Below are 144,179 nucleotides of genomic sequence, written 5' to 3'. Positions count from 1 at the left end.
TGACTAATCTAACTGCATTTTTTGATGAACAAACAGAGAAGGTTTATGAAGGGCATGCAGTGGATGTTGTTTATGTGGATTTTAAGAAGCGACACATAAAAGGGTGATTAACAACATTGAGGTTCATGGAATAGGAGGGTCAGTGTCCAATTGGATAGAAAATTGGCTTAAGGACAGAAAACAGCAAGTCGCAATAAATGGTTCATTCTCAGACTGGAAGGTTTTCGACAGTGCTGTTCCCCAAGGGTCACTGCTGGAACCATTGCTTTTTACTTGCGACAGATAAATGACTTGGATCTTGGAATATAGAGTAGAATCTCAAAATATGCCGATAACACCAAACTTGGAGAAGTGGCAAACAGTGAGGATGAAATGAACCACCTGCAACAAGACAATGATAGGCTAGCAGAATGGGCAGACAGATGCAGATGGATTTTAATAGTGACTAGTGTGAGGTGATGCATTTTAGCAGAAGGAATAGGGAGAGGCAATATATACTTAATGGCACAGTTCGAAAGAGTGTGCAGGAATAGAGGGACCTGTTCACTGTCACGTGAACAATTACTTCTTGTGTGCTCTCAGATTTGTAACCTTCACTGTACTGGAGTGAGGTGACATCTACTGGCAGGAAGCAAGAACTGCAATCAAGCAGCAGAAATTCCATCGTCTGTCAGGGTGAAAGAAACATTGCAATGTGAGGAAATAGTGAATGGGTTTGATTGGGTTGATGGAGACATGATTCCACTTGTGGTGGAGTCCAAAGCAAAGGCCAGAAATATAAAATTGTCATTATTAAAAGATATGAGGAATTCATGATAAATGTATTTAGGTAGTGAGTGGGTGGAATCTAGACAGAATAGAAAGTGAGATTGGGTGGACAGAAGCAGTGTGAAAGGATGGCTCAAACAAAAGGTAAACGCCATGAAAGGTTAACTCTGTTTCTCTCTCCACAGATGCTGCCAGAGTTTCTGAACATTTCCAACACTTTCTGTTTTTATTTCAGAATTTGCAAGAGGTTGCTTTGCTCTGAAAAAAAAATGGATGATCGGCTTTGGCTGCCAGTGAAATTCCACAGGAGCTAAAAGGAATTTCTGATATCAGTGGCATGTTGATTCTTGCTTAGGGTGAGTTATTAATTAATGTGTGAGAGATCCTGGGTTCAAATCCTGGACAAGCCCTTCTTCTTTGGCATTTTTAGTTTAAGGTCATTGATTGGTTTCAGCCTTGCAGAAGGCGGAATTGATTTCCATATGGAGCCTGCTTGAGGACCAGAGAGCTGGAGTCAAAGAGCTTGATTAACTAAATGTACAGATAGCCAAGTGGGAATATAAAGTTGTTGCAGTAATTGTGACCTGACTCCAAAAACAACAGGACTGGGTTCTGGACTGGAATGGAATGGAATTCTTCAGTGTTTCTGTTGTTTGGCTTGCATTGACTCATCGATTTTCTTGTTTTTCACTTTGTCGATGCCTTTGAATAATTGTGGATCCTTCTTCAGAGTGTCTTCTTTCACCAGGTAGTTCTGACCTCTGATGATGATGATCGTAATGAGCTTCAATTCGCTGATAGTTTTGGAACTGAACAGATTTCCTTTGCTTGAGTCTACAACATGGAACTGAGTCTGACATGTGGACCCATGGGAGGATTTGAATGCCACCCCTGCATTGAAGAATACAGTTGCATCCATCCAATAAGAGAGCGAGTAGAAGTGACAGTTCAGTCAGTCAAACATTAAACTTTTGATTTCAGGGTGGTGAGTTTGAGTGCCATTTTGTTTTTCACTTTTTTAAGGCTTCATTAGCAGAGAGTACAAGGAGTGTTTGAAATGAAATTCAGCAAAAGTATGAGAAAGTCTCACTTTGATTCAGGACTCATCTCTCTGCAGCATCTCGCTGTGAAAGATTGAACTTCATCTCATTTCATTCCCAGCTCGGGGTCAGTGCGGCTCAGTGGGACTTCTGGCTGTCTCCTGCTTCACAATCCATCAGTGCTGAGAAAGCAATGGGGAATATTATTCACGGCTCTGTAACAAGAGGACACCAATTTAAGGTGAATGGCAAAAGAACCAAAGGCAACATGAGGAAAAACTTCTTTTGCACAGCGAGTGGTTAAGATCTGATATGCACTGTTTGAGAGTGTGATGGAGGCTGATTCAACCATGGTTTTCAAAATGGTATAAAATAATTATCTGAAGTGAAAAAAATTGCATGTTTTCATGGAATACATGAGTCTGTGGCATGAGCTGAGTTGCTCGTGCAGAGAAGCAGCACAAGCACAATGAGCTGAATGGCTTCCTTTTGTTCTGTAACTATTCTATGATCTATGATTCTTTTCAGAGTGAAATCAACACTCACATACAAGAAACTGACAGGTACAATGTAAACTCCACACTAACATACCAGCGAATGCTAGGGACAGAGTAAAACCAATCAGTCCTGGACTAGAAAGTGACAGGTGCACTGCAAACTTCGCATTGCCAGACAAGAAATTGACAGATACAGTGTGAAACCCACAGTCACGTTGCAGCAGTTGGCAGGTAACGTGTAAAATTCTTTCTTTCATATCCCAACTGCAAGGTACAAAGGAAATTAGGTACAAACCCAGGCTCACACTTCAAAGACTGAGAGATACAAAGTAAAACACATACTCACCTACAAGTACAGAGACGAAGACACACTCAGAGGAGGTGCAGATTCAAGACACATGCATGTAACAGAAACTGATAGGGATACAATCAAACCCTTTCTCACTTCTCAGAAACTGATAGATCTCGACAAAAGCTGATGCTCACATACAAGTTGTTGAAAGATATGTGGTGAAACTCACAGAGCAATAGCAGAAACAAACAGGTACTGAATAATACCCACAGTCACAGACCAAAAACTGAAATATACTGAGTTAAACATCACTTTCTCACACCAGAAACTCATGGCTACAAAGTGAAGCTGACTCTATCCTCCCAGGCATTGACAGGTGCAAAAAAAAACACTCACGACGATTCCAGGTCATGAAATGTACGTAATAAAACCTTTCAGCTGAAAGAATAGCAGTAATGACAGGTGTGGTACCCAGAATGCTCAGCGGCCTAGAATCCGCCCGATCTGTGACAGGAGCGGGGCGCGCAGGCGCAGTAGAGACAGCTCTGTCAGCAGCTGGAGCTGCGGGTTCGGAGTTGGAGCGGAATATTCACAAAGTGCGAGAAGACTTTGTTGGCTCACACAGCTGGAGCAGGGCCTCAGGGCCACAATAACATGGAACAATCCCATCTGTATCCCTGCGGATGGCGGTGGTGAAGCTTTTCCCCGTGAGGCTTCCCGAAACGGCGTCGAGAAATGGATAAGAATTGGGGACTGGGCAGGGAGCGTCTCTAAATGAATAAAATTTTGGTACTGGTCAGGGAGCGTCTGTAAATGGATAAGAATTGGGGACTGGGCAGGGAGCGTCTCTAAATGAATAAAATTTGGGTACTGGTCAGGGAGCGTCTCTAAATGAATAAGATTTGGGTACTGGTCAGGGAGCGTCTGTAGATGGGTGAGAATTAGGGACTGGGCAGGGAGTGTCTCTAAATGAATAAAATTTGGGTACTGGTCAGGGAGCGTCTGTAAATGGATAAGAATTGGGGACTGGTCAGGAAGCGTCTGTAAATGGATAAGAACTGGGGACTGTGCAGGGAGTTTGTAAAATTGAATACGAGTTGGAGACTGGGCAGGGAGCGTTTCCAAATGAATAAGATTTGGGGACTGGGCAGGGAGCGTCGATAAATGCTTAAGAATTGGGGACTGGTTAGGGAGTGTTTTATTATTCGTTCGTGGGATGTGGGCGTCGCTGGCTCGATCTCAGCTCGAGTAATGTGTCCAGTTCTGGGCACCAGGATTTAGAACGGACATCAAAGCTTCTGAGACAGTTCAGAGGAGATTTACTAGAATGATACCAGAGATGAGGGGTGTCAGTTCTCTGGACAGGCTGGTGAAGCTGGGATTGTTCTCCACAGAGTACAGAAAGTTAAGGGAAGATTTAATAGAGGTGTTCAGAATCATGAAGGATTTTCATAGGGTCGAGAGGGAGAAACTGTTTCCACTGTCCTGGGGGTCAGTAACCAGAGGACACAGATTTAAAATAATCGGCCAAAAATGTCAAGGGGAGGTGAGGAGAGATCTTTTTACCCAGTAACTGATTCGGATTTGGAATGAATTGTCTGACAGGGTGGTGGAAACAGATTCAATTATAACTTTCATAAAGGAATTGGACAAATATTTCAAAGTGAAATTCTCCAGGATTATGGGGAAATAGGCACGGGGTTGGACTAATTGCATCTTTTTGTTAGAGAGTCAGCAGAGGCACAATGGGGCCGAATGGCCTCCTGTGCTGTCTGATTCGATGAACATAAGAACGAGGAGCCGGAGTTGGCAAGTCAGCCACTCGAGCCTGCTCAGCCATTCAATACAATCATGGCTGATCTCATCACGGCAGTTCTTGTTTCTTGCCAGTAGATGTCACTTCACTCCAATGCAGTGAAGTTTACAAATCTGAGAGAGAAACAACAGGAAAGAATTGTTCCCCTGATAGTAAATGTGTTGGATTTAGAAATACCAGGAGTGGAGACGAGTTATTACTTGTCTGCTCGATCCCCATAGCCCTGTAAAATTATTTCCTTCAAGTGCCCATTCAAATTCCTTTTGTAATCCTCGATTGTCTCCATTTCCAACGCCCTCGTGGGCAGCGAGTTACAGATCATCACCCATCAGTGTAAAAAAGTTATTGCGCACATTCCCCCTGTACCTCCTGTCCAAAACCTTTAATCTGTGTCCCCTAGTCCTTGTACCAATAGTTAACGGGAACAATGTTTCCTTGCCAACTTATTTAAAACTGTCACAGCCGAAAACACATCAATCAATTCTCCCCTCATTCTCCTTTGACACAGGCAGAACAGCCGTAGCTTTTCCAACCTAACCTTGTAACTAAAATCCTCCATCCCTGGATCCATTCTGGTGAATTTCCTCTGCATCCTCTCAAGGACGCTCACATTCTTTCTTCAGTGTGGTAAGCAAAACTGGAAGCAACACTCCAACTGGGGCCTAACCAGAGCTTTATAATGGTTCAGCATAACTTCCCTGCTTTGTACTCAATGCCTCTATTTATAAAGCCCAAGATCCCATATGCTTTGCTAACCACTCTCGCCATATGTCTTGCCACCTTCAAAGATTGATGCACATGAACCCCAAGTCCCTCTATTCCAGCACACTCTTTAGAACTGTGCCATTAAGTAAATATTGCCTCTCCCTATTCCTTATGCCAAAATACATCACCTCACACTTGTCACTATTAAATTCCATCTGCCACCTGTCTGCCCATTCTGCTAGCCTATCATTGTCCTGTTGCAGGCAGTTCATATCATCCTCACTGTTTGCCACTCCTCCAAGTTTGTTGTCATCGGGATATTTTGAGATTCTACTCAATATTCCAAGATCCAAGTTATTTATCTTTAGCAAAAAAAGCAGTGGTTCTAGCACTGACCCTTGGGGAACACCACTGTCGACTATCCTCCAGTCTGACAAAGAATCATTTCATAAGACTCGCTGTTTTCTGTCCTTCAACCAATTTTCTATCCAATTGGACACTGACCCTCCTATACCACGAACCTCAATTTTGTAAACCCCCTTTTTATGTGGTACCTTGTCAAACGCTTCCTTAAAATCCATATAAACAACATCCACTGCATTCCCTTCATCAAGCTGCTCTGTTAGTTCATCAGAAAATGCAGTTAGACTAGTCAAGCATGAACTCCCATTTATAAATCCATGCTCACTCTACTCAATTAACTCGAACCTATCCAAGTGACTGTTGATTTTTTACCCTGATTATTCTTTCTAAAACCTTTCCCACCGCTGCTGTTAATCTAACTAGCCTGTAGTTAGCCGGGCTGTCCTTACACCCTTTCTTGAATAAGGGCGTCGTTTGCTACTGTTTAATCCTCTGGCACCTCCCCCGTATCCAGGGAAGATTGGAAGATTATGGCAAACTCTTCCATTATCTGCATCCGCATTTCCTTTCGCAACCTGGGATGCCAGCCATCCAGACCAGGTGATTTATCTACCCTAAGCACAGCCAGCCTTTTTAGTACCTCCCTCTCTCAATTTGTACCCTCTCCATTGACTCTACTCTCTTCACTTCGACTGATATTTTGTCAAATTCCACTTCCTTAGTGATCACTGATACAAAGTACTCATTAAGTAGATTAACATTGCCCTGCACCTCTAAGCTTATATTATCCTTTTTGTCCCTAATAGGCCCGACTCAACCTCTTACTACCCACTTATCATTTACATGCTGCTCGAAGATTTTTGGGTTTCCTTTCATGTTGACTGTCAGTCTATTCTCATAGAAATAGAGAATAAGCAAATATAGAAGATGTAAGTATTTCCCATCCTTGATGAGGTGGAATTTTTTATGTTGTGGGTGATAATGTCTTGGCCCACGAGTGTGGTGGAAGCAGAGACAATCAATGATTTGAAAAGGAAATTAGATGGATACTTGAAGGAAAGAAACTTGCAGGAGGAAAGGGATCGAGCTGGTGAGTGGAACTGACCAGATTGCTCCGGGGAGAGCCAGCATGAACGTGATAGGCCAAACGACAACCTTCTGTGCTGTAAATGACTCTGTGTTGTTTCTCAAATTCAATCCACTGGTGCTTGGTAAATAATCTCAAAGTAAATTGTGCAACCGGAAAATCAGAACCAAGGCAAGGGACGCATAAGGAAGCAAAATTGCTGAAACCCGGAATCTTTAAATTTTCAGTCTAACGCTCTCCCAACTGAGCTATTTCAGCCCGACATTAACAATGGCTTGGTGTCCTTGTTTTGGAAGAAAATACATACATTCAAGTTTTCCAAAAAATTAAAGAACACAACATGTGAGTAATATTCCCCATTGCTTTCTCAGTACTGATGGATTGTGAAGCGGGAGACAGCCAGAAGTGCCACTGAGCCGCACAGACCCCGAGCTGAGAATGAAATGAGATCAAATTCAATCTTTCATAGTGAGATGCTGCTGAGAGGTAAGAGTCCTGAATCAAAGCGAGACTTGCTCATTTCAAACACTCCCTGTACTCTCTGCTCATGAAGCCTTAAAAAAGGGAAAAACAGAATGGCACTCAAACTCACAACCCTGCCATTAAAAGTCTCATATTCGACTGACAGAACTGTCACTTCTACTCGGTCTCTTATTGGATGGATGCAACTCCAACACAGGGATGGCATTTAAATCCTCCCATGGGTCCACATGTCAGACTGAGTTCCATGTTGTAGACTCAAGCAAAGGAAATCTGCTCAGTTCCAGAACTATCAGAGAATTGAAGCTGATTACGATCAACATCATCAGAGGTCAGAACTACCTGGTGAAAGAAGACACTCTGAAGAAGGATCCACAATTATTCAAAGGCATCGACAAAGTGAAAAACAAGAAAATCGATGAGTCAATGCAAGCCAAACAACAGAAACACTGAAGAATTCCATTCCATTCCAGTCCAGAACCCAGTCCTGTTGTTTTTGGAGTCAGGTCACAATTACTGCAACAACTTTATATTCCCACTTGGCTATCTGTGCATTTAGTTAATTGCAATTTTGTCGACAAGCTCTTTGAATCCAGTTGTCTGGTCCTCAAGCCAGCTCCGTGTGGAAGTCAATTCCACCTTCTGCAAGGCTGAAACTCATAGATAACCTTAATCTAAAAATGCCAGCAAACCAGAGCTCATCCGGGATTTGAACCTGGGATCTTTCGCATGTTAATTAACGATACTCCCTATGCAAGAATCATACCCCTATACCAACGAGCCACTGACAAGTCAGGCTTTATTAGCTGCTGTGGAATTTCACTGGAACCCCCCAGCCAATCATCCATTTTCCTTCAGATCAAAGCAACATCCTGCAAATGCTGAAATAAAAACAGAAAGTGCTGGAAATGTTCAGCAGCTCTGGCAGCATCTGTGCTGTGAGAAACACAGTTAACGTTTCACGGCACTCACCTTTTGTTTCAGCCGTCCTTTCAGACTGCTTCTGTCCATCCAATCTCACTTTCTATTCTATCCACATTCTAACCATTCACAACGTTACTACATTTTTCATGAATTCCTCATTTCTTTTATTAATGACAATTTTGTATTTCTGGCCTTTGCTTCAGACACCACCACAAGTGGAATCATGTCTCCATCTACCCAATCAAACCACTTCGCTGTCTCCTCACATTGCAATGTTTCTTTAACCCTGACAGACTGTGGAGTTTCTGCTGCTTGATTGCAGTTCTTGCTTCCCGCCAGTAGATGTCAGCTCACTCCTATACAGTGAAGTTTACAAATCTGAGAGAGACACAACAGGAAATAATTGTTCACATTCTAGTGAATGTGTGGGATTTAGAAATACTAGGAGTGGAGACGAGTTATTATTGCACTCTGCTATTACATCTTTTATAATGGACTCCAGCATTTTCCCCACGACTTATGTCAGGCTTCTTTTGGGCCCCCTTATCTCGAGAGACAATGGATACGCGCCTGGAGGTGGTCAGTGGTTTGTGAAGCAGCGCCTGGAGTGGCTATAAAGGCCAATTCTGGGGTGGCAGGCTCTTCCACAGGTGCTGCAGAGAACTTTGTTTGTCGGGGCTGTTGCACAGTTGGCTCTCCCCTTGCGCCTCTGTCTTTTTTCCTGCCAACTACTAAGTCTCTTCGACTCGCCACAATTTAGCCCTGTCTTTATGGCTGCCCGCCAGCTCTGGCGAATGCTGGCAACTGACTCCCATGACTTGTGATCAATGTCACACGATTTCATGTCTCGTTTGCAGACGTCTTTATAGCGGAGACATGGACGGCTGGTGGGTCTGATACCAGTGGCGCGCTCGCTGTACAATGTGTCTTTGGGGATCCTGCCATCTTCCATGCGGCTCACATGGCCAAGCCATCTCAAGCGCCGCTGACTCAGTAGTGTGTATAAGCTGGGGGTGTTGGCCGCTTCAAGGACTTCAGTGTTGGAGATATACTCCTGCCACCTGATGTCAAGTATTCTCCGAAGGCAGCGAAGATGGAATGAATTGAGACGTCGCTCTTGGCTGGCATACGTTGTCCAGGCCTCACTAACCGGTATATAAATCGCTGTTTTCTTTCTGCCTCTTTTTCTTAAATAGTGGAGTTACATTAACTACCGTCCAATCCATTGGAACTGTTCCAGAGTCGATAGAATTTTGAAAAAAGACCAGAAATGCATCTGCTATTTCAAGGGCCACTTCCTTAAGTACTCTGGGATGTAGATTATCAGGCCCTGAGGATTTATCGGCCTTCAATCCCATCAATTTCCCAAACATTCCCTACTAATACTGATTTCATACAGTTCCTCCTTCTCACTAGACCCTATGTTCCCCAACATTTCTGGGAGATAATTTGTATCCTCCTTTGTGAAAACAGATCCAAAGTATGTATTTAACTGGTCTGCCATTTCTTTGTTCCCCATTATAAATTCCCCCGTTTCTGACTGTAAGGGGCCCACATTTGTCTTCACTAATCTTTTTCTCTACACATATCTATAGAAGCTTTTACAGTCAGTTTTTATGTTCTCTGCTAGCTTACTCTCATACTCTATTTCCCCCTTCTTAATCAATCCTTTTGTCCTCCTCTGCTAAATTCCAAACTGCTCACAATCTTCAGGTTTGCTGCTTGTTCTGGCCATTTTATATTTCTCCTCCTTGGATCTAATACTTTCCTTAATTTCCTTTGTGAGCCACAGTTGAGCCACCCTTCCTGTTTTACTTTTGCACAGACAGGAATGAACAATTGTTGTAATTCATCCATGCGCTCTTTAAATGCTAGCCATTGCCTATCCACTGTCAACCCTTTAAGTAACGTTCCCCAATCTATCACAGCCAACTCCCGCCTCATACCTTCATAGTTTTCTTTGTTTAGACTCAGAACCCGAGTCTCGGAATCAACTCTCTCACTCTCCATATTAATGAAGAATTTTATCATATTATGGGCGCACTTCCCCAAGGGACCCCACACAACAAGATTGTTAACTAATCCTTTCTCATTACACAATACCCAGTCCAGGATGGCCTGTTCTCTAGAGGTGTTATACACCTCTATCAATTCTCCACTCAATCTCCTTTGAGAAAGGCAGAATAATTCTAGCTTTTCCAACCTAACCTTGTAACTAAAATCCCCCATCCCTGGATCCATTCTGGTAAATCGCCTCTGCGTCCTCTCAAGGACCCTCACATTCTTTCTAAAGTCTGCTGAGCAGAACTGGAAGCAACACTCCAATTGGGGCCTAACCAGAGTTTTATAATGGTTCAGCATAACTTCCCTGCTTTTGTACTCAATGCCTCTATTTATAAAGCCCAAGATCCCATATACTTTGCGAACCACTCTCGCAATATGACTTGCCTCCTTCAAAGATTGATGCACATGAACCCCAAGTCCCTCTATTCCAGAACACTCTTCAGAACTGTGCCATTAAGTATATATTGCCTCTCCCTATTCCTTATGCCAAAATACATCACCTCACACTTGTCACTATTAAATTCCATCTGCCACCTGTCTGCCCATTCTGCTAGCCTATCACTGTCCTGTTGCAGGCAGTTCATATCATCTTCACTGTTTGCCGCTCCTCCAGGTTTGGTGTCATCGGCATATTTTGAGATTCTACTCTGTATTCCAAGATCCAAGTCACTTACCTTGAGCAAAAAAAGCAGTGGTTCTAGCACTGACCCTTGGGGAACACCACTGTCGACTATCCTCCAGTCCGAAAAAGAACCATTTAATTAGACTCGCTGTTTTCTGTCCTTAAACCAATTTTCTATCCAATTGGACACTGACCCTCCTATGCCACGAACCTCAATTTTGTTAACCGCCCTTTTATGTGGTACCTTGTCAAACGCTTCCTTAAAATCCATATAAACAACATCCACTGCATTCCCTTCATCAACCTGCTCTGTTAGTTCATCAAAAAATGCAGTCAGATTAGTCAAGCATAAACTCCCATTTATAAATCCATGCTCACTCTACTTAATTAACTCGAACCTCTCCAAGTGACTCTTGATTTTTTACCCTGATTATTCTTTCTAAAACCTTACCCACCGCTGCTGTTAATCTAACTAGCCTGTAGTTACCCGGACTGTCCTTACACCCTTTCTTGAATAAGGGTGCCGCATTTGCCACTGTTTAATCCTCTGGCACCTCCCCCGTATCCAGGGAAGATTGGAAGATTATAGCAAGCCCTTCCGTTATCTGCATCCGCATTTCCTTTCGCAACCTGGGATGTGAGCCATCCGGACCAGGTGATTTATCTTCCCTAAGCACAGCCAGCCTTTTTAGTACCTCCCTCTCTCAATTTGTACCCTCTCCATTGCCTCTACTTTCTTCACTTCAACTGATATTTTGTCAAATTCCACTTCCTTAGTGATCACTGATGCAAAGTACTCATTAAGTAGATTAACATTGCCCTGCACCTCTAAGCTTATATTATCCTTTTTGTCCCTAATAGGCCCGACTCAACCTCTTACTACCCACTTATCATTTACATGCTGCACGAAGATTTGTGGGTTTCCTTTCATGTTGACTGCCAGTCTATTCTCATAGAAATAGAGAATAAGCAAATATAGAACATGTAAGTATTTCCCATCCTTGATGAGGTGGAATTTTTTATGTTGTGGGTGGCAATGTCTTGGCCCACGAGTTTGGTGGAAGCAGAGACAATCAATGATTTGAAAAGGAAATTGGATGGATACTTGAAGGAAAGAAACTTGCAGGAGGAAAGGGATCGAGCTGGTGAATGGAACTGACTAGATTGCTCCGGGGAGAGCCAGCATGGACGTGATAGGCCAAATGACCACCTTCTGTGTTGTAAATGACTCTGTGTTGTTTCTCAAATTCATTCCAATGGTGCTTGGGAAATAATCTCAAAGTAAATTGTGCAACTGGAAAATCAGAACCAAGGCAAGGGACGCATAAGGAAGCAAAATTGCTGAAACCCGGGATTGAACCAGAGACCTTTAGATCTCCGATCTAACACTCTCCCAACTGAGCTATTTCAGCCCGACGTTAACAATGGCTTGGTGTCCTTGTTTTGGAAGAAAATACATACATTGAAGTTTTCCAAAAAATTAAAGAACACAACATGTGAGTAATATTCCCCATTGCTTTCTCAGTACTGATGGATTGTGAAGCGGGAGACAGCCAGAAGTGCCACTGAGCCGCACAGACCCCGAGCTGAGAAAGAAATGAGATCAAATTCAATCTTTCATAGTGAGATGCTGCTGAGAGGTAAGAGTCCTGAATCAAAGCGAGACTTGCTCATTTCAAACACTCCCTGTACTCTCTGCTCATGAAGCCTTACAAAAGGGAAAAACAGAATGGCACTCAAACTCACAACCCTGCCATTAAAAGCCTCATATTCGACTGACAGAACTGTCACTTCCACTCGGTCTCTTACTGGATGGATGCAACTCCAACGCAGGGGTGGCATTCAAATCCTCCCATGGGTCCACATGTCAGACTGAGTTCCATGTTGTCGACTCAAGCAAAGGAAATCTGCTCACTTCCAAAACTATCAGCGAATTGAAGCTGATTACAATCAACATCATCAGAGGTCAGAACTACCTGGTGAAAGAAGACACCCTGAAGAAGGATCCGCAATTATTCAAAGGCATCGACAAAGTGAAAAACAAGAAAATCGATGAGTCAATGCAAGCCAAACAACAGAAACACTGAAGAATTCCATTCCATTCCAGTCCAGAACCCAGTCCTGTTGTTTTTGGAGTCAGGTCACAATTACAGCAACAACTTTATATTCCCACTTGGCTATCTGTACATTTAGTTAATTACAATTTTGTCGACAAGCTCTTTGAATCCAGTTGTCTGGTCCTCAAGCCAGCTCCGCATGGAAGTCAATTCCACCTTCTGCAAGGCTGAAGCCAATAGATAACCTGAATCTAAAAATGCCAACAGACCAGGGCTCGTCCAGGACTTGAACCAGGGATCTCACGCATGTCAATTATACATACTCCCGAAGCGAGAATCATACCCCTAGACCAACGAGCCACTGACAGTTCAGGCTTTATTAGCTGCTGTGGAATTTCACTGGAACCCCCCAGCCAATCATCCATTTTCCTTCAGATCAAAGCAACATCCTGCAAATGCTGAAATAAAAACAGAAAGTGCTGGAAATGTTCAGCAGCTCTGGCAGCATCTGTGCTGTGAGAAACACAGTTAACGTTTCAGGGCACTCACCTTTTGTTTCAGCCATCCTTTCAGACTGCTTCTGTCCATCCAATCTCACTTTCTATTCTATCCACATTCTAACCATTCACTACGTTGCTACATTTTTCATGAATTCCTCATTTCTTTTATTAATGACAATTTTGTATTTCTGGCCTTTGCTTCAGACACCACCACAAGTGGAATCATGTCTCCATCTACCCAATCAAACCACTTCGCTGTTTCCTCACATTGCAATGTTTCTTTCACCCTGACAGACTGTGGAGTTTCTGCTGCTTGATTGCAGTTCTTGCTTCCCGCCAGTAGATGTCACCTCACTCCAATACAGTGAAGTTTACAAATCTGAGAGAGACACAACAGGAAATAATTGTTCACATTAATAGTGAATGTGTGGGATTTAGAAATACCAGAAGTGGAGACGAGTTATTATTGCACTCTGCTATTACATCTTTTATAATGGACTCCAGCATTTTCCCCACGACTGATGTCAGGCTAACCTGAATATAATTCGCTGTTTTCTTTCTGCCTCTTTTTTTAAATAGTGGAGTTACATTAACTACAGTCCAATCCATTGGAACTGTTCCAGAGTCGATAGAATTTTGAAAAAAGACCAGAAATGCATCTGCTATTTCAAGGGCCACTTCCTTAAGTACTCTGGGATGTAGATTATCAGGTCCTGGGGATTTATCGGCCTTCAATCCCATCAATTTCCCAAACATTCCCTACTAATACTGATTTCATACAGTTCCTCCTTCTCACTAGACCCTATGTTCCCCAACATTTCTGGGAGCTAATTTGTATCCTCCTTTGTGAAGACAGATCCAAAGTATGTATTTAATTGGTCTGCCATTTCTTTGTTCCCCATTAAAAATTCCCCCGTTTCTGACTGTAAGGGGCCCACATTTGTCTTCACTAATCTTTTTCTCTACACATATCTATAGAAGCTTTTTCAGTCAGTTTTTATGTTCTCTTCTAGCTTACTCTCATACTCTATTTCCCCCTTCTTAATCAATCCTTTTGTCCTCCTCTGCTAAATTCCAAACTGCTCACAATCTTCAGGTTTGCTGCTTGTTCTGGCCATTTTATATTTCTCCTCCTTGGATCTAATACTTTCCTTAATTTCTTTTGTAAGCCACAGTTGAGCCACCCTTCCTGTTTTACTTTTGCACAGACAGGAATGAACAATTGTTGTAATTCATCCATGCACTCTTTAAATGCTAGCCATTGCCTATCCACTGTCAACCCTTTAAGTAACGTTCCCCAATCTATCATAGCCAACTCCCGCCTCATACCTTCATCGTTTTCTTTGTTTAGATTCAGGACCCGAGTCTCGGAATCAACTCTCTCACTCTCCATCTTAATGAAGAATTTTATCATATTATGGGCGCACTTCCCCAAGGGACCCCTCACAACAAGATTGTTAACTAATCCTTTCTCATTACACAATACCCAGTCTCGGATGGCCTGTTCTCTAGAGGTGTTATACAGCTCCATCAATTCTCCACTCAATCTCCTTTGAGAAAGGCAGAATAATCCTAGCTTTTCCAACCTAACCTTGTAACTAAAATCTCCCATCCCTGGATCCATTCTGGTAAATCGCCTCTGCATCCTCTCAAGGACCCTCACATTCTTTCTAATGTCTGCTGAGCAGAACTAGAAGCAACACTCCAATTGGAGCCTAACCAGAGTTTTATAATGATTCAGCATTACAACCCTGCTTTTGTACTCAATGCCTCTATTTATAAAGCCCAAGATCCCATATGCCTTGCTAACCACTCTCGCAATATGTCTTGTTACCTTCAAAGATCGGTGCACATGAACCCCAAGTCCCTCTATTCCAGCACACTCTTTATAACTGTGCCATTAAGTATATATTGCCTCTCCCTATTCCTTATGCCAAAATACATCACCTCACACTTGTCACTATTAAATTCCATCTGCCACCTGTCTGCCCATTCTGCTAGCCTATCACTGTCCTGTTGCAGGCAGTTCATATCATCCTCACTGTTTGCCAATCCTCCAAGTTTGGTGTCATCGGCATATTTTGAGATTCTACTCTGTATTCCAAGATCCAAGTCACTTACCTTCAGCAAAAAAAGCAGTGGTTCTGGCACTGACCCTTGGGGAACACCACTGTCGACTATCCTCCGGTCTGACCAAGAACCATTTAATATGACTCGCTGTTTTCAGTCTTTAAAACAATTTACTATCCAAATGGACACTGACCCTCCTAATCCATGAACCCCAATTTTGCTAACCACCCTTTTATGTGGTACTTTATAAAATGCTTTCGTAATATCCATATAAACAACATCCACTGCATTCCCTTCATCAGTATTCTCAGATAGTTTATCAACAAATGCAGTTAGATTCGTCAAGCATGAACTCCCATTGATAAATCCATGCCCACTCTCCTGAATTAACTCAAACCTCTCCAAAGGACTTGATTTTTTTCCCTGACCTGTTGATCTCATGCTGATAGCAAGCTCACCATAGAGCATGTTTTTGGCAATGTGACCGTCATCCATTTGGCCCAGTCAACAGAGTCACCGCTGACTCAAGAGGGCAAACATGCTGCGGATCCCTGCACGCTGGTGTACTTCCGCATTCGGCACTCTGTCCTGCCAGGAGATGCCCAGTATCCATCTGAGGCAGTGGAGGTGGAAGCTGTTCAGCCGCTTTTTTTGGCTTGTATAAGTTGTTGATGCTTCTCTACTATAAAGGAGGGTGCTGAGAACACAAGCCTGGTACACGTGGAGCTTTGTATTTTCGGTCAGTTTGCTGTCGGTTCACACTTGTCTTCTCAACTTTGACATGACAGCTGCAGCATTGGCAATCCTGGTGCTGATTTCAGCATCAAGGGCCAGATTGCTGGTGATTGTTGATTGAAGGTATGTGAAGCTGTTGACAACCTCCAAAGTGAGGTTGTCGATGTTGATGGAAAGTGGAGTCTCTACGTCCTGGCCCGTAACTTTCATCTTCCTGATGCTGATTGTCAGTCCAAACTCTTTGCAGGCCAGGGAGAACCGATCTACAAGCTGCTGTGACTGAACTTCATTATGGGATGTCAGCACAGCATCATCAGCAAATAGCAACTCACAGACTAGGAATTTACCCACTTTGGTCTTGGCGCACAGTCTTGCCAAGTTGAACAGCTTGTCGTCAGCTCTGATGTGCAGGTGAACACCTATATCTGAGTAATTGAAAGTGTACAATAGCAGCATGGAGAAGAATATGCCAATTATAAAGGATGTGATAACTAGACAGTTCGAAAATGATGACATGATTGGGCAGAGTCAACATAGATTTATGAAAAGGAAAACAGGTTTGAAAAACCTGTTGAGATTTTTGAGGATGTTACCTATAGAACAGATAAAGGAGAACCAGTGGATGTGTGGTATTTGCATTTTCCTTTGGTAAGGTCCCACACAGGAGGTGAGTAAACAAAATTAGAGCACATAGGCTTGGGGATAATATACTGATATGGATTGAGAATTGGTTAACAGACCGAAAACAGAGAGCAGGAATAACGGGTCCTTCTCAGGATGGCAGGCTGTTACTATTGGGGTACTGCAAGGATCAGTGTTGGAGCCACAGCTGTTAACAACCTATATAAATGATTTGGATGTGGGGATTAAATGTAATATTTCCAAGTTTGCAGATGACACAAAGCTCGGTGAAGTGTGAGTTGTGAGGAGGATGCAGAGAGGCTTCCAGGGGACCTGGAGAGGCTAAGTGAATGGGCAAGAACATGGAATATAATGTGAATATGTGTGAAGTTATTCACTTTGGTAGAATAAACAGAAAGACAGAGTATTTCTTAAATGGTGAGAGGTTGGGAAGTGTCGATGTCCAAAGGGACCTGGGTGTCCTTGTTCCTGAGACACTAAAAGCTCTTGTGCAGGTGCAGCAATCAATTAGGAAGGCAAATGGTATGTTGTACCCACACGAGGGGTCATGAGTACAGGAGTAAAGATGTCTTGCTGCAATTGTCTCGAGCCTTGGTGAATCCGCACTGGAATATTGTGTACAGTTTAGCCTCCTCATCTTATGAAGGATACACTTGCCATAGGGGGGGGGGGGGGGGTGAAACAGAGGGTCAACAGACTAATCTTTTTTTTGCATTTATTTCATTTCATCTCATTTTGTTCAGTTTGCTTACCTACTGTTTTTTTCAGGTTTGTACTTCCTGCTGTTCAATATTCAGTCCATTAACACCTAATCTGTACTAATGCTTTGTCTTTCAACACACCATTAACATATTGTTTGCCTTTGCTGCATGACCTTTTGGTCAGCTATGTGGCCTTGTCCAATCTACACCTTCTCCTTTGTTATCTCTTGCCCCACCCCCACCCCACTTGCTTATAACCTGTGACTTTTCTAATATATGTCAGTTCCGAAGATGGGTCACTGACCTGAAACGTTAACTCTGCTTCTCTTTTCACAGATGCTGCCAGACCTGCTGAGTGGTTCCAGCATTTCTTGTTTTTATGTCACCAGACTAATCCCTGGGATGGTGGGATTGTCTTATGAGGAAACTGGGCCTGTATTCCTTAAAGTTTCGAAGAATGAGAGGTGATCTGATTGAAACTGACAAAATTCTTACAGGGCGTGACAGTGTGGATGTAGACAGGATGTTTGCCCTGGTTGGTGAGTCTAAAACCAAAGGACATCGTCTCAGAATAAGGAGTAGGCCATTTAAAACTGAGATGGGTGGAATTTCTTCACTCAGACGGTGGTGAATCATTGGAATACTGTGCCCCAGAGGGCTGTGGCAGCTCAATCATTGAGCATGTTCAAGACAGAAATTGATAGAAATCTTGATACTCATGACATCAAGGGATATGGGGATAGCATGGGAAAGGGGCTTTGAGGTAGGTGATCAGCCATGATCGAATTGAATGACAGAGCAGGCTCGACGGGCTGAATAGCTTACTCCTATGTTCCTCTGTTCCTAAGAGAGTTCGCGCCAGCGCGCAGCCCTGCTTTACCCCACTGCTGATCTTGAAAGCGTCTGATGTTGCTCCATTGTAACTGATGGAACTGTGCATGTTCTCGTTGAAAGAAGAGATGATGCCCAAGAGGTCAGGAGGGCAGCCTGTGTTCCATTGCAGTTTGAAGAGGCCGTCTCTGCTGACAAGATCAAAGGCCTTAGTGATGTTAAAAAAAAATGTGAGAGGCTCTGTGGCGCAATGGATAGCGTGTTGGGCTTCTAAATAATGATTGAGACGATATTCAAAGGTTGTGTGTTCAAGTCCCACCAGAGTCAGATTTTGGACCAGAAACAGAGGAGCACAACGGAACAACATATGAAGAAGTGCGCCAAAAGCACAGACTCGGAGACCGAGAGAGAGAGGAGCAGAGCAGGGGAAAAAATCGAGGAGTGACGTCACAATGGAGAGTGAGAGCAGGGAAACAGAGAGCCGCTGGGGTGAGGATACAGGATTTGGTTCTTTCTTCGGTGCAGTGGAAGGAGCTGTTTGGTGAGGATCTGGTAAGCTGTGACATCACAGGCAAGCAGGTAGTTGATTGGTTTGGAAGAACCGACCTGCTTGATGCGCATCTGGTAAGTGATTAAGATCCATTTTAGTCCTAACGTTTAAAATAGTAAACAAACTAGTGGTAAGTTAAATAAAGTATGCAATAAAATGAATAATTGAATAAAATATTTAAGTAGTTAATTGAAACACGTTAAGGATGACAGGACAGGTGATGTGTCACAGCTGCAGCATGTGGGAGTTCCTGGATGCCAGTGCGATCCAGGGCAAACACGTCTGCAGTAAGTGTTTGCGGCTCAAAGAGGGAGAAAAAAGGAATGTAGTGGTAGTAGGGGACAGTATAGTAAGGTGGATTGACTCTGTTCTCTGCAGCAAAAGCAAGAGTCCAGACGGCTGTGTTGCCTGCCGGTGCCAGGATTCAGGACATCTGCTCAGGGCTGGAGCGAAACATACAATGGGAGCGGGAGTATCCAGTCGTCGTGGTCCATGTCGGTACCAAAGACATAGGCAGGACAAGGATAGAGGTTCTGCAAAGTCAGTATGAGGAACTAGGCACCAAATTAAGAAGCAGAACCTCAAAGTTAATCATCTCTGGATTATTACCTGAGCCATGTGCAAATTGGCATAGGACAAATAAGATTAGAGAAAGTAATGTGTGGCTGAAAGACTGGTGTGGTAGTAGTGGGTTCTGGTTCGTGGGGCATTGGCACCAGTACTGGGGAAAGAGGTGGCTGTACCGTTGGGACTGTCTACACCTGAACCGTGCTGGTGCCGGTGTTCTAGCGAGCCACATAACGAGGGAAGTAGAGACGGTTTTAAACTGAATAGTGGGGGCAAGGGATCAAATTTGGGAAGATATGGTGAATCAAGGAGGAGAGACAAGGCAAGAGAGAAAGGTATAAATATGGGAAATGATTAACAGACTGTGACAGGAAGGGACAGAATGTACAAATCTAAGAGTTACTCGACAGATAAGGCTAGAGGTGACAAAAATAATAAAAGGACAAAACTAAATGCTCTGTATCTGAATGCATGGAGCATTTGAAACAAAACAGATGAACTGGGAGCACAAATAGAATAAATAAGTACGATCTGATAGTCATTACAGAGACATGGCTGCAGGGCGACATAGATTGGGATGTGAATATTGGAGGTGACATGGCATTTTGGAAGGACAGGAAGCTAGGAAAAGGTGGCGGGGTAGCTCTGTTAATTAATGATGGTATTAGCGTAATAGAGAGTGATGACCTGAGTTCTGGAGATCAGGATGCAGAAGCAGTTTGAGTACAAATGAGAAATCATAAAGGCAAGAAGTCACTTGTGGGAGTGGTGTACAGGCCACCTAACATTAACCACACTGTCGGATGGGATATAAAGGAAGAAATAATGGCAGCTTGTCAGAAAGGTACTGTGATAATTATGGGGGATTTTAATCTACATATAGATTGGAAAATTCAGATGGGCAGAGGTAGCCTAGATGAGGAATACATAGAATGTTTTGGGGATAATTTCTTGGAACAATACATTCTGGAGCCAACCAGAGAGCAGGCTATACTAGACCTGGCATTGTGCAACGAGATAGGATTAATTAATGACCTCATAGTTAAGGTGCCCCTAGGTAGTAGCAATTATAATATGATTGAATTTTACATTCAGTTTGAGGGAGAGGAGAGTGGGTCCCAGACTAGTATTTTAAATTTAAATAAGGGCAATTATAAGGTCATGAAAGCAGAGCTAGCTAAAGTGAACTGGCAAATTAGGTTAAGGGATAAGTCAATAGAGATGCAGTGGCAGACATTTAAGGGGAAATTTCAGAATACACAGAATAGATACATTTCAACGAGAAAGAAAAGTTCCAAAGGTGGGACTCACCATCCATGGTTCACGAAAACAGTTAAAGATACTATGAAACTTAAAGAAAAAGCCTATAATTGTGCAAAGGTGGGAGGCAGGTCAGAAGATTGGACAGAATATAAAAAAAACAGCAAAGAATGACTAAAAGATTGATAAGGAAGGTAAAATTAGAGCATGAGAGAAAGCTCGCAAGAAATTTCAAGACAACTAGTAAGAGTTTCGATAGATATTTTAAAAAGAAAAGAGTTAACAAAGCGACTGTTGGTCCAATAGAAAGTGTGTCTGGGGAATTAATAATGGATAATTAAGAGATGGCAGATGAATTGAACAGATACTTTGCATCGGTCTTCACTATTGAGTATACAAATAACATCCCAGTATTAGCCGTATATCAGGAAATTGAAGGGATGGAGGAACTCAAGAAAATTACAATCACCAGGGAAGTGGTACTAAACAAATTGTTGGAGCTGCGGGTTGACAAGTCGCCAGGTCCTGAATTGGCTAGTGAGATAGTTGATGCGCTGGTTTTAATATTCCAAAATTCCCTAGATTCGAGAAGGTTCCGTTAGATTGGAAAAGAGTGAATGTAACTCATTTATTCAAAAAGGGAGGGAGACAGAAAGCAGGAAACGACAGGCCAGTTAGCTTAACATTTGTCTGAGGGAAAATGTTTGGAGCTATTACAGAGGATGTTATAGCAGGGCATTTAGAAAAAAATTAAGGTAATCAGGCAGAGTCAACATGGTTTTTTGAAAGGGATATCATGTTTAACCAATTTATTGGAGTTCTTTGAGGGAGTTACATGTGCTGTGGATAAAGGGGAACCAGTGGATGTATTGTATTTCGATTTCCAGAAGGATAAGGTGCCATATCAAAGGTTATTGCAGAAAATAAAAGCTCATGGTGTCGGGGATAACATATTGGCATGGATAGAAGATTGGCTAGCTGACAGGAAACAGAGAGTCAGCATAAATGGGTCATTTTCTGGTTGGCAAGAAGTAACGAGTGGTGTGCCGCAGGGATCTGTGCTGGGTCCTCAACTTTTTACAATTTATATAAATGACTTAGATGAAGGGACCGAAGGTATTGTTGCTAAATTTGCTGATCACAAAGATAGGTAGGAAAGTAGGTTGTGAAGAGGACATAAGGGGGCTACAAAGGGATATAGATAGGTTAAGTGATTGGGCAAAGACCTGGCAAATGGAGTATAATGTGGGAAAGTCGGAAATTGTCCACTATGGCAGGAAGAATAAAAAAGCATATTATCTAAATGGTGAGAGATTGCAGAGCTCTGAGATGCAGAGGGATCTGGGTGTCCAAGGGCATGAATTGCAAAAGGTTAGTATGTAGGTCCAGCACGTAATTAGGAAAGCTAATAGAATGTTATCATTTATCACCATGGGAATTGAATACAATAGTAGGGAGGTTATGCTTCAGCTATACAGGACATTGGTGAGACCTCTTCTGCAGTACTGAGTACTGTACTGGTCTCCTTATTTGCGGAAGGATGTAAATGCATTGGAGGTAGTACAGAGAAAGTTTACGAGACCAATACCTGGAATGGGTGGGCTGTCTTACGAGGAAAGATTGGACAAGCTAGGCTTGTCTCCGCCAGAGTTTAGAAGAGAAAGAGGCGACATGATTTGTTATTTAATTTATTAATTAACAAATTAGCTATCCTCCAGTCTTCCGGTACCTCACCCGTGGCTAACGATGATACATAAATCTCTGCCAGCGCCCCAGCAATCTCCTCCCTTGCTTCCCATAGCATCCTAGGATACATCTGATCAGGCCCTGGGGATTTATCCACCTTAATGCGCTTCAAAACCTCCAACACCTCCTCCTTTGTAATGTTGATATGCTGCAGGATATCGCTGTTCCCTCCCTTGAACTCACTAGCTTCCATGACCTTCTCCACGGTAAATACAGACGAGAAATATTCATTTAAGACCTCGCCCATTTCGCGTGGCTTCACACATAGATTGCCACACTGATCCTTAAGGGGACCTACTCTCTCCCTAGCTACCCTTTTACTCTTAATACACTTATAGAATCTTTTAGGATTCTCCTTTATCTTATCTGCCAGGGAAATCTCATGGCCCCTTTTCGCCCTCCTAATTTCCTTCTTAAGTATACTCCTATATCCCCTATACTTCTCGAGGGACTCGCTCGATCCCAGCTGCCTATACCTGACGTATGCCTCCTTCTTTGTCCTGACCAGACCCTCAATATCCCTCATCAACCAAGATTCCCTAAACTTGCCAGCCTTGCCCTTCCATCTAACAGGAACATGCTGGCCCTGAACTCTTCCTATCTCACTTTTAAAAGCCTCCCACTTGCCAGAAGTCCCTTTACCTATAAACAGCCTCTCCCATTCAACGTTTGAGAGTTCCTGTCTGATGCCATGGAAATTAGCCTTCCCCCAATTTAGGACTTCAACCTGAGGACCAGTCCTATTCTTTTTCATAACTATCTTGAAGCTAATAGAGTTATGGTCACTGGTCCCAAAGTGCTCCCCCACTGCCATATCAACCACCTGCCCATCCTCATTTCCTAAGAGGAGATCGAGTGTAGCCCCTTCTCTAGTCGGGCCATCCACGTACTGCTTCAGAAAACTATCATGGACTCACTTAACAAATTCTTCCCCATCTGATCCCTTAGCACTAAGGCAGTCCCAGTCAATATTAGGGAAGTTAAAATCACCTCCTATTACAACCCTATAATTCCTATACCTATCTGTGATTTCCCTACATATATGCTCCTCAACTTCCCTCTGACTATTGGGGGGCCTATAGTATAATCCCATCAAAGGGATCACCCTTTTATTATTTCTAAGTTCTACCAGTATGGCCTCACTGGACATTCACCCCGGAATATCCTCTCTAAGTACTGCCGTGATGTCCTCCCTAATCAATAGTGCAACTCCCCCTCCTCTCTTACCTCCACCTCTGTCACGCCGGAAGGATCGGTACCGCGGAACATTGAGCTGCCAGTCCTGCCCATCCCTCAACCACGTTTCCGTAATAGCTACAATACCACATTCCCATGTACAGATCCATGCTCTGAGTTCATCTGCCTTACCTGTAAGGATACTTGCATTAAAGTAAATGCGGTTTAGCCCACCAGACCTTCCACACTCCCTGTCCTGCCCCTGCCTGGCCTGCCTACTGGACTTGCTTGCTTTAACCTCTCCATTTGCCTCAACTATCTCATCGGAGAGCCTACTACTTTGGGTCCCACCCCCGCTGCAAGACTAGTTTAAACCCTCCAGTGTATTACTATAAAATCTCCCTACAAGGATATTGGTCCCCTTCCAGTTCAGATGCAACCCGTCCCTCTTGTACAGGTCACCTCTGCACCAGACGAGATCCCAATGATCCAAGTACCTGAAGCCCTCCCGCCTACGCCAGTCTTCAGCAATGCATTCATTTGCCTAATCCTCCTATTCCTACCCGCACTAGCACGTGTCACAGGGAGTAATCCTGAGATTATAACCCTAGAGGTCCTGCTCTTTAACCTTCTGCCTAACTCCCTATATTCACTTTGCAGAACCTCATCTCTCTTCCTGCCTATGTCGTTCGTACCAATATGGACCATGATCTCTGGCTGCACACCCTCCCCTTTCAGAATTTCCGGCAGCTGCTCCGAAACATCCTTGACCCGAGTATTAGGGAGGCAACATACCATCCTGGAGTCTCGTTTGTGGCCACAGAAACGCCTATCTGCACCACTTATGATAGAATCCCCAATCACAATAGCTCTTCCTCCCCTTTTCCTCCCCTGCTGTGCAGCAGAGCCCTCCATGGTGCCACGGACCGCGCTGTTGCTCTTTTCCCCTGGGAGGTCTTCCCCCCAACAGGAACCAAAGCGGTGTATCTGTTTGAGAGGGGGATGGCCACAGGGGACTCCTGCACTACCTGCCTGCTCCTACTATTCCATCTGATGGTCACCCATCCCTTTTCTGCCTGTGCATCCATTACCTGCAGTGCGACCACCTCACTAAACATGCTATCCATGACGCCCTCAGCTTCGTGGATGCTCCACAGTGAAACCACCTGCAGTTCAAGCTCCATAATGCGAGTAGCCAGTAGCTGCAGCTGGATACACTTCCTGCACACATGGTCGTCATGGAGACTGGGAGGGTTCCTGAATCCACACATAGCGCAGGAGGAGCATATCACGGGGCTGAGCTCTCCTGCCATGACTTACCCTTAGATTAATTAGTTACTCCCTTAATTAAAAAATACTAATGACACTAGGGGCCTTGTTCTACCCACTACAATCTAAAGTCCTTCATAAGCTCCACTGAATAAAAAAAACACTTTCGTAGTACTCATCTTATCAGCAGAGGTTTTTTTTCAAGTAAAAAACTTTGCCCTTTTCTTTAAGATATTTAAATACACTAACAGCAGTGACTCACCAACCAATCACCTTGCAGCACTCCTCTGACATCACAGTTGGCTTCTTTTTTTTCAAAACTCCAGCACACTGGAAGAGCTCCACTCCACTCCTGGAAGGTAAGAGACTGGGCCTCGATCCTCGGATTGGATTTATAGGCTCCGCTCTCGGCGTTCTCCTCATATCGGTCTATATAGGTCTGCTCCGCTCCGCTCCTCTCCGCTCCCGGAAGGTAATTCACCAGCTTTTGCAGAAAAGTAGGTCTTAAGCTGTTGCGGTACCTGTTAGAAAGATAGTCTAAGTTATTCTGAAGCCATCTTCCAATGTCATCTACATGGAAGCAGGATTTTAAAGGATAAGATGTAGTTTTTAAAAGTCACTTCAATCTTGCTCAAGAGTCTTTACAAAGAAGCCAAGTAAATCTTGATAAAAAGTCATATCCATTTAGAGATCTTTTAAAAGCACTTCAATCTTGTTAATAAAAAGTCAGATGTAAATTTAAGAACTCTGATCAGGCGATGCTAAAAAGTTACATGCAATTAAGAAATAAAATACAACATTTAAAATGTCTGAACTCCCTCTGGAAGTTGACAACTGCTGCTGCCGGTGTCTTCTTGGAATAGTGGAGCTGTTGTGTCAACAGAAAAGTCCTTCCCGAGCACCCCTGAGCCTGTTGGTACCGGCTTTAATCCAACCCAGGTAAAAATCAGGGTACATTGTGGACAATGAGCCCAATTTGCTGAACTACAGGTCCCTGTCACTTTAAAGAGTGGGCTGGTGCGATTATGATCAGAGGCTCCTTCTAAGCACATTTCTCACCACCACAACTTCTAGATGCTGGTGTTAGTGTGTGCTTGTACCAGCAGTTGCAGTGCTGTTCAGACCCTCAATAGCAGTGAAAGTCTCAGAGTTCACCGCTATTGGGGCTGCAAAATCCAGGCCAATATCTCACAGTCCTGTTAGATTTGCTCTCCCTCTGTACAAAATCAAACTCCACACATTGTCTTTCACTCACTCCTGTTTCCAGCCCTGACGGTGCAGAAATCCCCTCTCAAAGGTACACAATCCAGTTGATTTCTGATCAAATACCTCCTTCCTCATTCAATAGAGGAAACAGAGACATGAACAGGAGTCAGGTGCAAGAAAGTTTCACCAACAGAGCAAAGAAAGGCACCAACAAAAGTCACACCTACTTTCCAAATCATTTCACTGGAATATTCTTTCACTTGTTTTGTCGGATGACTGCAATAAATCTGAAAATGAGCACCATGAGGTTTGTGTTCACTAGTCACTTGTTCTCCTGTGTTTGTCTGTCAGGTTTGTAATTCAGTTTGTATTGGATATTGAAGAGAATCTCTTTTCAAGATGATTGCACATCGCACTGTGTTTAAAGCAACCAACTTGGAAAATGGCAGAAAATGAATGTTTCAAAACCTGTGTGACCAGATTCTTCCAATGCTTTTCAACAGCTAGATTGATGATGCTTGCAATCTGTATCCTGTGGAGAATGGGAGAGGAGAATAAAAACATGGTGCATGAACAGGACAGACTGTGTAAAATGGGAGCACAGAAATACTGCCACCTCATTGAAAGTTAATGAGATTTATTTTAAGTCAGACACCTGTCCACAATGAACAAGTGAATACATTAATTGTCCACTTTCAATCTAAATGGGACTGAGGTTCCAACAGAGAAGTTTTCTGGAAAATACCTGCTGCAGTTTTAAAATTGATGAACTGGAACATCTTATACTAACTTTCAAATAACTGTAGTGATTGTATAGTTCTCAAAGTGGAGAGAAGGAGTTGTTTATAAATATAAGCAGAGAAACACATTTGTGGATTGGTGAATGAGCTTTAACTTTCTGAAATGTATTTGTCCATTGGTTGCAGGTCACTGGAAATTCTTTTTTACATTTCAATTGTAGCAGCAGCAGTTAACAGCAAAATGTCTGATTAATCAGAGTAGTGGGTCTGGGAAACACTTAAACAGCCGAGACCCTGTAAAACAGAACTCCAAGTAATAGTTTAAATAAGGCACTGAACTGACAGAGCGGTAAAGGCCTGCTCAGGTCAGGAACCTGACAGAACCACATTGGACCCGAGCCCGACCCGGCCCGATTATCTCCATTTATTCCCACGCCCAAACTAACCCGAGCCTTACCCGACCACTGGAATGTTCACTTTATCTACCTCCCGATTTCGAATCTACAGGAAGCTGCAGCATGAGCGCAATGACGTCATAGAGATGCTCACTTGCTCACTGAGCAGACTCAGAGTTTCCCTCCTTGATGACCCGGACTCCCAGCTTAGGTTGGCTTTTCAACTTTTGACACTTATTAAACTCAACTTCCCAGCAGAGTTAAATGTAATACTTACTGTGTGTGTCCGACACGGACTCAGCCCGAACTGGACCCAGCCCGACCCGAACCTGGCCCGACCTGACCCGAGCCCGAAAGCCAGACCAGGAAGAGCGACCCAACACGACCCGGACCCGACACAGGTCGTCGGGTCCCGTCGGGTTCAGGTCGGGTGGCAGGCCTTTCCAGAGCGGAGGTCAGATGTGGATTGAATTAATTTCAATCACTGAATCTGAACAAGAAGTAAATCTGTCAGGAATGGAAGACTTTGCTTTATGTGTGAGCTTGTAGCGCAACGGTAGCGTGTCTGATTCCAGATCAGAAGGTTGTGTGTTCAAATCACGTCAATCTCAGTTACGCTTTCCGGCAGCTCGTGTTCCTGGATTTTATATCAGAAGAGAGTTCGTTCTCTTGGAATGTTCGTGCATGGTAGAATTTCAAGATCAACTTTAATGGATTAAAATCCTGATTTCTGGTTCCGTTCCATTTCCATGCGCAGTTCTTATTTCACACTGTTTTCTATCAGAACAATGTTTCAGGGATGTGATGTGTCCATTGTTTGCACAATCGCTCTGTCACCCAGTGTGAGAAATAAAACACAAACCGCACAGCGTGCGGCTCAAACCCATACCCGGCTCTGTCTATCGGCCGCTTAGTTCAGTTGGTTAGGACGCAGTGTTGATAACAACAAGGCTGTGGATTTGATCCCCATGTGCGCTGTCACATGGTCAGTCATTAATTTGACACATTTTTGTAACACTTAAAATCCAACTTTTAGATGCAAACAAGTTGACATAAAATGTCAAAGGGAATTTATTTTGAATAACATCCATTGCATCTTTGTCACTGGTCTGGAGTAACACAGAATTCTTTCCAATTATCTTCCGTTTGCTGATAAACATTGAACTCGTGGCCTTTCTCGTTAATGGTCACGAGCAGCAAAAACAGACAGAGCAAGTCTGACCGCCCAGAGATGTGGAAAAGGCTTCAGTTTGGGACAAATGCAGCAAATCAAATGTTCACCCGGCCCCGAAAGATTCAAAAACTGGGGAAAAGGACACAAGGAGATAGAGAATAAGCTAAAGCTGACAATGTAAATATTTCCCATCATTGATATCTCTCTATTCCAATCCAACCTTCAGAGTTGGGTAAATAATTTCAGTGTAAATTGTGCAGCTCAAGAGTCAAAACCAAAGGGCGATGCAGAATAAAGGAGAACTGCCAAAACCCCAGATTGAACCAGGGATCTTCAGTCCAACACACTCCCAACTGAGCTATTTCAGTCTCACAGGCTTGGGATGATAAGTGGCAAGTAACATTCGCACCACACAAGTGCCAGGCAATGACCATCTGCAACAAGAGAGAATCTAACTATCTCCCCTTGACAGTCAATAGCACTACAATCACTGAATCCCCCACCATCAACATCATGGAGGTTACCATGGGTAGCCATACAAATAATGTGACTACAAGAGCAGCTCAGAGGCTTGGAATCCTGAGGTGAGTAATTACAGTGCAGCTGTTGGCTCCACCCCAGGGGCTGAATTTGTTCTGTAAACCATGAAGCAGCTTCCTCTCAAATCCCAGATTTATCAATAAATCCTCTTACAAAAGCCCCAAAGTGTGATATATTCCTCTCACTCATCCATGACTCCTGACTCCCCAAAGCCTGTCCACCATCTGCAATTCACAAGTCAAGAGTGTGATGGAATACTCTCCACTTGCCTGGATGGGTGCAATTCCAACTCAAGAATCTCAACACCGTCCAGGACAAAGCAGCCCACTTGATTAGCACCCCATCTACAAACATTCACTCCCTCCATCATCGGCACACAGTGGCAGCAGTGTGTACCGTCTACAAGATGCACTGCAGCAATGCACCAAGACTCCTTAGACAGCACCTTCCAAACCCAGCGACCTTTACCACCGAGAAGGGCAAGGGCAGCAAATGCAGGGGATACCACCAGCTGCAAGTTCCCCTCCAAGCCACACACCATCCTGACTTGGAACTATATCGCCGTTCCTTCACTGTCGCTGGGTCAAAATCCTGGAACTCCCTTTCTCACAGCACTGTGGGTGTACCTACCCCACATGGACTGCAGCGGTTCAAGAAGGCAATTCACCACCACCTTCTCATGGGAAATAAGGGATGGGCAATAAATGCTGGCCTAGCCAGCGATGCCCACATCGCATGAATGAATGAATAAAAATGTGAAGTATCCCTTGTGTCATTCTTTTGGTATAAAATATAACCCTGGTGGAATTGCCCCTCCCAATCACACCTCACTTCATAGAACATAGAAAATGGAGAAAATTTATGGCACAGAATGAGACCATTTAGCAATCGTGTCTGTGCCAGCTGAAAAAGAGCGATCCAGCCCAATCCCACTTTCCAGGTCTTGGGAATGGGATCTGAACAGATGTCAGAGCTCACATTATGTGAATGTTCTGTTGAAGTGTTGGTGAGCTGATACACCAGTGGAGATTCACACTGTTGGACACAGTGTGAAATACATTCAAGTATTTATAAAACATTACAACATGTGAGTAATATTCCCCATTGATTTCTCAGCACTGATGAATTGTGAAGTGGGAGACAGCCAGAAGTCCCAGTGATCCACACTGACCCTGAGCTGAGAATGAAATGAGAAAAAGTTCAATCTTCAGCAGCGAGATGCTGCAGAGAGCTAAGAGTCCTGAATCAAGGAGAGACTTTCTCATACTGCTGTTGAATCTCATTTCAAACACTCCTTGAACTCTCTGCCGAGGAATTCAGAGCTGGATAACGCCTGTAAAATCAGCCTAAAAAGGAAATAGAAAACACCCACCGTGGGCTCAAACTCAAAAACTTGAGATTCAGAGTTTCATGCTTTCATCGACTGAGCTCACTAGGCCTGAGACAGTGTCCCCGGCCTGTCTGTTATTGGACGGTGCAGCTGTTGGCTCCACCCCAGGGGCTGAATTTGTTCTGTAAACCATGAAGCAGCTTCCTCTCAAATCCCAGGTTTATCAGTAAATCCTCTTACAAAATCCCCAAAGTGTGATATATTCCTCTCATTCATCCAGAATAAAAGTTACATCTTTTGCTCTTTTTACCTTCCAAACATTGACTTCTATTTTGCTCAGCATTTATTTCTCTCTCCTTTTTATGTTGTGCATTTCCTAATAAACATTTCATTTCAATTATTTATGAGGGATGAAATGAACAGAAAAGATTTTCTGCAATGGTACCGGGGTGTGGGACAGAGTGAGTGGTTCGGATCTGGAATACACTGCCTGAGAGTGTGCTGGAGGCAGATTCAATCGTGGCTTTCAAAAGGGAATTGGATAAACACCTGAATCGAGAAAATTTGCAGGGCTACAATGAAAGGGCAGAGGAGTGGAATTAGCTGATTTGCTCTTGCAAAGAGCTGTCATGGACATGATGGACTGTATGGTCTCCTTCTGTACTGTAACCATTTGATGCCTTGATTCTAACTCTGTCAAAGTTGTTCTGAACTTGCTCTGCTCCAAGGAGAACAACCCCAGCTTTTCCAGTGTCTGCACATAACTGAAGTTATGAGGAACCATGGGGAACCCACTGTAAACCTTCCTCCAGACAGAAATACAACTCTTCACCACCACACTGTGACCCAGCTGTTCACATGATTTGGATGCGGGGACCAAATGTAGTATTTCCAAGTTTGCAGATGACACAAAACTAGGTGGGAATGTGTGTTGTGAGGAAGTTGCAAAGCGGCTTCAAGGGAATTTGGACAGACTTAGTGAGTGGACAAGAAAGTGGCACATGAAATATAATGTGTAAAAATGTGAGGTTATCCACTTTGGTAGGAGAAACAGATGTGCAGATTATTTGTTAAATGGTAAGAGTGTGAATGTACAAAGGGGCCTGGGTGTCCTTGTCAATAAGTGACTGAAAGCTAACATGCAGGTGCAGCAAGCAATTAGGAAGGCTAATGATATGTTAGAGGATATGCAAGAGGATTTGAGGACAGGAGTAGTGAAGCCTTGCTTCAATTGTATATAACCTTGGTTGGTCTGCACTTTGGAATACTGTGTGAAGTTTTGTTCCCCTTACCTTCGGAAGGATATCATTGCCATAGAGGGAGTGCAACGAAGGTTCACCAGACTTGTTCCCGGGATGGCGGGACTGTCAAATGAAGAGAGATTGGGGAAACTGGGCCTGTATTCTCCAGAGTTTTGAAGAATGAGAGGTGATCTCATTGAAACTTACAAAATATTTAAAGGGATAGACAGGTAGATGAAGCTAAGATGTTTCCCCGGGTTGAGGAGTCTAAAACCAGGGGACACAATTTCAACGTAAGGGGAAAGCCACTTCGGACAGAGATGAGGAGAAATTTCTTTACTCAGTGGGTTGTGAATCTTTGGAATTCTCTACCTCAGAGGGCTGTGGAAGCTCATTCATTGAGTATGTTTAAAGCAGAGATTGACAGATTTCTAAATACAAATGACATAGGGGATATGGAGATAGTGTGGGAAAAAGGCATTGAAGTGGACAATCAGTCATCATCATATTGAATGGCAGGGTGGGCTCGACGGGCTGAATGGCCTACTCCTGCTCCTATGTTCCTATCAGTCTGCAAACTTCATATGCATGCTGTCATTGTCCCTTTTATTCCATGGGCTTCAGTTTTACTGGCAGTCTAGTATGTGACATCATCAAGAAGGTTTTTAATAAGTTAAATAAGGAGAAATTGTTTCCAGTGGCAAAAAGGTCAGTAACCAGAGGATGTATTTATCAGGTGATTGAGAAAAGAACCAGAGGCGAAATGAGGAATTATTTTTTATACAGTGATGTGTTGTGATCTGGAATGCACTGTCTGATCAGGACTTGAAAGCAGCACCAGTCGTAACTTTGAAAAGCAATTGGGATAAATACTGAAAGGAAAAATGTACAGATTACAGGAGACAGCACTGACACAATGGACCAAATGGTCTCCTTCTTTTGGTATCATTCTCTGGTTTTATGAACATAATGTTGATACAATTCGCTGAGTTGGAAGGGAAGTGAACCCAGATTCCGGGTATTCTAAACACCAGACCCAAACCAACTGAACAAGCTCGTTGTTTAATCTCTGTTTTTCACACCAGCTTCTCCTCGCTCTTTCTGTGTTTCCAGCCTGGTCTGTTCCTCTGACCTTCATTCCTGACACTCTATTGAGAATGGCCAAATCACTGCACCTCTCACTTACACCGTCATTCCACCCCTTCACCCACTTCCAAACCTCTCTGTTCAACAGTACCTCACATCTGCTCCTCTGCGCCATTAATATAACAGGAAAACATTTTCAAACAGACATTTCCAGACAGTGAACGTTCCAGTCAGACAAGGTAAAGATCAGATTCATTCACTTTAAACACAGAGAGAGCAGCTCTCCCTGTTCAGTCTAAGGAGCAGATGTGGTTTCACTCCCATTAGTCTTAGAGACATGGGCCAGAATTTTAAGGGACAGTTGGAGACGGGAATGGAGGACGGGGAGGGGGAGGGGGGGAGTATAAAATAGGGATGGAAGACGTTGGACCGGATTTTTCTGTCGGCGGCTGACATGGAGGGCAGACTTCGCACATCCACATGGCAAGAAGGCATTTAAAGTATTTATGAATCCAATTGTCAGCAATTTTATTCACTGGATCCAATTGAACTAATAGCACACGGGAACCACGGGGCTTCAGAGCCTCGCCTGGTTAAAGGAGGCAACTGGGAGGTGGGAGCTGAGTGTTGGCTTCACTGGGAAGCTATCGGGTGAGGCAGCGTCACTTGGCAGCAAGGGTGGAGGGGGAAAGGGCATCGGGAAACACTGTCAGGAGTGGGGGCCAATGTGCCAGCTCTGCAGAGGGAACAACACCAGGGTGCCATTGGGGCAGTGCCACTTCATTGAGGATGACAAATGAGGTAAATGTGGCTGGGTGTTGTTTACTGTGAAGGCCTTGCACTCAGGGAGGGGCAACCTGTCATGGGCCTCATTCGTGGCTCCCATTGAGGAGGAGGAGGAGGAGTAGAGAGGAAGGGAGGGAGGCGCAGGCACCAGCAGGGGCACCACAGCAGCTTGGGGGCCCACAGGAAGGCCAGCCTCGAACAGGAGGCTGGAGAAGGAGGCAGAGGAACACGTCAGCCGAGGTTCAACAACCTGCAGATGTCCGAGCGACAGTGTCTCCGCAGACTGCACCTCTCCACGGAGGTCGTCACTGATCTCTCTGCCATGATGCAGCTGTGCCCCATGCGACTTGGTGGGCACCTGATGCCAGTGTCACTGAAGGTCACCGTGCCACTGAACTTCTTCACCACCAGATCATTGCGGGGATCCACTGGAGATATGTGTGGAATCTCACAGTCTGTAGTGAATCAGTGCATCAACGAGGTCACCAATGTCCTGTTCAGGAGGGCCGGTGACTATGTGCACATTGATCCAAACAGTCAAGCTGAGAGAGCTATAGGATTTGGGGCCATCGCTGGATTCCACCAGGTGCAGGGTGTCATTGACTGCACCCATGTGACCATCAAGGCTCCTGCAGACCAGCCAGCAGCCTTCAACAGGAAGGGCTTCCACTTACTCAGTGTGCAATTGGTCTGCGACCACTGCAAATGGATCCCATAGGTGTGTGCACAAATCCCGGGAAGCAGCCACAACGCCTGCATACCAAGGCACTCCCAGGTGCCAGAACCTTTCCGCGGCCCCATCCGCTTTCAGAGATGGATCCTTGGAGACAAGGGCTACCCACTGAGGACATGACTACTGACGTCTGTGAGGAACCCACGCACGGATGCAGAGGAGAGGTACAACACCTGCTGCGGGTCAACCCGAGCGACCATCAAGGAGGCCATTGGTCTCCTGAAGATGAGATTCAGGTGCCTAGATCGATCCAGTGGAGCCCTTCAGTATGTCCCGGCGAGGGTCTCGCATATCGTGGTGGTTTGCTGTGCACAGCACAATCTGGTATTACAGAGGGGTGAGGTGTTGACTAGTGAGGATATCGTGGAGTGTGATGTCTCCTCTGATGATGAGGATGTGGAGGAGGATGCTGCCCAAGCAGTGCCAGATGAAGAACCTCAGGCACAGCAGGAAAGGGGCCCACAAGGGAGACATGAGACACCCTTATACACTCAAGTTTCCTTTGAGCTTTACCACCTTCTGGAACCACAGCAATACAGTCTTAGCTTTAAACAGCCCTGTTGTCGCCTCCTTCCTTCTGTACTGCAGCGTCCAGGTACACATCGCACAGTGACAAGGCCGAAGCTTTGTGAACTCAGGGCTTGGTCCCTCACTTCCAGCCCCTTGGGAGGAACGGTTTAAATGAAGTCCCAAAGGGCATCAACAATAGGAAGGAGACATAGTGAGAGAACATCATTTCTTTCTTCCGTGTGACAACAAACGCAACCCTATCCATCTGGAATGTACATTCACCGTGAACCCCTCAGTGAATCTAGGTGCTCTTCTTAAATCTTTTCCGCGTGCTCCTACGTGGTGCTCCCCCTGCTCTGTCAGCTGAGGTGGAGACAGGCTGCTGACCTTGCTGCCCCATGGCTTGGGATGACATTGGTGGCCGTCCTCTTGCTGCCTGAGGCCTGGAGGGCCCCGGCACACTGAGGGCCTCCTGCACAGGTACAGGGACCCCCCTCTGTCATCGAGGGTGATGGAGGCAGGCACTGGCATCACTTGTGTCACTGGCAGAGGGGCTTTGGAGCTACTGTCCACACCAGGAGCACCCTGAGAGGAGACCCCAGATGTAGCAGCCAGCTGCTCCTCCCCCTTATAAGACACACTTGTAACTCGCTGCTGACCTGAGAGGGACGTGGACCTGGTGAAGAGTTCAGGTGCCTCGTTCCCCCCTCTCGCCTTGTCACCGCTGGATGGAGCTCATGGACAATGCGATGGAGTGCAGGTCTGCACACATCTCCGGCAGCCACTGATTGGTCGGCTGGATCTGGCTCTCCATCAGAGTCACCAATCTCTCAAGGAAGGAAGCCAGACACACCCTCATCAGAGACAGTACAGCATGCAAGGCCTGGATGGACTCCTCCATCATCCGAACTTGGGTACACATAACCTCCGGCAACTCTGCCAGATGTTGCCTGACCTCTTGCTGCAGCTTCAGCATTTCCCGTGTTGCTGGTGACACCAGAGGCACGTCATCAGCCTGGGACTCAGCATGGGCCTGGCCTCCCACAGACTTCCAACTGCCAGTGGCCTCGGCTGTCACTGCCTCCGTCATCTGCCCGGGCCTGTCTGTGACGTGCTCACCAGCTTGTGTGCCCAAATCTAACAGCGAGTGGATACCCACCGAGTGAGGGTTTCTGTGCTGGTGGAGGGTGCAGGGGAATGATGTGACGGTGCACCCTCTGAGGCTCCCTCCTCCTCCTCAGAGGTGTCTGGCTGTCCCCCAGTCTCTCCAGCTCTTCGCTCTTGTCTTTCATCCTAGCCTGCATGTGAAAACAGGGACATTGAAGGGTTAGGGTCTGCCCATCGTGACATTCCAACCACCCCTACTGTGCAGCTCCATTGATGCAGTGGTGAACAGATGAGCAGTGTGGCTCCTTTGCAGCAGATGCACCCTTGTGCCCCAGGAGATGTTCATTCACTCTCTTAGGTAGGTGTCCCTGTCTCTCCATCAGCGATGGAGCAGCTGCTTTGCTGCCCGGCCGGTTCCATGGCCTCCTCCTCCATCGGGATGAGGACATGGAGATAAGGCATCCACTGCCAGTCTTGACATGCTCTTTCCGATTGTGGGCTGTCTTCTCCTGCAGCCACTATGATCAACAAAGTTAGTCTCCCAGCGGGGACAAACCCAATATCTCTGATGGTGATAGTCCAGCAGTCCATGATGTGGACACACATATTCCTCCTGCATGTGGCCCCTCCCGAGGGACTGTGTGAGTTTATACAATGACTGACGTGCACCTCCCACCGAGATGCAGCCAAGCCTCAGGCAGCATGTCCTGCTGCCATTCCCCAATACACATGACTGGGTGGTCACTCCCTTTCCACCAAACACTCCCTCTCACTCTGCCATGCGCAATGTCCAAAGGGTCCAAAGTGTTTTGAGTTTGCGCCTGAGCAGCCCGGATCCGGTCATTGACCCACTTCTTGTACTGGATCCATAGCTTGGGGGTGACCCCACGGCTGCTGACTTCACCTACCATCTCAAAGCAGCTTTGCTTGGTCAGGTGGACAGGTCTCCACCTCCCATCCCTGGGGAAGAGGATCTTCCACCTATCTGTTGTCACCTGGAGGCGAACCTGCAGGAAGGCATCGCTAAACTATTGGACCATGGTCACTGCAGGCTCGCATTCAGCTCCTTACCTATCAGGCAGCAGAGACAGCAGAACGGGTCCTGGGGCATCAGTGACAGCAGAACGGGTCCTGGGGCATCAGTGACAGCAGAACGGGTCCTGGGACAGCAGAATAGGTCCTGGGCAGCAGAGGCAGCAGAACAGGTCCTGGGGCAGCAGATGCAGCAGAACAGGTCCTGGGGCAGCGGAGGCAGCAGAACAGGTCCTGGGGCAGCAGATGCAGCAGAACAGGTCCTGGGGTAGCGGAGGCAGCAGAACAGGTCCTGGGGCAGCAGATGCAGCAGAACGGGTCCTGGAGCAGCAGAGGCAGCAGAATGGGTCCTGGGGCAGCGGAGGCAGCAGAACAGGTCCTGGGGCAGCAGATGCAGCAGAACAGGTCCTGGGGTAGCGGAGGCAGCAGAACAGGTCCTGGGGCAGCAGATGCAGCAGAACGGGTCCTGGAGCAGCAGAGGCAGCAGAACGGGTCCTGGGGCAGCAGAACGGGCCCTGGGGCAGCTGAGGCAACAGAACGGGTTCTGGGGCAGCAGAGGCAGCAGAACGGGTCCTGGGGCAGCAGAGGCAGCAGACCGGGTTCTGGGGCAGCAGAACGGGTCCTGGGGCATCAGAGGCAGCAGAACGGGTCTTGGGGCAGCAGAACGGGTCCTGGGGCAGCAGATGCAGCAGAACGGGTCCTGGAGCAGCAGAGGCAGCAGAATGGGTCTTGGGGCAGCAGAACGGGTCCTGGGACAGCAGAACGGGACCTGGGGCAGCAGAACGGGTTCTGGGACAGCAGATGCAGCAGAACGGGTCCTGGGGCATCAGAGGCAGCAGAATGGGTCTTGGGGCAGCAGAACGGGTCCTGGGACAGCAGAACGGGACCTGGGGCAGCAGAGGCAGCAGAACGGGTTCTGGGACAGCAGAGGCTGCAGAACGGGACCTGGGGCAGCAGAGGCAGCAGAACGGGTTCTGGGACAGCAGCGGCAGCAGAACGGGTTCTGGGACAGCAGAGGGCTCTCAGGAAGACACTCCTTCAAACCAGGCAGCAGTGAATACAGGTCTGGCAGTCCTTTCAATGTGGTGCCAGCACCTGCCGTTGTGTCAGATGTCGGTGCCATCGGTGCCTCGTTCCCTACCTCTGGTCCTTCTTTACATGGGCCCCACGCCTCCCCTTCATTAATTGGTCTGCTGCTCCGTGATCGGGGTCGGCCGGCCACATTTCACTCGTGTGGTGACGGCACCCACTCACGGTGTCTCTGCCGAGAGCCGCACCGTTAGTTTAAAATTCAGCCCATGGGGTCAAGAGTGGAAAATCTCCCCTCTGATTCTCTCTACTTAAACTGATGGAGACACCAAATTAAAACTGATAAAACCAGGGATTGTATCCTGGTTCTTCAATCTAGTGTTCTCCCAACTGAGCTATTCCATCCTCACTGTGAACTCATCTTCATTGGAGACAAATATAACTCCAGGTGGAATTTCCCCACCCGTTCATTCCTCACTTCAGGGGAATGGGACCCGACCAGATCGCGGAACTCAGATTATGTTACTGTTCTGCTCTTGATATCTTAATATTATCTTGCGTTTGAGCCACTTTTAATCAGGTTCACGGACAAATTCTTCCATCATCCCTTCTCCCACATTCTCTCTCTCTCATTCATTCTTTATTCCTCACAGTCCAGAAAGCGTTAGGAATCAGAGCTCACTTCCAAACCCTTTGCACACAGACCTCTGTCTGTTACCCTGTTTGATCCAAGAGACCAGTCAATAAATTACACTCTTTATAAACACAGAAAGCTGCCTCAGAGTGTTGGACAGAGATAAATACACTGAAGTCTTTTGAAAAAAGTTCATCTTACGGGTTGTTACTGAGCCCACAGAGCAGGGCGGGCCCAGGCTCCAGCCCCAGCCCCAGCCTGTGCTGTGTTAGCTGATGCCACCTGGTGTGATACTGAGCCACACGGAGCAGGAAAGGGCCTGGTTGTATTCATGGCCTGTGTTGAGTTAACTGATCCCACTCAGTGTGGTAGGAGCCACACAGAACAGAATGGGCCCAGGCTCCTTCCTCAGCCTGAGGGATGATAGTTCTTCTCACACATTGTTGTACAGAGCCCCACACAGAACAGGGAAATCTCAGGCTCCATCCCCGGCCTGTGGTATTTTACTTCATCGCACCTGGTATGGTACGGAGCCCCCAGAGCAGGAAAGATCCAGCTTCCATCTCCGGCCTGTGCTGAATTAGCTAATCTGACCTGGTTGGCACTGAACCGCAATCAGGGAAGGATGGGCTGAGTCTCCATGGCCTGTGGTGTGTTAGTTATTCTCATTTGGTGAGGTACTGAGCACTATATAGAGCAGGATGGGCCTGTGCTCAGTGAGCTGATCTCACCTTGTGTGGTTCTGAGACCCACACACAAAGCAGGACAGGCCTAGGCCTCATCCCCGGCCTGTGTTCAATTGGCTGATCTCATCCAAAAGATTTTGATAAGGTTCCACCCAAGAGGCTTCTCTATAAGATTAAAGTCCCTGGTATCAGTGGTAATATATTGATCTGGATTGGGAACTGACTGGCAGGACGTAGGCAGAAAGTAGTTACAGATGGATCTGGATCTGTTTGGAGACCAGTTACCAGTGGTGTCCCACAGGGATCGGTGTTGGGACTGTTGCTCTTTACTATTTTTATTAATGATCTGGATGTAGGTGTAGGGGGCACCATCTGTAAATTGACAGATGATTTGAAGATCTGTGCGAGTGTTCAGACTGTAGACGATACTGGACTGTTTCAGGCTGATCTTAATGTGTTGGGAGATTGGGTTCATGACTGGTAAATGATGTTTAATTTGGGTAAGTGCAGTGTTATTCATGTGGACAGGGCGAATGCTCAACATTCATACACCCTTCAGGGAAAAACATTAAAGTAGGTGGAAAAAAGAAAATAATTTTGAGCAGAGATCTGGATGTTCTAGTGCACAGATCTCTAAAGGTACAGCAGCAATGCTGTGAAGTGATAGTTGGAGCAAATAGAGGGTTGGGCTGCATTCAGAGGACAATTGAGTATAAAATGAGGCATATTCTTTCATGGGATGTGAGCGACACTGGCAAGTCCAGAATTTGTTACCCAACCCTAATTGTCCTTGACAAGGTGGCAGTGAGCTCCCTTCTCGAATTGCTGCACTCCATGTGGTGTAGGTACACCCACAGTGCTCTTAGGAAGGGAGATCCAGGATTTTGACCCAGCATCAGTGAATGAACAGCGATATATTTGCAGATCAGATGGTGTGTGACTTGGAGGGGAGCTTGCACATGGTGGTGTTTCCATGCATCTGCAGCCCTTGTCCTTCAAGGTGGTGGAGGTCTTCGGTTTGGAAGGTGCTGTCTGCGGAGCCTTGGTGAGTTGCAACAGTGCATCTGGTAGATGGTACACACTACTGCCACTGTGCGTCAGTGGTGAAGGGAGTGAATGTTTCAGGTGGTGAATGGGGTGACAATCAAGGCGGCTGCTTTGTCCTGAACAGTGTCGAGTTTCTAGAGTATTGTTGGTGCTGCACTCATCCTGGTTTGTGCCTTGTAGATGGTTGACAAGTTTTGGAGAGTCAAAAATCACAAAATTATTACAGTGGAGAAGGAGGCCATTGGGCTCATTGTGTCTGCATAGAATCATAGAACATAGAAAGTTTACAGCATAGGCAGGCCAAAAAACGAGCCACCCAGCTGAATCCCATTGTCCAGCATTTGGACCGTAGCCCTGCAGGTTCAGGTACTTGAGGTGCACATCCAGACTCCTTTTAAATGAGTTGAGGGTTTCTGCCTCAGCTACCCTTACAGGCAGTGAGTTCCAGACTCCCACAGCCCTCTGGGTGAAAAAACCTTTTCTCATCTCCCCTCTAATTGTTCAACACATCACTTTAAATCTATGCCCCCTAGTCACTGACCTCCCTACTAAGGGAAATAGACCCTTCCCATCCATTCTATCCAGACCCCTCACAATTTTGTACATTTCAATCAAATCTCCCCTCAGCCTCTTCTATTCCAAGGAGAACAACCCCAGTCTATCCAATCTTTCCTCATAGCTGCATTTTTCCAGTCCTGGCAACATCCTCATAAATCTCCTCTGTAACCTCTCCAGTGCAATTACATCCTTTCTGGAATCAGGTGACCAGAACTGCACACAGAACTCAAGTTGTGGCCTAACTTATGATTTATGGGTAGAGCAGGGGTAGGAATGGATGTTGCAGGTTCCGGGATTTAGATGTTTCAGAAAGAACAGAGAAGAGGGTAAAAGAGGGGGGGGTGTGGCATTGTTAATCAAGGAAAGTATTACAGCGGCAGAAAGGACGCTTGAGGACTCGTCTACTGAGGTAGTCTGGGCCGAGGTTAGAAACAGGAGAGGAGAGGTCACCCTGTTGGGAGTTTTCTATAGACCTCCGAATAGTTCCAGAGATGTAGAGGAAAGGATAGCGAAGATGATTCTCGACAGGAGCGAGAGTAACAGGGTAGTGGTTATGGGGGACTTTAACTTTCCAAATATTGACTGGAAATACTATAGTTCGAGTACTTTAGATGGGTCTGTTTTTGTCCAGTGTGTGCAGGAGGGTTTTCTGACACAGTATGTGGACAGGCCAACCAGGGGCGATGCCACATTGGATTTGGTACTGGGTAATGAACCCGGCCAGGTGTTTGATTTAGATGTAGGTGAGCACTTTGGCGATAGTGATCACAATTCGGTTAGGTTTACCTTAGCGATGGGCAGGGACAGGTATATACCGCAGGGCAAGAATTATAGCTGGGGGAAAGGAAATTATGACGCGATTAGGCAAGATTTAGGATGTGTAGGATGGGGAAGGAAACTGCAGGGGATGGGCACAAACGAAATGTGGAGCTTATTCAAGGAGCAGCTAATGCGTGTCCTTGATAAGTATGTACCTGTCAGGCAGGGAGGAAGTTGTCGAGCAAGGGAGCCGTGGTTTACTCAAGAAGTTGAAGCGCTTGTCAAGAGGAAGAGGGCGGCTTATGTTAGGATGAGACGTGAAGGCTCAGTTAGGGCGCTTGAGAGTTACAAGCTAGCCAGGAAGGATCTAAAGGGAGGGCTAAGAAGAGCAAGAAGAGGACACGAGAAGTCATTGGCGGATAGGATCAAAGAAAACCCTAAGGCTTTCTATAGGTATATCAGGAATAAACGAATGATAAGATTTAGAACAGGGCCAATCAAGGATAGTAGTGGGAAGTTGTGTGCGGAATCAGAGGAGATAGGCGAAGCGTTAAATGAATATTTTTCGTCAGTATTTACAGTAGAGAAAGAAAATGTTGCCGAGGAGATTACTGAGATACAGCCTACTAGGCTAGATGGGATTGAGATTCACAAGGAGGAGGTGTTAGCAATTTTGGAAAGAGTGAAAATAGATAAGTCCCCTGGGCCAGATGGGATTTATCCTAGGATTCTCTGGGAAGCCAGGGAGGAGATTGCAGAGCCGTTGTTGTTGATCTTTAAGTCGTCATTGTCGACAGGAGTAGTGCCGGAGGACTGGAGGATAGCAAATGTTGTCCCCTTGTTCAAGAAGGGGAGTAGAGACAGCCCTCGTAATTATAGACCTGTGAGCCTTACTTCGGTTGTGGGTAAAATGTTGGAAAAGGTTATAAGAGATAGGATTTATAATCATCTTGAAAAGAATAAGTTCATTTGCGATAGTCAGCACGGTTTTGTGAAAGGTAGGTCGTGCCTCACAAACCTTATTGAGTTTTTCGAGAAGGTGACCAAACAGGTGGATGAGGGTAAAGCCGTGGATGTGGTGTATATGGATTTCAGTAAGGCGTTTGATAAGGTTCCCCACGGTAGGCTATTGCAGAAAATACGCAAGTATGGGGTTGAAGGTGATTTAGAGCTTTGGATCAGAAATTGGCTAGCTGAAAGAAGACAGAGGGTGGTGGTTGATGGCAAATGTTCATCCTGGAGTTTAGTTACTAGTGGTGTACCGCAAGGTTCTGTTTTGGGGCCACTGCTGTTTGTCATTTTTATAAACGACCTGGATGAGGGTGTAGAAGGGTGGGTTAGTAAATTTGCGGATGACACGAAGGTCGGTGGAGTTGTGGATAGTGTCGAAGGGTGTTGTAGGGTACAGAGGGACATAGATAGGCTGCAGAGCTGGGCTGAGAGATGGCAAATGGAGTTTAATGCGGAGAAGTGTGAGGTGATTCACTTTGGAAGGAGTAACAGCAATGCAGAGTACTGGGCTAATGGGAAGATTCTTGGTAGTGTAGATGAGCAGAGAGATCTTGGTATCCAGGTACATAAATCCCTGAAAGTTGCTACCCAGGTTAATAGGGCTGTTAAGAAGGCATATGGTGTGTTAGCCTTTATTAGTAGGGGGATCGAGTTTCAGAGCCACGGGGTCATGATGCAGCAGTACAAAACTCTGGTGAGGCCGCACCTGGAGTATTGCGTGCAGTTCTGGTCACCGCATTATAGGAAGGATGTCGAAGCTTTGGAAAGGGTGCAGAGGAGATTTACTAGGATGTTGCCTGGTATGGAAGGAAGGTCTTACGAGGAAAGGCTGAGGGACTTGGGGTTGTTTTCGTTAGAGAGAAGGAGGAGGAGAGGTGACTTAATAGAGACATACAAGATAATCAGAGGGTTAGATAGGGTGGATAGTGAGAGTCTTTTTCCTCGGATGAGGATGGCAAACACGAGGGGACATAGCTTTAAGTTGAGGGGTGAAAGATATAGGACAGATGTCAGAGGTAGTTTCTTTACGCAGAGAGTAGTAGGGGCGTGGAACGCCCTGCCTGCAACAGGAGTAGACTCGCCAACTTTAAGGGCATTTAAGTGGTCATTGGATAGACATATGGATGTAAATGGAATAGTGTAGGTCAGATGATCGGCGCAACATCGAGGGCCGAAGGGCCTGTACTGCGCTGTAATATTCTAATTCTAATTCTAATTATACAGTTCCAGCATAACCTCCCTGCTCTTATATTCTATACATTGGTTAATAAAGGAAAGGATTCCATAAGCCTTCTCAACCAACTTATCAACCTATCCTGCTACTTTCAGGGATTTGTGGACATTCACTTCAAGGTCCCTCACTTCCTCGGCACCTCTCAGCATTCACCCATTAATTGTGTCTTCCTTTGCTGTGTTTGACCTCACCAAAGGCATCACCTCACATTTCTCCAAGTTGAATTCCATTTGCCACTTTTCTGCCCACCTGACCAGTCCATTTCTCCAGCTCTCCTAATGAGCATTTCACCATGTGCCTTGAGCTGAGTTACTCATCACAGAATTCCCACTATCTGATTTACTCTTGCAGCCAGAGTATGTATATGAATGGTCCAGTTAAGCTTTTGTCAATGGTAACCCCCAGGATGTTGATGGTGGGGGGATTCAGCGATGGTAATGCTGTTGAACGTCAAAGGGAGATGGTTACATTCTCTCTTGTTGGAGATGGTCATTGCCTGGTACTTATGTGGTGTGAATGTTACTTGCCACTTAGCAGCCCAAGTCTGAATGTTGTCCAGGTCTTGCTGCTTCTGGACATGGACTCCTTCAGTATCTGAGATGTCCCGAATTTGTCCTTTTATGAAACCTTGGTCAGGACTCACTTGGAATATTGTATCCAGTCTTGGTCTCCTCACATGATGGGTGATATTGAGGCTTTGGAAAGGGTACAGAGGAGAGACATTCGACGAATTCCCAGTATAAGACATCTTGGTTATCAAGTTAGACTAAAAGAGTTGGGACCCTACACCTTAGAGAAACCTAGACTGAGGGGTGATCCGATTGAGGTTCATAAATAATGAAGGGTCCAATTCAGCATGGGAGAGGAGTCATAACTTTATATTGTAAAAGGCCAGATGGCACCCGGATCACATTAAATTTCATTTTCAGTGGTTGGCTAATGTACCAGGATGGCCGTGTGGTTAAGGCGTTGGACTTAACATCCAATAGACATGTGTCTGCGTGGGTTCAAACTCCACTCCTGGTATCTGTGCTTACAAAATGTTACTTTTTCTTTCCCTGACTTTTGCCTTGCACCATCATCTCTTCTGTCATTTAATCACTCTTGCCTTCCAACTGATCACAGCTTCCTATTATTTGATCTGCCCCAGCACCGTTCCTTGGCTCTGCGCTTGCTTATAAACTGGTAAATCTTTAACTTAATCTCCTCTGTCCCCTGACAATGACCTTCTCATCCTTCCTGGTTTGTGGTTCCTCACAGGATCCGCTGCCTCTCCGACTCCCCTCCAGGTAACTGAAGGCCCTGAGCCTTGGTCTCTCTTTATACGCTAGCTGGTAGTTGATTCCTTGCAGGTCTGCCACCGCTCAGGAGAAGCTCAAAACCCAGATCAAGCAAAGTATCAAGAGGAATGTGAACAAAGGCTCCCTGGTGCAGAGCAAGGGACAGGGAGCCTCCGCCTCCTTCAAAATCAGCAAGAAGGAAAACCTAGTGAAAAGTGGGAAAGAAGGTGAAGAAACCAGCACACAAGAAATCTTCAGTGAAGAAACCAGCAGACAAAAAATCTTTAGTGAAGAAACCAGCAGACGTGAAAGTGACAACAAAGAAAGTAACAGCCAAGAAAACGAGCAGCAAGGCGGCGGCAACGCCAAATAAGGTGGTGAAGAAAGCAGCGCTTCAGAAAAAGTCTCCTGCGAAGAAGGTCAAAAAAGACAAGAGTGCGGCGGGCGGAAAGGCGCTGAAGAAAGTGCAGACATGGAAGAGCAAGGTCAAGCCGAAAGCAGCGAAGGCTCAGAAAGCAGGGTCTGGAAAGAAGTGAAAGAGCGCGGGAAACTTGGAAACATCTGAACACAAAGGCTCTTCTCAGAGCCACCCACATCTCTCAGGAAAGAGCTGATCCCCTGAACAAATGATCCCTGTCCCGGACCCGCCTGCAGATTCCACATGGAAATGATTTGGAGTAAATCCAGGATCCCTGGTGACTCCCCTCCACCCAGCCCTTTCCCCACTCTCTGTAATAAAACAGAGGGATATCCGGCCCTCACTCTAACTGGAGATGTGTTCGGTACAGTCTCAGTTCACAAATTCAGGGGAGAGTCTGTAAGACAGGAACACTGGCGGAGACACCCCACCTCACAACTCAAACCCCAACACATGAGTTTCTCCAATTCAGCTGGAGTCGGGTGACAACAGGAGCTGGGATAGGCTGTGATCGGGAATGTGAGGAATGGATTTGTTCAGAGAGGAATGAACCTGGAATCTCCGAAAATAATAGTTCCTTATTTCCCCAGATGACACATTCTGCAGTGAGAGTGAAAAGTCTCTTCACTGCTTCACATTTACTAATTGTTTGGTTCTCGATGAATAATGAGTCAGAGAGTAATGACAGGATCTGAAGCTTCTCTCACACCATTCCTTGAATGACTCAGTGTGAAGTGTCCAATGTGTGAAGCTACTGCCAGGGTTTGTCAATCTGAACAGTTTCAGCTCAGTTACTGGGGGCCTGGAATCCCCGCAGTTTGACTCTGTCTCTGATTGGTCACCCGCTTCTCAATCCAATTCTTAACCAATAGGAGAATCACATATAAGTAAATAGAAGTTCTCATTGGCTTAGATTTTCCAATTGGAAAAAGCCCGGCAATTCCAGAGCAGGAAGGAATTGAAGTGATGGAAAATTTCAATTTTCAGGCAACAATTTTAAAACCTCTCATTTTATGTTCTGTTTTACTGTATTTACCGTCACAAAATCCTGACGCGATTTTAGGAATCGTTTTCATTTGTCAATCTGTTAACTGTAAGCGGCGGGAGGAAGGTCCGGGACAAATATCAGCTTCCTCTCTGTAAAAGGAACAAATTAGCGACTAACCGCTTCTCACAGGCTTCTCGGGGACTGACAGAAACGAGCGGTTTCTGATCCTTTCTCCTGAAAGAGGCGGATAATGCTGCAGGGAGCAATGAACTGCCCTTCACTTTCTGGCTGCTAATACACCCCTGACTTTAAACAGTTCAAACAGCGACTCATGCTTCTGTCGGAAAATGAGCAGATTCACCAGAATGATCCCGGTCCATCATGGCCAAAGACATCCAGCTGGCCCGCCGCATCCGCGGGGAACGCACCTTAAACCCAGCTTCAGTAACAAGTGTAAAAAGGGCTCTTTTCAGAGCCACCAAAATCAGCAAAGGAAAGAGCTGCCATCTCTGTTCATCATCAAACCCATTAGATTGAAGGGGCGGTCACATGGTTTCTGTTTTGTCACATCACTTTCCCGAAAGGCCTGTCGGACTGAGAGCTGGTCTGGAATTTAGAAAGCAGCATTACCGGAGACTCATTGCTGCTCAGCACCATCTCAACCCCGCTCCTGGGATCCGTTAGCTGGCATTTGGGGAAAAGAAATGGATCCCAGTTTTATTTGGAAGGCATTAATGGAGCCGGGTCCGTTCACATGAGGGTTATTTACAAACATTACCCAATGAGTTCACTAATATTTGAATCCATTGGAGATCAGTACACAGGATATGTATGTTAGCTCGGTCACTCTGACTGAAACCGCCAGTTCCCCGGGGCTGCAGACCCTGACACTGCGGGGAGAGAATCCCCGACCCTATCCCGCCGCCGGGGGGAACAGACAGCTCTGTGTCCGGAGAATAGGGAGGGACGGGGGGAAGGCACATATTAAAGCGCTGCAATGGACTCAGCTCCTGTGTGTGCACAACTCTCACTGATTCCGTCCTCTGGGAACAGTGCGGTCTAAACAGATCAGGTTAGGAGAGAGACACACATCCCGAGAATGGCCTCTTCCTTCCTGCATTTACTCTGTTCCGGGAGCAGATTCTCATTGAGAAGCGGCGCTCAGATCACCGGAGAGAAATAAAAACACAATTCAAACTGTCCAAATGAAAAACAGAGAATTAACCCGGACACTTCCATTATTAAATTAATTCATCAGCTCCGAACCAGTTCCCGTTAATGTACCGGGATAATCTCGGGATTTATCAAATCGAAGGCAGCGGGATTTATTAAATTGTTGATTCTGACACCCTGTAGTTCACTTCTTCACTTAACTAGAGGGGGAGATGTGTGAGCAGAGAAACAGAGCGAAATCCAGAGAGGGAACTGAAAACACACCTGGACAGATGTGAAACAGGTCAATCCACTGTCACAATAACTCCATCTCTGACTCCCTCCTGACAGTAACCAGCCCTTTCACAGAGACTGTGGGTGGCTCTGAAAAGAGCCTTTGGTTTATTAGATGACATTTTGGGCGCTTTACTTTTTCTGGGAGCTCTGAGCGCTGGTTTTCTTGGGCAGCAGCACGGCCTCGATATTAGGCAGCACCCCGCCCTGAGCGATGGTCTCCCCTCCCAGCAGCTTGTTGAGCTCCTCGTCGTTGCGGACGGCCAGCTGCAGGTGTCTGGAAATGATGCGGTTCTTAAGAAGGGTCACTGACCCGAAACGTTAACTCTGCTTCTCTTTCTACAGATGCTGCCAGACCTGCTGAGTGAATCCAGCATTTCTTGTTTTTGTTTCAGATTTCCAGCATCCGCAGTATTTTGCTTTTATTTTATGCGGTTCTTCTTGTTGTCCCGGGCCGCGTTGCCGGCCAGCTCGAGCATTTCAGCGATCAGATAGTCGAGCACAGCAGCCAGAAAGACCGGGGCTCCGGCACCCACACGCTCAGCATAGTTACCCTTTCTCAGGAGCCTGTGAACACGGCCCACCGGGAACTGCAGTCTAGCCCGGGAGGAGCGAGACTTGGCCTTGGCCCGAGCTTTCCCGCCGGTCTTTCCTCTTCCAGTCATTTCCACAATCTCACAAATACTTTCACAAAGAATGAATAATTTCCTTAGCATTGATAGTATATCGCCGGCAGTCAGGATGGTCGAGCGGTCTAAGGCGCTGCGTTTAGGTCGCAGTCTCCCTTGGAGGCGTGGGTTCGAATCCCACTTCTGACAAGTTGCATTTTGAATGCACTGGAGGCGTTTGGGAGCAGCGGTGAAAAGCAAAGAGAAAGCAGGAAAGAACATGGACAAACAAAGTAACAATGGACCCAAAGATGTTGCAACAAAACATGAGAGTCAGAGGCAACTGAGCAAACAGCAGGGCACATAAAAGATCAAAAATGTAACCTTTGTATCGGGGTGGAAGGTGTTGCCAATATCCTGAATGAATACTTTACTGTTTTCCCGAATGAGAGGGTGATGCAGATATTGTTATTAAGGAGGAGGAGTGTGAAGTATTGGACGTGATAACTTAAGGAGAGAGGAAGTCTTAATGGGATGAGCATCGTTGAATGTGGATAAATCATCAGGACCAGTTGAACTGTACCCCAGGCTGTTGAAAGAAGCCAGGGAAGAAATAGTGGAAGGTCTGACCATCATTTTCCAATCCCTCACTGGATACAGGTGTGGTGCCAGAGGATTGGAGGTCTTGTAACGTTGCAATAAAAGCAAAATACGAGGCAGATCAAGCATGGCTGATCCTTTCGAGTAGAGAAACAGGGCTGAATTCCCTGAACCAGTGCTACAGCTTTCAGAATAGAAGGAGCCTATACACACCTGATGGGTTCCACTTAAACAAAAGAGCTGGAGGTGTTGACGGTCAGAACAGATAAAATGTGGAGGAGTGTTTGAAGCAGATTCTGTGTGGTTACTGCAGTTGTACTATGGAGTTATTTCAAGGAGGTGATTCTGAATGTAATGGATCAACGTGGACCCATCCAAGGCAAAGGTTCTAAGCTTCCCTGTGGTCCAGCCTGGTTGAATGGAACTGAAGCAAACAAATCATCCAGAAGTGGAAAAGAAATATAAGGCCATGAAAGCACAGAATTCAGATGGATGCAATACCAGATGGTATGACAAGAGTGTAAAACAGCAACAGACTGGTGAATAAAACTTTCCCATTGAATGAGACAAGAGAAAAGAAGGGTAATAATAGTGTCAGGTGAGTTGTGACACTATTCACATTCCACCTTGATCTGAATGGGACTGTTGAAGGGAGTGATTGAGAAGAATAGAGGAGAAATGAAAAGAAAGGAGAAATAAACAAAAGGTCTTTTGATTTTAGAATGCTTGTTTTTGGAAATGACAGACTGTAAAGTGTGTGTGTCAGAAGATATAGAGCGAAGTTGGGTATGACAAGATCACAGGAAAGTTGTGCCCTGAGACAAGGTGTGTGTTGACAGGAAAGCTGCTTTCTTTTGCACAATATGTATTTTATTCATATAATTTGTGCAATTACATTGCAAAGCAGTTCAAATTTAATATTACATAAGGTACAATACAGATCAGTTTCCTTCAATAATGTACATGATGTATCTCACTATCCCTGCCGGCACAGGTTATATTTACAGTATTTACATTACAAATCAAACATTCTCTGGTGCAAACAGCCCGAGGGGTTTTTCACGAGTTCCAGCCCCTCACTGTACTATGGCCTACTAGGGCCTCAGAATGCAGCCTTTCCCCATTGAGTCTCCATGGTGGCTTCCCCAAGCTTTAATGCCGTCCCACAGCACATAGTGTTGGACGTTGCAATGTGCCAGTCTGCAACACTCGGTCATGGACAGCTCTTTGCACTGGAATACCTGTCCCACGGCCGGGCTCGTTCTCAATAGAGATCATTTCAAATGAACATTTCCTAAATCCGTGCTTTCTCTCTCGCAATAAAGAGAACAGGATGTCTGGCAGATTCAGTGTGAGACAATAACACTGCCGGGTAAAGGCCGCTTTCCAACTCCAATCTTAACACAGGAGATTCCCCAAACAGCTGCAGTAAGGTGCTGTGAACTGCTGGAAGCGGATGTGTGAGGAAATGGTGATGTTACTGAGGAGGGTTCTTAGTATAGAATGGACTGTGTTTAGGTGGGAATATTACTGAGTGTTAATTGCATCGGGACCATATTTAAAAGCTCCGGCTTTCTGGAAAGCCTTGACTATGAAGGCCGAGTCTGGAAGGGTTTGTGTGGAGAGCTGGGTTTTGGTTCTACTGTTAATAAAGGGTTTGCAATTGGCAGCCCAGAGGAAACTGGAGTTGGAGCTGAAAGATGAGGGGCCGTTCTCTCTCTGTCTGTCACTCTGGGTGTCTCCTCCATCTAGCTCTCTGTTTAATCTTCACTCTTGTCTCCTCCCCTCCCTGCTCTCACTCTGCCTTTCTCAGCCAGGTCCAGGCGGCCTGTATAAAAAGGAGCCTGACAGAATCAGTCTTTTTTATTGTGCACTGATTTGAGGAAAGAATCAACATGTCTGCCAGTAAACAAGAGTATGCTCCAGGCTGGCAGCATGTTAGAATCCATGAGGAAAGGCATCATCACCCTCATCGACAAGCAGAAGGGGGAGAGGACAGAAATCAGAAATTGGTGGCCCAATTTCTGCTTCATGCTGACTACAAGATTCTGTCAAAAGACATAGCCAGTCGATTCAAGTCTGCTCTGGAGTTGGTGATTCACCCTGATCAGACCTATACTATACCAGACAGAACAATCTCTGATAGCTTTGTGCTACTCAGGGATATGATCACCTATGTACGGGACAGGAGGGTGGACACCTGCCTCATCAGCCTGGACCAGGAGAAGGCTTTTGACAGGATATCGCACACTTACATGATGGATGTGCATTCCAAAATGGGGTTTGGGGAGGGAATCTGCAATTGGATCAAACTACTCTACACAAACATCAGTCGTGCAGTCTCAATCAATGGGTGGGAATCAGAAAGTTTCCCGATCCAATCTGGAGTCAGACAGGGCTGTCCTCTCTCCCCTGTCTTGTTTGTTTGCAGTATTGAACCCTTTGCTGAGTCTATTCGGAAGAATGCGAGCATCAGAGGGGTGACAATCCCAGGCAGCGGAGGCACTCAGGTTAAAACCTCCCTGTACATGGATGACGTCGCCGTTTTATGCTCGGATCCACTGTCTGTGCGCAGAGTGATGAGCATCTGCGACCAGCTCGAACTGGCCTTGGGAGCCAATGTTAAACACGGCAAGAGCGAGGCCATGTTCTTTGGGAACTCGGCTGACCGATCCTTTGTCCCCTTCACCGTTAGGTCAGATTACCTGAAGGTGCTGGGGATATGGTTTGGAAGGGCTGAGACATGCACCAAAACCTGGATGTAGCGAGTAGCCAGGGTACAACATAAGCTGAGCATGTGGGAGCAGCGATCTCTCTCCATTATGGGTAAGAACCTGGTCATCAAGGGCGAGGTGCTCACATTGCTGTACGTGGTGCAGGTCTGGCCCATACCGCATTCCTGCGCTGTGGCGATCACCTGAGCCAAATTCCGCTTCATCTGGGGATCCAAAATGGTCCGAGTCCGGAGGGACACGATGTTCAAACCTCTGGATAAGGGCGGGAAAAATGTACCCAACGTCGCCTTCATCCTTATGGCTACCTTTGTGTGCGGCTGCATCAAGCTGTGTGTAGATCCCCAGTTTGCAAACTTCAAGTGTCACTACGTGCTGAGGTTCCATCTGTCCCCAGTGTTGCAAAGGATGGGCCTGGTCATATTGCCGAGGAATGCTCCATCCAGTTGGACTGTGCCGTACTGCCTATCCTTCATGGAAAAGTTTCTGTGGAAAAACACCTTTGACGACCAATCCATCAGGCAGTGGTCTGCACGGAATATCCTCAAGGCCCTACGGGAAAAGGAGATGGTGGATCCTGTCGGATGGTCCCCTGTGCAGAAGTCCAAAGTCATTTGGCAGAATGCCTCATCACCAGAACTTTCAAACAAGCACCAAGATGTAGCCTGACTGATGGTGAGAAGAGCCCTCCCTGTCAGATCCTTCCTGCACACCCGAAGTCTCACCCCATCCACACGCGGCCCTCGAGGTGGCTGTGGTGGAAAAGAGACGTTGCCCACCTCTTTCTGGAATGTGTCTTTGCAAAGCAGGTGTGGAAGAGATGCAGTGGTTTTTGTCGAGGTTCATCCCAAGCAGCTCTGTAGCACAGGAGTCTGTGCTCTATGGGCTGTTCCCAGGGACGCACACCGAGATAAACATCAACTGTTGCTGGAGGACTATCAATTCGTTGAAAGACGCTCTTTGGTCTGCCCGAAACTTGCTGGTCTTCCAGCGCAAAGAGATGTCCACGACCGAATGTTGCAGACTGACACATTCCAAGGTCGAGGACTACATGCTGAGGGACGCACTAAAACTTGGGGCAGCTGCAGCAAAGGCTCAATGTGGAAATACCACTGTGTAAGGTCCCCTCACCAAGCTGAACTGAGGGGCTGGATCCATGGGAAACCACTCGAACTGGAGCCAGTAAATATTGGTTTGCTGTAAAATGTACATGGCATGACAATGAAATGGAAGGGTTGTGAGGCAACTCACTCCTGCATTGAAGGAAACTGATCTCCTTTGCACTCTTTGTACTGTTTGACTTGGTGCTTTTTGGAACTGTTTTGTAATGTATTTTTTTTTACAGATTTTTATGAATAAAGTATATTTTGGAAATTAATAAAAGAAAGTCTGGCAGAGGTAAAGGAGGGAAAGGACTGGGCAAAGGCGGAGCAAAGCGGCACCGCAAAGTGCTTCGTGATAATATCCAGGGCATCACCAAACCAGCAATCCGCCGCCTGGCTCGCCGTGGCGGGGTCAAGCGAATCTCGGGTTTGATCTATGAGGAGACTCGCGGGGTGTTGAAGGTTTTCCTAGAGAATGTGATCAGGGATGCGGTCACCTACACTGAACACGCCAAGCGCAAGACGGTCACTGCCACGGATGTGGTGTACGCTCTGAAACGGCAGGGCCGCACTCTCTACGGATTCAGCGGCTGAACACTCGACCCTTTCCAGCAAACACAACAAAGGCTCTTCTAAGAGCCACCCACCGCCTCACAGAGAGAGCAGTGACCTGGAAACGGGAGCTGGGATAGGCTGTTTCGAACTGTCTGGAATAAATCTGTGCTGTGTTCGAGATACAAAACTAGAATCCCCAAATTTGACATTTCATTTGTAGCAAGGATGTGCAGTGGATTTGATTTTCTAAACGGGCTGTGTAAACAGTGCCCGAGGCTCTACACTTAGTTATTTCCCCCGTCCACACATGCCCTCAATGAAAAGCCGCATCACTCCTCCAGAATCACTCATTGTTTTCATAGAATTTCAAAATGATTTCGATGCAATGAGGGAATCCGGGAGTTTTGCAGCAGCCGTTGAATCGGTCACGGGAACCAGACCCACTTGTGATGTTATTTCCCCCGAGACGGTGTTTCCTGCACTGAAACTGACAGGGTTTGTGAAACTAATCAGTTTCAGCTCAATCATTCAGGGACCTGGAATTCCCGCAGTTTGAGCCCGCGCTATCCAGAGCCCACTAAAATAAAAGCAAAATACTGCGGATGCTGGAAATCTGAAACAAAAACAAGAAATGCCGGATTCACTCAGCAGGTCTGGCAGCATCTGTGGAAAGAGAAGCAGAGTTAACGTTTCGGGTCAGTTCCGAAGAAGGGTCACTGACCCGAAACGTTAACTCTGCTTCTCTATCCAGAGCCCACTTCTGATTGGTCACCCTCTTCCCATTCGCATGTCTTAACCAATTGCCGAGCCTCGAATTAGAAAATACAGCAAATCATTGGCTTAAATTGTCGTCCTGGCAGAAAGGGTGAATTCAAAAAAGCCGCCAATTTCAGTGTTGGGCAGAATCGAATTACTCAACGAATCTCAATAACGAATTGGCAGCACATTTTATACTTTCCCGATTTTCCTTTCCATCGATTGGGGTGCTAATTCACTCAGGTGCGTTTCCTAATACTAACTGTAATCCTCAGATCCATTTAACATTTCAGTAATCCTATTAAATACAAAAGGAATTTTATGATTGAATTTCCATTGGAAGATAGTGAATTAGCACCCCGATCGATGGAAAGGAAAATCGGGCAGAGGATAAAATGTGCTGCCAATTCGTTATTGTGATTTGTTTATATAACTGACCAGGATTGACTTCACCCGAACGCAGCTACTAGCTCCCACCTCACTGACCGCTCTCCCCCCCTCTGCAACTCGCTTTCTCCCCCTCCTCCCTACTGGCGAAATTCCGCACTCTGGCTGTTCGCTCTCCGCACCCCCACCCCCCACCCTGTCCCAGCCCAGCCCACAGCTGCTAGCTCTGGCCGTGACACTCGCTCCCACATTTCTTCACCAGGCGCCACCTGTAGAAGCAGGAGGGCCTCAATGGGTGACGGGGCGACGTAGGAGTGAGTGGCTGAGAGGAGGGAAGCGGCGCGGCCTGGAGCGAGTGGCCAGAGAGTGGGGTGGTGCGAAGCGAGGAACAACTGGCCAGGGGAGTGGGGGGGTGGGTGAGCAGCGAGGTCTGGAGCGAGCGGCTGAGGGGGGGAATCGTCGAGGCCTGGAGTGAGTTGCCGAGGGGGGAGAGCTGCAGCTTCAAAATCTCCCATTCAGCCACTTCCTCCAGCCAAGTGGTGGGGGGATCGGGTGGCTAGATACCCAATGACGCTTTATCACGCATGCACGAAGATGGATTTGTTGCGGAAATGTGATGACGTTGGCTCTGCAAAATGACATCATCCCGTGCACGCGCCACTCAATCCTGGCAAGATGTCAAAAATCACTGTGATTTTTTGGTCTTTTCAGTGCACTCCTCTTTCTTTAGTTGCCTCTTCCTCTAATGTATTGAAGAAACATCTTTGGGTCCATTTTCATTTTACTTGTCAATATTCTTCCATGTTCTCCCTTCACCGCTGCTCCCAAATCCCTCCAGTTCAGTCAAAACACAACTTGGCAGAAGTGGGATTTGAACACACGCCTCCAGAAAACACTACGACCTGAACACAGCCCCATAGACCACTCGGCCATCCTAACTGCTTAATGTTTCTGACAAAAGCTGAGAAATTATCCATTCTTTGTGAAAGTATTTGTCAGATTGTGGAAATGTCTGGAAGAGGAAAGACCGGCAGGAAAGCTCGGTCCAAGGCCAAGTCTCGCTCCTCACGGGCTGGACTGCAGTTTCTGGTGGGCCATGATCACAGGCTCCTGAGAAAGGGTAACTATGCTGAGCGTGTGGGTGCCGGAGCCCCGGTCTATCTGGCTGCTGTGCTCGAGTATCTGACCGCTGAAATCCTCGAGCTGGCCGGTAACGTGGCCCGGGACAACAAGCAGTTTTTAGTTTTCGAGATGCAGCACTGAAACAGGCCCTTCGGGCCACCGAGTCTGTGCCGAACATCAACCACCCATTTATACTAATCCTGCACTAATCCCATATTCCTACCAAACATCCCCACCTGTCCCTACATTCCCTACCACCTACCTATACGAGTGACAATTTATAATGGCCAATTTACCTACCAACCTGCAAGTCTTTTGGCTTGTGGGAGGAAACCAGAGCACCCGGAGAAAACTCATGCAGACACAGGGAGAACTTGCAAACTCCACACAGGCAGTTCCAGGATTGAACCCGGGTCGCTGGAGCTGTGAGGCTGCAGTGCTAACCACTGCGCCACTGTGCCGCCCCTCGAACGTTGAAGAAGACCCGCACCATCCCCAGACACCTGCAGCTGGCCGTCCGCAACAACGAGGAGCTCATCAAGCTGCTGGGAGACGTGACCATCGCTCACGGCGGGGTGCTGCCTGATATCCAGGCCTTGCTGCTGCCCAAGAAAACCAGCGCTCAGAGCTCCCAGAAAAAGGAAAGCGACCGAAATGACATCTAATAAACCAAAGGCTCTTTTCAGAGCCACCCACAGTCTCTGTGAAAGGGCTGGTTACTGTCAGGAGGGAGTCAGTGATGGAGTTATTGTAACAGTAGATTGAACTGTTGTACATCTGTCCAGCTGTGTTTTTTAATTTGCTCTGTTTTTCTGCTCACACATCTCCCCCTCTAGTTAAGTGAAGAACTGAACTACAGGATGTAGAATCAACAATTCCCCGGAGCGGGGGGTGAGATTGTGCTGAGCAGCAATGAGCCTCCAATAATGCTGCTTTCTAAATTCCAGATCAGCTCTCAGTCCGACAGGCCTTTCGTATTTTAAATATCACAACAGAGCTGAGCGGGGGTGAGCGCAGCCTCAGCTGCACCGAGTCTCAGGGGCTCTCAGGACCCCAATCAGAGCCAATGGGCCTGGCGGACGTGCAGCAAGGACCCGGGGGAGGGAGGGTGCACCATTAAAGTGATGGTGCAGCACCTCCCCCATCCTCACCGCCACTTCCCGGTTTCTTCTCCCGTTTATCTCAACATTAAGAAGACGCTTTTGCTCTGGACTACACTGGTTATAAAGTAAGACCCAACTTTGTCTCTGAAAGTGATGAATAGCAGCAACAACAGCAGAATCCAACCCCTGCAGTTACATGTGAACTTGCTGATGTTGCAGCAGATTGAATGACTGAGTGAATCCCTTCCCATACACATGGCAGGGGAACGGCCTCTCCCCAGAGTGAATGTGTTGGTGTTTCAGCAGATCATTACTGCTTTTCAAGCTCTTCTCACAGTCAGGACATTGAAAAGGTCTCTGATCAGTGTGAACAAGTTGATGTTCAGTGAGGTTGGATGACTGAGTGAACCCCTTCCCACACACGGAGCAGGTGAATGATCTCTCCCCAGTGTGAACTCACTGGTGTTTCAGCAGGTTGACTCTGGCTGGGTTCAGTTCTACACTCACTGGTTCCTCTCTCTCTCCTCCCCTGAAGGTGCTGATTCTGACTGTATGTACGTGCTCTCTCCCCCTCCGACCCTCCCTGTCCAATGTAGTATCTCCCAGTTTTGGTGATGTGCTCTCCCTGACCTGTCTCCATTTCTCCTTCTTATACAGACTTGCCCTGACTGTCACTATTTCATAGAATCATACAGCACAGAAGGAGGCCAATCGGTCTTTTGTGCCTGTGCTGAATCTGTGAAAAAAATGATGCAATTAGTCCAACCCCCTGCCTATTTCCCCATAGTCCTGGAGAAATTCACTTTTAAATATTTGTCCAATTCCTTTATGAAAGTTATAATTGAATCTGTTTCCAGCACCCTGTCAGACAATTCATTCCAAATCCGAATCAGTTACTGGGTAAAAAGATCTCTCCTCACCTCCCCTTGACATTTTTGGCCAACAATCCCAGCTTCACCACCCTGTCCAGAGAACTGAAACCCCTCATCTCTGGTATCATTCTTGTAAATCTCCTCCGAACTGTCTCAAAAGCTTTGATGTCCTTTCTGAAACCTGGTGCCCAGAACTGGACACATTACTGCAGCTGAGATCGAGCCAGCGACGCCCACATCCCACGAACGGATAAAAAAACGCTCCCTGCCAAATCCCCAATTCTTATCCATTTACAGACGCTCCTTGCCCAGTCCCCAAATCTTATTCATTTAGAGACGCTCCCTGCCCAATCCCCAATTCCTATCCATTTACAGACGCTCTCTGACCAGTTGACCTTGCTGGCGGGCAGTTTCGGGACGCCTCACAGGGAAAAGCTTCACCGCCACCCGCAGGGACACAAACGGGATTGTTCCATCCTATTGTGGCCTTGACGCCCTGCTCCAGCTGTGTGCACCCACTACGGGCGCGGTCTCCCTGCACTTTGTGAATATTCCGCTCCAGCTGCAGATGGAGGTCAGCCACTACCGCGCCTGCTCCTGATCAGAGACAAGGCAAATTCTGGAGCGCAGAGCATTCTGGGTACCACAACTGTCATTAATGCCAATCTCTGACATGATAATCAGGTTTTATTTCCTACATTTCATTTCCTGGTATGTTAGTGCGTGTTTTCTTTTGTACCTGTCAGTGCCTGGGAGGAGAGAGTCAGCTTCACTTTGCAGCCGTGAATTTCTGGTGTGAGAATGTGGGTTTTTACTCTGTATGTTTCAGTTTTTGGTTTGTGACTGTTTCTGCTATTGCTATGTGAGTTAACTTTGTGGAAAGAGTTGCAGTGGTTTTTGTCGATATTCATCCCAAGCAGCTATGTAGCACAGGAGTCTGTGCTCTACGGGCTATTCCCAGGGACGCACACCGAGACAAACATCAACTGCTGCTGGAGGACTATCAATTCGGTGAAAGACGCCCTTTGGTCTGCCCGAAACTTGCTGGTCTTCCAGCGAAAAGAGTTGTCCACCACCGAATGTTGCAGACTGGCACATTCCAAGGACCAGGACTACGTGCTGAGGGACGCACTAAAGCTTGGGGCAGCCGCAGCAAAGGCTCAATGGGGAAAGACCACAGTGTAAGGTCCCCCCACCAAGCTGAACTGAGGGGCTGGATCCATGGGAAACCCCTCGAACTGTATCGGAGAAATTTTGTGTGCTGTAAATGTAAAAATGTATATGGCATGACAATGAAATGGAAGGGTTGTGAGGCAACTCATGATTGTACAGAAGGTAACTGATCACCTTTGCACTGTTTGTATTCTTTGACTTGATGCTGTTTTAAACTGTTTGGGAATGTAATTTTTACAGATTTTTATGAATAAAGTATATTTTGGAAATAAAAAAAAATGTGAGTTTCACCACACATCTGTCAACAACTTTATGTGAACATCAGCTTTTGTCCCGATCTATCAGTTTCTGATATAGAGTCAGAGAGTTATACAGCACAGAAACAGGCCCTTCAGCCCACTGTGTCTGTGCTGGCCATCAAGCACCTAACTATTCTAATCCCATTTTCCAGTATTTGGCCCGTAGCCTTGTATGCTATCGCATTTCAAGTGCTCATGTAAATACTTCTTAAATGTTGTGAGGGTTCCGGCCTCTACCACCTCTTCAGGGAGTGCGTTCCAGATTCCAACCACCCTCTGGGTAAAATTTTTTTCCTCAAATCCCATCTAAACCTCCTGCCCCTTACCTTAAATCTATGCCACCTGGTTATTGACCCCTCCGCTAAGGTAAAATGTTTCTTCCTATCTAACCCATCAATGCCCCTCATAATTTTCTAAACCTCAATCTTATCTCCCCTCAGCCTTCTCTGCTCTAAGGAAAACAACCCTAGCCTTTCCAGTCTCTCTTCATAGCTGAAATGCTCCAGCCCAAGCAACATCCTGGTGACTCTCTTCTGCACCCTCTCCAGTGCAATCACATCCTTCCTATAGTGTGGTGCCCAGAACAGTACACAGTACTCCAGCTGTGGCCTAACTAGCATTTTATACAGCTCCGTCATAACCTCCCTGCTCTTATATTCTCTGCCTCGGACGATCTATATTGGCCTGTAATCTAAGGCTTTCCTCCTCACTATTTACGACACCACCAATTTTCGTGTCATGTGTGAGAAAGGGTTTGATTCTATCCCTATCAGTATCCGTTACATGCATGTGTTTTTAATCTGCACCCCCTCTATTTTATTCTCTGTACTTGTCAGCCTCTTGTAGGTGAGTCTGTGTTTTGCTCTTTATCTCTCAGTCTTCGAAGTATGAGCCTGGGTTTGTACCTAATTTTCTTTGTACCTTGCAGGATGGATATTGAAGAGAGGTTTTTACACATTAACTGCCAAATCCTGAGAAGTCATTTTTGGGTTTCACACAGTATCTGTCAGTTTCTTGTCTCGGACTGTTGGTTTTACTCTGTCCCTGGCATTTGCTGGTTTGTTAGTGTGGGGTTTACACTGTACCTGTCAGTTTCTCAGATGTGAGTGTTGGTTTCACTTTGTATAGAATCATAGATCACAGAATACTTACAGCACAAAAGGAGGTTTCAGCTCATCGTGCTTGTGCTGCCTCTCTGCACAAGCAACTCAGCTCATGCCACATCCTCATGTATTCCATGAAAATCTGAATTTTTGTTCCCTTCAGATAATTATCATATATCCTTTTGAAAGCTTTGGTTGAATCTTCCTCCGTCCACTCTCAGGCAGTACATATCAGATCTTAACCATTTGCTGCATAAAAAAGGTTTTTCCTCATGTTGCCTTTGGTTCTTTTCCCATTCACCTTAAATCGGTGTCCTCTGCTTGCTCAGCCATGAGTAATATTTCCCATTGCTTTCTCAGCACTGATGGATTGTGAGGTGGGAGACAGCTAGAAGTCCCACTGAGCCGCACTGACTCCCAGCTGAAAAAGAAATGAGATAAAGTTCAATCTTTCACAGCGAGATGCTGCAGAGAGTTATAGAACATAGAACATTCCAATGCAGTACAGGCCCTTCAGCCCTCGATGTTGCGCCGACCTGTGAAACCATCTGACCTACACTATTCCATTTTCATCCATATGTCTATCCAATGACCACTTAAATGCCCTTAAAGTTGGCGAGTCTACTACTGTTGCAGGCAGGGCGTTCCACGCCCCTACTACTCTCTGTGGAAAGAAACTACCTCTGACATCTGTCCTATATCTAACACCCCTCAACTTAAAGCTATGTCCCCTGGTGTTTGCCATCACCATCCGAGGAAAAAGGCTCTCACTGTCCACCCTGTCCAGCCCTCTGATTATCTTATATGTCTCTGTGAAGTCACCTCTTCTCCTCCTTCTCTCTAACGAAAACAACCTCAAGTCCCTCAGCCTTTCCTCGTAAGACCTTCCCTCCATGCCAGGCAACATCCTAGTAAATCTCCTCTGCACCTTTTCCAGAGCTTCCACATCCTTCCGATAATGCGGTGACCAGAACTGCACGCAATACTCCAGGTGTGGCCGCACCAGAGTTTTGTACAGCTGCAGCATGATCTCGTGGCTCCTAAACTCGATCCCCCTACTAATAAAAGCTAACACACCATATGCCTTCTTAACAGCTCTATTAACCTGGGTGGCAACTTTCAGGGATTTATGTACCTGGACACCAAGATCTCTCTGCTCATCTACACTGCCAAGAATCTTCCCATTAGCCCAGTATTCTGCAATCCTGTTACTCCTTCCGAAGTGAATCACCTCACACTTTTCCGCATTAAACTCCATTTGCCATCTCTCAGCCCAGCTCTGTAGCCTATCTATGTCCCTCTGTAACCTACAACATCCTTCGGCACTATCCACAACTCCACCGACCTTCGTGTCATCCGCAAATTTACTAACCCACCCTTCTACACCCTCATCCAGGTCATTTATAAAAATGACAAACAGCAGTGGCCCCAAAACAGATCCTTGCGGTACACCACTAGAATCTATACTCCAGGATGAACATTTCCCATTAACCACCACCCTCTGTCTTCTTTCAGCTAGCCAATTTCTGATCCAAAGCACTAATTCACCTTCAATCCCATACTTCCGTATTTTCTGCAATAGCCTACCGTGGGGAACTTTATCAAACGCCTTACTGAAATCCATATATACCACATACACGGCTTTACCCTCATCCACCTGTTTGGTCACCTTGTCAAAAAACTCAATAAGGTTTGTGAGGCACGACCTACCCTTCACAAAACCGTGCTGACTATCTCTAATGAACTTATTCTTTTCAAGATGATTATAAATCCTATCTCTTATAACCTTTTCCAACATTTTACCCACAACCGAAGTAAGGCTCACAGGTCTATAATTACCAGGGCTGTCTCTACTCCCCTTCTTGAACAAGGGGACAACATTTGCTATCCTCCAGTCTTCCGGCACTATTCCAGTCGACAATGACGACATAAAAATCAAGGACAAAGGCTCTGCAATCTCCTCCCTGGCTTCCCAGAGAATCCTAGGATAAATCCCATCTGGCCAAGGGGACTTATCCATTTTCACACTCTCCAAAATTGCTAACACCTCCTCCTTGTGAACCTCAATCCCATCTAGCCTAGTAGTCTGTATCTCAGTATTCTCCTCGACAACATTTTCTTTCTCCACAGTAAATACTGACGAAAAATATTCATTTAACACTTCCCCTATCTCTTCCGATTCCACACACAACTTCCCACTACTATCCTTGTTTGGCCCTAACCTATCTCTAGTCATTCTTTTATTCCTGATATACCTATAGAAAGCCTTAGGGTTTTCTTTGATCCTATCCGCCAATGACTTCTCGTGTCCTCTCCTTGCTCTTCTTATATCTCCCTTTGGATCCTTCCTGGCTAGCTTGTAACTCTCAAGCGCCCTAACTGAGCCTTCACGTCTCATCCTAACATAAGCCTTCTTCTTCCTCTTGACAAGCTCTTCAACTTCTTTAGTAAACCACAGCTCCCTCGCTCGACAACTTCCTCCCTGCCTGACAGGTACATACATATCAAGGACACACAGTAGCTGCTCCTTGAATAAGCTCCACATTTCGATTGTTCCCATCCCCTGCAGTTTCCTTCCCCATCCTACGCATCCTAAATCTTGCCTAATCGCATCATAATTTCCTTTCCCCCAGCTATAATTCTTGCCCTGCTGTATATGCCTGTCCCTGCCCATCGCTAAGGTAAACCTAACCGAATTGTGATCACTATCACCAAAGTGCTCACCAACTTCTAAATCTAACACCTGGCCGGGTTCATTACCCAGTACCAAATCCAATGTGGCATCGCCCCTGGTTGGCCTGTCTACATACTGTGTCAGAAAACCCTCCTGCACACACTGGACAAAAACAGACCTATCTAAAGTACTCGAACTATAGTATTTCCAGTCAATATTTGGAAAGTTAAAGTCCTCCATAACCACTACCCTGTTACTCTCGCTCCTGTCAAGAATCATCTTTGCTATCCTTTCCTCTACATCTCTGGAACTATTTGGAGGTCTATAGAAAACTCCCAACAGGGTGACCTCACCTCTCCTGTTTCTAACCTCGGCCCAGACTACCTCTGCAGACGAGTCCTCAAACGTCCTTTCTGCCGCTGTAATACTTTCCTTGATTAACAATGCCACACCCCCCCCCCTCTTTTACCCTCTTCTCTGTTCTTAGTGAAACATCTAAATCCCGGAACCCGCAACATCCATTCCTGTCCCTGCTCTCCCCATGTCTCTGAAATGGCCACTACATCGAGATCCCAGGTACCAACCCATGCTGCAAACTCACCCACCTTATTCCGGATGCTCCTGGCGTTGAATTAGACACATTTTAAACCAAGCGCTTGCTTGCCAGTGCCCTCTTGTGTCCTTATAACCTTATCTCTGCCCTCACTACTCTCAACATCCTGCACACTGGAACTACAATTTAGGTTCCCATCCCCCTGCTGAATTAGTTTAAACTCCCCCGAAGAGCACTAGCAAATCTACCCCCCCCCCCGAGGATATTAGTACCCCTCTGGTTCAGGTGAAGACCATCCTGTTTGTAGAGGTCCTATCTACCCAAGAAAGAGCCACAATTATCCAGGAAACCAAAACCCTCCCTCCTACACCATCCCTGCAGCCACGTGTTCAACTCCTCTCTCTCCCTGTTCCTCACTTCGCTAGCACGTGGCACGGGCAACAACCCAGAGATAACAACTCTGTTTGTTCTCGCTCTAAGCTTCCACCCTAGCTCCCTGAATTTCTGCCTTAAATCCCCATCTGTCTTCCTACCTATGTCGTTGGTGCCTATGTGTACCACGACTTGGGGCTGCTCCCCCTCCCCCTTGAGGATCCCAAAAACACGATCAGAGACATCACGTACCCTGGCACCTGGGAGGCAACACACCAACCGTGAGTCTCTCTCGTTCCCACAAAACCTCCTATCTGTTCCCCTAACTATGGAGTCCCCAATGACTAATGCTCTGCTCCTCTTACCCCTTCCCTTCTGAGCAACAGGGACAGACTCTGCGCCAGAGACCTGTATCCCATTGCTTACCCCTGGTAAGTCGTCTCCCCCAACAGTATCCAAAACGGTATACCTGTTGTTGAGGGAAACGGCCACAGGGGATCCCTGCACTGCCTCTCCTTCCCCTGACCTTCTTCTTTTACCTGAGGTGTGACTGCCTCCCGATAACTCCTCTCAATAATCCCCTCCGCCTCCCGAATGATCCGAAGTTCCTCCAGCTCCAGCTCCAGTTCCCTAACGCGGTCCTCGAGGAGCTGGAGCTGGGTGCACTTCCTGCAGATGCAGTCAGCAGGGACACCCTTGGCGACCCTTACCTCCCACATTCTGCAGGAGGAACATTCAACTGCCTTAACCTCCATTCCCACTATTCTAAATACCCAAGTTTTTTAACCAATCACACAATAAAATAAGAAGAGAAATAGAAAAAGCCTTACCTTACCTACACACAACCGAGTCCTTTTTTTGGTAAGAGGAGGAGGGCGGGTGGGAGACACTACAAGAGTAGTGTCTCGGGTTCAGAAACAGCTCAAATATGTAGGTTTCTACTTACCCAGCAGTCCCTGCTCCACCGAAACTCCCGATGAAATTGACTTCCCAGCTGTTCACTCTTCGCTCGCAATGCCTGTGCTCCTGGAAAAGCTGCACAACGAAAAGGTAAGAGAATTTATGCAGCCCAAATATATAGGTTACTACTTACCCAGCAGTCCCTGCTCCACCGAAACTCCCGATGAAATTGACTTCCCAGCTGTTCACTCTTCGCTCGCAATGCCTGTGCTCCTGGAAAAGCTGCACAACGAAAAGGTAAGAGAATTTACACAGCCCAAATATATAGGTTTCTACTTACCCAGCAGTCCCTGCTCCACCGAAACTCCCGATGAAATTGACTTCCCAGCTGTTCACTCTTCGCTCGCAATGCCTGTGCTCCTGGAAAAGCTGCACAACGAAAAGGTAAGAGAATTTACACAGCCCAAATATCTAGGTTTCTACTTACCCAGCAGTCCCTGCTCCACCGAAACTCCCGATGAAATTGACTTCCCAGCTGTTCACTCCTCGCTCGCAATGCCTGTGCTCCTGGAAAAGCTGCACAACGAAAGGGTAAGAGAATTTACACAGCCCAAATATATAGGTTTCTACTAACCCAGCAGTCCCTGCTCCACCGAAACTCCCGATGAAATTGACTTCCCAGCTGTTCACTCCTCGCTCGCAATGCCTGTGCTCCTGGAAAAGCTGCACAACGAAAAGGTAAGAGAATTTACACAGCCCAAATATATAGGTTTCTGCTTACCCAGCAGTCCCTGCTCCACCGAAACTCCCGATGAAATTGACTTCCCAGCTGTTCACTCTTCGCTCGCAATGCCTGTGTTCCTGGAAAAGCTGCACAACGAAAAGGTAAGAGAATTTACACAGCCCAAATATATAGGTTTCTACTTACCCAGCAGTCCCTGCTCCACCGAAACTCCCGATGAAATTGACTCCCCAGCTGTTCACTCCTCGCTCGCAATGCCTGTGCTCCTGGAAATGCTGCACAACGAAAAGGTAAGAGAAATTACACAGCCCAAATATATAGGTTTCTACTTACCCAGCAATCCCTGCTCCACCGAAACTCCCGATGAAATTGACTTCCCAGCTGTTCACTCTTCGCTCGCAATGCCTGTGCTCCTGGAAAAGCTGCACAACGAAAAGGTAAGAGAATTTACACAGCCCAAATATATAGGTTTCTACATACCCAGCAGTCCCTGCTCCACCGAAGCTCCCGATGAAATTGACTTCCCAGCTGTTCACTCCTCGCTCGCAATGCCTGTGCTCCTGGAAAAGCTGCACAACGAAAAGGTAAGAGAATTTACACAGCCCAAATATATAGGTTTCTACTTACCCAGCAGTCCCTGCTCCACCGAAACTCCCGATGAAATTGACTTCCCAGCTGTTCACTCCTCGCTCGCAATGCCTGTGCTCCTGGAAAAGCTGCACAACGAAAAGGTAAGAGAATTTACACAGCCCAAATATATAGGTTTCTACTTACCCAGCAGTCCCTGCTCCACCGAAACTCCCGATGAAATTGACTTCCCAGCTGTTCACTCTTCGCTCGCAATGCCTGTGCTCCTGGAAAAGCTGCACAACGAAAAGGTAAGAGAATTTACACAGCCCAAATATATAGGTTTCTACTTACCCAGCAGTCCCTGCTCCACCGAAACTCCTAATGAAATTGACTTCCCAGCTGTTCACCCCTCGCTCGCAATGCCTGTGCTCCTGGAAAAGCTGCACAACGAAAAGGTAAGAGAATTTACACAGCCCAAATATATAGGTTTCTACTTACCCAGCAGTCCCTGCTCCACCGAAACTCCTAATGAAATTGACTTCCCAGCTGTTCACTCCTCGCTCGCAATGCCTGTGCTCCTGGAAAAGCTGCACAACGAAAAGGTAAGAGAATTCACACAGCCCAAATATGTAGGTTTCTACTTACCCAGCAGTCCCTGCTCCACCGAAACTCCCGATGAAATTGACTTCCCAGCTGTTCACTCCTCGCTCGCAATGCCTGTGTTCCTGGAAAAGCTGCACAACGAAAAGGTAAGAGAACTTACACAGCCCAAATATATAGGTTTCTACTTACCCAGCAGTCCCTGCTCCACCGAAACTCCCGATGAAATTGACTTCCCAGCTGTTCACTCCTCGCTCGCGAGAGTCCCGAATGAAAGAGAGCGTTTCTCATACTGTTGTTGAATTTCATTTCAAACACTCCTTGTACTCTCTGCTAATGAAGCCTAAAAAATGGAAAAACTAAATGGCGCTCAAACTCACAACCTTAAGATTAAAAGTCCCATGATCGACAGACTGAACTAAATATGTCACTTCTACTGCACCTCTGTTTGGATGGATGCAACTGTATGCTCCAATGCAAGGGCAGCTTTCAAATCCTCCCATGGGTCCATACGTCAGACTAAGTTCCATGTTGTAAACTCAAGCAAAGGAAATCTGCTCACTTCCAAAACTGTCAGCAAATTGAAGCTGATTAAGATCAACATCATCAGAGGTCAGAACTACCTGGTGAAAGAAGACACCCTGAAGAAGGATCCACAATTATTCAAAGGCATCGACAACGTGAAAAACAAGAAAATTGATGAGTCAATCCAAGCTAAACAGAAACACTGAAGAATTCCATTCCAGACCAGAACACAATTAGAGGCATTTTTTGTATTCAAAGCTGGGCATTAGTATTTAATAGTTGATATATAATTTTGAATATATTTGAATTTCTTTATTCATTTGGCACTGCTGAACATGAAGCAGTCTTAAATCATTGAATTTTTTTTTGTAAAATCTGACTTACCAGATTAAAATATTAGATCAAGGGAGAAATTTCAAAGATTACTGGACCAGTAATCCAGAGGCCTGGACTCAAGATCCAGTGACAGCCAGGACGTCAAGGCGGGAAACACTCCGCACTGGTCTGCAGTGAGCGATTCCATCGAAGGTAGAGCACAATCTCTTTAATATAAGAATGTATATTTTATAATAATTAATCACTCAAGACCTTCCTGGTCTCTGCATCTCAGCTGCTCTCTGGATAAACTTGCAGAAAGTATTTCAACCTGTAAAGCAGGAGTCTAGGGAATGTATAATGATATTTTCTATCCTTCGGGCAATATGTTAATCAATACAGTGTGAGACAACCCAACTCCATGAGTTTCTCTTTAACTAGTGACCTAACAATCACTAACTTCTATGGTAACAATCTTCAGCTCATCACCTCCGGTACGTAGCTCTAATCTTAATGTACATTTCAACAACCTTTCAAGTCCAGTTACAGTTTTTGTTGCCTTACCTGCTCAAGCTTAAAAAGTGAAAAACGGAAGCAAGTTTAACTGAACATTCTGGTGGTCAGTTCGGGCACGGGAAAAAAATGAAAGGACTCGGACCAGGTCGGATGTGGTGCTGTCAGTCCTGGGTCGGGTTTCATTTGCTGACCCGATCAGGCCTTTAGTTACTGTTGCAACCTTATATTCCCACTTGACAATATGTATATTTTGTTCATTTCAATTTTGTCGACAAGCTCTTTGAATCCAGTTCCCCGGTCCTCAAGCAGGCTCAGTTTGGAAATCGATTCCGCTTTCTGGAAGGCTGAAAGCAATCGATGACCTTAAACTAAACATGGCAACAGAGAAGGGCTCGTCTGGGATTTGAACCCAGGACCTCTCACATATTAATCACTTATATACCCAAAGCAAGAATCATACCCCTGGACCAACGAGCCACCGTTGGCATGGTTTTTATTCGCTCCTGTGGAATTTCACTGGCACCCACAGCCGATCATGCATTTTTTTCAGTTCAAAACAATATCCTACAAAGCTGGAATAAAAACAGAAAGTGCTGGAAATACTCAGCACGTCTGGCAGCATCTGTGGAGAGAGAAACAGAGTTAACATTTCAGGGTTTTCACCTTTTGTTTGAGCCATCTTTTCAGACTGCTTCTGTCCATCCAATCTCACTTTTTACTCTATCCACATTCTAAGGGTGGTGCAGTGGTGAGCACTGTAGCTTCACAACTTCAATGACCCCGATTCAGTTCTTTATACTGCCTGTGTGGAGTTTGCAAGTTGTTTATGTGGGCTTCCACAAGGTACTCTGGTTTCCTCCCACAACGAAAGACTTGTGGGTTGATAGATAAATTGACTGTTGTAAATTGGCCCCAGGGTAGGTGATAGGAGAAATGTGGGGATGTGGTAGGGAATTCTGGGTTAACATAGGATTAGTATAAATGGGTGGTTGATGGTCAGTGCAGACTCAGTGGGCCAAAGGGCCTTTATCAGTGCTGTATATCTCTATAACCATTCTCTAAGCAAATGCATTTTTCATGAATTCCTCATTTCTTTTATTAACGACAATTTTATATTTCCGGCCCTTGCTTCATACGATACCACAAGTGGAATCATGTTTCCATCAACCCGATCAAACCCCTTCACTATTTCCTCATATTGCAATGTTTCTTTAACCCTGACAGACTGTGGAGTTTCTGCTGCTTGATTGCAGTTCTTGCTTCCCGCCAGTAGATGTCACCTCACTCCAAAATAGTGAAGTTTACAAATCTGAGAGAGACACAACAGGAAATAATTGTTGACATTATAGTGAATGTGTGGGATTTAGAAATACTAGGAGTGGAGACGAGTTATTATTGAATTTGTCAAACAAAACATATGTTATAATGTTGTGTTAAATCTGTCACTCTGTTGTCTTGATTCTGAGAGTGACATAGACTCATCGAGTCATTGGGTAATTTGTGATATGGAAGGAGGCCATGTGCCCCATCGAGTACAGGCCAGCTCTCCATGGAGCGATCCAGTCAGTCCCACTCGTCTGCTCGATCCCCCTAGCCCTGTAAATTTATTTCCTTCAAATGCCCATCGAAATTCCTTTTGTAACCAACGATTGTCTCCACTTCCTCCGCCCTCGGGGGCAGCGAGTTACAGATCATTACCAATCACTGTGCAAAAAAGCTCTTCCGCACATTCCCCCTGCATCTCTTGTCCAAAACCTTCAATCTGAATCCCCTAGTCCTTGTACCAATATTAATGGGAACAATTTTTCCTTGCCAACTTATCTAAAACTGTCATAGCCTTCGACACCTCTATCAATTCTCCCCTCAATCTCCTTTGATACAGGCAGAAAAAAACCCTGTTTTTCTAACCTAACCTTGAAACTAAAACCCTCCATCCCTGGAACTATTCTGGTAAATATCCTCTGCATCCTCTCAAGAATCCGCACATCCTTTCTAAAGATTGGTGAGCAGATCTGAATGCAACACTCCAATTGGGGCCGAACCAGAGTTCAGCATAACAAGCCTGCTTATGTACTCAATGTCTCTATTTATAAAGCCCAAGATCCCACATGCTTTGCTAACCACTCTCGCAATATGTCTTGCCAACTTCAAAGAATGATGGACATGTACTCCAGGCCCCTCTATTCCAGCACACTCTTCAGAACTGTAGCATTGAGTATATATTGCCTCTCCCTATTCCTTCTGCTAAAATGCATCACCTCACACTTGTCACTGTTAAATTCCATCTGCCACCTGTCTGCCCATCCTACTAGCCGATAACTATCCTGTTTCAGGCAGTTCATATCATCCTCACTGTTTGCCACTCCTCCAAGTTTGGTGTCATCGGCATATTTTGAGATTCTACTCGATATTCCAAGATCCAAGTCATTAATCTGTAGCAAAAAAAAGCAATGGTTCTAGCACTGACCCTTGAGGAACACCACTGTCGACTATCCTCCGGTCTGACCAAGAACCATTTCAGATGACTCGCTGTTTTCTGTCCTTAAAACAATTTCCTATCCAAATGGACACTGACCCTCCTAATCCATGAACCTCAATTTTGTTAACCACCCTTTTATGTGGTACTTTATAAAATGCTTTTGTAAAATCCATATAAACAACATCCACTGCATTCCCTTCATCAACTTTCTCAGATAGTTTATCAAAAAATGCAGTTAGATTCATCAAGCATGAACTTTCATTTATAAATCCATGCCCACTCTCCTTAATTAACTCAAACCTCTCCAAATAACTTGATTTTTTCCCTGACCTGTTGGTCTTGTGCTTATAGCAAGCTCACCACAGAGCATGTATTTGGCAATGTGACTGTCATTCATTTGGCCCAGTCAACAGAGCCGCCTCTGACTCAAGAGGGCAAACATGCTGTGGATCCCTGCAAGCTGGTGTACTTCCTCATTCGGCACTCTGTCCTGCCAGGAGATGTCCAATATCCATCTGAGGCAGTGGAGGTGGAAGCTGTTCAGCTGCTTTTCTTGGCTTGCATAAGTTGTTGATGATTCTCTACTATAAAGGAGGGTGCTGAGAACACAAGCCTGGTACACGTGGAGCTTTGTATTTACGGTCAGTTTGCTGTCGGTTCACACCCGTCTTCTCAACTTTGACATGACAGCTGCAGCATTGGCAATCCTGGTGCTGATTTCAGCATCAAGGGACAGATTGCTGGTGATTGTTGATCCAAGGTATGTGAAGCTGTTGACAACCTCCAAAGTGATGTTGTCAATGTTGATGGAAAGTGGAGTCTCTCCGTCCAAGTCTCTACGTCCAAGTGGTGTCTTACCAAGATGAACAGCTTGTCGTCAGCTCTGATACACAGGTGAACACCCCCATCTGAGTCACGGAAAGTGTACAATAGCAGCATGGAGAAGAATACACCAATTATAAAGGATGTGATAACTGGACAGTTAGAAAATAATGATATGATTGGGCAGAGTCAACATAGATTTATGAAAAGGAAAACAGGTTTGAAAAAACCCGTTGAGTTTTTTGAGGATGTTACCTGGAGAACAGATAAAGGAGAACCAGTGGATGCTTTGGTAATGTCCCACACAGGAGGTGAGTAAACAAAATTAGAGCACATAGGATTGGAGATAATATACTGGTATGGATTGAGAATTGGTTAACAGACCGAAAACAGAGAGCAGGAATAACGGGTCCTCCTCAGGATGGCAGGCTGTTACTATTGGGGTACTGCAAGGATCAGTGTTGGAGCCACAGCTGTTAACAACCGAAATAAATGATTTGGATGCAGGGATTAAATGTAATATTTCCAAGTTTGCAGATGACACAAAGCTAGGTGAAGTGTGAGCTGTGAGAAGGATGCAGAGAGGCTTCCAGGGAACCTGGAGAGGCTAAGTGAATGGGAAAGAACATGGCAGATGGAATATAATGTGAGTAAGTGTGAAGTTCTCCACTTTGGTGGAATAAACAGAAAGACAGAGTATTTCTTAAATGGTGAGAGGTTGGGAAGTGTTGATGTCCAAAGGGACCTGGGTGTCCTTGTTCATGAGACACTAAAAGCTCTTGTGCAGGTGCAGCAATCAATTAGGAAGGCAAATGGTATGTTGGCCTTCACACGAGGGGTCATGAGTACAGGAGTAAAGATGTCTTGTTGCAATTGTATAGAGCCTTGGTGAAACCGCGCTGGAGTATTGTGTATAGTTTGGTCTCCTCATCTAAGGAAGGATATACTTGCCATAGAGGGAGTGAAACAGAGGGTCACCAGACTAATCCCTGGGATGGTGGGATTGTCTTGTGAGGAAACTGGGCCTGCATTCCTTAAAGTTTCGAAGAATGAGAGGTGATCTCATTGAAACTGATAACATTCTTATAGGGCGTGACAGTGTGGATGTAGATAGGATGTTTGCCCTGGTTGGTGAGTCTAAAATCAGGGGACCAAGTCTCAGAATAAGGAGTAGGCCATTTAAAACTGAGATCGAGTTGAATTTCTGCACTCAGACGGTGGTGAATCATTGGAATTCTCTACCCCAGAGAGCTGTGGCTGTTCAATCATTGAGCATGTTCAAGACAGAAATTGTTAGAAATCTTGATACTCATGACATCAAGGGATATGGGGAGAGCACGGGAAAGGGGCGTTGAGGTAGATGATCAGCCATGATCGAATTGAATGGCAGAAAATGCTCGACGGGCTGAATGGCCTACTCCGATTTTCCTCTGTTCCTAAGAGAGTTGGCGCCAGCACGCAGCCTTGCTTTACCCCACTGCTGATCTTGAAAGTGTCTGATGTTGCTCCATTGTAACTGATGGAACTGTGCATGTTCTCGTGGAAAGAAGAGATGATGCCCAAGAGTTCAGGAGGGCAGCCGAGTTTCCATCGCAGTTTGAAGAGTCAGTCTCTGCTGACAAGATCAAAGGCCTTGGTGATGTTTATCAAAGTATGTGCGGCTCTGTGGCGCAATGGATAGCGTGTTGGACTTCTAAATAATGATAAAGAAAGCATTCAAAGGTTCTGGGTTCAAATCCCACCAGAGTCAGATTTTGGACCAGAGACAGAAGAGCACGACGGAACAGAGAGTTAACAAGTGTGTCAAAAGCACCGACTCAGAGACAGGGTGAGAGAGAAAGGAGCACAGCAGGAGCAGAGCTGGGGTAAAAAAATCAATAAGTGACATCACAATGGAGAGTGAGAGCAAGGAAACAGAGAGCCGCTGGGGTGAGTTTACAGGATTTGGTTCTTGCTTCGGTGCAGTGGAAGGAGCTGTTTGGTGAGGATCTGTTGAGCTGCGACATCACAGGCAAGCAGGTAGTTGATTGGTTTGGAAAAAGCTGCATGTTTGATGAGTATCTGGTAAGTGATTAAAGTCCATTTTAGTCCTAATGTTTAAAATCGTAAACAAACTAGTGGTAAGCTTAATAAAATATACAACAAAATAAACAATTGAATAAAATAATTAAGTAGTGAATTGAAACACGTTAAGGATGACAGGACAGGTGATGTGTCACAGCTGCAGCATGTGGGAGCTCCTGGATGCCAGTGTGATCCAGGGCAAACACGTCTGCAGTAAGTGTTTAGTTTCTGCGGCAAAACACCTTTGACCACCGGTCCATCAGGCAGTGGTCTGCACGGAATGTCCTCAAGGGCCTACGGGATAAGGAGATGGTGGATCCTGTCGGATGGTTCCCCGAGCAGACCGTCAAAGTCATTTGGCGGAATTCCTCATCACCAGAACTTTCAAACAAGCACCAAGACGTAGCTTGGCTGGTGGTGAGACGGGCCCTTCCGTCAGATCCTTCCTGCACACCCGAAGTCTCGCCCCCTCCGCACAGTGCCTCCGCGTTGGCTGTGGTGGGGAAGAGACGGTCGCCCACCTCCTCCTGGAATGTGTCTTTGCAAAGCAGGTGTGGAAAGAGATGCAGTGGTTTTTGTCGAGGTTCATCCCAAGCAGCTCTGTAACACAGGAGTCTGTGCTCTCAGGGCTGTTCCCAGGGACGCACACCGAGACAAACATCAACTGCTGCTGGAGGACTATCAATTCGGTGAAAGACGCCCTTTGGTCTGCCCGAAACTTGCTGGTCTTCCAGCGCAAAGTGTTGTCCACCACCGAATGTTGCAGACTGGCACATTCCAAGGTCCAGGACTACGTGCTGAGGGACACACTAAAGCTTGCAGCAGCCGCAGCAAAGGCTCAATGGGGAAAGACCACAGTGTAAGGTCCCCCCACCAAGCTGAACTGAGGGGCTGGATCCATGGGAAATCCCTCGAACTGTATCGTTGATATTTTCTTTTGCTGTCAATGTAAAACTGTAATTGGCATGACAATAGTGAAATGGAAGGGTTGTGAAGAAACTCATGATAGGAGAGAAGGAAACTGATCTCCCTTGCAATGTTTGTATTTTTGGTGCTGTTTGAAACTGTTTGGCAATGTAATTTTTGCAGATTTGTATGAATAAAGTATATTTTGAAAATAAAAAATGTGTTTGCGGCTCAAAGAGTGAGAAAAAAGGAATGTAGTGGTAGTAGGGGACAGTATAGTAAGGTGGATTAACACTGTTCTCTGCAGCAAAGAGCAAGAGTCCAGACGGCTGTGTTGCCTGCCGGTGCCAGGATTCAGGACGTCTGCTCAGGGCTGGAGCGAAACATACAATGGGAGGGGGAGGATCCAGTTGTCGTGGTCCATGTCGGTACCAACGACATAGGCAGGACAAGGATAGAGGTTCTGCAAAGTCAGTATGAGGAACTAGGCACCAAATTAAGAAGCAGAACCTCAAAGGTAATCATCTCTGGATTATTACCTGAGCCATGTGCAAATTGGCACAGGACAAATAAGATTAGAGAAAGTAATGTGCGGCTGAAAGACTGGTGTGGTAGTAGTGGGTTCTGGTTCGTGGGGCATTGGCACCAGTACTGGGGAAAGAGGTGGCTGTACCGTTGGGACGGTCTACACCTGAACCGTGCTGGTGCCGGTGTTCTCGCGAGCCACATAACGAGGGACGTAGAGACGGTTTTAAACTGAATAGTGGGGGCAAGGGATCAAATTTGGGAAGATATGGTGAATCAAGGAGGAGAGGCAAGGCAAGAGAGAAAGGTATAAATATGCGAAATGATAAACAGACTGTGACAGGAAGGGACAGAATGTACAAATCTAAGAGTAAATCAACAGATAAGGCTAGAGGTTACAAAAAGAATAAATGGACAAAACTAAGTGCTCTGTATCTGAATGCATGGAGCTTTCGAAACAAAACAGATGAACAGAGAGCACAAATAGAATAAATAAGTACGATCTGATAGTCATTACAGAGACATGGCTGCAGGGCGACATTGATTGGGATGAGAATATTGGAGGTGACATGGCATTTAGGAAGGACAGGAAGCTTGGAAAAGGTGGTGGGGTAACTCTGTTAATTAATGATGGTATTAGCGCAATAGAGAGGGATGACCTAAGTTCAGGAGATCACGATGCAGAAGCAGTTTGAGTTGAGATGAGAAATAATACAGGCAAGAAGTCACTTGAGGGAGTGGTGTACAGGCCACCGAACATTAACCACACTGTAGGATGGGGTATAAAAAAAGAAATCATGGCAGCTTGTCAGAAAGGTACAGCAATAATTATGGGGGATTTTGATCTCCATATAGACTGGAAATTCTGATGGGCAGAGGTAGCCTAGATGAGGAGTACATCGAATGTTTTTGGGATAATTTCTCGGAAAAATAAGTTCTGGAGCCAACCTGAGAGCAGGCTATACTAGACCTGGCATTGTGCAACGAGATAGGATTAATTAATGACCTCATAGTTAAGGTGCCCCTAGGTAGTAGCGATCATAATATGATTGAATTTTACATTCAGTTTGAGGGAGAGAAGAGTGGGTCCCAAACGAGTATTTTAAATTTAAATAAGGGCAATTATAAGGACATGAAAGCAGAGCTAGCTAAAGTGAACTGGCAAATTAGGTTAAGGGATAAGTCAATAGAGATGCAGTGGCAGATATTTAAGGAAAATTTCAGAATACACAGAATAGATACATTTCAACGAGAAAGAAAAATTCCAAAGGTGGGACACACCATCCATGGTTCACGAAAACAGTTAAAGATACTATCAAACTTAAAGAAAAAGCTTATAATTGTGCAAAGATGGGAGGCAGGTCAGAAGATTGGACAGAATATAAAAACAGCAAAGAATGACTAAAAGATTGATAAGGAAGGTAAAATTAGAGTACGAGAGAAAGCTAGCGAGAAATATAAAGACAACTAGTAAGAGTTTCGATAGATATTTTAAAAAGAAAAGAGTTAACAAAGTGAGTGTTGGTCCTATGGAAAGTGTGTCTGGGGAATTAATAATGGATAATTAAGAGATGGCAGATGAATTGAACAGATACTTTGGATTGGTCTTCACTATTGAGGATACAAATAACACCCCAGTATTAGCTGTAAGTCAGGAAATGGAAGGGAGGGAGGAACTCAAGAAAATTACAATCACCAGTGAAGTGGTACTAAACAAATTGTTGGAGCTGCGGGCTGACAAGTCGCCAGGTCCTGAAGTGGCAAGTGAGATAGTTGATGCGCTGGTTTTAATTTTCCAAAATTCCCTAGATTCGAGAAGGTTCCATTAGATTGGAAAAGAGTGAATGTAACTCATTTATTCAAAAAGGGAGGGAGACAGAAAGCAGGAAACGACAGGCCAGTTAGCTTAACATTTGTCTTAGGGAAAATGTTTGGAGCTATTACAGAGGATGTTATAGCAGGGCATTTAGAAAAAATAAAGGTAATCAGGCAGAGTCAACATGGTTTTGTGAAAGGGAAATCATGTTTAACCAATTTATTGGAGTTCTTTGAGGGAGTTACATGTGCTGTGGATAAAGGGGAACCGGTGGATGCATTGTTCTTCGATTTCCAGAAGGATAAGGTGACATATCAAAGGTTATTGCAGAAAATAAAAGCTCATGGTGTCAGGGGTAACATATTGGCATGGATAGAGGATTGGCTAGCTGACAGGAAACAGAGAGTCAGCATAAATGGGTCATTTTCTGGTTGGCAAGAAGTAACGAGTGGTCCACAGGGATCTGTGCTGGGGCCTCAACATTCTACAATTCTCGAAATGACTTTGATGAAGGGACCAAAAGTATGGTTGCTAAATTTGCTGATGACAAAGATAGGTAGGAAAGTAGGTTGTGAAGAGGACATAAGGGGGCTACAAAGGGATATAGATAGGTTAAGTGACTGGGCAAAGACCTGGCAAATGGAGTATAATGTGGGAAAGTGGGAAATTGTCCACTTTGGCAGGAAGAATAAAAAAGCATATTATCTAAATGGTGAGAGATTGCAGAGCTCTGAGATGCAGGGGATCTGGGTGTCCTTGTGCACGAATCGCAAAAGGTTAGTCTGTAGGTACAGCACGTATTTAGGAAAGCTAATAGAATGTTATCATTTATCGCCAGGGGAATTGAATACAATAGTAGGGAGGTTATGCTTCAGCTATACAGGGCATTGGTGAGACCTCTTCTGCAACACTGAGTACAGTACTGGTCTCCTTATTTATGGAAGGATGTAAATGCATTGGAGGTAGTACAGAGAAGGTTTACTAGACTAATACATGGAATGGGTAGGCTGTCTTACGAGGAAAGATTGGACAGGCTAGGTTCGTATCCACTAGAGTTTAGAAGAGAAAGAGGCGACATGATTGAAACATACAAGATCCTGAGGGGTTTTGACAGGGTGGATGTGGAAAGGATGTTTCCCCTTGTGGGAGACTCTAGAGCTGGGGGTCACTGTTTAAAAATATGGGTCACCCATTTAAGACAGAGATGAGGAGCAATTTTCCCCCTCAGAGGGTCGTGAGTCTTTGGAATTTTCTTCCTCAAAAGGCGGTGGAAGCAGAGGCTTTGAATATTTTTAAGGGAGAGATGGATAGATTATTTATCTGCAAGGGGGTGAAAGGTTATCGGAGGTAGATGGAAATGTGGAGTAATCAGTTCAGCCATGAGCTTATTGAATGGTGAAGCAGGCTCGAAGGGACGAGTGGCCCACTCCTGCTCCTAATTCGTATGTTCATATGTAAAGACAATGTAGAGTGGTCTGTACTGTTCACAGTACTTCTCCTGTAACTGCCGAAGTGAGACAATCATGTCGACTGTCGATCTACCAGCTCTGAAGCTGCACTGAGACTCAGGATAGATGTGTGATGCCAGGGTCTGCAATCTGGTCAGAGCAATGCGAGCAAAGACCTTCCCCACAATACTTAGCAAGGAGATGCCTCGCTATTTGCTGCAGTCACTGCGATTCCCCCTTATTGTTGCACAAGGTGACAATGTTTGCGTCACGCATGTTTTGAGGTGCAGATCTTTCCTTCCAACAGAGACACAGAAGTTCATGAAGATGCTGCAGTAGAACCGCTTTTCCACTCTTGATGATTCCAGGTGGAATGCCATCATTTCCCGGGGCTTTACCACTGGCAAGATGGTCAATGGCTTTGTTGAGCTCCACTATGGTGGGGTCACTCTCCAGCTCCTCCATGACAGGGAAGTCTGGAATGGCACTGAGAGCCACTTCAATGACAATATTCTCCGTTATGTAGAGTTTAAGGTAATGCTCCACTCACCTTTCCATCTGCTTGTTAACAGATGATTCCACTTTGACACCGCACTGAGACCTTGAGCATTGTCTGAAAGAGCCTGATCGAGGATGTTGAGGAACTCCTGGGTCCGTTCTGGATCAGTGGTTCGTCAAGAGTTGATCTGAGGACGACGTTCTTCTTGGATGGATGAAGCTTCCTTGGCTGAAGCCTGACCTTGCTACACACCAGGGAGTGCTCAGTGTCACAGTCAGCGCTGTGATAGCTATGAGTGATGAGGACACTGCTGAGGGTATTCGCACTGGTGATGATAAGGTCTAGCTGGTGCCAGTGGCGTGATCTCAGATGTCTCCAGGACACCTTGTGGCACAGCTTGACCTGGAAGTAGCTGTTCATCACACAGAATCCATGGTGACAGCATAGCTCCAGCAACCTCTGTCCATTTTCATTCATCTTGCCAATCCCCTGGTGCTCTATGCACATCGGAAAAGCTGTGTAGTCAGTACCCAAGCTTGTGTTGAAGTCTCCTAGAAGGTACAGTCCCTCATTGCTGGGAATTCTACTGATGGCAGTATCAAGTGTCACATAGAATTGATACTTGACATCTGGGGTGGAGGTGAGTGTCGGGACATAGATGCACATGAGATTAACTGGGCCCACGCTTGTTGACAAGTGAAGAGTAAGAAGTCTCTCTGAGCCTACTGTGGGTGGTTCACTCATCTCAAGTAGCGTGTTTTTTACTGTGAAAACCACTCCATGCTCACGAGTTGCCTCTTGGGCTTCCCCCTGCCAGAAGAAGGTGTAGTGTTTCTCTTTGAGGGATCCACTTTGAACGAGTCTAGTTTCTTGCAGCACAGCAATGTCCACATTGAGCCTTGTGAGTTCTTTGTCCATCACAGCTGTCTTGTGTGTGTCATCAACCTGCAGAAGGGTGTCAGTAAGGCCAGGACACATGGTCCTCACATTCCAGCTTGCGATGCGAAGGACTGGTGTCTTCTTTGTTGAGCTTGTTTTTCTTGGTGCATTGATTATCGATCCGCCTGTTGAGAGATGACTCTCTAAGCTCCAAGCACCCATTGAAGCAAGCAGGTCGTGGCAGGACAGCACCTAACTGATTGGGGGCTGCCCAGCTTGGAGTGGGTGGTAGCTATCCAATGAGATGCGATGATCTCTTCAACTGTCAGAAGTAACCCCTGGCGCTCATACTCTGCACCAATTGAGTGAGAGCTTATAATCGGTAACCGTTTCTTCCCGTGTTGTGCGAATGTTTAAGCACAAATATTGTCCTCTGCACGGCACGTTCGTACTGAACACAAAATGGCTCCTTTGGTCATGTGCTAATTATAAAATGGCTTTCTTGACCTTGTTCGTTATTACAATGGATACATTATAAAAATGGTCAAATTAAACTAAGACCGAACTACCCAAGCTTACCTGCATCCTCCAGTCCTCTGGCAACATTCCCATATTTAAGGAGGATTGAAAGATTGTGGTTCGAGTCTCTGATATTTCCACCCTTACTTCCCTCAGCAACCCAGGATGCAACCCATTCAAACTGGGTGACTTTTCTACTGTGAGAGCTGCCAACCTTGTAATTGTCTCCTCTTTATCTATTTTCATCCTGTTCAATTTCTTCACTTCCTCCTCCTTTACTGTGACATTTGCAGCATCCGCTTATTTTGTGATACTTAATTAGTGCCTCAGCCACACCCTCTGTCTCCACAGGATCTCCTAATTGATCCCCCCTTTCACTGACTGTCCATATGTTGGTCAAAGACTTCAGTGTTCCCAGTTATGTGACCTGCTAATCTTTTCTCATACATTCTCTTGCTGATCTCATTTCCTTTTTCAGCTCTCCTCTGTACTTTCTGTATTTGCTTGTTTCTCTACTGCATATGAATCCTCACATGATTTCGATATGAATGATTTTTGAACTATTTTGTTGAAGGATTGAGTTTTGTAAATTTCTCCCAAGCTCCCCTCATGGTCAGGCAGAAAGTTTAACTGCTGTGTTTTCAAACAGCAACAGCTTTATTTGAAAATCTATTGTGACAGGATTCCGGGTTTTAATCCAGTCACAAATCTGTTTCTGATGTCTTGTGGCTCCAGCTGTCACATGACCTGTCAGAGGATGACCTCATAATTGACCCAGTCATGGAGCTGTGGGTTGATGTTTAAATTGTTGCAAAATAATTTTCCAGAAGGACAATCAAAATGAATCGATATATGAAAGGTAGATTTTGTGAATTTGTGCTCCCAGTGGAAATCCCTGCAGAGTCTGCTGGTTTTCATATCCCCAATTCCCCACAGGAAGCTCTGTGTCGGAATCTGTATTCATTATATCAATATTATACAGAATCATTTCATGGGAGACCCCAGTGTGAATTGTAAACAGGTGGTTCAGTTTTAACTTTCAAATTAAAACAGAAGCAAAATACTGCAGATGCTGGAAATCTGAAATAAAAACAGAAAATGCTGGAAATACTCAGCAGGTCTGGCAGCATCTGTGGAGAGAGAAACAGAGTTAACGTTTGTGGTCTGTGACCTTTCATCAGAACTGGGCTGAAATTGTCTGAGGGCCAAGTGGCCTCTTTCTGTGCCTTAAACTTTCTATGAGTCTAAGATTCTATGAGATTCTGGAATCAATTTCAGGGTCGACGACATTGCACTCTGTAAGGATAGGAAGATGGAGATTATTAAGTACAGTGCAAGAATATAGATGCTTTTACATTATTTTAATCAAAATTGATTTAAACTTTGTGTTCACGAATCCTATCTTTTGATCACAATGACACTGATGACAATGGAAAAAGCAAGACTTGCATTTCACGACCACAGGATATTGCAAAGCCTTTTACAGCCAATGAAGGACTTTCCAAGTGTAGTCACTGTTGTCATGTAGGAAACATGGTGGCCAATGTGCGCACAGCAAGCTCCCAGAAACAACAACGTGATAAAAACGAGATAATCTGTTTTGAAGTGATGTTGATTCAGGGTTAAACAATGACCAGCATCCCAGAAATAATTCCCCTTCTATTCTCTGAAATAGTGCCATGGTACCTTTAACATCCACCTGAGAGGGCAGAGGGATCCTCAGTTTTCTGTCTCACCTGAAAAACAGCATTTCTGATAGTGCAGCACTGCCTTAGTACTGAACTGGAGTGTCAGCCATTTTTAAAGGGCTGTTAGTCCTACTGGAAAATATTTAAAGGAAGATGAAATGAAATGAAATAAATACATTGCTTTTGCCTCTCTCCCATCCCCCCAATAACAGTTAAATTAATTATTTGCCCTTCCCTCCCAAAACCTACCTTTACCATCTGACCTTCCACCCAAAACTGCACAAACTGTAAACTATAACCCTTCCCACCATCCCCTACACCCATGACATTAATTTGACTCCGTCCCCCCACCCCCACACTGAGAAACTTACCTTCTCCCCCCTCCCCACCAGTGTTGCACCTCATTTGCCCGGGTGGGGCTCCGAAGGCACGGCAGTGCCGGCCACTGGGCTGAAGATCGCAGCGGAACATCAGGAAGTGATGGGATAATAATTAATGCAGGTTTGTGGTCCCGTTGCCGAGCGGTGGAGGTCCCCCACAAGGCCTCGCCTTCGCCGGCAATATCGAGCCAGGCCCTGCCGGCGTTGAGGTCCGTGGCGGGTCTCATCAGGGGCCATCTTCAGGCGGCCCCCACCCCACCCCCACCACAGATCTCGACGTCGAGGGCTCTATAGAATCCAGCCCATTGTTTCTCTCAATCTCAACTCCACAAGGATTTGCCTGTTAATTGTAGAAAAATTAAAGCTCTATAACCTTTTGATAAAAGAGTTCAAATCCATTTCCAAACAAATGATAGTTCTCATTGTATCTATAACATGTTTTCTTACATACAAACATACCAATTCGGAGCAGGAGTAGACCACTCGGCCCCTCGAGCCTGCTCCACCATTCAATAAGATCATGACTGACCTGATTTTAACCTCAACTCCACATTCCCACCTGCCCCCAATAACCTTTCACCCCCTTGTTTATCAAGAATCTATCTACCTCTGTCTTAAAATATTTCAGAATTTCTGTCGTCCAGCAACTCTCATTTTATTTCCTGGATTTCACCTAAAAAATGTATTTCCACACTTTGGATATCCTGTACTTCATTAATGTTTTTGCTCTCTGGGGATTTCCCTTTAATTATATTCAGTGCTGGTATTTTACTGAGACACACTGACTGAAAGTGTCCCATCTTTCTGCAGGAAAAACACTCAGCTTCTTTGGCGAGGCAGTTTTCCCACTTGTGTCTCTCTCGGCCACACCTACTGCAATTGGTTGCTGCTACCACTAGATGCTCTTCCCGTCTTTCTTGTCTTTTACCACTAATTTTTCCTTTTGTTTTCTTAACAAATTCAATTGAGTCTGCTACTCTCGAGATCAGACTCTCCCTGTCCCCTCGAACAACGGATTGGTTAAACATTCTAACCTCTGTTTGTCTGCTCAATTGATACTCTTTCGTTAATGTGAGATCAGCCCTGGACTGTAGATGATCTGAAAGGGTGTTGTCTAATACACCGAACACAATCCTGTCTCCATTCAGCTCTTCTCTTAAATTGCGGTATTCACAATCCTCCGTGAGTTTGTACAAGTCATTGATAAATGAGTGAATACTCTCCCCTTTCTGTTTTGTACGCTTATTAAATTCAAAGTGATTCCTGACAATGCAGCAGCCAGCCGACGTCATCAGAGTGCTCCAAGCTCGCACATGCACAAACAGTCTCCTGCGCTCTGAGATGCTGCGCATGCTCAGCCTACGTCTTCCAGGACGAAGTGGCGCATGCGCGGGAAAACTCTCTACCCCCTCTCAGCCACTCACTCCAGGCCGCTCACAGCCCGCTCCTCGCTACCCCGCTCCCCCGCCCTCCGGCCGCTTGCTACCCCCCCACCCCCGCACTGCCCTCTCTCCGTCCACTCACGCCCCGCTTGCCCCCCACGTCCCTCCAGACACTAGCTCTAAGCCATGCTGCTTCCCTCCTCTCGGCCTCTCGCTCCAACATTCGATCATTCTTCACCGCACCACCCGATAAAGCAACGCGAGCCTCGAGGGGAGATGGGGCAATGTTGGAGCGAGTGGCCGAGAGGAGGGAAGCGGCAGAGCCCATGGCCTGGAGTGTGAGCGGCCATAAAGCAGGATGGGGGTGGTGGTGGGGGAAGCAGGGAGTGAGCAGTCAGAGAGTGGGATGGGGGAAAGCGGGGAATGATCGTCCGGAGAATGGGATGGCACTGTTTAGAGGGGATTTTAGGAAAAAATGTTTCACCTCGAGGGTGGTTGGAATCTGGAACACATTGCCTGAAGGAGTGGTGGAGGCAGGAACCCTCACAACATTTAAGAAGTATCTAGATGAGCACTCAAAACGCCACAGAATAGAAGGCTGCGGCCACGTGCTGGAAAATGGAATTAGAATAGATAGGTACTTGATGGCCGGCACGGACATGATGGCCGAAGGGCCTGTTTCTGTGCTGTATAACTCGATTACTCTATGAAACCTCACTGAATTACAGAAGGTGTGCAGCACTGTCAGAGGTGCTGTCCTTCTAATGAGACTTCAAATCGCGCAACGTTCTCCGAGTATCAACCAAAACATGTCCATTGTGTAGATATGTGCCATATTTGCTTATGAAACGACAGTCACTGCTCCTAAAGTAATTCACTTTAGGTGAATTAAGATGACTTGGTACTATATAACTGGCGAATGCGCAAGAGGTAGCGGGGGACTGTTGGGTTGGGACGGAGGCGGTGATGGCAACCTTTGAGGGGATTTTTGGGTCGAAGTTGTTTTCTGTGATAAATTGAGTAGCTCCATCTTTCATCCTGGCAGCTGCCTGAATGTCACAGACAGTGACGTTTCAGTGGAAGAGGCTGCATTTGCGCATGTGCTAGTACAGCGTCACCTGGTGGTTGCGTTGTCAGCAAATGCAGCGTTTTAACTTTGGCTCCACGATGACATTTTTTTCCTCAATTAAAATAGGTCTTGAGTGCCTTAATAACTTCTTCACATGTAGCCTTCTGTTCTTCATGAGGATGTTGCCTGCACACTCCCTCCATTGCAGACAATAGCGTACTGACCTGCTCCATGTCTGGCTTCTGCACGAGACCCGATGCAGTACGATACCTTGCAAACCTCTGGAACCATCTCGGCCACTCCTCGGCTTGGTTCAGTCCAGTGACCTTTTCAAAGGTACAGGCAAAGATTTCTCCATCTTCACTTTGGTTTACTGTGGCCCCCATATAATATTCTGATATCTGTCAAGGCTTAGTACAGAATTTATAAGAATCTGACGGTTAAAATAACCTGAGTTTACTCTACACACCTTGCATTGAAGGTTTCATCGACAACTCTCCATGAGGTGCCGTACAGATTATATTAAATCACTTCCTGTGATGATGCACATAGTCTATTTATATAATCTGTCCAGTAACAACCCAATGTCCACTCTTATATTATTGTACAGATGTGAGAAAAGCTGAGGATGGGAATGGAACGTCTGAATGAAGATTTCATGATGCTGATGATGTAAATGAGGCTGATCTGTTCCCCATTCCACAATCCCTCTTTATTTCTGTGCATGTTTCTCGATGCTGTTTCAACCAAATTGAAAAAGAATCACAAATCCTCCTCTGGAGCCTCAGGAGTCCATGAAGCAAAGGCATGGTGGTCAAGTGGTAAGGCGTCAGTCGTGTAAACTTAACATCACGAGTTCAATCCCCGTTCGTGCCTTTTGATTAGTTTCTCACTTTAAATGTGATGTTTCCACAAAAGATGTCTGTTGCATTTGTTTCGGCCATCTGGAAATCAGTGTGATGTTACACTTTATCCTGGACACTGGGAAGAACATGAGGAGTAGCCACATGATTCCTCGAGCCTTCTCTGCCATTGATAGAGTGAAAATAACTGAGGTCCAAGCACTGAACCTTATTACTGTGCATTTGCTTGATATTTAACAGAGCTATTCTATTAATCCCACATCCCGCACTCCTGTCCTTTCCCCCATTGCCCTGTTAGATTTTCCATGTCAAGTAAATATCCAATTCCATTAAGAGTTAACATTGAATCTTCTTCCACTGACCTTTCAGGATTGCATTCCAGACCAGAACAACACACTGCTGAAAAAACAACTTCCTCATCACAGTTCGAATTCTTTTGTCAATTACTTTAAATGTGTTTCCTCTGGCTACTGACCCTTCTGTCACTGGCAACACTTTCTCCTTCTTCACTCTATCAAAACTCTTCAGGATTTGCATTTCCTGCTGCCTTTGCTGAAATAACAAAGCTGAGCACACATCACCAAAAGGAATATGATTGGCTCTGAATCACATTTATCCTTCCTGTCAATCTGATGTGGACGTTGTATTTTCCCGGAACCAAACAATCTGAGCAGCAAGTGTGGGTTCCAGTGATTCCCACCGCTCTGAGAGAGAGAGGATGTGATAATGAGCCAGATAGAAGAAAGGAGTGAGATAGAGAGTAAAATAGCCCTGGTCTGTTTCTACTAACCCCCGGCCCCCTACTTAAAATGGCATCATTTTCTCCTGCCTCTCCACATTCTAATCCATTGATTAATGCAATCCTTTCATCTGGAACATAGAACATAGAACAGTACAGCACAGTACAGGCCCGTCGGCCCACGATGTTGTGCCGAACCTTTAACCTACTCTAAGATCAAACTACCGACATACCCTTCATTCTACTATCATCCATGTACCTATCCAAGAGTCGCTTAAATGTCCCTAATGTATCTGCTTCTACTACCACCGCTGGCAGTGCATTCCACGCACCCACCACTCTCTGTGTAAAGAACCTACCTCTGACATCTCCCCGAAACCTTCCTCCATCACCTTAAAATTATCTCCCCTGGTGATAGCCCTTTCTGCCCTGGGAAAAAGTCTCTGGCTATCCACTCTATCTATGCCTCTCATCATCTTGTACCCCTCTATCAAGTCACCTCTCATCCTTCTTCGTTCCAATGAGAAAAGCCCTAGCACCCTCAACCTTTCTTCGTAAAACATACCCTCCAGTCCAGGCAGCATCCTGGTAAATCTACTCTGCACCTTCTCTAAAGCTTCCACATCCTTCCTATAATGAGGCGACCACAACTGAACACAATATTCCAAGTGTGGTCTAACCAGGGCTTTATAGAGCTGCAGCATAACCTCGCGGCTCTTAAACTCAATCCCCCTGTTAATGAAAGCCAACACACCATATGCCTTCTTAACAACCCTATCAACTTGGGTGGCAACTTTGAGCGATCTATGGACATGGACCCCAAGATCCCTCTGTTCCTCCACACTACCAAGCATCCTGTCTTTAAGCCTGTATTCTGCATTCAAATTCGACCTTCCAAAATGAATCACTTCACACTTTTCCAGGTTGAACTCCATCTGTCCCTTTAATTCCTGTTTCCTAATCCATTGATGTTTCACAATGTACTGAACTGTCCCAATCCATTGATATAACTCAGTCCATAGAATTTCCCAATCCACTGATATTTTCCAGTCCATTGACTTTCCCAATCCATTAATGGTTCCTGACCATTGACGTTCCCAATCCATTTATATTGCCTGTGATTTCAAAGCAACTGTGGAATACACATAGTATCCGTATTATCAGATACATCGAGACGAGGTGCAATAGCCAAGTGGACAGATGTTGGGTTTATAAAGAAAAAAGCATTGGCTCGATATTTGTCCAGTCTATCACTGGATCTGAACTCTCAACCTACTGTTTTTCTGTGGGTCTGCTGACTTGTATATGTGAAGAACCATTGGATGTTTCTCAATCCTCTGACTTTTCTCATTCTTGTGCCATATTTGTTCCTTTGGGTTCACCAGTGAAGAAAATTATTCCCTATTACATTTGGTGAAGACTTTAATAACCTCACATCCTTGTGTCTCACCATCTCAGGTCAAACTCCCCACAGAAACTTTAAACATTTAACTATTCTGCTGGAAACATTTTCAAGAGCGCAGCCATTCCTTCATTCCGCTTCCTTCTTTGACATGTGATTGACAAATATGTGTGTAATGGAGAGAGAGAGAGAGTGAAAAAAAAGAGAGAGAGAGAGTGCGATAGAAAGTTAGAGGACCAGCTAAAGACAGAGAGAGAGAGAGGCAGAGAGAGGTAAAGCGATAGACAGAGAGAGAGAGAGAGAGAAGGAGAGAGAGTCATTGAGTCCTGGAGTCACTACAGCACAGGAAGTCATTTTGCCCATCAAGCTCATGTAAATCAATCCATTCAGTCCCATTCCCCCGCTCTATCCCCATTGCCCTGTAAGTTATCTAAACCTGTCATATTTATTATAATCTTGTACATGTCTATCAAATCTCCCCTCAATCTCCTTTGCTCCAAGGAGAACAACCCCAGCTTCTCCAACCTAACCTTACAGCTAAAATCCCTCATGTCTGGAACCATTCTGATAAATCTTCTCCACCCTCTCAAGGACACTCACATCCCTCCAAACGTGTGTTGACTAGAACTGGATGCAATTCTCTGGTTGTGGCCCAACTAGAAATTTATACAGGTTCAGCATAACTTCCCTACTTTTGTACTCAGTACCTCTATTTATGAAGCCCAAGATCCCATATTCTTTGCTAACTACTTTCTCAATTTGTCCTGCCACCGTCAAAGAACTATGCATATGAATCCCCAGGATTTTATTCCTAAAAATATGCTTTCTTCATATAAATCTGTAAAAAATGCATTATACAACAGTTCAAAACAGCACCAAGTTGACATTCCAAAAAGTACAAAGGAAATCCGTTTTCTTCAATACAGGAGTGAGTTGCCTCACAACCCTTCCACTCCATTTTACCTGACATGGACATTTTACAGCAAACCCATATCTGGTGTCTTCAGCACGAGGGGTTTCCAATGGGTCCAGCTGCCCAGTTCACGATGGCGGGGGGACCTTACACAGTGGTCTTTCCCCATTGAGCCTTTGCAGTGGCTACCCCAAGCTTTAGTGCGTCCCTCAGCACGTAGCCCTGGACCTTGGAATGTGCCAGTCTGCAAAACTCGGTCGTGGACAACTCTTTGCGCTGGAAGACCAGCAAGTTTAGGGCAGACCAAAGAGTGTCTATCACCGAATTGATGGTCCTCCAGCAGCAGTTAATGTTTATCTCGTTGTGCATCCCTGGGAACAGCCCGTAGAGCACAGACTCCTGTGTTACAGAGCTGCTTGGGATGAACCTCGACAAAAACCACTGCATCTCTTTCCACACCTGCTTTGCAAAGACACATTCTAGAAGGAGGTGGGCAACTGTCTCTTCCCCACCGCAGCCACCTCGAGGGCCGCGTGTGGAGGGGGCGAGACTTCGGGCATGCAGGAAGGATCTGACAGGAAGGGCTCTTCTTACCACCAGCCAAGCTACATCTTGGTGCTTGTTTGAAAGTTCTGGTGATGAGGCATTCTGCCAAATGACATTGGCAGTCTGCTCGGGGAACCATCCGACCGGATCCACCATCTCCTTTTCCCATAGGGCCTTGAGGACATTCCGTGCAGACCACTGCCTGATGGATTGGTGGTCAAAGGTGTTTTCCCGCAGAAACATTCCCACGAAGGATAGCTGGTACGGTATGGTCCAACTGGATGAAGCGATCCGCGGCAATGTGACCAGACCCATCCTTCGCAACACCTCAGCACATCGTGACACTTGGTGTTTGTGTACTGGGGCTCCACACACAGCTTGGTGCAGCTGCACACGAAGGTGGTCATCAGGATGAGGGCGACGTTGGGTACATTTTTCCCGCCCTTGTCCAGAGGTTTGAACATCGTGTCCCTCCCGCCCTGGTCCATTTTAGATCTCCAGATGATGCAGTTGAAGTCACCGTTAGGATGACCGGCCTGGACGTCGCCAGCAGCAGTGGGAGCTGCTGGAAGACGGTCAGCCGCTCGCTGCGTTGTACCGGGGCGTACACGTTGATCAACCGGAGCGGAGCGTTGTTGTACATCACGTCTGCTACGAGGAGGCGGCCGCCCACCACCTCCTTAACTTCGGAGATGGTGAAGTTACCTCCCCGTAGCAGAATACCCAGGCCGGAGGAACGGCAGTCACTACCCCCCGACCAGATCGATGGCCCGTGGGACCACCATCGCGACCACTGCCTGTAGCTGCTGAGGTGTGGTATTCCACACTCCTGCAGAAACAGTAGGTCAGCTTTGACCTTGGCAAGGTAATCCAAGGTTGAAACACATCGCGTAGTAGATTTAATGCTACGCACATTAATGGAAGCAATTCTTACACCCATTTTTTACTAAAAATTAGTTGTTGCTTCCCATACCATTTGTCCTCGCCTCCTTGATGAAGGGTCACTGACCCGAAACGTTAACTCTGCTTCTCTTTCCACAGATGCTGCCAGACCTGCTGAGTGGTTCCAGCATTTCTTGTTTTTATTTCAGATTTCCAGCATCCGCAGTATTTTGCTTTTATCTCGCTGTCTCTTGCTGGTTTGCTCAGTACCTTTCTCTGTCTGTTCATTTCTGAGTCCTGATAATATCTTCCTGGTTTTCTGTGTGTCTTTCTCTGTCTGTTGCTTTCTGGGTCCTGATAATATCTTCCTGGTTTTCTGTGTGTCTTTCTCTGCCTGCCTCATTGTCGGTGCTGTTACTCAGTGTCCTTGTGTCTTTGTGCAGTGAGGGTGAGTCCGTCAGCACGTGTGTTGCTGAGTCCGGGATTCTTGAGAAATCCGACTCCAATCCTATTTTTATACAAACATTGGGGAATGAACATATTTCACTGACGGGCAGCTTAAATCGAAAAGAGTAGTTAGCAGAGTGGTGCAGCGGAAGTTCGCTGGGCCCATAACCCAAAGATCAATGGATCGAAACCATTTTCTGCTATTTATGTTTGGTAATAATACAAAAATTTCACTTTCAAAACATCAAGTATTTCCCCATAATAACAAGATGCTTCCAAAGGCACTCTATTGCAATCAGCTTCTTCTTTATAGTGAACACATCAATCAGTAACAAATCACTTTTGCTCACACGAACACAAGCTGCAAACACGGACCAGCCGAGTCTCTACCACTTTGTCAACCCCTTCCTGCAGAGCCTCCTCTCCACCACCAGATGGTGATGTTGGCCACAATAAAACCAGGACAAATGGTCACAGTGAGGAGACGGTCAGTAACAGAAAATAAAACAATAACAGGGAAAACCTTTACACAACAACAGGGTACATCTTTACACAACAGAAAACATATTTACACAACAGGAAATACCTTTAGATAACAGGGAGAACACAATCATACAAATGCCTTGTTTCTCCATCTCAGTCTCGTTGCCTCTCTCTCTGTCCCTCACTTTTGCTTCCTCACAGTCTATTCTTGGTTTTCTGTGTGTTTTTCTCTCTGTCCCGTTGTCGATGGTGTTAGTCAGCGTCCTTGTAACATTGTGTAGCCAGGCTGAGCCTCCCAACGCCTGTGTTGCTGTAATAAAAACAGAAAATGCTGGAAATGCTCAGTCGGTCTGGCAGCATCTGTGCAGAGAGAAACAGTTAACAGTTCAGGTCTGTTTCCTTAGCTCACATTAACTTTGTTCTCTCTCCACAGATGCTGCCAGACCTGCTGATTATTTCAAGCATTTTCTGTTTATGTTTCAGATTTCCAGCATCTGCAGTATTTTGCTTTTGTACGTGTGTTGCTATGTCTGGGACTGTTTGAGTGCAATGCTATTGCTTTATAAACAACGTTGAAACAAACATTTATCTCGTTAACACACAGCACTAATACACAGCTGGATATAAGCAGCAGCCTGCAGCAGAGGGTGCAGTGGAAGTTTATTAACACAAATAATTCACCAGCACTATATTTACTGCTGCCCACAATCACACCACGCTTCATCTTAACACGTTTTACTCTTTATTTACATCAACTTCTTGCTTCCAATAAACACTTCAATTTGGAACACAGCTTCCAAATCACCTTTATTCACAAACCCGAACACAAGCTGCAAATGCTGCAAACACACACCAGCCCAGACTTTCCCCTTTCTGTCAACCCATTCCTGCATCACTGCCTCTCCACCAACAGTTGCTGCTAGAATCATACAATCATAGAATGGCTAAAGCACAGAAGGAGGCCATTCGGCCTGACGAACCCATGCTGGCTCTCTGCTGAAGCAACTCACCTCGTCTCACTCTCTTCTCGAAAGAATAATTCGGGACAACATTAATAGCCCCATGGACAAATGTGGGTTAATTCAAGAAAGCCAGCATGGATTTCTTAAGGGAAAGTTATGTTTAACTGTCCTGCTGGAGTTTTTTGATGAGGCAACAGAGAGGGATGATGAGGGCAATGCTGTTGATGTGGTCCACATGGACTTTCAAAAAGTCTGACAGCCTCTGAAAGGTCACTGAGCTGAACCATTAACTCTGTTTCTCTCTCCACAGATGCAGCCAGACCTGCTGAGTATTTCCAGCACTTTCTGTTTATATTTCAGATTTCTAGCATCTGCAGTATTTTGCTTTTTATTGACTTTCAAAAGGAATTTGATACAATGCAACACAACAGACTTGTGAGCAAAGTTATAACTCATGGAATAAAAGTGACAGTAGTAACATGGACATGGAATTGGCTGAGTGACAGGAAACAAAGAGTAGTGATCAATGGATGTTCTTCGGGCTAGAGGAAGGCTTGTAGTGGAGTTCCCCAGGAGTCAGTGTTGGGACCCTTGCCTTTCCTGATATATATTAATGACCTAGACCTTGGTGTACAGGGCAGAATTTCAAAGTTTATGGATGATACGAAAATTGGAAGCATTGTGAACTGTAAGGATGATAGTGTAGAACTTCAAAAGGACATAGACAAGTTGGTGGAATGGGAGGACAGATGACAGGTGAAGTTCAATGCAGAGAAATGTGAATTGATTCATTTCGGTAGGAAGAACATGAGTGACAATATAGAATAAAGGGTACAATTCTAAAGGTGGTGCAGGAGCAGTGGGACCTGGGGTTATACGTTATTGGTTGAGAGAGTGGTTAATAAAGCATACAGTATCCTCGGCTTTAGTGATAGAGGCATAGAGTACAAGAACAAGGAGGTCATGTTGAACTTGTATAAGACACCAGACTCAGCTGAAGTACTGCGTCCAGTTCTGGGTGCCATACTTTAGGAAAGATGTGAAGGCATTGGAGAGATTATGGAAGAGGTTCATGAGAATGGTTCCAGGGATGAGGAACTTCAGTTATGAAGATAGATTGGAGAAGTTAGGACTGTTTTCCTTGGAGAAAAGAAGGCTAAGAGGAGATTTCATAGTGGTATTCAAAATGATGATGGGTGTGGACAGAGTGGATAGGGAGAAACTGTTCCCACTTGTGAAAGGATCGAGAACGAGAGGGCACAGATTTAAAGTCATTGGTAAAAGAAGCAAAAGCGACATGAGGAAAAACTTTTTCACACAGCGAGTGGTTAAAGTATGAACTGCCTGAGAATGTGATGGAGGCAGGTTCAATTGAAGAATTCAAAGGGGAATTAGACTGTTATCTGAAAATAAGGTGCAGGATTATGGGGAGAAGACGGGGAAGTGACATGAGGTGAATTGCTCATTTGGAGAGTCAGTGCAGAGACGATGGGCCAACTGGCCTCCTTCTGTGTAGTAACAATTCTGTGATTCTGTGATTCCAATATTCAAGTCATTTATATATATGGTGGTCCTGACACTGACCATTGTGGACATCACTGTTCACCATCTTCCATTCTGAAAAACAACCAAATACCACAACTCGCTTTTCTTGATATTTCATCCATTTTTAAATCCAAGCAGATACTGACCCTCCTATTCCAGGAGCCTCAGTTTTGTTACCCAGCCTTTTATGTGGTAGTTTGTCAAACGCTTTCTTAAAATCCATATAGACAACATCCATTGCTTTCCCTTCATCAACCTTTTCTGTTACTTCACCAAAAAAAATCAGTTATATTAGTGAAGAACTGGAAAGGTGCTGAACCTCTCAGTTTTCGGTCTACCCAAACCAAGATCAAGGCCTGAATAATGAACCGATTGCCTCATTAGTTCTGTGAATAATACAATGATTTAATAGACAAAGTTTTGAAACATTCCTGCCCATAAATCTTGGTAACAGAGAGTGTGTGGATCTCCTGACTCAGAATGTTTAATGGATACAGTCCTCAGATCCGACAAGGGACCCCTGAGCATCCACAGTAAAGACCGTGTGGATGAGGAAATGTAAGAGCTGGGAGCTGAAACTCAGGGACGGCCGAGCTCTCCTGTCATTGAGCTTGTGTGTCTGCTCTGCTCGCCGCAATTCCGGCTCCACTTTGTTTCCAATGAAAAGATGAAAAGGGCCGTTCGGTTTTCCTCTCACTGACAGCGTGTTTCACTCGGGTTAATATAACCCGGGACTTTTGCTGCTGAAATGAATTCTGCAAGGTCCCAGCAAACACACCGGCTCCCTCCTTTCTCCCCTCTTTCTATCGGATTGTTTTACCAGGAGGGGCTCAATAATAACAAACCCCCTGCAGGGAATGACCGCAAATTGAGCATCTAAATGGGGCAAGTGGGCAGCTTTCTGGGTTCTAGGTTCCCCCTACCCCGCCCCTCCCTCCCTCCAGTCCAAGTCCCTCTTCACTTACTTTGGGACTTTGATGAGGGTGAAATGGGGAAAGTTCCCATTGATGTTTGAGTGCTGAATTGCTGCAAAGATCTGCGCACGCGCGCTGTAGCCCCGCCCCCAGTGGGACGTCACAATGAGGAGTGGGGCGCATGCGCAGCCTTTCCCCAACCCAGTCTGTGAGGCCATTCACTCAATCAGGGGAAGATGCTTTAAATCAGCTGCTAATGGAGACTTCCCGGGCCCGGGGGAAGGGAACAAACAGCATCTGCTTCCTGCAGCCACTGCTTTGGGAGCGTGTCCGCAGATGTGCTCAGAGATTAGCATTGAGTGGTGGGAAGTTGAGGGGGAGTCGGGGAGTGTTTGTAACAGACAATGTGGAGCAGGAGCTGCTCCCGGAACATGGAGTGAGCCGGGGACACGGGGAAGGGAGAGTTCATTCTCGGACATTGTCTGTACAGGCTCAGGGAGACACAATGGGAAGAAATCACTATTGAAAATCACTGACAATTTCACCACCCAAAGGAGAGGGAATTTTCCTGCTTTAGTTCCAGTCTCTCACTGTTTGTTGGATTGTGAACAGTGGGGGGAAAATAGCCGCAAAATAACGATGTGGACAGTTAGACAAAGAACATTTATTGCAGACACCAGGTGAGAAGTGTGAAAGGCACATTTTAAATAGTGGCTGCTTGTTTTCCGTTGAAATAGAAATGTGACTGTGTAAAGGTCACTGCTCTATCGGACAGTCCCAGTCATTGAGCAGTGCAGGGCTTGTGTTGTTTCTGAATGTCACAAACTTGTTGTAAAACCACTGCAAACACCTGGTAAACGGAAGCTGAATGCTGCAGTACTGCAGTGGAGTCAGACACTGACACTGTTTGTGTTCTTGGTTTTCATTTTGTGATTGTTCATAATGATTATTATTGGGACGATTACATTGATCGCTTTTGTATCTTCTACCTCACCAGTTCTTTCATTCCTGCAGGAAAATACATGAAGGAACCTGACTGGATGTGGTGATTCTTGGACACAAGGAAAAACGCAGTGATCTCGTTCCAACACACAGTCGGTACAGGATCACTCCCAAAGCACAGAGATACTGCCAGTTCATCAGTTCCACTGGAGCAAACAAAATAAGTAGTCAGACAGACACTGATCCCAAAGTCAAGAGAGACACATTTTCAATCCAACAGTCAAACAACAGCAGGAGAGACAGAAGTTGTTTCTATTTCACTCCAATTCAGTACAGCTGACAGGTTGATACATCAATCACAGTCCAAAAACAAACTCACTATCAGATCTAAATAAACTCTGTCACCATGGTGACATTTTAAATATAAAATCTGAAATAGAACAGACAAAATTTACAGAATTGAAAGGTACAGAATGAATGCAAGGAGGCTTCAAGGGGATTTGGACAGGTTAAATGAATGGGCAAGAACATGGCAGAAGGAATATAATGTGAATAAGTGTGAAGTTCTCCACTTTGGTAGAATAAACAGAAAGACAGAGTATTTCTTAAATGGTGAGAGGCTGGGAAGTGTCGATGTCCAAAGGCACCTGGGTGTCCTTGTTCATGAGACACTAAAAGCTAGTATGCAGGTGCAGCAAGCAATTAGGAAGGCAAATGGTATGTTGGCTTCATTGAAAGCGTATTTGAGTACATGAGTAAAGATGTATGAAGGCTAGATGAGACCGCACCTGGAGTATTCTGTACAATTTTGGTTTCCTTATCTAAGGAAGGATAGACTTGTCACAGAGGGAGTGCAACAGAGATTCACCGGTCTCATCCCCTCGGATGGTGGGATTGTCTAATGATGAGAGACTGCAGAAACTGGGCCTAAATTCTCTGGAGTTTTGAAGAATGAGAGGTGATCTCATTGAAACAGGCAAAGTTCTTACAGGGTGTCACAGGGTAGATATGGATAGGATGTTTCCTCTGTCTAGTGAGTCCAGAACAAGGGGACACAGTCTCAGAATAAGGGCAGACTGAGATGAGCAGGAATTTCTTTACTCAGAGGGTGAGAAATCTGTGGAATTCTTTATCCCAGAGCGCTGTGGAAGATCAATCATTGAACATATTCAAGACATAAATCGATAGATTTCTAAATACTAACAAGATCAAGGGATATGGAGATGGCAGAGAAAAATGGCGTAGAGGTAGATGATCAGTCACGATCTGTTTGAATGTTGGAGCAGGCTCGATGGGCTGAATGGCCTAATGCCCCTATTTCCTATGATCCTATGAATCCCAATAATGTACATCAGAACGTTAGACCAAGTTATGCATTACATACCAGTTCAAAAATCCCACAGAGATTAAGACTGAAAGATACAGTATCAAGCCATTACTACAAAATGAAGGACTTGGAGCTTGCAGACCAGCCCATGTATAAGATTGAAAGTTATATTTTCATTCACAATCGTTTTCACAGAGCTGAATATTGAATACCAATCCACAACTTGCACAGGATTACCAAATAAAACCTACAACTGTAAAATACAGTTAATCCATATTTTAAATTAAACACAAGGCAAACAAATATTGATACATTAAGAGAGCGGGAAACAGTGAGAGCAGAGTGGAGCATAAAGAGCCCAGGAGAGAGAGGGAGCAAGAGTTCACTCGGAGAGCAGGGAACAGCGAGAGCAGGCGTCAAAAAAGGCAAAGGAATACACAATTAATGGGAGAACACTGAATGGTGTAGAGGAAGTGAGGGACGTCGGAGTGAATGTCCACAGATCCCTGAAGTAGCAGTACAGGTCAATAAGGTGGTTCAGCAGGTCCTTTCCTTTATTAACTGAGGTATAGAGTATAAGGGAGACCTGGGTGTCCATGTCAATAAGTCACTGACAGCTAACATGCAGGTGCAGCAAGCAATTAGGAAGGCTAATAGTATGTTAGCCTTTATCACAAGAGGATTTGAGTACAGGAGTAGTGAATTCTTGCTTCAATTGTATAGAACCTTGGTTAGACTGCACTTGGAGTACTGTGTGCAGTTTTGGTCCCCTTGCCTTCGGAAGGATATTATTGCCACAGATAGAGTGCAAAGAAGGTTCATCAGACTTGTTCCTGGGATGGTGGGACTGTCCTATGTCGAGAGATTGGGGAAACTGGGGATCTATTCTGTAGAGTTTTGAAGAATGAGAGGTGATCTCATTGAAACCTACAAAATATTTAAAGGACAGTCAGGGTAGATGCAGCTAAGATGTTTCCCCTGGTTGGGAAGTCGAGAACCAGGGGACGCAATTTCAAAATAAGGGGCAAGCCACTTAGGACAGAGATGAGGAGAAATGTTGTTACTCAGAGGGTTGTGAATCTTTGGAATTCTGTACCCCAGAGGGCTGTGGAAGCTCAGTCATTGAGTATGTTTAAAGCAGAGATTGATAGATTTCTAAATACAAATGACATAAGGGAATATGAGGAAAGTGTGGGGAAAAGGGCATTGAAGTGGATGATCAGCCATGATCATATTGAATGGTGGGGCAGGCTCGATGGGCTGAATGGCCGACTCCTGCTCCTATGTTCCTATGTTCCTAACTCCACATTATCGATGAGACACAGCCTCAGGCCGACTTGTCGGGTGTTGCAAACAGATAACACTGCTTCTGATCTTCACCAGAACAGAGAGTGAGATGTAAAATTGATCATCAAACAGACTGTGAGAGAATACAACAGAATAAAACACATGGAGAGACACTGTGGAATAACAAATAGATTTGATTGGAATGTTGAATTATGATTGGAATGGGTAAAACAGCAGATTAAATTGGGACAGAAAAGAGAAACTGATGGGAAGAAGGAAGAAAAGAAAGGATGGATCTGTTCACTTTTTTCAGTTTTTTCACTGGTCCATCAAAGCTGGATTAAAAAAAGATGCAAAAAACAGAGAGTTTCACCAAAAAGGGAGATTAAATGCTGCCGAAACCTTGGATCGAAGGATGCGCCAACAGATCACCTGTTTAACTGTCTCCTCACTGGGAGATTTCAATCAATGAGCAATATTATTCTCTCCTTTTCTTTTGTTAAATGAAACCACTACTGTCACTTGGAGTTAATATCCTTGTGTTCCAACTCCTGAATAATAAAATTGTGAGTTTCGTGATATTTTCTGGACACATTTCCTGCTGAAAGAACTAAGAACTCTTTTCTAATTTACACAATACTATATACACACTCATCAAGCCTCCGAAACTGGCATCCTTGGTGCTGCTCTCTCCTCCCAAACCTCATCTCATGTGACTGGTACATCATCACTCTGATTGTGGGAGGGGTTAATCCCACTGTCTTCAGCATTAACCCTTTACATCCTCATACTGCACTGTCTGTCCAAAAAAATCAGTGGAGGGAACTTGAATTATCAAAACAGCAACAGCTGCCAGTTGAAAATCAACTCAACCCATCAGAGAGAGACTGTCAGAGAACTTCCTGCATCCAGTCCTGACCCTCTCACATTAAGCAGCTGCTCACCCAGACCCCACTCTCATCAACACTGAACATTTTTACTGAGACCCTTCAAATACTGTTTACAAATACTGTATGCAACAAAGTTTAATATCTTCTCACCGTTTCTCGGTAACCACATGAGACATAGGTTTTCTTATTTGGTTCCTTTGATTTTTCTTGTTCCTGACTGACAAATATTCCAAACCTCAGACAAACCCTCCCACTTGTGTCATGTCCCAGTCTCGGTTAAAAGCAACACATAATGACACAAACACTCTCCTTCAGTGAGATTAATATCAAGCTGTTTTCCAGGTTGAATGTAACTGTGAACAAATTTATGTCAAAGAAGTTAACTTTGATGTCTCAGCTCTGAAATTCTGTTCAAGGAGGAACAGCCATTCCAAACTCAAATCATTCACAAAGGCTGTTTTTTTAATGTGATTGAAATTCATCAAGTATTTTGAATTAAAGTTCACAAGACACAAATGTCAATGTTGATAATGAAACTTTTCAAGCATGTTGCTACTGTGTAATAAGGCTCTGCTGGGAGTTGAACCCAAGATTTCCTGTTGATTAGACAGGTGCTTTAACCAACTAAGCTACAGACCCAAGTCACAAATGCATGTGCAATTGAAATCTGAGGAAGGCCTTGCAGATAGTGGGCAGGCTTTGGCGAGTCAAGAGCTGAGTTCGTCACGGCAGTGTTCCCAGCCTCTGACTCGCTCTTGTAGTTGCAGCTGTAGTTGTAATTGTAATAGGCAACCGTCCGTCTCGGAAGGCGATGGGCTACACCCGGGGTGTACGTCACTTCTGTATGTAACATCGTTTGTTGTGGCTGTAGAGGATGACTCGTGAGTGACAATCCCTTCCGCAGCTGGTATAGATGAATGTCATTGGCCCGAGGTCGACTGATAATTTTTCCTTCCTCTGAGCTCTCTTTCCCACCATCTGGTCATTTCTTTTGTCCTCTGCTTTTCCCATGGTCTTCCTGAATGCCTTTCTCCAGGAATTCCAGTCAGCAGGAAGGACTTCCCATGCATCGACTCCAATCCCAGTCTGCTTGAGATCTCGCTTTGCAGATGTCCTTGTATCACAGACGTGGGTGACCTGTTGGTCTCATGCTGATAGCAAGCACACCAAAGAGCATGTCATTGGCAAAGCGACCGTCATCCATTCAGCACACATGACCCTGTCAACAGAGTCACCGCTGACTCAAGAGGGCAAACATGCTGCAGATCCCTGCACGCTGGTGTACTTCTGCATTCGGCACTCTGTCCTGCCAGGAGATGCCCAATATCCATCTGTACTTTCCCTGAGCTACAGGTTATTGCACGTTTCTCTGGCTGTGTTTATTTTAGGTGATTTTGTGCTCAGGTTCTTTTGGAATCCTTTGTGTTTGCAGATCTTTGTGAGTGAGAGATGTGGTAATATGTTTAAAAGATTTCCCTATAAATTATTCATATCTCCATCTTTCCCCGAACTTTGCACAAACACATTAATATGGGAATCACACACATCAGGCAGTCAAACCTGTCTGTTAAACATTGAAAGGTGACAGTGTTTATTGTGACGGGGTTCCATTTATGAGGACACATCTTGATGATTCACACATGTAAAAATTTGTATATTATGTTCATGACATAATGACTTAAAAAAACATTTCCTTGCACTTGCCATGCTTGGTGAACATTTTCTCTGCTGATGCCCCCTGAATATATCAGAGAACATGGTGACGAGGTTGAGATTAAAGTCTGTAAATATAGGCAGCAAACAGCAGCAGGGACTGCAGTGAACAAGATTTACGTGACATATTTGTGCTTATATTGGTGGGTGAAATAAGATACTAAACACACAAAATCCTACATTTGAGCTCGCGTGTAAGATTGCTCTGTCTATGGAGATAGCATCAAAGAATGCTCAGGAATTTTGTCCTATGCCAGTGATCGTAACACACTTCAGGGGAACTTAAAAAAAAATGGTAAAATGGGCTTTCACATAACAGATGAAATTTTACACAGAGAAGTGTGAAGTGATACAATTTGGAAGGAAGAATGCCATATAAATGAACCGTTACAATTCTAAACTGGGTGCAGGAGCAGAGAGACAATGTACACCAATGTTAGAAGGATTGAAAAGGTAGCTAAGAGCAAACAGGACACTTGGCTTTATTAATAGAGGCACAGAGTAAAAGCATATAAGTTATGCTAAACCTTTATAAAATACTGGGAATGAATGGCCTCCTCCTGTACCTCCACAGAAAGCTTCCATTCCAGGTTTACACACACTCATCAGGATTACTCTCCACAGATCCTGCCACTCCAGGCTCGGACACCCACTTCAGGATCACTCTCCATACATCCCAGCACTATGGGCTCGGAGACCCTCTTCAGAATTCCTAAATCTCCAGACATGGACATCCTTTGAGGACCACTCTCCACAGATTCTGCCCTCCAGGTTCAGACACCCTCTTCAGAATCACTCTCCATACATCCCGCCACTCCACGCACGGATATCTCCCTCAGGATCAGATCAAAGAATGTTGCTTGTCACTTATCAGCTCAAGCCTGAATGTTGTTCAGGTCTTGCTGCTTGCAGGTACAGATTGCTTCAGTATCTGATGAGTTGTGAATCATCAGCGAACATTCCCACTTCTCACTTATGTTGAAGAGAAAGCCATCAATGAAACAGCTGAGGATGGTTGGGCCTAGGACACTGCCCTGAGAAACTAAGTAACCAGTCATGAATGGTGGTGGACAATTAAATAACGAACCAGATGAGGAGGCTCCAAAAACATCCCTATCCTCAATGTTGGTGGAGCCGAGCACGTCAGTGCAAAAGGTGAAGCTGGAGCATTTGAAACCATCTTCAGTCAGAAATTGCTCAGTGGATGATTCATCTCGGCCTCTGGAGGTCCCCAGCATCACAGCTTCCAGTTTTCAGCCAATTCGCTTCACTCCACATAATGGCAAGAAACAGCTGAAGACACTCGATACAGCAAAGACTATGGACCCTAACAAGATTTCCGGCTCTAGTCCTGAAGACTTGTGCTCCAGAACTAGCTGCGCTCTCAGCCACACTGTTCCAGTAGAGCTACAACACAGGCATCTACTTGACAATGTGGAAAATTGCCCAAGTGTGCCCACTCCATAAAAAAAATGCAGGACAAATCCAATCTGACCAATTGCCGCCCCATCAGTCTACAATCAATCATCAGCAAAGTGATGGAAGATGTCACCAACAGTGCTATCAAGCACCACACATGTAGCAATAATCTGATCATCGATGCTCAGTTTAGGTTCTGCCAGGGTCTCTCAGCTCCAGGAAATAATTTGGCAGATAGAGTATAATGTGGGAAAATGTGAGGTTATCCACTTTGGTAGGAAGAATAGAACAGGAAAATATTATTTAAATTGTGAGAGATCACAGAATGCTGCGATGTAGAAGGATCTGGGTGTCCTTGTACATGAATCACAAAAAGTTACCATGCAGGTACAGCAAATAATTAGGAAGGCAAATGGAATGTTACCCTTTATTGCAAGGGGGATGGAGTATAAAAGTAGAGAAGTCTTGCAACAAATGTACATGGTGCTGGTGAAACCACACCGAGGGTACTGTGCGCAGTTTTGGTCTCCTTATTTAAGGAGGGATATACTTGCATAGGAGGCAGTTCAGAGAAGGTGCATTGGATTGATTCCTGTGATGAAGGTGTTGTCTTATGAGGAAAGTTGAGCAGTTTGGACTGATACTCATTGGAGTTGAGAAAAATGAAAGGTGAACGTATTGAGACATATAAGATTCTGAGGGGGCTTGACAGGGTAGATGCTGAGAGGATGTTTCCTCTCGTGGTGGAATCTAGAACTAGGAGACACAGTTTCAGATTTAGGGCTTTGTCATTTAAGAAGGAATTTCTTCTCTCAGAGGGTCATTAATCTTTGGAATTCTTTGCCGCAGAGAGCAGTGGAGGCTGGGTCATTGAATGTCTTCAAGATTTTTATCTACAAGAGAGCCAAGGGTTATGTGGGCAGGCAAGAAAGTGGGGTTGAGGTCATGATCAGGTCAGCCATGATCCTATTGAATGGCGGAGCAAGCTCGACGGGCCAAATGGCCTACTCCTGCTACTAGTTGTTCTGATATTATGTTTGCATGATCTCATTGCAGCTTGGTCCAAACAGAGACAAAAGAGTGGAATTCCAGAGGAGAGGTGAGAGTGATTTCCCTTGAGTGAGTGTGGCATCAAGGATCCCTAGCAAAATTGAAGTCACTGGGAATCGGGGGAAAAACTCTCCACTTGCTGGAGTTGTACCTCGCACAAAACAAGATGGTTGTGGTTCGTGGAGGCCAATCATCTCAGCCCAGGACATTGCCTCAGGAGTTTCTCAGGGTAGTGTCCAAGACCCAAACATCCCAGCTGTTTCATTGACGACTTTCTCTTCAACATAAGTCAGAAGTGGGAATGTTAGATGATGACTCACAACTCTTTAGATACTGAAGCAGTCTGTGCCTGCAAGCAGCAAGACCTGAACAACATTCAGGCTTGAGCTGATAAGTGACAAGCAACCTTCTGGCCACACAAGTGCCAAGCAGTGAACATCTCCAATGAGAGAGAAAAAAAATCTACCTTTTAATATTCAGAAGCATTATCATCGTTAACTCCCCCACCATCAACATCTTGACCAGAAACGTAACTGGACCAGTCACATCAATGCTGTGGCGATAAGCGCAGGTCAGAGATTACGAATTCTGCAGCAGGTATCTCACCTCCTGACACCCCAAATCCTGTCCACCATCTACAAGGCACAAGTCAGGAGTGTGATGGAATACATCCCACTCAACAACACTCAAGAAGCTCAACACCATCCAGGACAAAGCAGCGCACTTGATCGGCACCTAACCCACCACCTTAAACATTCAATCCCTCCACAACCAGTAAACAGTGGCTGCAGTGTGTACCATCTCCATATGCACTGCAACAACTCGCCAAATATCCTTCAACAGCACCCTCCAAACTCGTGACCACTACCACCTCGAAGGACAAGGGCAGCAGATGCATGGGAACTCACTACCTGCAGGTTCCCCTCCAAGACACTCACCATCCTGACTTGGAACGATATCGCCATTTCTTCACTGTTGTTGGGTCACAATCCTGGTACTCCCTCCCCAATAGCACTGTGGGTGTTCCTGCACCATATGGACTGCATCAGTTCAAGAAGGCAGCTCTCCACCACCTTCTTAACGGCAATAGGAATGGGTAATAAATGCTAGCCTTATCAGCGATACTCACACCCAAGAATGAATAAAAACCAAATCACTCTCCACAGATTCCCTACAATCTGGGCTTGGACATTTACTTCAGGAGCACAGAGCTTTATATCACTGCAACATGAGTTCCAATCTTCATATTCTGTTCACTTTTCACATTATTTTCTACCAGTCCACTAGCTTTTATTAATTCAGTATTCGGGTCTCTGCTCCTCCGCCGTTTCTAACATCTCACCTCTTACAAAAAAACACTCTGATCTATCGTAGGTACTAGATGACCCCTCATTTCAAACTCCATCTGCCAAAGCATTGCTCACTCACTTAATCTATCAAGAAGATTTGAAAATAAATTTCTTGCCAAAGGATAATTTTCTGCATCTGCTCCCTCGCCATTTGCTTTTCCCATTTGTCTTTCACTTGGTGCAAATCGAGAGAAAGTAAAGATGGAAGGAAGGAGGGGAGGAAAAATCCTGCTCTGTTTAGTGATTCCTATTTGATCTTCATTCCAGTGCAGTTTGGATGAAGAATTCCAATTGTCTGTCTCAATTTTAATAAAGTATAAACAATTCTGGAATCACTGTCTGGACATTGACAAGAACAGGTTTCGAGGCTGACTTTGCACATAAACAATACACTGAACAGTTCATAAACTAGCGACAAGGATGGGATTCGAACCCACGTGTGCAGAGCACAATGGATTAGCAATTCATCACCTTAACCTCGCGGCCACATTGTCAGTTGCAGAAGCAAAGTTGTCACCTTCAGCACAGTTTCTGGCTGTGCAGCCAGCTGTGGAATGATGGAAATATATCTTCTGTCAGTAAATGAAGTTGGGAATGGAGCAGTGTGAAACATTTCCAGACCATGTCCAACACATTTCTACTCAGTGTGAAAACCCACCACGGAAAGACTGGAACATACAATCATTTCAACACATCATGATTAACATCACTCAGACACCTGAACCATTAGGTCACTGATGAAGTCAAGATGCCCGAATTACTCATGAAATGACAACTGAACCAACTGACTGGAAGAATTGCTTAAACTACACATGATCATCGAGGCACAGCCTCAGGCCGACTTGTCGGGTGGTGTAAACAGATATCACTGCTTCTGATCTTCACCAGAACAGAGAGTGAGATGTGACATTGATCATCAAACAGACTGTGAAAGAATACAACAGAATAAAACACATGGAGAGACACTGTGGAATAACAAATAGATTTGATTGGAATGTTGAAATTTTGATTGAATGGATAAAACACCAGAAACAGCAGATTAAAGTGGGATTCTCATCATTATATTGATCTGGGACAGAAAAGAGAAACTGATGGAAAGAAGAGAAGAAGGAAGAAAAGAAAGGATGGAACTGTTCAATTTTTTCAGTTTTTTCACTCGCCCATCAAAGCTGATAAAAAAAGTTGCAAATAACAGAGAATTGCACCAAAAAGGGAGATTAAATGTTGCTGAAACCTTGGATCGAAGGATGCTCCAACAGATCACCTGTTTAACTGTCTCCTCACCAGGGGATTTCAATCAGTCAGCAATATTATTCTCTACTTTTTTTGTTAATTGGTCCCAGAACGGTCACTTGGAATTAATATCTGTGTTCCGACTCCTGAATAATAAAATTGTGAGTTTCTCGATATATTCTGGACACAGTTCCTGCTGAAAGAACTAAGAACTCTTTTCTAATTTGCACAATACTCGATTCACACTCATCAAGCCTGCTAAGCTAGCATCCTTGGTGCTGCTCTCTCTTCTCCCAAACTTCATCTCATGTGACTGTTACATCATCACTCTGACCGTGGGAGGGGTTGATCCCACTATCTTCAGCATTAACCCTTTACATCCTTATACCACACTGTCTGTCCAAAAAAAATGGGTGGAGGGAACTTCCTTCATTTATCAAAACACCAACAGCAGCTCAGTGGCGCAATGGTTAGCACCGCAGCCTCACAGCTCCAGCGACCAGGATTCAGTTCTGGGTACTGCCTGTGTGGAGTTTGCAAGTTCTCCCTGTGTCTGTGTGGGTTTCCGCCGGGTACTCTGGTTTCCTCCCACCTCCAAAAGACTTGCAGGTTGGTAGGTAAATTGGCCATTGTAAATTGTCCCTAGTGTAGGTACGTGGTTGGAGAATGGTGGGGAAGTGGTAGAGAATATGGGATTAATGTAGGATTACTATAAATGGGTGGTTGCTGGTTGGCACAGACTCGGTGGGCCGAAGGGCCTGTTTCAGTGCTGTATCTCTAAATAAGAAAAGTAAAATAAAAGCTGCCAGTCGTAAATCAACTCAAACCCATTAGAGAGATAGAGGGAGACTGTCAGAGAACTTCCTGCATCCAATCCTGACCCTGTCACACTCAGCAGCTTCTCACCCAGACCCCACTCTCATCAACACTGAACATTGTTACCGAGACCCTTCAAATACTGTTTATAAAAGGTAGAAAAATTCAAACTTCATCACAGCTAGATTGAATAGAACAAAGTTTAATATCTTCTCGTCGTCACTCGGTAACCACATGAGACAGTCCTTAAATCAGTAGCATAAATTATCAGCTGCAAGAATGTTTGTCATTGGGTTGAATCATTTCTGTGTGAGGAATGTTCCAGCATCATAAACCAGGGGAACGTGTTGACTGAGCTGTGTCTTCATCTCTTCTGGACAGTTCACCCTTCATTCTGCTCTGATTCACTTTCCCAAAGCGGATCTACAGATTCTCAAATCTGGAGACTGGGTTTTCTTATTTTGTTCCTTTTGATTTTTCTTGCTCCTGAATGATAATATATTCCAACCTCGGATCAACCTTGCCCTGTGTCCCAGTCTCGGTTAAAAGCGACAAATAACGGCACCAACATTCTGAAACATACAACACGGTCACATTCTGCTTCAGTGAGATTAATGCTGAGGCAGTTTCCGTGTCGAATGCGATTGTGAACAAATTTCTCTCAAGGAAATTGTGAGTGATCGAGTATTTGCACTGAATTTCTGTGCAAGAAGGGACAGTTTCAAACAGTCATTCCCAAATCACTTCCTTCACAAAGACAAAGACTGTGCTTTCTTAACGTGTCACTCAACTTCACAAACAAATTTGAACTCGAAGTTCAGGAGAAGACAGAGATGTGAATGATTGACAGTGTAATCTTTAAATCATAATTTTCCGTTTCTTCGTTGAAGTGAGGCTCAACCCTAAGCCACTAGAGATCGCGGAAAGCTACAAACATGGATCCAGAAATCAGAAAAGTAGTGAAACAGTTGGTGAGTACATTGTGACACTGAAGAATTTATCACCACATTGCAACTTTGGCACATTCTTAGACTGTACATTATGAGACAGATTTGTGCTTATATTGGTGGATGAGAAAAGATACTAAACACACAAAATCCCAATTTGAGCTAGTGTGTAAGATTGCTCTTTCCACGGAGATAGCATCAAAGAATGCTCGTGAATTTCGTCCAGGTACTGCCTGTGTGGAGTTTGCAAGTTCTCCCTGTGTCTGCGTGGGTTTTCTCCGGGTGCTCCGGTTTCCTCCCACAAGCCAAAAGACTTGCAGGTTGATAGGTAAATTGGCCATTATAAATTGTCACTAGTGTAGGTAGGTGGTAGGGAAATATAGGGACAGGTGGGGATGTTTGGTAGGAATATGGGATTAGTGTAGGATTAGTATAAATGGGTGGTTGATGTTCGGCACAGACTCGGTGGGATGAAGGGCCTGTTTCAGTGCTGTATCTCTAATCTAATCTAATCTAATCTATGCCAGTGACAGTAACACACTTCAGAGGAACTTCAACACACTGGTAAAATGGGCTTTCACACAGCAGATAAAATTTTACACAGAAAATTGTGAAGTGATACAGTTTGGGAGGAAGAATGAGACAATGCACACCAATCCTTTTTGATCAAGGTTTGAAAAGGTTGCTAAGAGCAAACAGGATACTTGGCTTTATGAATAGAGGCATCGAGTAAAAGCAAATAAGTTATGCTAAACCTTTATAAAACACTGGGGATGAATGACCTACTCCTGTACCTCCACGGAAAGCTTCCACTCCAGGCTCGGACACCCTCTTCAGGATCACTCTCCATACATTCCGCCATTCCACGCACGGATATCTCCCTCAGGATCAGATCACAGCTCCACAGTCCTGCCACATCCAGTCGTGAATGGTGGTGGATAATTAAATAACTAACAAGATGAGGAGGCTCCAAAAACATTCACATCCTCAATGATGGTCGTGCTGAGCACGTCAGTGCAAAAGATGAAGCTGAAGCATTTGCAGCCATCTTCAGTCAGAAATATTAAGTGGATTTGATCTGTGCTAATTTCAGCTCCTCATGCTCGCTGGTGCCTTGGTTCGCTGGTGCTAATTTCAGAGTAAATCATGCAGCTTGACAATTGGAGCCAAAGAAAAAGACACAGGAGAGGTTGAAAGTGCCAAAACCTGGGATTGAACCAAGAACTGTTTAACTGTTAGTACAGCACGAACTCAACAAAGCTATTTCTACAACACACTAAAGCCACCATTCTGTCACTGCTTTGGAAGACAATATATACATTAAAGTGTTTGTAAAAAGTTACAGAACACAACATGTGAGTAATATTCCCCATTGTTTTCTCAGTACTGATGGATTGTGAAGTGGGACACAGCCAGAAGTCCCACTGTGCCACACTGACCCTGAGCTGTGAGTGAAATGAGATAAAGTTCAATCTTTAGCAGAGAGATTCTGGAGAGAGGTAAGAGTCCTGAATCAAGGAGAGACTTTCTGACACAATAAAAGCAAAATACTGCAGATGCTGGAAATCTGAAATAAAAACAAAAAGTGCTGGAAATACTCAATAGCTCTGGCAGCACCTGTGGAGAGAGAAACAGAGTTAATGTTTCTGGTCTGTGACCTTTCATCAGAACTGACACAGGTTAGAAAAGAATTATGTTTTAAACAAGTGAAGGGGAGGGGCATGTGGGTGAGATCAAAAGGGAAGGTGTTTGATAGAGCAGAGGGCAGGAGAGATTAAATAACAAAGCTGTCCTGGGATAAAGGCAAAGAGTGTGTTAATGCTTGTGGTTGCCTGACACCAGTCATGCTCTGATGTTATTGAACACAATGTTCAATCCACAAGGCTGTCGAGTGCCGAATCAAAAGGTTGGGTGCTGCTCCTCGAGCTTGGGTTGATTTTCACTGGAACACTGGAGCAGGCCAAAGACAGAAATGTTGACATGAGAGCAGGGGGGAGTGTTGAAATGGCAAGCAACCAGAAGCTCAGGGTCATGATTTCGGCCTGAGCAGAGGTGTTCCACCTAATCTGCGTTTGGTCTCCCCAGTTTAGAGGAGACCACATTGTGAGCAGTGAATCCAGTATACATAATTGAAAGAAGTACAAGTAAATCGCTGCTTCACCTAAAAGGAGTGTTTGGGGCTTTGGATAATGAGCAGAGAGGAGGGAAAAGGGCAGGTATTATATCTCCTGCGATTGCATGGGAAGGTGCCTTGGAAAGGGGACGAGGTATCGGGGGTAATGGAGGAGTGGACCAGGGTGTCGCGGAGGGAACAATCCCTTCAGAATGTTGACAGGGGAGGGGAGGATGCGTTTGGTGGTGGCATCACGCTGGAGGTGGCGGAAATGGTGGAGGATGATCCTTTGGATGTGGAGGCAGGTGGGGTGGAAAGTGAGGACAAGGGAAACCCTGTCGCAGTTCTGGGAGGGAGGGGAAGGGGGAAGGGGGAAGGCAGAGGTTGAGAGTCCTGTCAACCACACTGGGCGGGGGCGGAGTAGTCAATTATATCTGAGGGAAGAAATGAACAGAACTGGCAGCTCAAAACTGGACATCCATGAGGCACTGTGGGCCATCAGCAGCAGCAGAATTGTATTTAAACACGATATGTTACCTCATGGCCTGACATATCCCTGACTCTGCCATTACCATCAAGCCAAGGGAGCAATAGTGCTTCAATGAAGTGTGCAGGAGGGCATGTCAGGAGCAGCACCAAGCAGACCTAAAAATGAGTGAAGCTACAACACAGGATTACTTGCATGTCATATAGCGGAAGCAGCATGCAATAGACAGAGCTGAGTGATCTCACAACCAACAGATCAGATCAAAGCTCTGCAGTCCTGCCACATCCAGTCCTGAATGGTGGTGGATAATTAAACAATTAACAGGAGGACGAGGCTCCACAAATATCCCCATCCTTAATGATAGGGGAGACCAGTATATCAGTGCAAAATACAAGGTTGAATCATTTGCAACCATCTTCAGCCAGAAGTGCCAAGTAGATGATCCATCTCAGCCTCCTCCTGAGATCCCCAGCATCACAGGTGCCAACCTTCAGCTAAATCCACTTCACTCCACATGATATCAAGAAATGGCTGAAGGCTCTGGATACTGAAAACATCCTGGCTGCAGTGCTGAAGACTTGTGCTCCAGAACTAGCTACGCCGCCTGCCAAGCTACACCACTGGCATCTACCCGGCAATGTGGAAAATTGCCCAGGTATGTCCTGTACACAAAAAGCAGGACAAATCCAACCCGGTCAATTACTTCCCTGATCAGCCTCCTCTTGATCATCAGTAAAGTGATGGAAGGTGTCGTTGACAGTGCTATAAAGCAGCACTTACACAGCAATAACCTGCTCACCGATGCTCATTTTGGTTTCCGCCAAGGCCACTCGGTTCCTGACCTCATTATGGCCTTGGTTCAAATATGGACAGAAGAGCTGAATTCAGGAGGTGAGGTGAGGTGACAGTGACTGCTCTTGCCAAGGGCATCAAGGAGCCCTTGCAGAATTGAAGTCAATGGCAATCAAGGAGAAAAATCTCCACTGGTTGGAGTCATACCTTGCGCAAAGGAATATGGTGCTGGTTGTTGGTGGCCAATCATCTCAGTACCAGACATCGCTCAGGAGTTCCTCAGGGTAGTGTCCTAGGCCCCAACCGTCTTCAGTTGCTTCATCAATAAACTTCCTTCCGTCATAAGGTCAGAAGTGGAAATGTTCACTGATGATTGCAAAATGTTCAGTTGCATTAGTAACTCCTCAGATACTGAAGCAGTCCGTATCCACATGTCGAGAGACCTGGGCAAGATTGGGCTTGGACTGATAAGTGGCAAGTAACATGCACGCCACAAAAATGCCAGGCAATGACCATTTCCAACAAGAGTGAATCTAACCATCTCCCCTTGACAGTCAATGACATTACCATTGCTGAATCCTTCACAATCAACATCCGGGGGGTTACCAATGAGCAGAAACTGTTTTGGATCAGTCATATAAATACCGTAGCTACAAGAGCAGGTCAGAGGCTGGGAATTCTGCTGCAAGGAACTCACCTCTGTCCACCATCTACAAGGCACAAGTCAGGAGTGTGATGCAATACTCCCCACTTGCCTGGATGAGTGGAGCTCCAACAACACCAAAGAAACTCAACACCATACAGGACAAAGCAGATCACTTGATCAGCACTCCATCCACTACTTTAAATATTCACTTCCTGCACCACCAGTGAACAGTGGCAGCAGTGTGTACCATCTACAAGATGCACTGCAGCAACTCACCAAGCCTCCTTCGACAGCACCTTCCAAACCCCCAACCTCGACCACCTAGAAGGATATTGGATGAATGGGAACACCACCATCTGCAAGCTCCCCTCCAAGTTACACACTGTCCTGACTGGGAACTATATCACCATTCCTTCACTGTCACTGGATCAAAATCTTGGAACTCACTTCCTAACAGCACTGTGGGTTTACGTACAACACATGGACTGCAGCAGCTCCAAAAAGGCAGCTCACCACCACCTTCTCAAGGGCAATTAAGGATGGACAATAAAGGCTGCGTTTGCTGACAACGCAACCACTAGGTGGCACAACTCGCTTTCTCCCCCTGCTTTGCACCGGCCGCTTCCACCCTCCACAGTCGCTCGCTCCAGAACTCGCTGCTCCCGCCCCCCTACTTCCCTGGCCGATTGTCTCCCGATCATGTCACCCCATTCTCCAGTCGTTCGCTCACTCCCCACACCCCTCCCCTCCAGCCGCTAGCTCCAGCCTCAAAGTCTCCTATTCAGCCGCTTCCTCCAGCTGAGTGAGGGGCTGGATACCCGATGATGCTTTCGCACACATGTGCGAAGATGGACCAGGCGCGGATATGCGATGATGTTGGCGCTGTGCAATGGCATCATCCTACGCATGTGCCACTTAATCCTGGCAAGATGTAGCTGTGCCGATGCACAGCTTGGCACAGTCCGATGATGTCAGCGGGCCGCTGCATTGACAGGAATCACATTGTGTCAGCAGTGCCCACATCCCAGGAAAGAAGAAAAAAGAGATTTACCACAATGGTAGCAGGGTGAGGGATTTCAGTTATGTGGAGAGATTGGAGAAGCTGGGGTTGTTCTCCTTGCAGCAGAGAAAATTCAGAAGAGATTTGACACATTTGTTCAAAATCATGGAGGTTTTCAATAGTTTAAAAAAGGAGAAACTGTTTCCAGTGGTAAAAGGGTCAGTAAGCAGAGGACACAGATATCAGGTGATTGGCAGAAGCACCAGAGATGACATGAGGAACCCTTTTTACACAGTAATGTGTTGTGATAAAGAAAGAAAAGACTTGCATTTATATAGCACCTTTCAAGACCACTGGACATATGAAAGCACTTAGTAGACAATGAAATACTTTTGAAGTGTCATCACTGTTGTAATGTCAGAAATGCAGCAGCTGATATTCACAAACTGTAATGTGATAATGACCAACTGATCTGATTGAGGGGCAAATATTGATCACAACACCAGGGAGAATTGCTCTTCACTTGTTTGAAATTGCAGCATGGGATATTTTACATTCACCCAAACATGCAGACCGGCTCTTGGTTTAACATAACACCTGAAAGGCAGCACCTTCAACACCCTCAGTGCTGTACTGGAGTGTCAGCTGTGAAATCTGAACCCAGAAGCTTGTGATTTCGAGGTGAATGTGACCAACTGAGCCACAGCTTTTACCTGAGTCTCAATCCTTCTGCCAACAGTTTCTCTCTATCGGGTCTGTCACGACCCCTCATGATTGTGAACACCTCTATCAAATCTCCTCTCTAAGGAGAACAACCCCAGCTTCTCCAATCTAACCACATAACTGAAATCCTAACCACATGTTGCAGAAAGGAATTTTTCCTCAAGTTCCTTCTGGTTTTGTGAGTCACCTTAAATCTGTAACCTTCGGTTATTGACCTTTCATCAGTTAGAAACAGTTCTTCAGTATTTACTCTACCTCAAACCTTCAAGGAAGCTCTGCAAAGTAACTGAAAATCAAGTTGTCAGAAGTGGGATTTAAACACATGCCTCCAGTGTAAGCTGCAACCTGAACAGAGAAGCTGAAACTGCTCAGTCACCTCAACTGTTCAGACCTTTTTGACCTCGTCATCACTTCTGTACTTTGAAAGGTTCACTCAGTTCAGGAACTTGTTCAATGTTACTGGAATGCTCAGTGATTGGGATATTAACTCCCCCGGGTTTTCCTGAGCTTGTTCTCGGTGTATGGGGATGTTTGTCCTGGGCCGTGGAATCTTGCATCCCTGTAATGGACATTAACCCACTGATTGAATCTGTATTCACTGCTTTCCGCTGGTGCTGGGTTATTGCAGAGTGTGGGGCTGGAATGTTGCTGCTTGTCCGGGCCTCACTCACTCTGGGAAAGAGTGAATAATTGATGCGTCTGTTTCTGTATCTGAAATGTGACTTAGATCTGCTGTTATTAACCGAGGCAGCGCTGCAGGAGGATACGTTAATAATCTCTCACTAATCAACTGCAAACAGTCAGAATGTGTAACTTTGAGCAGCGCTTTCTGCAATGTCAGGGCTGGAAAGTTGAGGGAGGGAGAGACAGTGTCAGTATCTGAGTGTATACAGCACTGTACAGAGAAAGAGTCAATATACCGGGGCTGAGACACAGTGCATCTTTTCACATTTAATCACAATAATATCCACAGTCAGGAGCTGAAAATGATGAAAAACCGAATAGCAAGAGCAAAAATAAGAAAAGTAAGTAATTATAGATTAGCTGATGAGCTTTCACTGTGTTACCTGGCAGTCTACTGTTTTATATTCAATGCTCTCTCCACTGTGGCCAGGGAATGATTTCTTCTCAAAGGCTGAACATTAACAAAACTGCTTGTAATTTAAAATCTTTTAAAAGTAATTCCATGGAGCGAATGGGGCAAAGTCAAATAACTGCACCAATTATAGGAGAGCTGGTTGGTGATGACGTGGATGTGTCTGCAGTGTGCAGGACCAGACTGTTTCTATAGATTCACAATGAATGTTCCACCCTTTATTTATAACAGTAAAACTGATAGTGGACAATGGCTATTCTGGTTGCAGCAACCTGAAGCTTTAACTCATTAACACCCTACTTTAGGGTAATTTAGAAAGAACAACACCCAGCTCTGTCAGTTAGTGTGTTTGTTTGTTAACCCACAATTTGTTGGTTCAAGCACATAAATGGATGAGGCTTTATTAACTTAAACTCTTCTACATCTGCTATATTACTCTTGCTTTTGATTTTTCAAAGATAAGGTTAATCAGGTCTTTCTTTATGAAATCCATGCTGACTGTGTTTTATTATTTTTCATTTCCATCTGTATTTTCTACTTCGGAGGATTACAGGATATTATCATTTTTTTATTCATTCATGGGAGGTGGGTGTCGCTGACTGGGCCAGCATTTATTATCCATCCCTAATTGCCTTGAGAAGGTGGTGCTGAGCTGCCTTCTTGAACCACTGCAGTCCATGTGCTGCTGTTATGAAGAGAGTTCCAGGATTTTGACCCAGCAACAGTGAAGGAACGGTGATACAGTTACAATTCAGGATGGTGTGTGGCTTGGAGGGGAACTTGCAGGTTGTGGTGTTCCCATGCATCTGCTGCCCTTGTCCTTCTCGGTGATAAAGGTCGCGGGTTTGAGAGGGGCTGTCTCAGGAGCCTTGGCTCATTGCTGCAGTGCATCTTGTGGATGGTACACACTGCTGCCACTGTGTGCCAGTGATGGAGGGCATGAATGTTGTAAATGGGGTGCCAATCAAGCGGGCTGCTTTGTCCTGTTGGGTTTCTTGAGTATTGTTGGAGCTCCACCCAGCCAGACAAGTGGAGAGTATTCCATCATACCCCTGACTAGTCTACAGGCTTTGGGGAGTCAGGAGGTGAGTTCCTTGCCGCAGGATTCCTAGTCTCTGACCTGCTCTTGTAGCCATAATATTTATATGGCTACTGCAGTTCAGTTTCTGCTCAATGGTAACCCCCAGGTTGTTGAGAGTGGGGGATTCAGCGATGGTAATGCCATTGAATGTCAAAGGGAGATGGTTAGATTCTCTCTTGTTTGGGATGGTCATTGTCTGGCAGTTGTGTGGTGAGAATCTTATACATATTTATTGTCGGGTACTCTATTGTACTGTTGAGTGACTACACTTGAAAAGTCCTTCCTTCATTGGCTGTAAAAGGCTTTGCAATGTCCTGTGGTCGTGAAATGCAAGTCTTGCTTTTTCCATTGTTATCAGTGTCATTGTGATCAAAAGATAGGATTCATGAGCACAAAGTTTAAATCAATTTTGATTAAAATAATGTAAAAGTATCTATATTTTTGCACTGTACTTAATAATCTCCATCTTCCTATCCTTACCAAGTACAATGTCTTTGACCCTGAAATTGATTCCACAATCTCAGTCCCTCAGACAATTTCAGCTCAGTTCTGATGAAAGGTCACAGATCTGAAACGTTAACTTTGTTTCTCTCTCCACAGATGCTGCCAGACCTGCTGAGTATTTCCAGCATTTTCTGTTTTTATTTCAGATTTCCAGTATCAGCAGTATTTTGCTTCTGTGTTACTTTGAAAGTGGAAACTGACCCACCTGTCTACAATTCACACTGGGGTCTCCCATGAAATGATTCTGTATAATGTTGATGTCATGAATACAGACTCCGAGCACAGAGCTTCCTGTGGGGAATTGGGGATATGAAAACCAGCAGACTCTGCAGGAATTTCCACTGGGAGCACAAATTCACAAAATCTACCTTTTATATATCGATTCATTTTGATTGTCCTTCTGGAAAATTATTTTGAAACAATTTAAACATCAACCCACAGCTCCATGACTGGGTCAATTATGAGGTCATCCTCTGACAGGTCATATGACAGCTGGAGCCACAAGACATCAGAACCAGATTTGTGACTGGATTAAAACCCGGAATCCTGTCCCAATGGCTTTTCAAATAAAGCTGTTGCTGTTTGAAAACACAGCAGTTAAACTTTCTGCCTGACCATGAGGGGAGCTAGGGAGAAATTTACAAAACTAAATCCTTTTACAAAATAGTTCAAAAACCATTCACTGGAAAATCATGTGAGGATTCATATGCAGTAGAGAAACAAGCAGAATACAAAAAGTACAGAGGAGAGCTGAAAAAGGAAATGAGATCAGCAAGAGAATGTATGAGAAAAGATTAGCAGGTCACATAACTGGGAACACTGAAGTCTTTTACCAACATATGGACAGTCAATGAAAGGGTGGGTCAATTAGGAGATCCTGTGGAGGCAGAGGTTGTGGCTGAGGTACGAATTAAGTACATTTCATCTGTCATCACAAAACAAACGGGTGCTGCAAATGTCACAGTAAAGGAGGAGGAAGTGGAGAATTTGGAGGGGATGAAAATAGATAAAGAGGAGACAATTACAAGGTTAGCAGTGCTCACAGTAGAACGGTCACTCGGTGTGGATGGGCTGCATCCTGGGTTGCTGAGGGAAGTCAAGGTGGAAATAGCAGAGACTCGAACCACAATCTTTCAATCCTCCTTGAATATGGGAATGATGCCAGAGGACTGGAGGATGGAGGTAAGCTTGGGTAGTTCGATCTCGGTTTAACCTGACCATTTTTATCATGTATGCATTGTCATAACTAACAACGTTAAGAAAGCCATTTTATAATGAACACATGACCAAAGGAACCATTTTGTGTACAGTACTAACGTTTATATCCTGTATAATTAATGAGTAGCTACCCATCCTGAAACAGATGATTGTAAAAGTAATGGACCTTGATTGAGTTATAATTAATGAATCAATAAACATTTTAGAGAGAATGGGTTTTCATTTAAATTTTGTTCAATCTAATTACTGTGTGTTTCTGTGTCTTTGTGGGAAAGGACAGTTTCAGCTAAATGTATTCAAACAATGGACCTTTCTCGGACCCCTGATAAAACCCATGGTGTGGTACATCGTGACCTTCAAGAGTCTAGATTTAATGAACAGGAAACTTGTTTCAGATCAGATTGGGAGACAGTGTGAGACCACTCCATTGTACTCATATCTGAGATTCTGAGGACAGGTGACTGTTAGTGGAAGACATTATTAAGAACTAATTAAATGTACCTAGCAACAGCTAGGACCAATTATTATTTTACATGGTGGTGTGATGGCCATCCAGGGGTTAAAAGTAGGGATCTTGTAAGGTTTCAGTGTGCAGGAACACTAGAAGGCCTCAGAGGTAAAGGCTCAGATCATCGACCAAGTTCTCCACCTGATGAGGGATCTAGACTGGACAAAGAGGACCGTGACGCTCTGAGACCAAGCTCGACCAGTCCCCAGAGCTGTAAAGTTATATTCCCCAAGTTTGTTAAGTATAATTTTACTTTCAATTATTAAGTACTATTTTACTCTCAATAAAAGTTCTGGACTTATTAATCAAGTATCCTGTTGCTTTAATTGGTTAAAGTCATGCCCAAAGTGATTGTCTGCAATAGACTTTCCAGAATTAAAAGATAAGTCTGCAAGGGTTGTGAATATTACAGCCCTGTTTAAAAAGAGAGATAAACCCAGGAACTACAGACCAATTAGTCTAATGTCGGTGGTGGGGAAACTTTTAGAGACAATTATCCAGGAGAAAATTAACTGTCACTTGGTAGAACATGGGCTAATAAACGACAGCCAGTACAGATTGGTTAACAGAAGATTGTGTCTGAAATAATTAATGAATTAATTTCTTTGATGAAGTTTCAGAGAGAGTTGACGAGGGTGGTGAGGTTAATGGTGCGTGTCTGGACATCAAAATTGTGTTTGAAAAGATACCATAAACTAGACTTGGGGCAGCACAATGGCACAGTGGTTGGCACTGCAACCTCACAGCTCTCGCAACCCAGGTTCAGTTCTGGGTACTGCCTGTGCAGAGTTTGCAAGTTCTCCCTGTGACTGTGTGTGTTTCTGCTGGGTGCTCCGGTTTCCTCCCACAAGCAAAGACTGCAGGTTAATAGGTAAATTGGCTGTTGTAAATTGTCCCTAGTGTAGGTAAGAGAATGGTGGGGATGTGGTAGGGAATATGGGATTATGGTGTAGGATTACTATAAATGGGTGGTGGTTGGTCAGCACAGACTCAGTGGGCCGGATGGCCTGTTTCAGTTTTGCATCTCTCTATGACTTGTTAACAAAATTCAAGCAGATGGGATTAAATGGGCAGTGGCAGTGTGGATCCAAAATTGGCTGCAGGGTAAAAAGTAGGGTGAATGCTTGTTTTTCAGAATGGAGGGAGTTATACAGTAATGTCCTTGTTGTTGCAATATGTTCAATGTCAGACCCCGAGCTGTCCGAGGGATGGGGCAATTTGTGATGTTCCTGTGGTTGCAATATTTGCAGTGTCTGACCTTGATCTGTCACAGGGACGTGGCGTTTATGAGGTCCCTGTGGGGTGCTGTTTGTTTGGTGTGTCACACTGACCTGTCCCAGAGAGCGGGAAGGTTGTGATGTCCTTGTGGGTTGCAATCTGTTCAGTGACTGACTCTGATCTGTACCAGGGATGGGGCAGTGTGTGATATCCTTGTGCATGTCATACAGGCCCACTGGTGTGTGGTTCCATCCTGATGCCAAGAAACAGAGCCCCATCTCTGGGCAAAAAGTCTCACTTCTCGATGGGTGTCTCGAGAAGAGGCAGTGGTTAGCACCGCAGCCTCACACCTCCAGTGACCCGCGTTCGATTCTGGGTACTGCCTGTGCAGAGTTTACAAGTTCTCCCTGTGACCACTTGGGTTTCTGCCGGGTGCTCCGGTTTCCTCCCACAGCCAAAGACTTGCAGGTTGATAGGTAAATTGGCCATTGTAAGTTGCCCCGAGTGTAGGCAGGTGGTAGGGGAATTGAGGGGATGTGGTAGGAATACGGGATTAATGCAGAATTAGTATAAATGAGTGGTTGATGGTCGGCACAGACTCGGTGGGCTGGAAGGGCCTGTTTCAGTACTGTATCTCTAAATAAATGAATAAGAAGGCTGAGGGAGTAAACCTGGAGAGTAAATCCGGAGTGGAGTCCTGGAGGCAGTTACCTGTTACTTATCAGGCAGTTTTCCAGCAACTCCAACAGCAGAGCTGGTAACAAACAATCCTGGTTTTTCCTTTCCTTTGGACAATACTAGCAATGCTGAGAGGGGGTCCTGATTCTCAGGGTCTCCATACTATTTGCCCAGGCCTGTGCCCTGGAGAGGACACTCCAGCTTCTTGGTTAAACATTAGCACAACCCGGGAATAAACAGTTACTGATTATAAGCTCTCATTGAATTGGTGTAGAGTATGAGCACCAGGGGTTACTTCGGACAGTGGAAGAGCTCTTAGTGTCTCATTGGATAGGCACCATTCACTCCAAGCTGGGCAGCCCCCAGTCAGTTAGGTGCTGTGAAGCCACGACCTGCTTGCTTCAATGGGTGCTTGGAGCTTGGAGAGTCATCTCTCAACATGCGGATCGATAATCTATGCACCAAGAAAAACAAACTCAACAAAGAAGACACCAGTCCTTCGCATCGCAAGCTGGAATGTGAGGACCATGTGTCCTGTCCTTACCGACAACCTTCTGCAGGTTGATGACACACACAAGACAGCTGTGATCGACAAGGAACTCACAAGGCTCAATGTGGACATTGCTGAGCTGCAAGAAACTAGACTCGTTCAAAGTGGATCCCTCAAAGAGAAACCCTACACCTTCTTCTGGCAGGGGAAAGCCCAAGAGGCAACTCGTGAGCATGGAGTGGGTTTCACAGTAAAAAACACGCTGCTTGAGATGAGTGAACCACCCACAGTAGGCTCAGAGAGACTTCTTACTCTTCACTTGTCAACAAGCGTGGGCCCAGTTAATCTCATGTGCATCTATGTCCCGACACTCACCTCCACCCCAGATGTCAAGGATCAATTCTATGTGACACTTGACACTGCCATCAGTAGAATTCCCAGCACTGAGGGACTGTACCTTCCAGGAGACTTCAACACAAGCTTGGATACTGACTACACAGCTTTGCCAATGTGCATAGAGCACCAGGGGATTTGCAAGATGAACGAAAATGTATAGAGGTTGCTGGAGCTATGCTGTCACCATGGATTCTGTGTGATGAACAGCTACTTCCAGGTCAAGCTGTGCCACAAGGTGTCCTGGAGACATCCGAGATCACGCCACTGGCACCAGCTAGACCTTATCATCACCAGACATACCACCCTCAGCAGTGTCCTCATCACTCACAGCTATCACAGCGCTGACTGTGACACTGACCACTCCCTGGTGTGTAACAAGGTCAGGCTTCAGCCAAGGAAGCTTCATCCATCCATGAAGAAAGGTCGTCTCCTGATCAACACTTGCCGAACCACTGACCCAGAAAGGACCCAGGAGTTCCTCAACATCCTCGATCAGGCTCTTTCAGACAACAATGCTCAAGGCCTCAGTGCAGTGTCAAAGTGGAATCATCTGCACACCACCATCTATAACTCTGCACTCACTGTGTATAGGAAAAGAGATGGGAGGAATGCTGACTGGTTTGAGGCTTATTGGACTGAAATGGAGTCAGTTACTGTAACTCAGTGGAGAGCCCACATGAACTACAAACAAGTCCCCAGCAAACATCTAGATGCTCTCAGAGCTGCCAGAAACAAGTCTCTGCAGACTGCTCAGCACTGCACCAATCAATACTGGTTAAAACTCTGCGGCTGAATCCGGGGATGCTAGAGGGATGTATGAAGGAATTAAGAAAGCAATGGGCCCAGTAGTAACTAAATCAGCACCTTTTGAAGACAAAGAGAGGGGTGATCATCAGTGAACCTAACAAGCAGATGGAAAGGTGACTGGAGCATTATCTTGAACTCTACATAACGGAGAACATTGTCATTGAAGTAGCTCTCAGTGCTATTCCAGACTTCCCTGTCATGGAGGAACTGGACAGTGAGCCCACCATAGTCCTGCTCAACAAGGGCTCAAAACATGCGTGATGCAAACATTGTCACCTTGTACAAAATTAAGGGGGATCGAAGTGACTGCAGCAATTATTGGAGCCAGCTACTCAGTTCCACTCACCTGCTCGATCCCTTTCCTCCTGCAAGTTCCTTTGCTTCAGGTATCCATCCAATTTCCTTTTCAAATCATTGATTGTCTCTACTTCCACCACACTCATGGGTCAGGACATTACCACTCACAGCATAAAAAAATTCCACCTCACCCAAGAATGGGAAGTATTTATATCTTCCATATTTAGCTTATTCTCTATCTCTACGAGAATAGAATGGCAGTCAACATGAAAGGGAACCCAAAAATCTTTGAGCAGTCTTTAAATAATAAGCAGGTAGTAAGCGGTGAAGTGGGCCCCATTAGGGACAAAGAGGGTAATATATACTTAGAGATGCAGGGCAATGTTAATCTAGTTAATGAGTACCTTGTATCAATGATCACTAAGGAAGTGGAATTTGACAAAATATCAGTAGAAGTGGAGAGTGTAGAGGCAATGGAGAGGGTAAAAATTGAGAGAGGGAGGTACTGAAAAGGCTGGTTATGCTTCAGGAAGATAAATTACCTGGTCCGGATGTCTTTCATCCCAGATTGCGAAAGGAAATGTGGATGCAGATAAGAGAAAGGCTTTCTATAATCTTCCAATCTTCCCTGGATACGGGGAAGGTGTCAGAGGATTAAACAGTGGAAAATGTGACACCCTTATTCAAGAAAGGGTGCAAGGACAGTCCGGCTAACTACAGGCCAGTTAGATTAACAGCAGTGCTGGGTAAGGTTTTAGAAAGAATAATCAGGGAAAAAATCAACAGTCACTTGGAGAGGTTTGAGTTAATTCAGGAGCGTGAGCATGGATTTATAAATCGGAGTTCATGCTTGACTAATCTAACTGCATGTTTTGATGAACTAACAGAGAAGGTTTATGAAGGGCATGCAGTGGATGTTGTTTATGTGGATTTTAAGAGGCGACACATAAAAGGGTGATTAACAACATTGAGGTTCATGGAATAGGAGGGTCAGTGTCCAATTGGATAGAAAATTGGCTTAAGGACAGAAAACAGCAAGTCGTAATAAATGGTTCATTCTCAGACTGGAAGGTTGTCGACAGTGCTGTTCCCCAAGGGTCACTGCTGGAACCACTGCTTTTTATTTGCTACAGATAAATGACTTGGATCTTGGAATATAGAGTAGAATCTCAAAATATGCCGATAACACCAAACTTGGAGAAGTGGCAAACAGTGAGGATGAAATGAACCACCTGCAACAAGACAGTGATAGGCTAGCAGAATGGGCAGACAGGTGCAGATGGATTTTAATAGACACTAGTGTGAGGTGATGCATTTTAGCAGAAGGAATAGGGAGAGTCAATATATACTTAATGGCACAGTTCTAAAGAGTGTGCAGGAATAGAGTGACCTGTTCACTGAACAATGAACAACGTGAACAATTACTTCTTGTTGTGTGCTCTCAGATTTGTCACCTTCACTGCACTGGAGTGAGGTGACATCTACTGGCAGGAAGCAAGAACTGCAATCAAGCAGCAGAAATTCCATCGTCTGTCAGGGTGAAAGAAACATTGCAATGTGAGGAAATAGTGAATGGGTTTGATTGGGTTGATGGAGACATGATTCCACTTGTGGTGGAGTCCAAAGCAAAGGCCAGAAATATAAAATTGTCATTATTAAAAGATATGAGGAATTCATGATAAATGTATTTAGTTAGTGAGTGGGTGGAATCTGGATAAAATAGAAAGTGAGATTGGGTGGACAGAAGCAGTGTGAAAGGATGGCTCAAACAAAAGGTAAACGCCCTGAAAGGTGAACTCTGTTTCTCTCTCCACAGATGCTGCCAGAGTTTCTGAACATTTCCAACACTTTCTGTTTTTATTTCAGAATTTGCAGGATGTTGCTTTGCTCTGAAAAAAAAATGGATGATCGGCTTTGGCTGCCAGTGAAATTCCACAGGAGCTAAAAGGAAGTTCTGATATCAGTGGCATGTTGATCTAGGGGTAGGATTCTTGCTTAGGGTGAGTGATTAATTAATGTGTGAGAGATCCTGGGTTCAAATCCTAGACAAGCCCTTCTTCTTTGGCATTTTTAGTTTAAGGTCATTGATTGGTTTCAGCCTTGCAGAAGGCGGAATTGATTTCCATATGGAGCCTGCTTGAGGAAAGAGAGCTGGATTCAAAGATCTTGATTAACTCAATGTACAGATAGCCAAGTGGGAATGTAAAGTTGTTGCAGTAATTGTGACCTGACTCCAAAAACAACAGGACTGGGTTCTGGACTGGAATGGAATGGAATTCTTCAGTGTTTCTGTTGTTTGGCTTGCATTGACTCATCGAGTTTCTTGTTTTTCACTTTGTCGATGCCTTTGAATAATTGTGGATCCTTCTTCAGATTGTCTTCTTTCACCAGGTAGTTCTGACCTCTGATGATGATGATTGTAATGAGCTTCAATTTCGCTGATAGTTTTGGAACTGAACAGATTTCCTTTGCTTGAGTCTACAACATGGAACTCAGTCTGACATGTGGACCCATGGGAGGATTTGAATGCCACCCCTGCGTTGAAGAATACAGTTGCATCCATCCAATAAGAGACCGAGTAGAAGTGACAGTTCAGTCAGTCAAACATGAAACTTTTAATTTCAGGGTGGTGAGTTTGAGTGCCATTTTGTTTTTCCCTTTTTTAAGGCTTCATTAGCAGAGAGTACAAGGAGTGTTTGAAATGAAATTCAGCAAAAGTATGAGAAAGTCTCACTTTGATTCAGGACTCTTATCTCTCTGCAGCATCTCGCTGTGAAAGATTGACTTCATCTCATTTCATTCCCAGCTCGGGGTCAGTGCGGCTCAATGGGACTTCTGGCCATCTCCCGCTTCACAATCCATCAGAGCTGAGAAAGCAATGGGGAATATTATTCACGGCTCTGTAACCAGAGGACACCAATTTAAGGTGAATGGCAAAAGAACCAAAGGCAACATGAGGAAAAACTTCTTTTGCACAGCGAGTGGTTAAGATCTGATATGCACTGCTTGAGATTGTGATGGAGGCTGATTCAACCATGGTTTTCAAAATGGTATAAAATAATTATCTGAAGTGAAAAAAATTGCATGTTTTCATGGAATACATGAGTCTGTGGCATGAGCTGAGTTGCTCGTGCAGAGAAGCAGCACAAGCACAATGAGCTGAATGGCTTCCTTTTGTTCTGTAACTATTCTATGATCTATGATTCTTTTCAGAGTGAAATCAACACTCACATACAAGAAACTGACAGGTACAATGTAAACCCCACACTAACATACCAGCGAATGCTAGGGACAGAGTAAACCCAATCAGTCCTGGACTAGAAACTGACAGGTACACTGTAAACTTCGCATTACCAGACAAGAAATTGACAGATACAGTGTGAAACCCACAGTCACGTAGCAGCAGTTGGCAGGTAACGTGTAAAATTCTTTCTTTCATATCCCAACTGCAAGGTACAAAGGAAATTAGGTACAAACCCAGGCTCACACTTCAAAGACTGAGAGATACAAAGCAAAACAGTTATTTACCTACAAGTACAGAGACGAAGACACACTCAGAGGAGGTGCAGATTAAAGACACATGCATGTAACAGAAACTGATAGGGATAGAATCAAACCCTTTCTCACTTCTCAGAAACTGATAGATCTCGACAAAAGCTGATGCTCACATACAAGTTGTTGAAAGATATGTGGTGAAACTCACAGAGCAATAGCAGAAACAAACAGGTATTGAATAATACCCACAGTCACAGACCAAAAACTGAAATATACTGAGTTAAACACCACTTTCTCACACCAGAAACTCATGGCTACAAAGTGAAGCTGACTCTATCCTCCCAGGCACTGACAGGTGCAAAACAAAACACTCACGACGATTCCAGGACATGAAATGTACGTAATAAAACCTTTCAGCTGAAAGAATAGCATTAATGACAGGTGTGATACCCAGAATGCTCAGCGGCCTAGAATCCGCCCTATCTGTGACAGGAGCGGGGCGCGCAGGCGCGGTGGAGAGCTTTGTCAGCAGCAAGAGCTGCGGGTTCGGAGTCTATAAATGGATAAGAATTGGGGACTGGGCAGGGAGCGTCTGCAAATGGATAAGAATTGGGGGACTGGGCAGGGAGCGTCTCTAAATGAATAAGATTTGGGTACTGGTCAGGAAGCGTCTGTAAATGGATAAGAATTGGGGACTGGGCAGGGAGTGTCTATAATTGAATAAGAGTTGGAGACTGGGCAGGGAGCGTTTCTAAATGAATAAGATTTGGGGGCTGGGCAGGGAGCGTCGATAAATGCTTAAGAATTGGGGACTGGTTCGGGAGCGTTTTTTTATTCGTTCGTGGGATGTGGGCGTCGCTGGCTCGATCTCAGCTCGAGTAATGTGTCCAGTTCTGGGCACCAGGCTTCAGAAAGGACATCAAAGCTTCTGAGACAGTTCAGAGGAGATTTACGAGAATGATACCAGAGATGAGGGGTGTCAGTTCTCTGGACAGGCTGGTGAAGCTGGGATTGTTCTCCTCAGAGTAGAGAAGGTTAAGGGAAGATTTAATAGAGGTGTTCAGAATCATGAAGGATTTTCATAGGGTAGAGAGGGAGAAACTGTTTCCACTGTCCTGGGGGTCAGTAACCAGAGGACACAGATTTAAAATAATTGGCCAAAGATGTCAAGGGGAGGTGAGGAGAGATATTTTTACCCAGTAACTGATTCGGATTTGGAATGAATTGTCTGACAGGGTGGTGGCAACAGATTCAATTATAACTTTCATAAAGGAATTGGACAAATATTTCAAAGTGAAATTCTCCAGGATTATGGGGAAATAGGCAGGGGGTTGGACTCATTGCATCTTTTTGTCAGAGAGTCAGCAGAGGCACAATGGGGCCGAATGGCCTCCTTCTGCGCTGTATGATTCTATGAACATAAGAACGAGGAGCCGGAGTCGGCAAGTCAGCCACTCGAGCCTGCACTGCCATTCAATACAATCATGGCTCATCTCATCACGGCAGTTCTTTTTTTTTATTTCCAAAATATACTTTATTCATAAAAATCTGTAAAAATTACATTGCCAAACAGTTTCCAAACAGCACCAAAAAATACAAACATTGCAAGGGAGATCAGTTTCCTTCAATACTGTCATGAGTTTCTTCCCAACCCTTCCGTTTCACAATTGTCATGTCAATTACAGTTTTCCATTTGCAGCAATTGAGAATATTAACGATACAGTTCGAGGGGTTTCCCATGGATCCAGCCCCTCAGTCCAGCTTGGTGGGGGAACCTTACACTGTGGTCTTTCCCCATTGAGCCTTTGCTGCGGCTGCCCCAAGCTTTAGTGCGTCCCTCAGCACGTCGTGCTGGACCTTGGAATGTGCCAGTCTGCAACATTCGGTGGTGGACAACTCTTTGCGCTGGAAGACCAGCAAGTTTCGGGCAGACCAAAGGGCATCTTTCACCGAATTGATAGTCCTCCAGCAGCAGTTGATGTTTGTCTCGGTGTGCGTCCCTGGGAACAGCCCGCAGAGCACAGACTCCTGTGTTACAGAGCTGCTTGGGATGAACCTTGACAAAAGCCACTGCATCTCTTTCCACACCTGCTTTGCAAAGGCACATTCCAGGAGGAGGTGTGCGACCGTCTCTTCCCCACCACAGCCAACGCGGGGGCACTGTGCGGAGGGGGCGAGACTTCGGGTGTGCATGAAGGATCTGACGGGGAGGGCCCTTCTCACCACCAGCCAAGCTACGTCTTGGTGCTTGTTTGAAAGTTCTGGTGATGAGGCATTCCGCCAAATGACTTTGACGGTCTGCTCGGGGAACCATCCGACAGGATCCACCGTTTCCTTTACCCGTAGGGCCTTGAGGACATTCCGTGCAGACCACTGCCTGATGGACCGGTGGTCGAAGGTGTTTTCCCGCAGAAACTGCTCCACGAAGGATCGGTGGTATGGCACGGCCCAACTGCATGGAACGTTCCGCGGCAATGTGACCAGGCCCATCCTTCGCAACACCGGGGACAGATAGAACCTCAGCACGTAGTGACACTTGGAGTTTGCGTACTGGGGATCTACACACAGCTTGATGCAGCCGCACACGAAGGTGGTCATCAGGATGAGGGCTACGTTGGGTGCATTTTTCCCGCCCTTGTCCAGAGATTTGAACATCGTGTCCCTCCGGACCCGGTCCATTTTAGATCCCCAGACGAAGCTGAAAATGGCTCGGGTGACTGCCACGGCGCAGGAGTGGGGTATGGGCCAGACCTGCGCCACTTAGAGCAACAACGTGAGTGCCTCGCACCTGATGACCAGATTCTTACCCACAATGGAGAGAGATCGCTGCCCCCACATGCCCAACTTTTGTCGTACCTTGGCTACTCGCTCCTCCCATGTTTTGGTGCACGCACCGGCACTTCCGAACCATATCCCCAGCACCTTCCGGTAATCTGACCTGACGGTGAAGGGGACAAAGGATCGGTCAGCCCAGTTCCCAAAGAACATGGCCTCGCTCTTGCCGTGGTTAACTTTGGCTCCCGAGGCCAGTTCGAACTGGTCGCAGATGCTCATCAGTCTGCGCACGGACAGCAGATCCGAGCAGAAGATGGCGACGTCATCCATGTACAGGGAGGTTTTGACCTGAGTTCCTCCGCTGCCTGGGATTGTCACCCCTCTTATGCTCGCATCCTTCCTAATAGACTCAGCAAAGGGTTCAATACAGCAAACAAACAAGACCGGGGACATAGGACAGCCCTGTCTGACTCCAGATTTGATTGGGAAACTTTCAGATTCCCACCCGTTGATTGAGACTGCGCTACTGATGTTTGTGTAGAGCAGTTGGATCCAATTGCAGATTCCCTCCCCAAACCCCATTTTGGAAAGCACGTCCATCATGTAGGTGTGCGATATCCTGTCAAAAGCCTTCTCCTGGTCCAGGTTGATGAGGCAGGTGTCCACCCTCCTGTCCCCTACGTAGGCGATCGTATCCCTGAGTAGCGCGAGACTATCAGAGATCTTCCTGCCGGGTACAGTACAGGTCTGATCGGGGTGAATCACCAACTCCAGAGCAGACTTGACTCGACTGGCTATGACTTTGGACAGAATCTTGTAACCAACATTAAGCAGTGAGATGGGCCGCCAATTTCTGATTTCTGCCCTCTCCCCCTTCTGCTTGTAAATGAGGGTGATGATGCCTTTTCTCATGGATTCTGACATGCTGCCGGCCAGGAGCATACTCTCGTATACTTCCAGCAGGTCCGGGCCGACCCAGTCCCACAGGGCCGAGTACAACTCGACCGGTAAGCCGTCGCTCCCGGGGGTTTTACTCGTCTCGAAAGACTCGACCGCCTTTGTCAGCTCGTCCAGAGTTAGCGGCTTGTCCAGTCTCTCCCTCCTGCTGTCATCTTGGACCTCTGTGATAGATGACAGGAAGGACTGGGAGGCTCTGCTGTCTGTGGGCTTCGCGTCATACAGCCCAGCATAAAAGGATTTGCTGATCCTTAGGATGTCGGACTGCGAAGACGTTACCGAGCCATCTTCTTCCTTCAGGCTGCTGATAACAGAGCTCTCTCTGTGTACCTTTTGGAAGAAGTAACGCGAGCACGTCTCATCCTGCTCGATGGAGCGGACTCTGGACCGGAAGATGATCTTGGAGGCCTCCTTGGCAAAGAGCGAGGCCTGCTGGCTCTTCACCTCTTGGAGGTCCTCCTTGACCTCGACCCCCATTGACTGCAACCGGAGTAGATTTTGCATACTTTTCTGGAGTCGGGACAGTTCCCTCTGTCTCTCTCTCGCCTTCTGAACACCTTTGTGGATGAAGAACCTCTTGATGTTCTCCTTTATCGCTTCCCACCAGTGAACTGGAGACTCAAAGAGGGGTTTCACGGTCCTCCAACCTTTGTAATCCCTTTTGAGTTCCTCAACGTTCTCTGGGGTCAGCAGTGTCGCATTGAACTTCCACGTCCCTCTGCCAACCCGCTGGTCGTCCTGCAAGTGACAGTCGGCCAGTAAGAGGCAGTGGTCGGAGAAGAACACCGGCTTGACGTCGGTGGATCCGACCGTGACAGCACGGGACACAAACAGGAAGTCAATCCTGGAACGGGTTGACCCGTCCGATTTGACCATGTGTATCTGCGCTGCGCTCCGTCTGCAGGTTTGCTGAAGACGTCGTGCAGTTTGGCATCCTTAACAGTTTCTATTAGGAATCTGGACGAAGCGTCCAGTTTGCTGTCGTCACTGCCGGATCGTCCAGCCGCATCGATGACGCAGTTGAAGTCACCGCCTAGGATGACCGGCCTGGACGTCGCCAGCAGCAGTGGGAGCTGCTGGAAGACGATCAGCCGCTTGCTGCGTTGTACCGGGGCGTACACGTTGATCAACCGGAGCGGAGCGTTGTTGTACATCACGTCTGCTACGAGGAGGCGGCCGCCCACCACCTCCTTAACTTCGGAGATGGTGAAGTTACCTCCCCGCAGCAGAATACCCAGGCCGGAGGAACGGCAGTCATTACCCCCCGACCAGATCGATGGCCCGTGGGACCACCATCGCGACCACTGCCTGTAGGTGCTGAGGTGTGGTATTCCACACTCCTGCAGAAACAGTAGGTCAGCTTTGACCTTGGCAAGGTAATCCAAGGTTGAAACACATCGCGTAGTCGATTTAATGCTACGCACATTAATGGAAGCAATTCTTGCACCCATTTTTTACTAAAAATTAGTTGTTGCTTCCCATACCATTTGTCCTCGCTAGTCCCAGTCCTTCCCCTTCGGGATGTTCCTGCATTCCCATCGTATGCGCAAGCAGTTTCACGTTGGTTGGGCTCAAAAACCCCTCCTGATTTTTCATGCAGTATTTGTGCCGCTCGGGTGACATGGTGGGGGGGGGTGGGTCTTGTAGGCAGAGAGGATTGGGTTGTCCTCAGCTGCTTCCATCTGTTCCTCCTCGAAAACATCACAGCTCCCGCTCTCCAGGAGCTCAGGTGCGCCAGACGTGTCTTTGCTCCCGGTGTCGCAGAGCTGAGATGCGTTGGCCACTTCGTTACGTGTGGGGCATTGGGGTTGGGGCACGCCGGGCCCCTCACAGCTTCCAGTGCCCGGGGGCTGGGATGCTTTATCATCCATCTCGGAGTTCTGCCGCCTCTTTTGAAGGGGCTGTCGTTCCAGCATTTCCCCGTCCAGTGAAGAGGAGTTGTTGCAGTCTGATTCAGAAGAGAGCCTCCTCTTGCCACTGGTTTGGGTGGTGGCTTTGGGATGTTTTTTCTTTGTGGTTTTCCTTTGGACCACTTGCCACTGACCTGTTTGTCCATCTGCTGCCTCCTCCTCCATCGATGCTGTCTGTGGAGGAGGGGTTTCCGGGCGCTGGGTAGGTGCTGGGTCGTTGGTTTCAGCTGCCTCCCCTTCCTTCTCAGGTTGAAGTTCCTCACTGCGGAGAATGCTGCTGGTCTCCTTTCGAACAGCGGACGCCTTCGTCGAACCTTCTCCCGGCCTTTCCTTGGACCTTGCCGCCTGAGCATAGCTGAGGCAACGTTTGGGGCAGGTCTTGTAGAGATGGCCTGCCGCACCGCACAAGTTGCAACACTTAGTCTGCTTACAGTCCTTGGTCTGATGGCCTTCCTCCTTGCAGTTCTTGCAAACAACCGTGCTGCAGTTGGCTTCCATGTGACCAGATTTGCCACAGGTGCGGCAAACTCTGGGCTGCCCAGCGTAGACCAAGAAGCCTCGACTTCCCCCGATAGCGAAGCTGGAGGGAGGGTGGATGATGGCTCCACTGGCATCTACCTTCAAGGTCACCTTGACCTGCCGCTTGCTGGTCCAGATCCCAAAGGGTCCTTGACATCAGTGCTGCTGCCGGCCACCTCGATGTACCTGGCGAGAAAGGTGAGTACATCCACCACCGGAACATGGGGGTTGTAGAGGTGAATCGTCACCACCCGGTCCCGTTGTGACGGAAGCGTGAAGAGCGGCTCCGCTGTGACGATCGACAGTGGCGCCCGGTCCCCTTTCTCCTTGAACGCCTTCAGGAACTTGATGCATCCCGCCACGTTCCGGAACGTCACGTCGAAGTATACACTGCTGGGGAAATCCTGCAGGCAGAAGACGTCCGTCGCTTGAAATCCGCAGCAATCGAAGAGAATTTTCTTGATGAAGAAGGTGCGATCGACCGGTGCATCTCCTTCCTTGTCCTTCACGACCACCCGAACGGTGTTGCGCACTCCCTGGCCCGAAGTTCGAAAATTGGTTATAGCCATTTTACTCAAAGCTTCCCCAGGATCAAAAGGCAATGATCATGGTCTCTTCTCAATCAAATAAGCACTGATAAGAACAGATACTACACTTGATCTGAGCCAAAAGGTCGAGAAGCGGCAGTTCATGTTTCTTGCCAGTAGATGTCACTTCACTCCAATACAGTGAAGTTTACAAATCTGAGAAAGACACAACAGGAAAGAATTGTTCACATTATAGTGAATGTGTGGGATTTAGAAATACTAGGAGTGGAGATGAGTTATCACTTGTCTGCTCGATCCCCATAGCCCTGTAAAATTATTTCCTTCAAGTACCCATTCAAATTCCTTTTGTAATCCTCGATTGTCTCCATTTCCACCGCCCTCATGGGCAGCGAGTTACAGATCATCACCAATCAGTGCAAGAAAGTTATTGCGCACATTCCCCCTGTACCTCCTGTCCAAAACCTTCAATCTGTGTCCCCTAGTCCTTGTACCAATAGTTAACGGGAACAATGTTTCCTTGCCAACTTATTTAAAACTGTCATAGCCGAAAACACATCTATCAATTCTCCCCTCACTCTCCTTTGATGCAGGTAGAACAACCCTAGCTTTTCCAACCTAACCTTGTAACTAAAATCCTCCATCCCTGGATCCATTCTGGTGAATTTCCTCTGCATCCTCTCAAGGACGCTCACATTCTTTCTTAAGTGTGGTAAGCAAAACTGGAAGCAACGCTCCAACTGTGGCCGAACCAGAGCTTTATAATGGTTCAGCATAACTTCCCTGCTTTGTACTCAATGCCTCTTTTTTTCAAGCCCAAGATCCCATATGCTTTGCTAACCACTCTTGCAATATGTCTTGCCACCTTCAAAGATTGATGCACATGAACCCCAAGTCCCTCTATTCCAACACACACTTTAGAACTGTGCCATTAAGTAAATATTGCCTGTCCCTATTCCTTATGCCAAAATACATCACCTCACACTTGTCACTATTAAATTCCATTTGCCACCTGTCTGCCCATTCTGCTAGCCTATCATTGTCCTGCTGCAGGCAGTTCATATCATCCTCACTGTTTGCCACTCCTCAAAGTTTGTTGTCATCGGGATATTTTGAGATTTTACTCAATATTCCAAGATCCAAGTCATTTATCTTTAGCAAAAAAAGCAGTGGTTCTAGCACTGACCCTTGGGGAACACCACTGTCGACTATCCTCCAGTCTGACAAAGAATCATTTAATAAGACTCCCTGTTTTCTGTCCTTAAACCAATTTTCTATCCAATTGGACACTGACCCTCCTATACCACGAACCTCAATTTTGCAAACCCCACTTTTATGTGGTACCTTGTCAAACGCTTCCTTAAAATCCATATAAACAACATCCACTGCATTCCCTTTAGCAAGCTGCTCTGTTAGCTCATCAAAAAATGCAGTTCGATTAGTCAAGCATGAACTCCCATTTATAAATCCATGCTCACTCTCCTTAATTAACTCAAACCTCTCCAAGTGACTGTTGATTTTTTACCCTGATTATTCTTTCTAAAACCTTACCCACCGCTGCTGTTAATCTAACTAGCCTGTAGTTAGCCGGAGTGTCCTTACACCCTTTCTTGAATAAGGGCGTCGCATTTGCCACTGTTTACTCCTGGCACCTCCCCCGTATCCAGGGAAGATTGGAAGATTGTGGCAAACTCTTCCATTATCTGCATCCGCATTTCCTTTCGCAACCTGGGATGCCAGCCATCCAGACCAGGTGATTTATCTACCCTAAGCACAGCCAGCCTTTTTAGTACCTCCCTCTCTCAATTTGTACCCTCTCCATTGACTCTACTCTCTTCACTTCGACTGATATTTTGTCAAATTCCACTTCCTTAGTGATCACTGATACAAAGTACTCATTAAGTAGATTAACATTGCCCTGCACCTCTAAGCTTATATTATCCTTTTTGTCCCTAATAGGCCCGACTCAACCTCTTACTACCCACTTACCATTTACATGCTGCTCGAAGATTTTTGGGTTTCCTTTCATGTTGACTGCCAGTCTATTCTCATAGAAATAGAGAATAAGCAAATATAGAAGATGTAAGTATTTCCCATCCCTGATGAGGTGGAACTTTCTTTTGTTGTGGGTGTTAATGACTTGGCCCACGAGTGTGGTGGAAGCAGAGACAATCAATGATTTGAAAAGGAAATTGGATGGATACTTGAAGGAAAGAAACTTGCAGGAGGAAAGGGATCGAGCTGGTGAGTGGAACTGACTAGATTGCTCCGGGGAGAGCCAGCATGGACGTGATAGGCCAAACGACCACCTTCTGTGCTGTAAATGACTCTGTGTTGTTTCTCAAATTCAATCCACTGGTGCTTGGTAAATAATTTCAAAGTAAATTGTGCAACCGGAAAATCAGAACCAAGGCAAGGGACGCAAAGGAAGCAAAATTGCTGAAACCCGGGATTGAACCAGGGACTTTTAGATCTTCAATCTAACGCTCTCCCAACTGAGCTATTTCAGCCCTACATTAACAGTGGCTTGGTGTCCTTGTTTTGGAAGAAAATACATACATTCAAGTTTTCCAAAAAATTGAAGAACACAACATGTGAGTAATATTCTCCATTGCTTTCTCAGTACTGATGGATTGTGAAGCGGGAAACAGCCAGAAGTGCCATTGAGCCGCACAGACCCCGAGCTGAGAATGAAATGAGATCAAATTCAATCTTTCATAGTGAGATGCTGCTGAGAGGTAAGAGTCCTGAATCAAAGCGAGACTTGCTCATTTCAAACACTCCCTGTACTCTCTGCTCATGAAGCCTTACAAAAGGGAAAAACAGAATGGCACTCAAACTCACAACCCTGCCATTAAAAGTCTCATGTTCGACTGACAGAACTGTCACTTCTACTCGGTCTCTTATTGGATGGATGCAACTCCAACGCAGGGATGGCATTCAAATCCTCCCATGGGTCCACATGTCAGACTGAGTTCCATGTTGTAGACTCAAGCAAAGGAAATCTGCTCACTTCCAAAACTATCAGCGAGTTGAAGCTGATTACAATCAACATCATCAGAGGTCAGAACTACCTGGTGAAAGAAGACACCCTGAAGAAGGATCCACAATTATTCAAAGGCATCGACAAAGTGAAAAACAAGAAAATCGATGAGTCAATGCAAGCCAAACAACAGAAACACTGAAGAATTCCATTCCATTCCAGTCCAGAACCCAGTCCTGTTGTTTTTGGAGTCAGGTCACAATTGCAGCAACAACTTTATATTCCCACTTGGCGATCTGCACATTTAGTTAATTGCAATTTTGTCGACAAGCTCTTTGAATCCAGTTGTCTGGTCCTCAAGCCAGCTCCGCATGGAAGTCAATTCCACCTTCTGCAAGGCTGAAACCAATAGATAACCTTAATCTAAAAATGCCAGCACACCAGGGCTCGTCCGGGACTTGAACCCAGGATCTCTCGCATGTTAATTAACCATACTCTCTAAGCGAGAATCATACCCTTAGACCAACGAGCCACTGACAAGTCAAGCGTTATTAGCTGCTGTGGAATTTTACTGGAACCCTCCAGCCAATCATCCATTTTTTTTCAGATCAAAGCAAAATCCTGCAAATGCGGAAATAATAACAGAAAGTGCTGGAAATGTTCAGCAGCTCTGGCAGCATCTGTGCTGTGAGAAACACAGTTAACGTTTCAGGGCACTCACCTTTTGTTTCAGCCATCCTTTCAGACTGCTTCTGTCCATCCAATCTCACTTTCTATTCTATCCACATTCTAACCATTCACTACGTTACTACATTTTTCATGAATTCCTCATTTCTTTTATTAATGACAATTTTGTATTTCTGGCCTTTGCTTCAGACACCACCACAAGTGGAATCATGTCTCCATCTACCCAATCAAACCACTTCGCTGTTTCCTCACATTGCAGTGTTTCTTGAAACCCTGACAGACTGTGGAGTTTCTGCTGCTTAATTGCAGTTCTTGCTTCTCGCCAGTAGATGTCACCTCACTCCAATACAGTGAAGTTTACAAATCTGAGAGAGACACAACAGGAAATAATTGTTCACATTATAGTGAATGTGTGGGATTTAGAAATACGAGGAGTGGAGACGAGTTATTATTGCACTCTGCTATTACATCTTTTATAATAGACTCCAGCATTTTCCCCACGACTGATGTCAGGCTAACCGGTATATAATTCGCTGTTTAATTTCTGCCTCTTTTTTTAAATAGTGGAGTTACATTAACTACCGTCCAATCCATTGGAACTGCTCCAGAGTCGATAGAATTTTGAAAAAAGACCAGAAATGCATCTGCTATTTCAAGGGCCACTTCCTTAAGTACTCTGGGATGTAGATTATCAGGCCCTGGGGATTTTTCGGCCTTCAATCCCATCAATTTCCCAAACATTCCCTACTAATACTGATTTCATACAGTTCCTCCTTCTCACTAGACCCTATGTTCCCCAACATTTCAGGGAGATAATTTGTATCCTCCTTTGTGAAGACAGATCCAAAGTATGTATTTAATTGGTCTGCCATTTCTTTGTTCCCCATTATAAATTCCCCCGTTTCTGACTGTAAGGGGCCCACATTTGTCTTCACTAATCTTTTTCTCTACACATATCTATAGAAGCTTTTACAGTCAGTTTTTATGTTCTCTGCTAGCTTACTCTCATACTCTATTTCCCCCTTCTTAATCAATCCTTTTGTCCTCCTCTGCTAAATTCCAAACTGCTCACAATCTTCAGGTTTGCTGCTTGTTCTGGCCATTTTATATTTCTCCTCCTTGGATCAAATACTTTCCTTAATTTCTTTTGTAAGCCACAGTTGAGCCACCCTTCCTGTTTTACTTTTGCACAGACAGGAATGAACAATTGTTGTAATTCATCCATGCGCTCTTTAAATGCTAGCCATTGCCTATCCACTGTCAACCCTTTAAGTAACGTTCCCCAATCTATCATAGCCAACTCCCGCCTCATACCTTCATAGTTTTCTTTGTTTAGATTCAGGACCCGAGTCTCGGAATCAACTCCATCTTAATGAAGAATTTTATCATATTATGGGCGCACTTCCCCAAGGGAACAACAAGATTGTTAACTAATCCTTTCTCATTACACAATACCCAGTCCAGGATGGCCTGTTCTCTAGAGCTGTTATACACCTCTATCAATTCTCCACTCAATCTCCTTTGAGAAAGGCAGAATAATCCTAGCTTTTCCAACCTAACCTTGTAACTAAAATCCCCCATCCCTGGATCCATTCTGGTAAATCGCCTCTGCGTCCTCTCAAGGACCCTCACATTCTTTCTGAAGTCTGCTGAGCAGAACTGGAAGCAACACTCCAATTGGGGCCTAACCAGAGTTTTATAATGGTTCAGCATAACTTCCATGCTTTTGTACTCAATGCCTCTATTTATAAAGCCCAAGATCCCATATGCTTTGCGAACCACTCTCGCAATATGACTTGCCTCCTTCAAATTTTGATGCACATGAACCCCAAGTCCCTCTATTCCAGTACACTCTTTAGAACTGTGCCATTAAGTATATATTGCCTCTCCCTATTCCTTCTGCCAAAATACATCACCTCACACTTGTCACTATTAAATTCCATCTGCCACCTGTCTGCCCATTCTGCTAGCCTATCACTGTCCTGTTGCAGGCAGTTCATATCATCCTCACTGTTTGCCACTCCTCCAGGTTTGGTGTCATCGGCATAGTTTGAGATTCTACTCTGTATTCCAAGATCCAAGTCACTTACCTTGAGCAAAAAAAGCAGTGGTTCTAGCACTGACCCTTGGGGAACACCACTGTCGACTATCCTCCAGTCTGACAAAGAACCATTTAATAAGACTCGCTGTTTTCTGTCCTTAAACCAATTTTCTATCCAATTGGACACTGACCCTCCTATACCACGAACCTCAATTTTGTTAACCGCCCTTTTATGTGGTACCTTGTCAAACGCTTCCTTAAAATCCATATGAACAACATCCACTGCATTCCCTTCATCAACCTGCTCTGTTAGTTCATCAAAAAATGCAGTTAGATTAGTCAAGCATGAACTCCCATTTATAAATCCATGCTCACTCTCCTTAATTAACTCGAACCTCTCCAAGTGACTGTTGATTTTTTACCCTGATTATTCTTTCTAAAACCTTACCCACCGCTGCTGTTAATCTAACTAGCCTGTAGTTACCCGGACTGTCGTTACACCCTTTCTTGAATAAGGGTGTCGCATTTGCCACTGTTTAATCCTCTGGCACCTCCCCCGTATCCAGGGAAGATTGGAAGATTATAGCAAGCCCTTCCGTTATCTGCATCCGCATTTCCTTTCCCAACCTGGGATGTGAGCCATCCGGACCAGGTGATTTATCTTCCCTAAGCACAGCCAGCCTTTTTAGTACCTCCCTCTCTCAATTTGTACCCTCTCCATTGACTCTACTCTCTTCACTTCGATTGATATTTTGTCAAATTCCACTTCCTTAGTGATCACTGATACAAAGTACTCATTAAGTAGATTAACATTGCCCTGCACCTCTAAGCTTATATTATCCTTTTTGTCCCTAATAGGCCCGACTCAACCTCTTACTACCCACTTATCATTTACATGCTGCTCGAAGATTTTTGGGTTTCCTTTCATGTTGACTGTCAGTCTATTCTCATAGAAATAGAGAATAAGCAAATATAGAAGATGTAAGTATTTCCCATCCTTGATGAGGTGGAATTTTTTATGTTGTGGGTTGTAATGTCTTGGCCCACGAGTGTGGTGGAAGCAGAGACAATCAATGATTTGAAAAGGAAATTAGATGGATACTTGAAGGAAAGAAACTTGCAGGAGGAAAGGGATCGAGCTGGTGAGTGGAACTGACTAGATTGCTCCGGGGAGAGCCAGCATGGACGTGATAGGCCAAACGACCACCTTCTGTGCTGTAAATGACTCTGTGTTGTTTCTCAAATTCAATCCACTGGTGCTTGGTAAATAATTTCAAAGTAAATTGTGCAACCGGAAAATCAGAACCAAGGCAAGGGACGCATAAGGAAGCGTAATTGCTGAAACCCAGGATTGAATCAGGGACCTTTAGATCTTCAGTCTAACGCTCTCCCAACTGAGCTATTTCAGCCCTACATTAACAGTGGCTTGGTGTCCTTTTTTTGGAAGAAAATACATACATTCAAGTTTTCCAAAAAATTAAAGAACACAACATGTGAGTAATATTCCCCATTGCTTTCTCAGTACTTATGGATTGTGAAGCGGGAAACAGCCAGAAGTGCCACTGAGCCGCACAGACCCCGAGCTGAGAATGAAATGAGATCAAATTCAATCTTTCATAGTGAGATGCTGCTGAGAGGTAAGAGTCCTGAATCAAAGCGAGACTTGCTCATTTCAAACACTCCCTGTACTCTCTGCTCATGAAGCCTTACAAAAGGGAAAAACAGAATGGCACTCAAACTCACAACCCTGCCATTAAAAGTCTCATGTTCGACTGACAGAACTGTCACTTCTACTCGGTCTCTTATTGGATGGATGCAACTCCAACGCAGGGATGGCATTCAAATCCTCCCATGGGTCCACATGTCAGACTGAGTTCCATGTTGTAGACTCAAGCAAAGGAAATCTGCTCACTTCCAAAACTATCAGCGAGTTGAAGCTGATTACAATCAACATCATCAGAGGTCAGAACTACCTGGTGAAAGAAGACACCCTGAAGAAGGATCCACAATTATTCAAAGGCATCGACAAAGTGAAAAACAAGAAAATCGATGAGTCAATGCAAGCCAAACAACAGAAACACTGAAGAATTCCATTCCATTCCAGTCCAGAACCCAGTCCTGTTGTTTTTGGAGTCAGGTCACAATTGCAGCAACAACTTTATATTCCCACTTGGCGATCTGCACATTTAGTTAATTGCAATTTTGTCGACAAGTTCTTTGAATCCAGTTGTCTGGTCCTCAAGCCAGCTCCGCATGGAAGTCAATTCCACCTTCTGCAAGGCTGAAACCAATAGATAACCTTAATCTAAAAATGCCAGCACACCAGGGCTCGTCCGGGACTTGAACCCAGGATCTCTCGCATGTTAATTAACCATACTCTCTAAGCGAGAATCATACCCTTAGACCAACGAGCCACTGACAAGTCAAGCGTTATTAGCTGCTGTGGAATTTTACTGGAACCCTCCAGCCAATCATCCATTTTTTTTCAGATCAAAGCAAAATCCTGCAAATGCGGAAATAATAACAGAAAGTGCTGGAAATGTTCAGCAGCTCTGGCAGCATCTGTGCTGTGAGAAACACAGTTAACGTTTCAGGGCACTCACCTTTTGTTTCAGCCATCCTTTCAGACTGCTTCTGTCCATCCAATCTCACTTTCTATTCTATCCACATTCTAACCATTCACTACGTTACTACATTTTTCATGAATTCCTCATTTCTTTTATTAATGACAATTTTGTATTTCTGGCCTTTGCTTCAGACACCACCACAAGTGGAATCATGTCTCCATCTACCCAATCAAACCACTTCGCTGTTTCCTCACATTGCAGTGTTTCTTGAAACCCTGACAGACTGTGGAGTTTCTGCTGCTTAATTGCAGTTCTTGCTTCTCGCCAGTAGATGTCACCTCACTCCAATACAGTGAAGTTTACAAATCTGAGAGAGACACAACAGGAAATAATTGTTCACATTATAGTGAATGTGTGGGATTTAGAAATACGAGGAGTGGAGACGAGTTATTATTGCACTCTGCTATTACATCTTTTATAATGGACTCCAGCATTTTCCCCACGACTGATGTCAGGCTAACCGGTATATAATTCGCTGTTTAATTTCTGCCTCTTTTTTTAAATAGTGGAGTTACATTAACTACCGTCCAATCCATTGGAACTGCTCCAGAGTCGATAGAATTTTGAAAAAAGACCAGAAATGCATCTGCTATTTCAAGGGCCACTTCCTTAAGTACTCTGGGATGTAGATTATCAGGCCCTGGGGATTTTTCGGCCTTCAATCCCATCAATTTCCCAAACATTCCCTACTAATACTGATTTCATACAGTTCCTCCTTCTCACTAGACCCTATGTTCCCCAACATTTCAGGGAGATAATTTGTATCCTCCTTTGTGAAGACAGATCCAAAGTATGTATTTAATTGGTCTGCCATTTCTTTGTTCCCCATTATAAATTCCCCCGTTTCTGACTGTAAGGGGCCCACATTTGTCTTCACTAATCTTTTTCTCTACACATATCTATAGAAGCTTTTACAGTCAGTTTTTATGTTCTCTGCTAGCTTACTCTCATACTCTATTTCCCCCTTCTTAATCAATCCTTTTGTCCTCCTCTGCTAAATTCCAAACTGCTCACAATCTTCAGGTTTGCTGCTTGTTCTGGCCATTTTATATTTCTCCTCCTTGGATCAAATACTTTCCTTAATTTCTTTTGTAAGCCACAGTTGAGCCACCCTTCCTGTTTTACTTTTGCACAGACAGGAATGAACAATTGTTGTAATTCATCCATGCGCTCTTTAAATGCTAGCCATTGCCTATCCACTGTCAACCCTTTAAGTAACGTTCCCCAATCTATCATAGCCAACTCCCGCCTCATACCTTCATAGTTTTCTTTGTTTAGATTCAGGACCCGAGTCTCGGAATCAACTCCATCTTAATGAAGAATTTTATCATATTATGGGCGCACTTCCCCAAGGGAACAACAAGATTGTTAACTAATCCTTTCTCATTACACAATACCCAGTCCAGGATGGCCTGTTCTCTAGAGCTGTTATACACCTCTATCAATTCTCCACTCAATCTCCTTTGAGAAAGGCAGAATAATCCTAGCTTTTCCAACCTAACCTTGTAACTAAAATCCCCCATCCCTGGATCCATTCTGGTAAATCGCCTCTGCGTCCTCTCAAGGACCCTCACATTCTTTCTGAAGTCTGCTGAGCAGAACTGGAAGCAACACTCCAATTGGGGCCTAACCAGAGTTTTATAATGGTTCAGCATAACTTCCATGCTTTTGTACTCAATGCCTCTATTTATAAAGCCCAAGATCCCATATGCTTTGCGAACCACTCTCGCAATATGACTTGCCTCCTTCAAATTTTGATGCACATGAACCCCAAGTCCCTCTATTCCAGTACACTCTTTAGAACTGTGCCATTAAGTATATATTGCCTCTCCCTATTCCTTCTGCCAAAATACATCACCTCACACTTGTCACTATTAAATTCCATCTGCCACCTGTCTGCCCATTCTGCTAGCCTATCACTGTCCTGTTGCAGGCAGTTCATATCATCCTCACTGTTTGCCACTCCTCCAGGTTTGGTGTCATCGGCATAGTTTGAGATTCTACTCTGTATTCCAAGATCCAAGTCACTTACCTTGAGCAAAAAAAGCAGTGGTTCTAGCACTGACCCTTGGGGAACACCACTGTCGACTATCCTCCAGTCTGACAAAGAACCATTTAATAAGACTCGCTGTTTTCTGTCCTTAAACCAATTTTCTATCCAATTGGACACTGACCCTCCTATACCACGAACCTCAATTTTGTTAACCGCCCTTTTATGTGGTACCTTGTCAAACGCTTCCTTAAAATCCATATGAACAACATCCACTGCATTCCCTTCATCAACCTGCTCTGTTAGTTCATCAAAAAATGCAGTTAGATTAGTCAAGCATGAACTCCCATTTATAAATCCATGCTCACTCTCCTTAATTAACTCGAACCTCTCCAAGTGACTGTTGATTTTTTACCCTGATTATTCTTTCTAAAACCTTACCCACCGCTGCTGTTAATCTAACTAGCCTGTAGTTACCCGGACTGTCGTTACACCCTTTCTTGAATAAGGGTGTCGCATTTGCCACTGTTTAATCCTCTGGCACCTCCCCCGTATCCAGGGAAGATTGGAAGATTATAGCAAGCCCTTCCGTTATCTGCATCCGCATTTCCTTTCCCAACCTGGGATGTGAGCCATCCGGACCAGGTGATTTATCTTCCCGAAGCACAGCCAGCCTTTTTAGTACCTCCCTCTCTCAATTTGTACCCTCTCCATTGACTCTACTCTCTTCACTTCGACTGATATTTTGTCAAATTCCACTTCCTTAGTGATCACTGATACAAAGTACTCATTAAGTAGATTAACATTGCCCTGCACCTCTAAGCTTATATTATCCTTTTTGTCCCTAATAGGCCCGACTCAACCTCTTACTACCCACTTATCATTTACATGCTGCTCGAAGATTTTTGGGTTTCCTTTCATGTTGACTGTCAGTCTATTCTCATAGAAATAGAGAATAAGCAAATATAGAAGATGTAAGTATTTCCCATCCTTGATGAGGTGGAATTTTTTATGTTGTGGGTTGTAATGTCTTGGCCCACGAGTGTGGTGGAAGCAGAGACAATCAATGATTTGAAAAGGAAATTAGATGGATACTTGAAGGAAAGAAACTTGCAGGAGGAAAGGGATCGAGCTGGTGAGTGGAACTGACTAGATTGCTCCGGGGAGAGCCAGCATGGACGTGATAGGCCAAACGACCACCTTCTGTGCTGTAAATGACTCTGTGTTGTTTCTCAAATTCAATCCACTGGTGCTTGGTAAATAATTTCAAAGTAAATTGTGCAACCGGAAAATCAGAACCAAGGCAAGGGACGCATAAGGAGGCGTAATTGCTGAAACCCAGGATTGAATCAGGGACCTTTAGATCTTCAGTCTAACGCTCTCCCAACTGAGCTATTTCAGCCCTACATTAACAGTGGCTTGGTGTCCTTTTTTTGGAAGAAAATACATACATTCAAGTTTTCCAAAAAATTAAAGAACACAACATGTGAGTAATATTCCCCATTGCTTTCTCAGTACTTATGGATTGTGAAGCGGGAGACAGCCAGAAGTGCCACTGAGCCGCACAGACCCCGAGCTGAGAATGAAATGAGATCAAATTCAATCTTTCATAGTGAGATGCTGCTGAGAGGTAAGAGTCCTGAATCAAAGCGAGACTTGCTCATTTCAAACACTCCCTGTACTCTCTGCTCATGAAGCCTTAAAAAAGGGAAAAACAGAATGGCACTCAAACTCACAACCCTGCCATTAAAAGTCTCATATTCGACTGACAGAACTGTCACTTCTACTCGGTCTCTTATTGGATGGATGCAACTCCAACGCAGGGATGACATTCAAATCCTCCCATGGGCCACATGTCAGACTGAGTTCCATGTTGTAGATTCAAGCAAAGGAAATCTGCTCACTTCCAAAACTATCAGCGAATTGAAGCTGATAACAATCAACATCATCGGAGGTCAGAACTACCTGGTGAAAGGAGACACCCTGAAGAAGGATCCACAATTATTCAAAGGCATCGACAAAGTGAAAAACAAGAAAACCGATGAGTCAATGCAAGCCAAACAACAGAAACACTGAAGAATTCCATTCCATTCCAGTCCAGACCCAGTCCTGCTGTTTTTGGAGTCAGGTCACAATTACAGCAACAACTTTATATTCCCACTTGGCTATCTGTACATTTAGTTAATTGAAATTTTGTCGACAAGCTCTTTGAATCCAGTTGTCTGGTCCTCAAGCCAGCTCCGGATGGAAGTCAATTCCACCTTCTGCAAGGCTGAAACCAATAGAGAACCTTAATCTAAAAATGCCAGCAGACCAGGGATCGTCCCGGACTTGAACCCAGGATCTCTCGCATGTTAATTAAACCATACACCCTAATCGAGAATCATACCCCTAGAGCAACAAGCCACTGACAGGTCTGGTTTTATTAGCTGCTGTGGAATTTCACTGGAACCCCCCAGCCAATCATCCATTTTTTTTCAGATCAAAGCAACATCCTGCAAATGCTGAAATAAAAACAGAAAGTGCTGGAAATGTTCAG

General features: G+C 45.3%; 1 protein-coding gene, 6 non-coding genes and 2 pseudogenes across 7 annotated transcripts; 5 read left to right on the top strand and 4 right to left on the bottom strand.

The window, feature by feature from the left end:
- Positions 1-11,997: 11,997 nt before the first annotated feature.
- trnas-gga (transfer RNA serine (anticodon GGA)) lies at positions 11,998-12,070 on the bottom strand. Its single transcript has one exon. It is a non-coding gene; the product is annotated as a tRNA-Ser (tRNA).
- A 15,572-nt stretch (positions 12,071-27,642) lies between these two features.
- Positions 27,643-27,714, top strand: trnaw-cca (transfer RNA tryptophan (anticodon CCA)). Its single transcript has one exon. It is a non-coding gene; the product is annotated as a tRNA-Trp (tRNA).
- A 16,829-nt stretch (positions 27,715-44,543) lies between these two features.
- Positions 44,544-44,626, top strand: trnal-uaa (transfer RNA leucine (anticodon UAA)). The gene has a single exon. It is a non-coding gene; the product is annotated as a tRNA-Leu (tRNA).
- A 3,253-nt stretch (positions 44,627-47,879) lies between these two features.
- LOC137360592 (histone H2AX-like) lies at positions 47,880-48,397 on the bottom strand (annotated as a pseudogene).
- Positions 48,398-48,467: 70 nt separating this feature from the next.
- Positions 48,468-48,550, top strand: trnal-uag (transfer RNA leucine (anticodon UAG)). The gene has a single exon. It is a non-coding gene; the product is annotated as a tRNA-Leu (tRNA).
- Positions 48,551-55,481: 6,931 nt separating this feature from the next.
- On the top strand, positions 55,482-116,711 carry LOC137360597 (histone H2A.J-like). Its single transcript, XM_068025990.1, has 3 exons — positions 55,482-55,715; positions 56,075-56,240; positions 116,347-116,711. Exons 1-3 carry the CDS (start codon positions 55,482-55,484, stop codon positions 116,709-116,711), a joined length of 765 nt encoding a protein of 254 aa, XP_067882091.1.
- trnar-ucu (transfer RNA arginine (anticodon UCU)) lies at positions 72,873-72,963 on the top strand. The gene is given in 2 exon segments: positions 72,873-72,909; positions 72,928-72,963. It is a non-coding gene; the product is annotated as a tRNA-Arg (tRNA).
- A 14,632-nt stretch (positions 116,712-131,343) lies between the features above and the next one.
- Positions 131,344-131,452, bottom strand: LOC137360620 (U2 spliceosomal RNA; annotated as a pseudogene).
- A 2,297-nt stretch (positions 131,453-133,749) lies between these two features.
- trnaf-gaa (transfer RNA phenylalanine (anticodon GAA)) lies at positions 133,750-133,822 on the bottom strand. The gene has a single exon. It is a non-coding gene; the product is annotated as a tRNA-Phe (tRNA).
- Positions 133,823-144,179: the final 10,357 nt, after the last annotated feature.

This window comes from Heterodontus francisci, unplaced genomic scaffold (assembly GCF_036365525.1).
Source record: "Heterodontus francisci isolate sHetFra1 unplaced genomic scaffold, sHetFra1.hap1 HAP1_SCAFFOLD_59, whole genome shotgun sequence".
Lineage (NCBI taxonomy): Eukaryota > Metazoa > Chordata > Chondrichthyes > Heterodontiformes > Heterodontidae > Heterodontus > Heterodontus francisci.
Note: the sequence above shows the minus strand (reverse complement) of the source record. Positions and strands in the feature narration are given on the sequence as shown.

Excerpts from the sequence above, each read along its gene's own strand:
- LOC137360597 (XM_068025990.1), top strand. The coding sequence starts at position 55,482 with ATGTCTGGAAGAGGAAAGACCGGCAGGAAAGCTCGGTCCAAGGCCAAG. Across the intron at positions 55,716-56,074 it reads GGGACAACAAGCAGTTTTTA|AAGACCCGCACCATCCCCAG; the intron begins GTTTTCGAGATG and ends CGAACGTTGAAG. Across the intron at positions 56,241-116,346 it reads GAGCTCCCAGAAAAAGGAAA|TCAATGAAAGGGTGGGTCAA; the intron begins GCGACCGAAATG and ends ACATATGGACAG.